This window comes from Polypterus senegalus, chromosome 14, assembly GCF_016835505.1.
Source record: "Polypterus senegalus isolate Bchr_013 chromosome 14, ASM1683550v1, whole genome shotgun sequence".
Taxonomy (NCBI): domain Eukaryota; kingdom Metazoa; phylum Chordata; class Cladistia; order Polypteriformes; family Polypteridae; genus Polypterus; species Polypterus senegalus.
Window position 1 is genome coordinate 89135706 of NC_053167.1, and position 144179 is coordinate 89279884.

Genomic DNA, 144179 nt, shown 5'->3' on the forward strand with positions numbered 1-144179 from the left:
TTCTGGGACTCACATTGACTTTATTACCTTTGGCATTTTGCAGGCTCTTCCTCAGCTGTGCAGTCAGGTACCAGTCTGCCAGATCTTCAGCTTCTTGGGATGATGCTGGCCGACACGTTTCAACCCAATTCCAAAGCTCACTTGGAAAAACCTGTAATAATTGACTTTATTGTTTTAGATTGTCTATTTGCTTTGCAGTGTTCTTGTCTGGTTGTAGCCGCTTGTTACCCAGGTCTTCCAACTGTGCCACTACTTCCTCTAGCCACTGTAATGATCAAAATGACAGCATGTGCTTCTCGCTATTGACCTCCTGGACAGACTGTAAATGAACAGGTAATCTTTTTGTCTACAGTCTCATTTGGGGATGGGGACTTTGTCAGCCGACTTCCTTTCACTTCCTTCTTACGCTGAATGAATCTGGATTGGATCTGTTGCTCCATACGCTGGTTCCTGGCTTTCTGACTAGCTAAGCACTTTCTCAGCAGCATTTCCAAAGCATGCACCTCCCCAGTGCTGATGGATTCTCTTCTAGCACAATACCTTCTTGGTCATAAGCAACTCCTTTCACAAGTGGGTTTGACAGAGCCATACTGTACATCCAAAAAAAATCTAAATCTGCCTTCGTGTGTGCTCCAAAACAATGACTCAGTCTCTCACCACTGATACATCCCACTGTTGCCACCAAAATATGACGCCCATGCACTGGCACCTTGGGTTCTGGGCATCTGTAACTTAGCTGAAATCAGTGGTCTATTTGGAGGGACAGAATCAAAAATATTCAAAAGAAAACAAATCTTTATTAAAGTGCCAGTAAAAAAATCCAGTGTCATGCACTTTAATTAGATGCAGTCTTCTGCAATGACATTGTTTGAATGTACAGTATACACAGCAATAAACAAAAATAAGTGAAGGGGAATCTGTACAGTATTTATTTACATGGCTCAAAAATAAAGGTGATGGAAAAGGCAAAATAACAAGAACACACGATTAAAACTTTTCCTCTTCCTCCGCCTCGCAGGACAAAATCAAGAGGACAGAAAAACCTTCATTAAAATCAAAAGTGAAAAATAAAAAACAGAACAAGAACAAAATATAGAAAAGTCAGTGAAATTAAATAAAGCTCTATAAACAGGAATGTTAGAATGGATCGCTCCATCACAATCGCTCAGCTACCTTCTCTCTCCTATGCCAGCTGGTCAAAAGACGACCCCTGCTGGGTACTTCTCAGTTTTATCTGCTGAGCCAAACTACCTGGCCAAACATTGACTCCAGCCTGACACCAACCTGTCATTAACATCACTTGTGACCTTTCACCCCCCACCCCCATAGCCTTGATCTATGCAGAAGTCCTTCTATATTTTGGACATCTTGTTTGCATGTGCATATGGCTGCCTGCACTCACACACACCTCACATGCACGCACTTCCAACTTCAGGCAGCTTCCTGAAGTTGCTTTCATTTTTTCTCTCTTCCTTTGGGACTTACAATTTTACAACTGCTCTACACGCCTGGCTTACGTGCCTCACTTTTCAGACTCTACCGTCACTCCCACAGCCACACAGACATCCTTCCCCAGTATGGCATGAAGTAGCACTGGGATGTTGGCGTGTATTAGTGTGAATGACAGGCCTCCTCCCCTCACATCAAAACTGTCAACAACGTTTTCACCTGTGGTGTGCCTCAATACCACCACCACAGCCGTTTGTTCCCGATGCCTTCTCACCGTTATTGCTCTAAAAATCAAATAACTAACACTATACGAAGATCAAACTGCTCTTTTTAGTTATAAGTCTCCCAAAGTCCTGTGATACAGCCTATCACACAGAATAGCAGTGAAAGCAAACTGCTCTTCTATCAGTATAATTAAACATAATACCGAAGCAGAAGCCTAGGTAGAAGTACTACATAAAATGTACAAGCCAGACTCTTGTAGCTGCAGCAGTTTTAAGATGACCTACATTCTCTATCCAGGCAATACATTTCTTAGTTACAGAACCTCTCCAGAGGCAGACTAACAGCAGGTTTTGTCATTCTCAGATCGAAAAAAATGACTACCTCTCTTGAGGTTATTGTCTGGCTTATATTTCCTACGAGCTCTGTGAGTCCTAATTCTAAATAAGCTTTAAACACACTGTCAATAATTATATGCGTTAAAAGAATACAACCTTAAAATGGATTTTTCATTAAACCTTTTGTTAAATTAAACAACATAACCCTAACCAAAGAAGAACGCTAAAAACAAAGTCCAATTTTCAAACCTTAACCAAGTTAAGTCACACACGTGTGCATGGGAGGCAGCTAAAGTGCTTGAGTGAGGGCAATTCCGAATCTGACCGGGATGTGGCAGAGTGCACTGACTCTTTTTCTCGCTTTCCTGTAGACTATTCACGGGAAGTTCCACCTGGCCCTGTTGATGTCACTTCTGGGTCCGGAGCAATAGAGGAAGGCCTTGCCGGCTCCAGCCCCCTTGATGTCACGTCCAGGCTCAAGCCTATGGCTGAAGACCTTTTCAATCCTGGCCCCTTTGACGTCACTTCCTGCCCTAACCTTTAAAAGCCTCCACCTTTTCCCTATCTCCTCAGTTTTGTTTTGGACTCCAGTTTGTGCACATGAGTGCTGTCATATATTTGCAATTTGCAGCTAGGAAAATAATATACGGGTGGCTGCCCCAAACCTTGCTATGGCTCTTTATGGAGTTTGTGACATCCAGTAATGCAATCTTCACATTGCAGTCTACACAACAAAGCTCATGTAATCTCTTCTGTGAGTGTGCCTCCATCCTAATTCAGTTCCAAGTTTTACAGATTTTGTGACTTCTAAAATTTTCATCCATATATCTGGAACCTTATTTCAGTAACAGAAAGAACAGTTCAAAATAACACAAGTTCTTGACTTAACTTTAATTGTCTTGAGTTCCTGACTGCTTATGGTTTACAAAGCCTTAAGGAATTTTGCTCCATCCTATATCTTGGAATGCCTTTCACCTTACACCCCAAATCATAACCTTAGATCTTCAAATGAGTGTCAGCTTATACAGTAATTCCAAGAGCTAAACTTAAAAGAAGTTACCAATAGAAGTTCACCAGGCTAATACGATGGAGCACTTTACAAAAAAACTGCTAAAATCCCATTACTTTAACATGGCTTTCTCATAGCTTCATTTTAGTGTAATCCTGATGTTCTGTATATGCATTTTATTATCTTTTTTTTCATGGCTCCAAAAATCCATACTAATCCCTACTTTCTCTGCTGTTCTTTTTCCAGTTTTCTGTGGTGGCGATCTGTGCCACCACCACCACCTGATCAAAGCACCGTGCAGTCTCTACTTTGATGGATCGAACCCCAGCGGTCCACATGACCATCATCGTCTAATTCTTCCGTGTGCAGCCTGAAAGCCATGAGGACTGATTTAGATCACTTATGTTGGGTGGAATGCCTAGTTGAGGTTGGGTGATCTCATGGCCTCGGAACCCCTGCAGATTTTGCTTTTTTCTCCAGCCCTCTGGAGTTTTTTTGTTTGTTTTTTCTGTCCTCCTGGCCATCGGACCTTACATAATTCTTTGTTACTTATTATTGCCTAATTTTTATATTTTTATTTTTATTTCTTTCTTCATCTTGTAAAGCACTTTGAGCTACATCATTTGTATGAAAATGGGCTATACAAATAAATGTTGTTGTTGTTATAGTCAAACATTTCCTAGTTAACAAAGAGGAACTCATCTCTTTAAAGTCTTTTTTCATCTCAGGTCTCCCAGGCTGTTCCGTTGTCCATTGCCTGTTACATAGCACTGTAGAGTTCTGTGTATTTAAATCAAGGTAAACTGAACATCTGGCTCTGAGGCTAGGGATCAGTTCTGGCATTTGGAAGGATGACAGATCGAATCCTGTAAATGCCGGAAGTAACTCTACTCCCTTGGGCCCTTGAGTAAGGCCCTTAACCTATAATTGCTTCATCCTGGGTATGATGTTAATACAATACAATACAAGTTATTTTTGTATAGCCTAAAATTACAGAAGAAGTGCCGAAATGGGCTTTAACAGGCCCTGCCTCTTGACAGTCCCCCAGCCTTGGCTCTCTAAGACAAGGAAAAACTCCCCAAAAAAACCTTGTAGGGAAAAAATGGAAGAAACCTTGGGAAAGGCAGTTCAAAGAGAGACCCCTTTTCCAGGTAGGTTAAAGAAGGGGGTCAATACAATGCAGTTCATAGAACAGAACAAATTCTCAATACAGTAAAAAAAAAATTTTTACAAGTACGGAGCAGAATTTAACAGTAGATGATATCACATAATATGATTTGAATTTGTTCTGAGTCCTGGAGACCTCAGCCATCAAGCTGCCTCCCCCAATTGGCCATTCCACAGTTGAGACATCTCTGGGCCAGCCAATCTGATGAAAGGACCCCTCTGCCCGACAATTCCTGTGATCCTCCATCAGGGATAACTTTACCTTAGGCAGCCTAAACAACTTGGCAGGTGGGCAGTGGCTCCAAGTGCCACATTTGAGTACCGAGAAGAGAAACAGAATAGGTGAGGGTTAGTAACAAAACAAGATTAACAATGTTAATCTGCATCCAAACCTGCAAGCAGGTCCTCCAAATTACAGGGAGAACCTGGGGGTTGGTGGCAGGATTGGAACTCTAGCCTCCATGAAAAACCTCACATTGTTCCAGTGTGGTGCTGAGGTGTCACCCATTGCACTCGGGTTCCAATCCAGGTGGTTCTTCATGTGGTGGGTGCAGCAACATGCTATTGGCACATGCTCCCAACTTCTCTCTCTGTCCTTCTCATAATCCCAATAGCTGTGCTACATATCAATGACGGGTTGAAATCTAAGTAATCTATGAAGACCTCAGCATCAACATTGGCAGTGCACCATGCAATGCATATATCCCTGTTATATGCCACTTGGTATGGGATTCATCCTCTTATTTGTCCCAACACTCATTCCTTTACACATTGCAGACCTTTTTGTATAGCACAGACTCCAGACATCAAAGGGTCCTTGTAACTGCCAACTCAGAAATTTTCTTTTCTTTCTTTTAAAATTAATTTTCTTCCTTTTTAGTCTCTTTTTTAGCTGTTCTTGTGTGTGTTCAGACTATACTGCGTGTTTATACATATTTACTTATCTATTTATGTATTTATTTAAAGAGCTTTTGTAAAAAGCTACATTTCTCCCTGAGCACAAATAAAGATCTGTTTATCTGCGTTAATGTTTGTGATGTGTCATCTATTGGAGTAACAAATGCAATACATTTTATTACTAAAAACATTTGTGATGCACCATCCTTTGGAATGACAGGGACAAAGCAATGGGATGGACACACAGACACTTAAGGTGGATAGGGTTACATGACCTAAAAGGGCAAACTACCTGGTGTTCAGGATGATCCTACAGGGTGGACAAGACACCTGCACACATCTGGTTCACTCTCAGTGGCATGTCTTGCTTGTAAAGTGGTTGGTCCCCTCCTGTAGAGAGAGGAGAAAATGCTATGAGGCATCAGGAGCCCTGTGGGGTTTCTCCATGTTCCCAGTTTCTTCACCCTTAGACCGAATTGTGAGAATAGAAAATAAGCTGTGACCGTGCATATAAATGCCAGTTAAAATGTCTAATTGGAAATGTAGAAGCCAAATTCATTAAACCTATTAGAGGCAGAAAATTTGTTTTTTAGATGACTCTCAAGAACACTCATAAAGTCTTGGTTCAGGTGCTAGTGCATACATAATATCATTTTGCTACTATAAAACTTACAATATGTTCACAAGGTAATTATTTCACAGATACTAGTAATCATTTCATTTTAATTTAATTTTCATTTTAATTTAATTTCTACTCTCTCTTCTGTTTCTTTTTCCGGTTTCTTTGTGGTGGCGGCCTGCGCCACCACCACCTACTCAAAGCACTTTTGCATTGTTCTCAGAGTTCAGAGGCTTGACTTTAATTTCATGTACCTGAAGAACCTTACAATGAGTACAAAAAAAATACTGCTCTTATATGTCAATAATGCATTCTTCATTTAACCACATTAGCCTTCTAATGCATGTTATTCTCTTATTATTTATTCATGATTTATTTACACACCCCAAACCTTTTTGTATGGCCCAGACTCCACTCATCAGGGGTCCCTTGAAAGCGGACTAGCCTTGCTTCATGATTTTTCTAAAGAGAACAAACATACAGCACGAGTGCCTTTTGCATTGCTGCCACCTAGTGCTGGTAAAGCACCATTTAAATATCTGCAATCTCATTTTCAATTTGTGAATTAGAGATTAGAATGATAATTCAAAACTGACAAGCTTCATATTGAATTTGCTTAGTATTATAAACATTTTGGTAATGCATATGTATACAAGAATAACAGCATATATTAAATGGGGTCTTGTACTTTGAGAAACTAGATAATACATCACTCTGGGTATTCTGCTTCTACTTCCACATCCTAAAGATGATTAGGCTAGGCAAACTGGGGACTCCATACTGACTCTTAAAAAGAATACATATGTGTCCATGAAATAAGAAAAATATTTAAACTTACCTTAGAAAGAGAAGAGTTGTGAGACAGCATAGCCAACCACTGTAGCATCTACTCTTTTAATAACATATACAAAATTAGTGCAGCCCTAAAATATATTTAAAACTATAACATGAACTGTCTTGTGGTATGATACAGAGCAGCTATAGCTGGGACTGATAACACTAAAATGTTTTTGCATTTTCATGCTGTACTTTAATATTCAAAGTCTGATGAAATCATACAGATAATGAGCTGAATGACTTCCGGCCTGTTGCTCTGACGTCACATCTGATGAAGACCATGGAGCGGCTGCTGCTTCACCACCTGAGGCCACAGGTCCGCCACACCCTCGACCCTCTGCAGTTCGCATACCAGGAGAAGGTGGGAGCGGAGGATGCCATCATCTATAAGCTACACCGATCTCTCTCCCACTTGGACAGAGGCAGTGGTGCTGTAAGAATTATGTTTTTGGACTTCTCTAGCGCCTTCAACACCATCCAACCTCTGCTCCTTAGAGACAAGCTGACTGAGAGTGGAGTAGACCCACACCTGGTGGCATGGATCGTGGACTATCTTACAGACAGACCTCAATATGTGTGTATCAGGAGTTGCAGGTCTGACATTGTGTTCAGCAATACAGGGGCGCCGCACGGGACTGTACTTTCTCCGGTCCTGTTCAGCCTATATACATCAGACTTCCAATATGACTTGGCGTCCTGCCACGTGCAAATGTTCGCTGATGACACTGCTATTGTGGGCTGCATCAGGAGTGGGCAGGAGGAGGAGTATAGGAAACTAATCAAAGACTTTGTTAAATGGTGCGACTCAAACCACTTACATCTTAACACCAGCAAAACCAAGGAACTGGTGGTGGATTTTAGGAGGCCCAGGCCCCTCATGGACCCTGTGATCATCAGAGGTGACTGTGTGCAGAGGGTGCAGACCTATAAATATCTGGGAGTGCAACTGGATGACAAATTGGACTGGACTGCCAATACTGATGCTCTATGTAAATAAGGCCAGAGCAGACTATACTTTCTGAGAAGGTTGGCATCCTTCAACATCTGCAGTAAGATGCTGCAGATGTTCTACCAGACGGTTGTGGCGAGTGCCCTCTTCTACGCAGTGGTGTGCTGGGGTGGCAGCATAAAGATGAAAGACGCCTCACACCTGGACAAACTTGTTAAGAAGGCAGACTCTATTGTAGGAGTAAAGTTGGACAGTTTAACATCTGTGGCAGAGCGACGGGCATTAAGCAAACTCCTGTCAATCATGAAGAATCCACTGCATCCACTGAACAGTGTCATCTCCAGGCAGAGGAGTAGCTTCAGTGACAGACTTTTGTCAGGCTCCACTGACAGACTGAGGAGATCGTTCCTCCCCCACACTATGCGACTCTTCAATTCCACCCGGGGGAGTAAATGCGAACATTATTCAAAGTTATTGTCTGCTTTTTTTTTTTTCTCTCATTTTTATTACTATTTAATTTAATATTGTTTCTTTGTATCAGTATACTGCTGCTGGATTATGTGAATTTCCCCTTGGGATTAATAAAGTATCTATCTATCTATCTAGATTATCACATTCTGCTCACTTTATACCTGATACTACAAACAACAGGCACCTACACTTCAACACCATTTCTGAAATAAAACTAAACAGATTTAGTTGGGAAAAATGAAATAGAGAAAAAGTCAGTATTAGATTTTCTCTGATTTATTTATTTTCAGCACAAAAACCTTGTGACCGCTGCCTTACCTTCACTTTTTCAACTTGTACATAGCTTATGCCTCACCTTCCTGTTTCACATCAAGAGAAAAGGTAATTAATGGCTGGTTTGTTCTTGAATGAAGCGGCTTCTGAAGGTACATCACAGCATTTGAAACGTGATTCTTCTCTCAGTTAGACCTGCAGAACATACAAATCATTCTGTGACCTCTGTTTTTATTTTGTTTAACTTGTCTGCAAGTTTGCACAAGGGACAAATTTCACCTTTAGATGAGCTTCTTTGTATGCTAGTGTGGCATCCTCTGCCAATTGATTTTCTGGAGTCATTTTTTTAAAGCAGCCCCCTAATTCACCACCTTTATCGTACTCTTTATTTGTCTGCACGTATTACATCAAGGACATTTATATGTAGTGGCAGTGAAGCTACACAACAAAGCATTAGGTCATGAGATGCCAACACAGCAGCATACATTGGGGCCTTGAAAAAGTGTTCAGGCCCTTTCACCAGTTCTCTAACTTTAATGAATAATGAGAAATTTTGTTGTAATATTTTTATTTCAAAACACTAACACTTAAAATTATTTTTAATGTGTATTGATTTATGTTAGAAACAAAATATTTAAGAAAATGAAATCCTGGCGCTGGCTAAATAAAGCTCTAAGATTGTCTCCTGACATTTAATCATTAAAATAACTGCCACAATCTCTAAATAAAATCCTGCATGCAGTTATTCAAGGTGTGAATCTGTGGTGTGAAAGGAAATGCAAAAGAGTGTCCCAAAGAAGAGACAGAATAATATAAAATTATTAAAAGGATACAAAACAATATACTGTTGTTTTGATGTCCCAAAAGGGACCTTATGTTTAATAATCATAAAGTGGAAGCTAAGGAAATGATTATGGACTGGTATTCTTCCTCCTCTCCCCCTTTACATCAATGGAGAAGAGGTTGAAATTGTCAGCTGCTTCAAATACCTGGGGTTGCATATTACAATTGACCTCTCTTGGAACTCCAACACAGCTGTCTGGTAAAGAAAGCCCACCAATGCCTCTGCTTCTTGAGGAGGCCCCTCTATTCTGACCTCTTTTTACAAGTGTGTGGTAGAGAGCACCCTCACCTCCTGTATTACGTATGTTGTGGTACAGAGGCAGACAGGACAGCACTGCAGCGGGTGGTTAAGTCTACTCAGCAGATCACAGGCAGCAGCCTACCCAGTATTGAGGACCTTTACACCAGCAGGTGCAAAAGTAAAGCCTCCTCCATTATGGAAGATGTCACTCATCCAGCACATGGACTGTTTGCTTCACTTGTGTCAAGCAGGAGATGGCACAGCTTATGGGCTACCACTACCAGGCTGAGGAACAGTTTCTTCTGTGATGCTATTAGACTAACGAATACAACATCACTACTTCTGACTGTACACTCTGTGTGACTTAGACTACACTTTACATTTCGTTTAAGTAGTCTAATGTACGAGGGATGTTCAAAAAGTTTCCACACTTTTATATTTTCATTAGAAATGGTGAAGGTGGGAGGAGAAGTAATGGGCATTAAAAACTTGGTACGACGCTGGGAAAATTGCATCGCAAACAAAGGTGACTATGTGGAAAAGTGATGTAATTTGTTTTTGAAATTCTTAATAAATAGTTAAAAAAACAAAAGTGTGGAAACTTTTTGGACATCCCTCGTACTAAACTACTGCTACTACCTTTTTTGCTTGCTGCTAATTACAGGGCATACTGCAATAATATTTATTTTAGCCATAGTTATCTTACTGTATTTTTGTATTAATGTTATTTCATTCTGTTTATTGTTTATCTGTAATAACTTTATCACAAAGTCTATTGGATTAAGGGGCTACTTTTTATTATGTACATTTTTAATTACCGGGACCTGAGTACCAAATTTCTTTTCTACACATGAATGTTGGAATGACAATAAAAGATCTTTAATGCTAAACCACCCAGACACTGCCTAGACAAGGAGACCAACTATCACACAGAAGGAGCTACAGAATTCCTTAGCTGACACTTGAGTAAAGGTGCACCATATCAAGAGCTCTGTGCAACACTGGTGACACAAAAGAGCTCTCTGGAAAGACTGCCTGGAGTTTGCTAAAAAGTTTGAACGTGACCCAGATGCAATCTCAGTTTAGTTTTGCAGTCAGATAAGACCATATAACTAGGCTTGAGTCATTGAACCAGGCCAATGTTGTAGTGACCACTAATGCATTTTGCCAGCAAAACACGTTAGTCAGTTTGAGGAAGTGACGAAAACAAGCAGCTCTACCTGAAAAGGAAAAGACTAGTGAGAGGGAAAGGGTGTGTATTATTATACCAGACCAAACAGTCCACGTATCAAATAAAAACAATATGGGCTATATCGATTACTGAGATGTCAATGTGACTTAGACAGGGACCACAGCTAGTCAATTAAATAATTTGACAAGGCTCCCACCTCATTTTCCTTACCTTTCTCTGTAGGAGGGGTTTATGGCCATTAGATTTACATTGAGGTAACTGAAGCACACACATTGCAAGAAACAGAATATTACAATTTATCAATTAACACAAAGATTATAGAACTATGATAACTGCATATATATTGAAATAGAAGACAGGATGCAAGACAGATGAGACAAACATATAACAGAAGTTGCTTGCTGTTTCCTGGATATTTAGAGTTCTAATAAATCTTGGCACAGATAAACAGTTTTACAATACCAAGTCTTCAAGAATGATGTCCGGTGCTGTGTGGAACTGACTGTTGTTACTGTGGCACAAGTGGATGACCCTGCTTGTGTTGGAGTGCACTCTTTCTCTTTGCTATGTGGTCTTTTGTCCATTTTTTCTAGTGATACTGCATCATTCAGTAAGGCTCTTCGCTGTGTCCTCTGCAACTTCATAGGTTAAAAGCATTACTCTTTCTGGCACAAAAGTGTAGGTTCTAAAATTCTCTTTCTGAACTAATGCTGCTTTTCAGTCTTCTCAGACTGGAGTCAGTTACTGGCACAGAGCTTGTCTTGACAGAGTGGATCTTAAAGCTTGTTCAGGGTATGTCTTGGGAAGTCACTGTGCACTGGAGAGATTCTGAAGGACTGGAAAATGGCAAATATCATCTCATTATATAAAAAGGGTGACAGGGCAGATCCAAGCCACTATAGGCCAGTAAGCTTAACATGCATCACAGGAAAATTAATGGAAGGAATTATTAAGGATAAGATTGAGCAACACATGGCAAGGACAGGAGTTATTCTGAACAGTCAGCACGGGTTCAGAAGAGGGAGGTCGTGTTTTACTAACATGCTGGAATTCTATGAGGAGGCAACAAAAGGATACGATCAAAGTGGAGCTTATGATATGATTTATCTGGACTTTCAGAAAGCATTTGATAAGGTGCCACATGAGAGGTTGGGCATCAAGTTAAAAGAAGTGGGAGTTCAGGGTGATGTTTTTAGATGGGTGCAGAATTGGCTCAGACACAGGAAGCAACAACAACAACATTTATTTATATGGCACATTTTCATACAAAAAGTAGCTCAAAGTGCTTTACATAATGAAGAGAAGAAAAATAAAAGACACAGTAAGAAAATAAAATAAGTCAACATTACTTAACATAGAATAAGAGTAAGGTCCAATGGCCAGGGTGGACAGAAAAAACAAAAAAAAAAACTCTAGACGGCTGGAGAAAAAATAAAATCTGTAGGGATTCCAGACCATTAGACTGCCCAGTCCCCTCTGGGCATTCTACCTAACATAAATGAAACAGTCCACTTTGTATTTAGGGTTCTCACGGAAGGACTTGATGATGATGGTCACGTAGACTTCTGGCTTTTGATCCATCCATAATTGTTGGAACATCATGATGCTTTGAGTAGGTGGTGGCGGTGGCAGAGAAACCGGAGAAAGAAACAGAAGAGAGAGTAGGGGTCAGTACAGAGGGTGATGGTGAGAGGAACCTCATCAGAATTGGCCGATGTTAAGAGTGGTACTCCACAGGGGTCAGTGCTAGGGCTGCTGCTATTTGTAATATATATATAAATGATTTAGATAGGAATATAAGTAACCAGCTAGTTAAGTTTGCAGATGATACCAAGATAGGTGGATTAGCAGATAATTTGGAATCCGTTACATCATTACAGAAGGACTTGGATAGCATACAGGCTTGGGCAGATTTTTGGAAGATGAAATTTAATGCCAGTAAATGTAAAGTATTACACATAGGAAGTAAAAACATTAGGTTTGAATACACAATGGGCGGTCAGAAAATCGAGAGTACACCTTATGAGAAGGATTTAGGAGTCATAGTGGACTCTAAGCTATCAACTTCCCGACAGTGTTCAGAAGCCATTAAGAAGGTTAACAGAATGTTAGGATATATAACACGATGTGTGGAGTACAAGTCCAAGGAGGCTATGCTCAACCTTTATAATGCACTGGTGAGGCCTCATCTTGAGTACTGCGTGCTGTTTTGGTCTCCAGGCTACAAAAAGGACATAGCAGCATTAGAAAAGGTCCAGAGAAGAGTGACTAGGCTGATTCCAGGGCTACAGGGGTTGAATTATGAGGAAAGATTAAAAGAGCTGAGCCTTTACAGTTTAAGCAAAATAAGATTAAGAGGTGACATGATTGAAGTGTTTAAAATTATGAAGGGAATTAGTACAGTGGATAGAGACTGTTATTTTAAAATGAGTTCATCAAGAACACAGGAACATAGTTAGAAACTTGTTAAAGGTAAATTTCGCACAAACATTAGGAAGTTTTTCTTTACACAAAGAACGATAGACACTTGGAATAAACTACCAAGTAGTGTGGTAGACAGTAAGACGTTAGGGACTTTCAAAACTCGACTTGATGTTTTCTTGGAGGAAATAAGTGGATAGGACTGGCGAGCTTTGTTGGGCTGAATGGCCTGTTCTCCTCTAGAGTGTTCTAATGTTCTAAGGTATCCAGCTCCAAGGTGCTATTGAGAGTTGCTTCTAGGCCAAAGAAGGTTTATGAGCATTTTTTTTCCCAAAAGAGAGTGGCGTGTCAGCGTTCAGCTCACAAACAGAACAGACAGTCAACTTTCAGCTTCCCCAAAGAGATGGCAGTTCATCAACTTTTACGACCCCAAAGAGAATGGATTGTCAGTCTTTAGCTCTCCCCATAAGAGACAGAAGAAATTAATGCAGTTAGTTTTAAAGGAAAGTGTAACCTCTGGAATAAAATCCCTTCCAATTACAGATCCAGTTCCTGCTTGTAGGCACATTATTTTGTCCATCACATGCAAACACAGTTCTGTTTTCAGTTACAAGTCTAAAATTAAGGTCCATTTGGGCACCTTCTTGGCTGAAGGAGTTTGGTCTGATCCAGTTGCTTGGGTCCTCAATAATAAGGATCCTGCATGCCAGATTACCCTCAGAGAATCATGCCACATGGCCGTAGTACAGCAACTGACGCTCCCCTCACAATATAGGTAATGTGCCTCATGCAGGACTCTGTGAGCAACTACTCATTCGACACAAAGTCAAACCAGTGGTACCCAAGGATTCTCTGAAGAGACACAGTACTGAAGGAGTCCAGTGTTCACCTCAGGTCACTGGATGGCATCCATGTTTTCAACCATATAGCAAAACAACAAGCACCAGGACTCTAAAAGACTTTTGCAGTGATATTGGAAGTGCCACAAACCCCTTTCCAGCGAACCGATGACCCCACCTGGCTAACACAGTTCTTATACTGACTTTATAGGAAAAGTCACCAGAGACATCAATGCCTCTGCCAAGGTAAGTAAACTTCTCAAAGATGTCAACATTCCCTCTGCAGGCAGACATACTGCTTGTGGCTGTGCCCAAGAGGTCATTAAAGGTCTGGATCTTGGTTTTTATCTAGGACACTCGCAAGCCCAGACACATACTCTTCACTGTTACTCGAGAGCCCCAATTAGTGCCTCCATTGACTCCGCAAAGATCACAGCATCGTCAGCAAAGTCAAGATCAGTAAATGTTTCTTCACTAACAGATGCCCCACAACCACAGGACCCTGCCCAACAACCAGTCTATGCAAGCATGGAACAGAGTAGGAGCAAGAACACACCCCTGACAAACCCCAGAATCAACTAGGAAAATCGTTGAGGTCCTGTCTTCACTCACAGCACTCATAATACCAGTATGCAAGCCAGCCATGATATTCAGAAACTTCGGGGGATCCTGCGAGTTTCATCCAATGGGGCAGCTCGATCAACTGAGTCAAATGCTTTATGAAAATCGACAAAGGCTGCAAACTGCCAACATTTGCATTTGCGCTGTATGAGAACCCTCAGTGCCAGATGAAGTACAGGGCGGTGTTGGCAGAGCTTTACTTCGGCCATTCACTTAAGAATGCAGTTTGGGGGGGATGTAGGGAGTGCACAGCTGAATTTCGGCATTTCTGTTAAATCTGCTGTCTCAACAGGCTTTGTGTGCCTCTAAAATACTAGGACAATGGGCAGTGCCCACTTTGTCTTACAGCAAACAATGTTTAATCTCACTGTATCACATTTCTCTAGTGTTACTATGTTTAAGCATTATTTAAAATCACTACTGCCAACAACTGAAGCATCCATCATACACTTACCAAACCTATTTATCCTATTTCAGGGTAATGGCGAGCTGAAGCTTAACCCTGCAGGGCCCAACAAATAAGCCAGCCACTTACGACAGGAAAAATCTGAGTCACCACTTAACATGACATATATTTTTGGGATAAAACAAGAAAATTAGGATACCCACAGACACACACTGGTAGAATATAAGTTACTGTCTACCCATGTTTATTAATTTAAATCAATATTTGTTGGAAAAGGAATTGCTTTTGGCAATTTCTCTTTCATATGTAAGACATCTTTAAATACATGTATTTACATAATTTTATTTTAAATAAAAATATTTTTTCATTATACTTGTTTAGTTCTATAAAATGAGTTAACCCTTTAAGAGTTTTCAGTGAATAATATATGTACATTCATCCTCTTAATCAATTTAGTCCAATTTAGACACACACTAACATGGTCATTTTTTTTAACTCCCTTTAAGTTTGTCACATTAACTGCTCACTTTTTGAGTTGACATGGAAGGCACCTTGTTACTGACCTCTATCATGCATTTACAAGGACAGGCTGTAACTGCTGCTTTTGATTTTTTCAGTAAACTTTACCAAAATTTATTTGCCATAATTTAAGTAACAAATGCCTAATGGTTGGTAAATATTATGTTACACCAGGAATACTTGGATGCAAGGTGACTTAAAATCTAAATTTTGTAGTATTTGTCTGCTTTTAACTGTTCTTTTCATCCTCATAGGAAATGGCTATGCCTCTTCTTCCTTTTATAGCCTTTGTCACTGGAGTCTCTCCAAGTTTTGGTTCCAGTCCTTGCCAGGTTCGCCTGGACAGAAAAGAAGCTAAAAAAAAAGAAGAGAGAAACATTATACATTATTTAGGACTTGGGCTATTACTCTTCCAGCTAAGGTAAATGGCAGTTATTAAATTAGTTTTAGTTAGGAATATATTAATACAAGTTTTATTTAAAATGCTTTCATACAAATATTAGTTTAAATTTTGAAATGGTTACCATACAAAAGAAGAGCAAAACATTTGTTTTTCAGATGTGCTCATTTTGTATATGGTCAAACAATAGTTCCTCTGTAGTAAAATATGTTAATTTCAAGATCTTAGCAATTGTGGTTTATAGCGTTTATTTATTGTTTCATAACCAGGTCAACAATGCTATCAAAAAAAAAAAACATCAGGTATCTTATTATTATTAAACCTCCAACAACACTTGTAACAGGTTCCCTTCACATGATAGAGACAAGAAATGGACTACAGGATATTTCTTGGAGATTACTGAAGACAGAAGAAAGTGGTGCTACCATGAAGTGAATTGTGCAAAAATTGAAGAATTATGGTATGCAAGATTGCAGACAATTCATGGATTACTTGTAGATTAATTGAGTCCATCCTTTACAAATATTTGCACTTGACAAGATCTGTGCCTGTTGGGTCCCTAGAATGTTGACACCTGAAATGAACTGTCATGACATTCAGTTTCCTAAGTACAATCTTGAGTAAAGTTCATTAGTCAAATTCACCAGTGTTTTTCACAGCAAATGTTCTTGGTTTACCGGTGACATTGTTTGCTCAATTTTACCCAGAACATCTGCAATGCAGTCAGCTTAGGGGAACTGTTTTTTATCCTAGTGCCCCATTATGCATTGTAAGGTCAACATGACACAAGGGGCTGCAGTAGCCAATGATGGATGTGGATGTCACTACCTGATCTGCGCTACCCGTCCGCTTTCTGTCACACACGCATAAAACATTTATGCATACCTTAAGCATACTCCACCTCACATTCTACAACTATACTCAATTTGCTTTGCGCATGCCTGTTGTCTATCATGTGTACTTGGAAGACAACTTTGAAGGCTTATATGATGGCAATTCCACCTTTAGTCGAGGGTTTACACTGTTGCCTAATGCTTCTCCTCCTTTCTCCTTTACAGATGAGATGACCAGCAGCCTCAGTGACATCATTTCTGGGCCATGGTTTCCCACCCATGCTCCTTCCAGTCTGGCTTCTTAAGGGATTACGCCACCATTTTGAGTCAGTCTGTTGTTTGACTCCAGCCTGGAAAGACCTTTACAATATTTGCTATTTTTTGTTATTTTTTCCATCAATTACACGAGGTTTGCCTTCAAGGTTCCCCAACACTTCATCTTGTTTTGTCTCATATTTTACAGTGTATACTTATATTATTCAATCATGTGGTCTGTCACTATCCGATAAGTACTCCAGCCAGATTTGCATCTTGCATTCATTTTAAAAAAATAAATAAATAAAATTCACTTTACTGCATGGCCTGATCTGAACTGCACAAGCAGATATACTGCCTGTAGTCTGTTTATTATGATGGGTACATTAGCTGATCAAAATGATAACATTATGAAAATAATTTGTTGTTCTGTATAGATTCACTGCTGGATTCAGCATGATATACTCCTTGTTATTAAGCGTAGACCAGGCTACAACAGGGACAGACCCTTGAGTATATAACACTGATCCCTTGCCTCACAGGATTTGTTGGTGTTTGTTAGTTTGTTAGTCATAGTCACATTTTTGTCCACAATAATTAGTCTAGCATAGCTAGCAGATGCTTCATTATCTCTCAGGAACACTCAAAAGACCATTGCACCACTATAATCCACTCAAAACTAGTTAAATTTCTTCTTTCCCATTGACTTTCCCACTGATATTTTCTAGAGGTCACTGAAATTCAACAAACCTTTCCAGGTTTTCGCTAAACTTGAGGTAAAGTGAATTTAGCGGGGTTCAATCATTACTAATCTTGAGCTAATTCATGTTTCATAACTGGGAATAAAACTTGGACACACGTCACTGTGACCTAAAATTTAAAAGTACAGTTGAAACATTGGAAATAAGATGATTCTTCAACGCCATAGAAATTCAAGATCCAAAGTAAGTTCCTGCATCTTTTTTTATAGATTACATGCCTAATTATCCAGTCAATATTATGTTAATCTGTTTTACAGTCAATCATGAAAAAGCAGTGAAGAAAGTTGTTCACCGTCCTCTTTCTGCTCAAGACAATGCTCTTCTTATACTACCTGGTTGCACAAACAAGGAAAAACAAGCTTTGAATGAGTGGCATGAATTACACAGAAAAGCTTCATGAATGTTAAAAACAAGTACATTAGTGTTCCCAGGGATTACTTTGAAAATTTATATGTTTTACCGTTAAAAGGCCACCTTAAAAACCTCTTGACCACCTAGTATATAAAAGATTATATGTTGTAAAAGTGGATAATTTCCAGGTAATGAGAACTTCCTCCCACATCCTAAAGTCCTCTATTTTAGACTAAGTGATGACTATAAATTGATCTAGTGGGGATTATAAATTCACCCACTGACACAAGCGTTCGTAAGCCTTGTAAGGAGGATCACTATTTATTTCTACTTTTGCTTACTATCACAAAGATAGGCTTCAATTTTCAGTGACCCCAAAGTGTAACTAATAGTTTGAAAAAAAAAAGACAAGACAGATGAACTCTTCCAATGTTATTGTTTAGCAAGTCATAAAAAAGAAAAACAATTTAGTATATTGTTTCAAAACTGCATATTTCAAATATTAATTTTGGGAAAAGATATAATTAGTATATTAATATATATATATATATATATATATATATATATATATATTTCAATTAACTGATTATTTTAGATCCATTGTTGTTTTTCAATAAAATGCTAATATTTTTAGTTTGAAATCCACTGTTTATTCTCACTATTGATTAGATGTTGCCCCCTTGTGGTTTTCTGTTATAATGCAATTTGACTGGTAGTTTAAAAAATAAACTAGTTTCTTTCATCCATATAGCAATTTTCTAACCTGCTCATTGAAGCAGTGGTTACAGGAAGAGTCAGACTAACTCCAAAGCAACTCCCTAATGTCAGGGACACTCTCAGACAAGGTGTGCTACATAATAAACAACTGTTTTCATCTGCAACGATCCAAAAAGCCATGTTTGTTAATATCTTTCCCTTTTAAAAAATGACTATAAACCACTTAATTAAGAATTAATTTCAGGATTGGAAGGTAGAAGAAGAATTAAGAGTGGAACTGAGGGTAGGAACTTTGAATGTTGGCAGCATGACTGGTAAGGGGAGCAAATTAGCTGATGTGATGCAAAGAAGTAAGGTTGATACATTGTGCGCACAAGAGACTAAATGGAAGGGGAGTAAGGCCAAGTGGATTGGAGGTGGATTAAATTGTTCTATCATGATGTGGATGGGAGGAGAAATGGGGTAGGAGTTATTCTGAAGGAACAGTATGTCAAGAGTGTTTTGGAAGTGAAAAGAGTGTCAGACAGAGTAAGGATTATGAAGCTGGAAATTGGAGGTGTGATCATGAATGTTGTTAGTGCATATGCCACACAAGTTGGGTGTGCGATGGATGAGAAAGAAGATTTCTGGAGTCAGCTGGATGAAGTGATGGACAGTGTACCCAAGGGACAGAAAGTGGTGATTGGAGCGGATTTCAATAGACATGTTAGTGAAGGGACCAGAGGAGATGAGGAGGTGATGGGTAGGTATGGTGTCAAGGAAAGGAATGAAGAAGGTCAGAGGATAATGGATTTTGCAAAAAGGATGGGCATGGCTGTGGTGAATACGTATTTTAAGAAGAGGGAGGAACATAGGGTGACGTACATGAGTGAAGGAAGATGCACACAGGTAGATTATATCCTATGCAGAAAAGTCAATCTGAAGGAGATTAAAGACTGCAAAGAAGTGGCAGGGGAAAGTGTAGTTAGACAGCATAGGATGCTGGTATGTAGGATGACATTGGAGATCAAGAAGAGGAGGAGAGAGAGGGCAGAGCCAAGGATCAAATGGTGGAATTTGAAAAAGGAAGACTGCAAGGTTGAGTTTAGGGAGGAGGTAAAACAAGCACTGGGTGGCAATGAAGAGTTACCAGACAGCTCGGCTACTACAGCAGAAGTAGTAAGGGAGACAGCAAGAAGGGTAATGCAGGTGATGGGTGTGACAGTGCAAGATGCAGAAGACAATAAGATATGGAAAAAGGTGATCCGCTGTGGCAACTCCTAACGGGAGTAGCCGAAAGAAGAAGAGAAGGTAAGTGTAAGGTCTTTGTGCTTTGCATTTTATTAGGCCATTCCAATTGAAAAAGGAAATGAAAAACATTTCTTGACAATAGCAGGCATATGGGAATAACACATATAACCAAAGCATTTCCTAAACAATATCTATTTAGGATATCAAAGATCCTATTAGATAAGGTGTCAAAGTTATGGATCTATTGTTGAGAATTTTATGTAATAGTGTGCTTGTTCATTTCTAATGCAATTGTCACAGTTTACTGTTAGAATTCAATATTTTTATCTTTGCATATTCTAGGAGTGTGACTGAATTATAGCTAAGGATATTATTTCTTGCCTTGTCTTGGATAATTCTCTAGTACCTGTAGAACAATGGTTTAAACTTGTAATCCTAATGCATACAAATTCCACCCCCTGGAATAATAATGTCTAAACCTAACTCTTCAGCCAGCAATGTCAGTGACCACCATTTCAAAGGCATCTTACTTAGTAACAATCAACATTGCAATTGGAGCATTTATAAGATTGCCCTTTTGTCTTCTAGTGTTTGCCAGTATCAAATTTAGTACTTCCTTTCTGGGATGTTAATATTAGAAGAATTCCTACCCACTGTGTAAGCCAGTTATACCCTCATTCACCTAAAAAAGGCAGCAAGAGACAAAGACAGATATTCCTTTCTTGTTAGCTGTTTGGAAAAGCATGTACTTTCAATTGGAATCCGTGAGGCTTATTCAATTTAAGTATGTATGGACAAAAATAAACTTAAGGGCAGCCAGGATAACTGCAGAAGGAACTTAACATATAAAATGAAAGGAATAAAAGTTTTACTACTTTATTTGAGTTTAGCCTCTCTTCTACCCCTCAGTATGTATATATATGCACAAAAACAAACTTGTTTATAGAGCACCACATTCTCAGCTCAGTAAGACAGACAAGATAATGTTTAAATGTCAGTGATTAAATAATACAAACCCGCTGGATCCAGCTGAGACATAGTTAAAGTCTGATTCCTCTGAACCAAGGATGATCCTCCATTATCAGCATGAAGTTCAGTTTTAGGCAAAGAGATGGATCGCAGGTTGCCAGTAATTAGAGAGACATCAGTTTCTTCATTAAGGCTTTCCACATTTTGATTTCTAAACTCAACATAACTATTTCCTCCTGTAATGTAAATTCAAAAGAAATGTTATGCAATCTAAAACAAATCTGCAAAAAATCTTTACTTATCATTTCTGTGATGGTAAGATAAAAATTACATATGGTGCATTCATAAAGTATTCAGACCCTTTCACTTTTTCCACATTCCGCTATATTGCAGCCTGGTACTAATCATCATCATCACTAAATCATTTAATTTAATTTTTTCCCATATCAAGCAACATTCATCACCTCAGAATAATAAAGCAAAAACAGAATTTTGGAAAATTGCAAATTTATTTAAAATAAAAATAGAAACACCACATTGACACAAGTATTCAGACCCTTTCTAATGATACTTGATACTTGGCTCTGGGGAATCCCATTTTATTGATTACTGTTGAAATGTTTCCACACCTTGCTTGGTCCAGATGTGGTCAATTCAATTGACTAGACATGATTAGGAAAGGCACACACCTGTCCGTTTAAGGTTCCACAGCTGACATTGTGTATCACTGCAAAAACTAAGCCATTAAGTCGAAAGAATCACCTGCAGAGCTGAGACAGGAGACTGTGTCAAGGCAAAGATATGGGAAAGTCTACAAAAAATCTTGCAGCTTTGAAAGATTCCAAGACCACATGTGCCTTCATAATTTTGAAATGGAAGAAGTATGGACCAAGCACAACTCTTCCTAAAGGTGGTAACCTGGCCAAACCGAGCAATCATGAGAGACAGGCCATGGCAAAAGAGGTGCCAAGAACCGGACAGTCACTCTGACTTAGCTTCAGAGCACTTGTGTGAAAATGGGAGAAACTGCCAGAAGGACAACCATTACTGAAACACTCTACCAATCAAGAATTTTGACATAGCGGCCAGATAGAAATCTTCCTGAGTAAATGAAACACTGAAACAAAAATGCACCTAAAGGACTCTCAGACTGCGAGAAACAAGATTTTCTGGTCTAATGAAACAAAGATTAGTGTCATGTTTGTTTGGAAATCGGGCAATGTCCATCACCTGTGCAATAGTAATCCAACAGTGAGGCATGGTGGTGGCATCATCATACCATGGGGTTGTTTTTCAGAGGCAGGGAATGGGAGACTAGATAGGGTCAAGGTAAAGCTGAATGGAGCAAAGTACAGAGATATCCTTAATGAACGCCTACTGCAGAATAGGGCTGTGTGATGTCTTAGAAGTTCACATTGTCACATCATCATTTCAAAACACTGATGATACACAATGGTATTGTCCTTTTAGGGTTGGTGAGATAGAGATATGCTTATGGATTGTAAATAATTAGCTGATCTACCCATGTACCGCAGAAAGAGTCTACAGGGGTAGCTGGAGAAATGGTGTAAGGGCATTTCAGTTCAGGACAGAGGAGTTACTTTGTTCTCTTGGTACAACTCAGCACACAGCAAAATTCAGTAATGTTATTACACTGAATCAATGTCAATTCATTCCAAGTTCATTTAAAATTTTCACAAATCATGATGCCTTATTGAAACAAAACTCTAAAATTACATGTGTCTTGTCATTTTAATAAATGGCTATCAACAGGAAACTAGAAGTTACAAATTACTTTTACTCACTTGAGCACAGCATCCTCAATTGTTTCCTTTCTTCCATCTTCTGAACAAAATAAGTGACTTGGCACACATCATAGAAAAAATTGTACTCTGTTGTGTTTCATGATGGCTTGGCTATAGTGCATATTTTGCCTTTTCTAACCACGCATGCAAATGACATGCCACACAAAGTGCATAACACTGAGTGTTGATTGTTATTGCAAGCTTACAATGCACAAAGTGAATGCTGGAGGACAATGGCACTGGCTTTTAAAAAAGTGTAAGGCACTTGTTTGATACATAATGTGATCAGTTTATTTCAGATTTATTATATTGGGTGCACAGTAGAATTACATCCGAATTGGTCTGCAAGCAGTACTTGAATATGGAAACAAATTATTGGCAATATTCTGGTTAGTCAGCATGTAGTTTCTCTTCCGGATTCGTTATTACTTTTACATGAAGGGGTGGTGGGGTTCCACCTTTGAGGTCAGATCACATGTATATTCAGATATTATACTGAAAGTGAGGGGGTCCTCTTCAATCTACAAGCACAGCGATACACTAACATTCATTTGAAGTCTGGGGGTCCTCTACAAACTTCAACTGCCTCTGTTATCGGCCCACTTTAAGTATTGCTCAAATGAGCAAACAAGCACCATTACATTCCTTGTGTGGCGCTCAAATCTCACTGCATAGGTTATGTAAAATATAACACCACAAGGATAGGTTCCAGCTGCCCAATGACCCTGCTCAAGATTAGCAGTTTAAAAAAAATGGACGGTGAATGAAAAATATTGCAACATCATTGACAGCTTGAATTGGCCTAGGGATCAGTCACCCACAGTATGAGCTGACATTCCATCACACAAATGAGCAGCTTCAGGTGACCCTTTCAAAGGGGTAATCCTGTGAAAATCACAAAAGAATTCCAACTTGTGTGGTCACAGTAAGTGATCATTTTGAGTACAGTGAGCTACCTACAAAAGCAAAGTGAAGAACAGAGATCTCAAATGCCTCCTGCTGCAAATGGAAGTGCCTCACAGCTTTCTCGTGAGGTGCAGAAGATTAAATTCAATAAATTGAGACTCAAAAGGAATTCAGGTTCGTCCATTTGGTAAATATACTGTATACTCACAAAGCTCTCATCTGTTTCCGTTCAGTAGTGGCTGTCAAAAGTCTACTGTACACAGATTTTTGAAATTCTACTATGCATTAATGTAGAGGCTGGTATCAAGAAAAATCCCTTTTCACCTGAAATGAGTTCTTGTAACCAACCATACTAAAATTGATTATTTTTAGGATTTTTTGAGGCATGTTCAGGGAACAGCACATGGAGTATCACATTTCTGATTATCTCACCTGCTCATTTATTCTTGCCCAATACTACTTTATGTTACATCAGATTGCACCATACTGTTACACTGGCTGTTGACTTTTAATTTTTTTTTGACCTTTTTGTTTTATTAGCTCTCAGTTTTGGGTCTGGGTTGGGTTAAGAGTATGAGTAATGAAGGCTCCCAATCAATTACTATAGTTAATTTTTTTGACTACTAAGGCAAGTACTGGATTTAGGTTTCTGCATGTATTTTACCATCTACAGTATTTCTAAGATATCGAAAGAAAATAACACCACCTTAGAAATGAATTAACGCAGATGACATACCAATCCATATTTGTACAAATGTTAGCATAATATCAAGCACCACAGAGCAATTCTTCAAACATAAAATTATAGCTTTAAGGTGATCAAAACTGGAACTGACACATTCTTGTAATGTTCAGCATGTAGGAAGACTTCACCAAAAAACAAAGAAATACTTGTAACTGAAAACTGTATTTATGAAACTCTGCCTTTACTTAAAACTTTCAGAAATCTCATAAATAGAAATTCAATAATATAGTTAGAACTTTATACTTAATTAACACATATAACCTACCTGGAAGTAAGTCTCTGAATTCAGTGACGTATTCTCCAGTCCACTCTCTTTGTTTATTGAAGGCAATTTCCAATTCAAAAGGAGTAATTACTGGCTTGTAGAAGTCACTGCTGTCCAACAGAGAATTCTCTGGGCATGCTACTAGCACATACATATCAATTTCTAGAAAGTTGGCTAGTTTAGGAACATTCAGCTTTCCCATTACAAACAAATAGCTTTTTCTCCCTGCTGTTTTAATAAGGTCCTTTAGATGATCAATAATGGAAAGATAATCAGCAACACCAAGGGTTCCAGCTAATATGCCAAATACATTTGCATCTTTGGCTCTCTCAATTAAATAGTAACGCTTCATCAGAGCCTTATTGATGTTAACAGACTCTTGCCTTCCAACTTTTGTCACAGGATCAAATGAACAAAAAGTACACTGATTGAAAGTCATCATAAAATTGTTTAAAGTAGCACCTTCCTGGCCAACATAAAATATTCCATAATCTTTGATGTTAAAACCTTCTTTAATGACAAACTGACGTCCAAATTTTTCAACAAGTTGTCCAACAGGCCTGTTAGCAGGTACTTCTCCCAAGTCAAGTTCAAGACCTTTTTTTGTTACTTCAGGTCTGATTTGAGACATAACTACATTTGGATATTCAGATTGCAGAATCTTTTGCAAACCACCTGAGATTAAGAAAAAAATCTCTTGTTAGTACAATAAAATGAGAATAATTTTAGCATCTGCTATATTTAAAAAAATGCATAAATGTCAAACTAAACATGAAACTAAATTCGTTTTACTTCTGTAGCTACTGAAAAAACAATATTTCCACAAAGGCAGGCATTAAAAAATGTTTCTATTATAATTATATTTTTTAAAAACTGCATATTTTGGATTGTATACATTTAAATCAACCAATAATTTAATCACAACCTACAAGTATTTCAGTAGTAAAATTTAACATAAAGATATTTTTTCCCTTCCAAATACTGCTTTGGATTTGACTGCATTAGTATGTAAGAATATAAAACACTGTAACCATACACTATTATTCCTTATACTTCCATTAACATATTAATTTAAATTGCTTGAAATATTCTACACACATACTGTAACTGCACATTTGTAAGACGTCATCCCAGTTTTTAATCAGTACAAGCTTCTTGGACCTGACAGCAGCGGCAAGCACCAATAGATCACCACACTGAACAAATTAAATGTATGATATTCCAACTCTCTGCACATTTAGAATCCTTCGATTTATACTTGATATCAGTTTTATGATGAAATGCATTAAAGTGTGTATGTTACATTTTACATATAATTTTGTTTAAATAATGAATACTGTTAATAATTACACACATTGGGGTGACACGGTAGTGGAGCGGTAGCACTGCTGTCTCACAGGGAGTTATGTTGCTGGTATTTTCGGCTTGTATTCCACACTGTGCTCTGGTTTCCTTCCAAAGATATGCAGATTTGGGGATTTGGTGCCGCTAAAATGACGCTAGTGTATATGTGTGCTTGTATTCACCTTGCAATGAGCTGAGGCCTCATCCAGGGATTGTTTCTCATTCGTGCCCAATGCTTGCTGGAATGGACACATCCCTGGATTAATGGATTTAATCAATAAACATCCTTTTCAGATATATTGCGGTAAGGTGTCATCGGAATTTAATAGGTGTTCTAGGCAATTCACAGCACAGAGAAGCGAACATGTTCTCACCATGATAATATCTTGCACTGCCACCTGGTGGATTCCTCCAGATTTACGTAAAGTACGCGCGCAAGTATAAACACTACAACGCTTGCGTAGCAGGAGCGTCCGCTGCAGCATACGTCGTGTGAAGTATAACTCCGGCCTAAGGCTGCAGCATAACAAAATGTGAAAAAATTGAGGGGGTCTGAATAATTTCTAAATGCTTTGTATACACACACATAGTACTTATAAATTTTCCATATTAGTATATATTTATGTTTGTTTTTATTTATTTTAATTTTGTTTTATTTTATGAACTTTTTATACAAATAACTGTATATTCAGTGCTATGTATTGCTTTTCTGCATATATGTGTCTTATATACAGTAATACCACAACTGTGTACAGGAAAATTGTGACTCAACTGAACCAATGCACTTCCTCTAGGAGAAGTCATGCATTTTTTCCATTTTTCTATTTTGGTATACTTAAGCTGTTTACTAGAAGAGTAATCTGTAACGGTTGAGATTTTTCAATAAGGAAGAAAAAGGTTTCAAGGTAAAGTAGTTGTATTCACTGATCATTCTGCCAGAGAGTTATGACACATTGCATATTAATTTATATTTACAAGAAATAACTTCACTGTGTCAATATTGAACTTATAAACTTATATCTATGTTTTTAAATTATAAAAGTTATTTCTACTTTTGTCTATATACAGTGGTGTGAAAAACTATTTGCCCCCTTCCTGATTTCTTATTCTTTTGCATGTTTGTCACACAAAAAGTTTCTGATCATCAAACACATTTAACCATTAGTCAAATATAACACAAGTAAACACAAAATGCAGTTTTTAAATGATGGTTTTATGATGGCACTCACACAGGCCGAGTGAAAATTCTGAATTGGCTCTAACACACATCATTGAGATATGGTGTATAACTATAGTTTTCAGAAAAACCAGTGGACATATGGAGAACTTCACACACATAGACAGTAACCAGGCACACTTCTAACAAAAAGTTAATCTTGGAATAACTTACCCATGATAAAAAAATAAACAACATCATAAACTATTATGACAGGAATATCCGTGCTAGGATAGAGTTTTCTGAAGGATGCAGCACACTCCTCAAGGTCAATATTTCTTCTGCCAAAGACATACATGACTGGCAGTCGTTTGCAAGGACTAAGACATGTCTTTCCATAATGGATTATACATTGTGCTTCAACATGCTCAGCAGCAACTTCATCTACACAACAGCTATACAGAAAAAAGGTAAGAATTATTGAGAGGAAAAATGTGTGTAAAGTGGGGGAGGGAGGAAGGAGGGAGAGTTAAGCTAAAGTTACAAAATGGGATTTAATAGAAAAATGGAATGCACATTAACAAAACTGATACTGTACTTTCTTAACATAGTCACCACACTTCTCAATGCACTTGTGCCATCTGCCTGGAAGTGCCTGGATTCCAGCAGAATTAAAGGTTTTATCTTGTTCTCGCAACCACTTATGCATCACTTTCTTCACGTCGCCATCGTCTTAAATCTGTGACCAACAATAACTCAGGTGCACGAATGGTAGTGAAGACAAGACAAAGCCTTTTATTCTGCTGGAATCCAGGCACTTCCAGGAAGGTGCCACAACTGCATTGAGAAGGGTGGAGACTACATTGAGATTGAGGTTTTGTTAAGGTTTGTTCCATTTTCTGATAAATCCCATTTTCTAACTTTAGCTTGACTTCCCCTCTTACAAATGCATATAATTGTGGTACACGAAAAATGTGAAAACAGCAGGATTTTTCGGGTTCATATGTCAAAAAATTTTGACTTGTGAAACAAGGCAATTGGCGATACTTTAGAAGTATACACAGTTTTGGATAAAATTTTAAAAAACAAATACATTTATATTTTAGCAAAATGTTTATTTGCAGTATATCTTGCAAAACATTTCACTTCAACAAGTGCTGAAATTTTGTTTCCCAAAAACATTTTTTGCTCTATTAAACAAAATGCATTTGTTAACAATAACACATACTTAACTTAAGAGAAGATAACTATTGTATAAACTGTTATGGAAAATGCATTTTAAAGAATAAGTTCAATATTTTTTCAATTCAAAGTTATTTCATCAAAAACATGCTATATATGCATCTGTCACATGAAATTGTGTTCTATAGTTAACTGCTTTCTATAAATGAAAAAAAAAAAAACATCTTGCTAGCACTGGTGTTTTACATCGTAGTCTATGGGGCGTAGAGGAAAAACTTAAAAAACTATCAAATACGTACACACATTGTAAAATAGTTATTTATTAACAAAAAAATACCAATATTATGAAATTCAGCTGTTTTAAAAGAAGACCAGCCATGTGCAGTAGCTCAGCACTTAGTCTTCTCATGCAGCCACATTTCCATTCCCCTCCCCCTCCGAACAGTTGAAACAAATTCCTCCCGACAGACCAAATCACAGTAAATGTTTTATACCACATGACTATTTCCAGATCCCATTTGTTGTCACAAACATCCATTAGAAACAAAGAAGGTGTGGAGCAATACTTGACAACTCCCTTGGCTTGAAAAATGGATGTATTTGTAAGTTTTTATGCTTTTCTTCCATGCCCCTTTCCCTCCATTGTAAAGCACCAGAGCGGAAAAGATAAGATATATTTTTATAATTTACAGAAAGCGCTTAACCTTAAAACAAAATTTCACATGGCAAATACATAAATCACGTTTGTGAACAAATAATTTAAACTTGAAAAATACAGATCATCTCCTTTGATAGCTGTTAAAACGCATAAACTTTCCAAATCGGTTCATTTTTTTCCTTTTTAATTATTACTCTTAATGTCATTCAGTGAATAGAAGCTCAGAACACATTTCAAACTTCAAATTTCTTTTCAACTACCAACAAGAACATAAATTATTAAATACAAAATATTGAAATGTGTTTTGCAAAAAATCTTACATATGTTTAAAACATCTATAGTACATGACAAATTGTACCTGCCATAAGATGTATCTCCAAGTATATACATTTTTGAACCAGTAGCAGTTTCCAGTTTTGAGGCCACAGCTGCTGAATCTGGTAATAGGCAATCTGGGAATTGCAATGCTACCTGAAACAAAATACAAGCTCACCATATGCTGGCCAGAACATTCTAAAAAACCTGCATTTCACAAACTCTAAGGTGAAATAATATCTGTGCAAAAACACTACAAACAGAAGTTAAATTATCAATAAAGTTTATTGTAATAAACTTTATTGATAGTATATGGCATTATTAATTTTCCTATATATTCTTTCTAAGAATTGCTAGAGTTAAGTATTTAAAAGATTGATTAATTTAAAATTCCACTATTTTTTCTCAACTTTGAATGATGTCTATAAACAAAAGATGACTTCATAGAGGTTAACTTCTTGTTCAACGTTTTGTAGATAACCAATGTGACTGGTTAAAAATAAATGGCACAGAGATTTAAAGAGAATGGCAAGATCTGCACAAAACACTTTCAGCAATGTAAACCTATAGAACATGCCCATACTGACAAAATGGGGGGTTATTCTAAATAATTTTCTTAGATTCCTGACGCTAAGTCCAATTTGGAACTATCTGACTGAAAATCTTTCAGAATCTTTTCATCTTTTGAGGTTGCCTATACACATACATTAATGTAATCTATTGCTATGTAAACTATTGCAAACCAGATAACGTGATTATTCTTTTCCCCGAAAGTGAAACTGTATTTCTTTTCCCCGAAAGTTAAACTGTATTTCTTTCAAATAAGATATGCTGAACCTATCATATGGATGTATCAATATAAAACCACTGCAAAAGAATCAACTTAATACATTTTTTATCAAGTCAACACTTGCCTCCAAATAACCTTTTCACTGCAATAAGGTTCCTCAAGAAGGCTAAAAAAAAGGCAAATAAAATGTTGCAAATTGCCACTGACATAAGGAACAAACCAAAGTAAAAATGGAATATAAGCTTTACCAATCAATCTTTTTTTTTTTAATACATAATTTTTTAAAGTGTGTTCCCAGTTATAGCTTCACTTATTACCTCAAACGTACTAGCTGTAGTGCAGAAAGGTAAACAGCATAAGAAAGGGCTACCAGGGACAGAAATGGCACAAGGGCGCAGCACAGGAATTAGGAAATCTCCACTAATAGATGTCAATCAAAATGTCAGTTTGGGTAAACCAAAAAAATGCTATTGAACACCAAGTTTCCTGGCTATAGTTCTAAACGCATTTCTCCTTAATTTCCACATGAATTCTCATTCCAAATGACAGGTACTGAGAAGAAATACTGTTTAACTAGCAATTTATGTTTAGAACATTCATAAAGACAAATGCTGAAATGAATTTATACAATCTTTCCTTTAGTAAAAATTTTAAACAATCACAACTGCAAAATTTTTAAGTTAATTGAAAGGGATTAAAGACAGTGTTTCTTTTTGCCCATAAACCCTTCTAAGGATAAGAAAATGTGAAACTTTGAGAAATTTTCATTTGATCATAGAAAAATGAATAATTGTAAATTTCCATTTAAAAAATGTAACTATTAGGCAACTCTCTTAAACTAAAAACAAGGAATCCTTCTCAAACAAAACAAATTTAAAAACATGTAAACGTTTTGTGACATTCATATTTTTTGTAAAAGCATTGTATTCATTTTCCCTAATGTAGTTAATATAAAAAACATCAAAACAATATACAGTACACTATTGCTGTAAATTTCAATTTTGCTGAAATGTGCACTGCTGCTGCTTTTGAAGGCAACATATAAACACCCAATCACTTCAGTAAAGGTGGTTTTCACTGGTTCAAATCAGTGCATTTTTTTCACAGACATTAAAATGATGCCTGTCTTGATTTTTTGAACAATATCTACAGCCATTTTTTTCTTTCGCTTGCAGACTTTTGTGCAATAGAACACTAACTAGCCTGCAACCATGGTTCCAACTGAAAAAGAAAGGCAAATTCTTGTGAGCTCGTATTTGGTTAGCCAACAATAAAAATAAGGGGGAAAACAAAGAATATTTGGGATAAGGGGTTGCGGCTAATTGTTTGCAAATCTACTGAAATGTGATGAGACAGGCACTATCAAATCAAAGGGCAGGAAGACATCCAGTCTTCCAAGTGTGTAGCAGCACTGAATGTTGCAGATATTTTTCCCTTTGTAGTTTGAAAACAGTCAATTCTTTTTTTCCCCCAATTTCAAGCTCAACAAAATTTTGGAGTAAAATCTATGTGTCAACTGTGTTCTGTTTCCTGTGTCTCATTCAGTAGAAAGTTGCTAGCTTTAAGATTTGATTTTATCGTAACCTACTGACATAAAGCTTTGAACCTACTATCTCCACCTTTACACAATTCTTTATTTTATGTGGTAACAAGATACTTTAACCACAGTATGCCAATCAAAGTTATCACAGCCCTCGCCCTCCTATTAATTTATCCAACTTAAAAGTGCATCTCCTGGAACCAGATGTGTTTGATACCACCATTTCACAATTTCTGTCAGATAGGGTGAAGGAAACACACATCAGGTTTTCATAATAAACACAGACACATTTGTAATGATTGAGGATTGCTTTTTTATAAATCTAAGCCACTTTTGCAGCTATGCAGGCATGGATTAATTTGTACATCTTATATTATAAAAATTGTGATAAGAAAGGTGATTGGACTATTCAAAACCCCCTAATTTGGGTATCATACAGTTAGGATTTACTCTTACTAAAGAGGAGGGTTACCTCAATGCAGCTTTGAGTGTGAGAAAGAAATATTTGTTGCTTGAATATACACAATGAACAATATTCAAAATATTCAGCTTTTTTTAGAGGCAATGGAGTTGGTGCTCAAAATGGTATCATCTACTATTTCTGTAGTTCTACAGGTAAATTTTAACATTCTCATGGGAGCTGATGGTAAAACTTGAATGGGTGAGATTGGGAGGAACAGCCTGCTTGTTCTCAATATAAGTGACGAATTATTACTGGATTTCTGTGTTAGTCCCCAATTATCCATATGGAGCATCAAAAGTGGACCATAGTATCAGAACACTGTGGACCAAGGGTCAATGATAATTTTGTAGCTATGCCATCTGCTCTGAGGCTATGGATTGTGGACACTGGGGTAAAAATAGATGCTGCACTGGAGTACCCACTGAACTGACTTGGAAGACCTAAAATTGTCAAGGAGGAGTTGGGAATGACTAACATATGCTTCTGTTCAGAATGAGCTTAACTGCAAGGCCATGGAGAAAGACTTTGATTGCTAGAGAGGTTGTAGAAAACTATCCAGCAACACATGCAGGGGCTGTTGCCTGGACAGTTCTTAAAAAGGATAGTGAATGTTGATTTCAACTGGAAATACTGATGAGAGGCAGAAAGCATTCTGATGAACTCCTAAACCTGGTAGACAAACTCTTGTCTGGAGGAGGAATTACCTAGAGCATTGGTTGCAACTGGTTCCATCCATGTGACTAAGGTTACATTAGTGATTAAAAATCTATATGGGGCAAGAACACAGGAATGGATGAGATCCTGCTGGAAATGCTATAACATCGGGGGATGTTTTGAATATACTTTTTCAATGTGTGAGAATAGCTCCTTAGATCTGGCAGGTTGGGGTGGTGTTCCTTACTTTTATAACAAGGACAATCCAACTACTGAGAGAATCACACTCCTCAGACTCCATGGAGAAAGAGAGAGAAAGGGAGGAAAGAAGGAAGGAAGAAAAAAACGAATCAAGGCAGGAAGACAGAGCATTATTTGTCCACAGGAGAAAACGTGGCATGTGTGCCTATGAGGGGATCATTGGAAAATGTCAATACTTTCTATACTGCATGTAATATGAGGATTAGGGAAAAGTGTCTGACTATATATAGTGTAGTATCTTGTGGAAAGTGCTTCTAGAGTGAGAACTGCATTTGCATACCTAATGTTGGACCTCAGCAAGGATGCATCTTGCCTTTTCTGTTGTTCAAGGTTTTCATAGACAAAATACGAAGTTTCAGTGATGGTTTGAAAGATATTCAGCTTGGGAACATAAGGGTTGCACATCTACTGTTTAGAGGAGCTGCTGTCCTCTTCACCTCAACAGACTGTGATTTCCATCATACGCTGGAACGGTTACCAGCTTATATGGCTAGAATGGTAATTAGCATTTGCAAATATGAGGTCATGGTCTTGTTCTGGGAAAAAAGAGTGTATTTTTTTCAAAAGGAGTTAGGAGGCTTTCCCAAGTGGAGAATTCAAGTACTTCAGGGTCTTCTTCACAAGTGAATGTAGAGGTGATGATAAGTTTACTAACAAATCACTGCAGCAGCAGTTTTATAATGCAATCACAGCAACTACTGTACATTAAATAAATAATGAAAATTCAATCATAATCCATGTCATTTTCAAAGTAAGGGTAAAACAGAAATAAAGTTTAAAAGATGAAGAATGGTAAGCTTGTCAAAACTGACTGGGTATTTTTTTTAACTAATAATGCAGAGAAGCTAATAAAAAGTTATTAAGTTGGTTTGTCTGTGGTGGGCTGGTGCCCTGCCTGGGGTTTGTTTCCTGCCTTGCTCCCTGAGTTGGCTGGGATTGCCTCCAGCAGACCCCTGTGACCCTGTAGTATGGATATAGCAGGTTGGATAATGGATGGATGGAAGTTGGTTTGTACAAATAAAGATCTCAATTGAATCAAAAAGTTTTCAAAGTTTGTCATCTTTATAAACTTGCTTCTTTTTCTTAACCTATCAAAAGTGTTATATGCTCTTTAGCATAAACATACATCACATACCTTGGAGAACCGATTCTTCAAAATAAAGTTGCATGTCTCCTCAATCTGGTAAACTTCATCTAGCTGTTCAGGTTCTGTTTTGTTTTCTGTTGCTTTGGTTTCAAAGGATTGGTAAATTACCTGGGCACCATCACTACTGAATGCAGTGGTCATTTTAACTCTGCAATAAGAAACAAGTAAGAAAACAGGTATAAATTGTATATATAAAATGACTTATTTTCTGCTGCATTAAAAAAAATACTTAAAAATGGTTTTCAAAGTTAAACATTAACATGTAATTAAAATATGAATAAATGATATTTTCTCTTTTTAATAACAAATAATTTGCTTTAAATTTTGTTAATGCACATATTTATTTATGCCTCAAGGACAGTAACAGCCTATCACTGTAGAAATTGGTAGGACGGCTGCCTGGATGAGATGACATCCTACTACAGTGCACAAAAAAACATAGCTATATATCGACTAGGGACAACACTTGAGTCAACAAAAATGTTTCTGGATTTAATAAGAAACTAAAAACCACATACCGACTATAAACAGAAGTCAGAAGCCCAAAATGGAATCAAGAGCAAATTCAAATACATACTATGTGTTAACATCCTGCACTACAGTGGGTGTTATAAAAGAACACAAACTAAAATCTTTTGAGTTTTTTAGGCTATGCATAATAACATTCAAGAAAACTATAATATAAATATTAATTAATATCAAAACGAAATGCAATGGCAATAAAGACAGACATGACAATGACAATAATTTTAATGTACTAAAATAAACAGATACAAATGCTTTTTGATTATATATAATAAAACTTATCCACAGAACTGATACATATTGTAAAATTGCTGTCATTATTTTTATATTTAGAGCTTTGTGATGAATGTGTTATGCACACCATGTTTTCTGTTTTATAATTTTTGTCTGTTTTTATGTGCTGTATAATTAAAGACATTTTTAAATCCTTTATTTTCATTTAGGTTTTGTACACATTTTAATGGCAAAATATTTTCATTGAAGTTTTGCATTATTGTTTTTCCATTTTGAAGTCTGTACACTGTACATTACTGTACAATGTGCATTTTTAATTCACAGCACTTTATGAGGTATAGATGTGTATATATTAGATAGATAGATAGATACTTTATTAATCCCAGGGGGAAATTCACATGCTCCAGAAGCAGCATACAGATAAAAAACAATACAAAAACAATATTAAAGAGTAATAAAAAATGCAGGTAAACAGACAAAAACTTTGTATAATGTTAACGTTTACCCCAACGGGTGGAATTGAAGAGTTGCATATTATTTAAACATTATTACTTAAAAAGTTACTTCTGTAATGATGTTCAATTTTTTTACTTAAAAAGCTATTAATGCATGCAAAAGGTTTGTTCTTTTTTCTAAATGACATTTTAGAAATATTTTCTGGTCATTCCTTTAATGCGACTTTCCTCACATTTCGTTAGTATGGGCTCAGTTCAAAGTGTTGGATTCAAAGTGTCATCTAGACAAATGGACAACATATAATAAACGTGATTATTAATTGTACTTACTTTCCAGCATTAAATACACTAGAGTAAAAATCACCTTAAAACACCAGAATAACTGGAGTTACTACCACAAACGTGGCACCTTGTATACAAAGTATTTTCTTAAAAGTACTGCACCTATTAAAACAATCTCTTTAATGAAAGACTTTGTCATACCTACAGATATGAAATTATTTTTCATGATGCATACATGAAAAAGTAATTTCGTTCAGGGTGGCACTTAGTTGCTAAACAAGATCTTTAACATAAGCAATACCTTTCAAAATGTGAAATCTCTAACGTGGTGTAGTGTGGAAATATGGTGGGTCAAAGTTTCTCTGCACCAAAAAAGGAATTCTTTGTACAGTTTTCAGCAAGACGTAAATTGGCAAATTTGCAACTGTGCATGAACGAGTTTAGCAATCCTGAAAATTGCATAGATCTAGCCTCAACAGTTCAAACGTTATGACTAATTAAAGATTGAATCTTTTTTCGTAGCACTCGTTTTTACAGTACAACTGGGGCCACACAATGCAAGGCTCTTTTAACCACAATGCAATATTTTAGTTGTATGCAACAATCATATATTTTACACTACATTCTGCCCATACTAAAATCTACGTATGAAGTAAATTATAAATACTGTACTCGTTTAAGTTCATGTTTCATTACTTGAATAAAAGTTTCTACGATTGTACTTTATTCTGACATTTTAAAAGAAATTATACTTTACGATTTATAAATTTAAAAAAATAACCGAAGCATTTAAATCACTCTCTAACACATTCCAGTACCTTTAAACATATGCAGAGCTTCTAATAGCCCAATACCACTATTTTACACGCGGGTACCATCGTACAATCACTTCCGGATCGGAGTCAGCCAATACGAAAACAAGGTCCATGTGTGAAAACATTTTCTCCAATCGAAGGGCACCTCCGTAAAACGTCATCAATAATAAGAGGACTTTTGTGAGGCAGGGGAAAGAAACAAACCAATCAGAAGTAGTCATAAAAGGAAGGCTGGGATATTGGCGACGCGGGTGTTTAAGTCGCTTTTGCAATACAGTAATCATGCAACTGGTATATTTAGAGCTAGACAAGCATTTCTTGTTGCATATAATAATCGTGGGAGGTTGATCTTTGTCTTAATTTCTTATGTTGCTACTATTGTATTCTGTTTGCAAATTACAATAAAAAATATTAGCAGCACGGCAGTAGTTTTAAATTCAAAATACACACAGGATAACTTGTGTGATTTAGTTATGGTCACATAATGACATTTATGCGGGATGATCTTGCAACCGTTCTTAAAGTCCAAGTGTGTCTGTCTGTACGTTTTATTTCAGGCTACGTTGTTTAACCGAGGTCAAAACCCCCTGTTAAATAAAATTAAGACGACATTCATTTGCTTTACTCAACATTTCATTGGTTACCAATAACGTGGGCTCTATTTCCGCATGAACTGTTTTATGTATTCCTGTGTTTCATTATTTTAACTGATTATGCAATGTGCTCAATTCCAGAAGTCAGTTAATATTAAATGAGAGTAAAAATAAACTTTAAAGAAATAAGGTTCCTAGTAACGTCCTAGGTAATCTCCACGACGCACCTTAAAACGTCGTGACACGATTGTAGACGGCACGGCGCGTGACGTCAGAATGATGGCATCAGCTGCTCGAGCCGTCGCTTTGTCACATGATCTTGTCTTAGGCGACTGCAAGGAAGCAGAGAGTTAGCAAGATCGAGCTTGAGCGTTCGCATTCGGGAAAGCAGGCTTGCAGTTCATTTGCAAAAATAAAAAGAATAATCCGTATTGTGGGAGTTTTTTTTCTAACACATCCTTGTGTTACGGTTAGAGAGCGGACTATCTAGTGAAAGCAATATGAATGGGCATGCTCTTTTCTACACGGGGGTCACTTTGGCCTTCTGGAGTACCCTTATTATTGTCGGTAAGGCTATAATCGTTTATTCATTTTCCATTATTTTTTGTTTATTAAATTGTAGTGGCTGTGACTGTAAAGATAAGACGGTTAGTTCCGTTCATAATCATTGTTTTCTATATATTAATATGGGCCTTGCTTTCTTTTCTTCTCCCTAATGATTTGTGTTTAGAAATAATGTAGTTACATGGAAGCTACAGCTCTGCACTTTGGTAATGACATTTATATGTGTATGTTTTTAAAAGTTTATTATTTTAGTATTGTTATTTAACTTATGCGTTGAATAGGGACGTACCTTATTTCAGCCAGTTCTAGTTTTCCCTGAAAATAAGCCTTGATTTGAAATAAAACGGGACACCGTTAAAACACATTTAACGCTGTGCGGTTTTTAATTAAACACTCGTTTTCGAATGCAGTCGGGTAAGGTCAAAAAAAAGTACGAATATTTTTATATACTGTAGTATGAAACCATGATGCTTGTCTGTGACAGTTTAGAGGAAACACTGTTGGAGAAGTGAATGTCGACGAGTGGTTCGTAAAATTTCATTGAGGTCGTGTTAAAATCACAGTTGAAAGTGAACAGTGTTTCGCAGTTTTTTTTTTGTTTTTTTTTCGAGCGAATAATCAGAATGTTTAGTTTACATGTAGGAAGGACAGAGTAATGTTATCTATCTATCTACACACGTTTTTTAAACAAGAATGTATTTATTGTATATCCCAAAAATGTTTCCATTTAATGATGCCTTTTAACAAGCCTGACTGCTTTGTTACGTCACTACTTAAGTTTAAAGTTTCTCAAGATTGTTGCTTCAAAAACAGTATTTTCTTGTCGGATTAGGTTGTAACCGGCGATGTCAGGAGGAACCTATCCCTCCACTACTGTTTAATGTAAATAACCGTGAGGTAGAGAGAACCAGTGTCATTGAGAGATAAGGTGTTTATTTCTTGCCACCACAGGAGTATTGTTTTTATAAAGTAAATCATCATTGCCTGTCCATTTTCAGTAACTAATTCATTACTTTTGCTTTGATTAGTAATAAAAGACCCAGGAGTTATCTTACTTTTCTGTGTATGGTTTCTGAGGCAAATGTAAGGCAAAAACACCCTTCCTCTTTAAAAGATGGTCATGTTAAATGTCAGTTGTTAAGTGAAATTTTATTTTGTATCACACATTTCCATTTATGTTAGAAAATTAATATATCTTGTTTAAACTAAGGATGTAGTGTAATGGCATGCATGCTATTTATAAAGGTTCTCCCTTTTTCTTATATCCATCTCTTATATATGCTATCGGCTTGCACATCCATTAATATAGTTTTAAAAGAGGAAAGGAAATAATTGTTAAGCAATTAGTAATTGCCAAAAGCAGAACAAAAATTCATCACATGACTGACTAACTTTATGCATGGTGTTTTTAGTGTCCTGTTACAGTTTATATTTTGTAAAAGATCAGTCTTAAATGGGTAGAATTTTCATAGAACTGCAGCATTTTCACGCACCACTTGACTTTTTCATTCCTAGAATTTGCAGTTTTTGCTGTGTGATTTTTTTTTTTTTCCCCCCAACCACTTTATTTCCTATGTTAATTATGATGAAACACAATTGATGATTTTAGTATGTTTGCGACCAATTGTCCAAATTATGTATTTTTTCACAATATTTATATAGTTATTTAAGTGAAATTGGATTTTTCAGTTGCCTTCTTTCTGATGAATAGAAGTTGAAGAAGTGAGTTTGTTACTTGGTTTGCTTTCCAGCCGTTCTCCAAGTGTTTATGTACAATAGCCAGATAACTTTTTTCATAAGTTTCATCCTAGTATATTAAAGAAGTGGAGCCCAGCAGAACAAGCATGCTGTGTTGACTCGCTATAAAAATGTTGGGGTTACCACTTTTAATATCTCAACTTTCTCTGCATTTATGTGACTTTCTAATAGCATTTGGAGAGGATACAAGGTTGTTGTTTTTCTATTCTGTCTACACAAAAAGCAATTAAAAATAAGCTCTATTTTTTGTTATTGTAAAACATTGCTCCAATTACAGTGTGACTTGAAAGTTAATATATGACTTGACTGTTTATCCGTTTTTTTTATTTTGTAGTGTTGAAAAAAGGTAAGAGGTCAACATTGTGTCAGGACTTGGTAAATTATCATCGTTTTCTACAAATTGTACCACTTAGGGCTCCAGCTTTGCAGGCCATTTATAGCGTCTTTTCTTGTTTATGAATACAGCAAGAGTCCTCAATGCACTATTGAAGTTACAAATATTGAACAGCAGAGCCATTTGGCAGCAGTTATTAGTCTGCAGGAAATGGTGGACAGCTTAACAGGTAGACATGGAGTGTCATATCCTATTCATGCTTATAGATGAGTCTGCAGTGTGGCTCTAAGATGGATGGATGGATGTAAAGACCTAAAGTGTTACATGTTTGCAAATCAATTTTTTCCATACTGTAACCAAAATGTTTTTAAAATGGTTCATTAAAATAGAACTATTGAAGTGATTGATGTTTTCTGCACTTTCCTGTAAAATTAACCCAGTTAACAATAATAATGCAAAGCTATAAAAGCAAAATCTTCATCTTACACTGACACATTTCATATATTTGTGCGTGTTTGCTTTTAATGAAACAAGGATCACCCATTCTATGTCTATTAGGATAACAGTGCATTCAGAAAGTATTTGGACCCATTCGCTTTTTTTTTTTTTTTCTTCAAATTTTATGTTGCAACTTTATTCTAATATTGTTTAAATTCTTTATTTTTCCTTGAAGTAACATTCACTACCCCTGAATGACAAAGCAAAACAAGATATTAGAATAATTTATGATACCTGACATTGGGCTTTGCAGCATCCGTTTCTATTTATCATGATTGACATTGGTTTCTATACCTTGTTTGATTCAACTGTGGTAAATTTAACTGACTGGATGTGATTAAAAGGCATATACCTTCCTGTAGAAGGTCCCACAGTTGACAGTGTGTATGTGGGCAAAAGCCAGACATGAGGCCAAAGGAACTGCCTGCAGAACTTTAGGATTGTCATAAGGCACAGAGATGGGGAAAGCTACAAAACATTTTAGTTTCCAAGAACACATTAGCCTCTGTAATTCTTAAGTGGAAGGAGTTTGGAACATCCATTACTCTTCCTAGAGCTGGCAACCCCAGAGAAAAACTTCCAGAGGCAACACTCCACTGATCTGGGCTTTTTGGCAGATTGGCTAGATGGAGACCCTCTTCTCAGGAAATGAGACATGAAAGCCCACTTGAACTTTGCAAAAAGGCACCTAAAAGAATCTCGGCATTTGAGAAACAAGGTTCTCTGTGCTGATGTAACCAACATTGAACTGTTCTCAATTCTAAGTGTTATGTTTAGGAGAAAGCAAGCAGTTCTCACCACCTACATAATACAATTCCAAAAGTGAGATATTCTGGTGACAGCATCATGCTGTTGGGTTGGGGACTGAGGATCTAGTCAGGGTGGGGACTGAGGATCTAGTCAGGGGTAAGAGAAAGCTGATCAGAGCACAATACAGAGGTATACTTAATGAAAACATGCTGTAGAGTGCGCTGACTGGGCCAAAGACTAACTTTCCAAAAGGACAGTGACCCTAAGCACAAAGAAAAGACAACACAGGTGTGGCTTAGAAGTAATTCTGGGAATGTCCTTGAACCTGGACTTTAACCTAATTGAACATCTCTAGAGAGACCTGGAAATAGCTATGCATGCATGAATGAATGAATGTCTGTCAGTCCCCAAATACTGAATCCTCGTGTCAATATGGTATTTCAGTGGTTTTTTTGTCTTTTTTTAAATTGCAAAACTGATTCTAAAATCTTATTTTCACCATCAATTCTAGAGTAGGGTTTCTATTTAAACATTTAAATATTATTGAAAAATGGTTAACTTGGTAAATATGAAGTTACTCTTAACCTGCAATTGCTCCGTCCTAGGTATGACGTTAATCTGCATCCAGCCCTGTATGTAGGCCCTTCAACCTGCAGTGAAAAACCTGAGGGTTGGTGGCAGAATTGTCACTCCAGCCACCATAAAAAAACCTCACACATTCCATCTGAACTAGTGTGGCGCTGAGGTGTCACCCATTGCATGGCTGCACTCGGGTCCTAAACTGGGATCCTGAGTTGGTTTGTCGTGTGGTGGGTACAGCAATTTGCTGTATCAGCGCATGCTTCTAACCTCTCTATACAAGCTCAAAATATCAGAGTAAAAGTTAACATTTTGAATGTGTATATGTGTAGATATGCACAGAAGTAATAGAATTTTTTGTTTATTCCAGGTACATGTTATACAATATTTGATCTTGGATTTCGATTTGATGTAGCTTGGTAAGTATTTTTTTGTAGTAAACAAACAAACAGATAATGCATGATACATGCCATACTTGAGTTTTTTGGTCCCATTAGCACTTTTTGTTAAATAAAAAATGACAATACAGTCAGGTCCATATGTGGGATGGGAAAAAAAAAACCCACAATTTTTCTTTATTTCAAATACATTGTATACAGTGGCAAAATTATGAAAATTGTGTCCCTTATAGCGCTGACTATATATATAATTTTGTTATGCGTGTCCTTTATTTGGAAAATCTTTAGTTTGAACTGAATATTTGGGAAAGATTTTAGCAGAGTAGCACTGTATTTCCTTTGGGATGCCAAAAGAAAAAAGATTTTGTAATTCTCTTCAACAGTCTATAATGCAGGCATGTTAAAGATTATGTTTACATCTTTAAGATAAATAATAGTTAGTCTTCCTGATTATCAAAGTATATTCTGAGAGCAATCACAAAAAAGAGAATAGTACATGTTTAGACCATAACACACAATTGAATTTAATTGGTTTGCAATTTAAGACAGAGGTACAAGTATAGTTGAATGGCAGTGCTGAGGGAGTGAACTCGGATATAGAAATATGCTCGGACAACTAGGTTTTAAAGTAGGCAAAGTTAATTGTTACTGGTTTTATTTTAAAATGGCCTAATTTTTTAAACACTTTTTATTTAACAAAAGATATTTTTCTGGATGGTACCTTTCTAAATGGCTTTCTTATTTCCACTGCTATTTATTTCATAATTTGTCATTTTGTGTTAATTTGTTACAAATTGTAATTTATAACATAACCAGTTAGACTGTGAATGTTAGTTTTTTGTTCATAATGCATTCATATTTATCATGTTTTCCTCAGAAAAAAACTAGTATACCAGTTTATTGTAAACTGTGAACCTATTTATTTATTTATTTCCTAATGTTAAACTATCAGTCATAGAATCCTTTAGACTCCTGTCAATAGACTGAAAAGTCATTGTCTGTATATTTGTTTATTGTAAGTGTTGATGAAAGGTTGGCACTATTTGCACTTTTATCTCATTATAGAATTAATTGAGAAACAAAAATAAACTATTCCTCTATGCCTTTCTGCTTGAATTACATGCAATATCTTGCTTAGTTCAGTTACATAGCTAGAGCAATATTCCAAAATGTCTTCAGTTTTCTATTGTTTACACTTTAATTTTAGGTTCTTAACAGAAACAACACCATACATGTGGGCAAATCTGGGTATCAGCCTGGCTATTTCTTTATCTGTTGTTGGTGCTGCTTGGTAAGTTCTTTTTTCTGTGAACAATTTTTGTGTCATTAAAATCTACCCTACTTTTCTTACTTTTATTTCATTTAATGGAGAGAGAGAAAACAAAGGATTGGGTATATAAAAAGAGTAAAATAACTTGTATGCTAATTGTATAATGTTGTAATGCTGCTACCCCAAAATACAACTGATTAGAATGACCAATAGTTTTATTTTGATACTTGTTGTTTTCATCTGTATCTTTCTGTTGAAAATCCCTTTTCTAATGCATAATAAATACATTGTTTCATGTTTAATATTAACATGCAGCACTGAATTTAATGCTCTTGGATGTTAAATTACAAAAGTTTTATTAAAAAAAAAATTCAACCTGTGCTGTAATAAAGTCAGAGTTCTCTTTTATCCGTTAACCATTGCAATGAACGGTTTAAGCATGAAGTTGATATAGTGCACTTTTTTTGTTTACAGTTGTAAAATATAATCAAAATATGTATGTACTATTTCTTTTTTTAATTTTTGTAATTAGTAATTGTTACATTTTTCTGAAGGTTTAAATTTAAAATTCAGACAACATATGCTTTACTCCCTGTACCATATGGCTTTGAATTTAATTGAGTTATTTATTGGTCTTTTTAAATGACACACAGCAATAATTGTTACATACATTCATAATAATGGTAGTTATTGTATTTTACTACTGGGTAATGCTGTTTGGGTAGTTATTTGGTTAGTAAGCAATTCTTGAATAGAATTATCTTTTATTTGCTAGAGAGGTCATTCCATTTAGTGGGTATGGCAGAATCGGAAGTAAAAATTTTGGCTTCTTGAAAGGCTGGTTGGATGAAAAGTTCTAAAATGCTTCACACAAACATTAACAAAGGTTTTACAAGACACTGAAATGGGGAGTGAAGAAAGATTCTCTGATCTTGACTTTAGTGTCGATGCTGTGATCTTCATGGAGTCAATGATCAGGGCTCTCGTGTCTCTTCAAAGATTGAGATTGGACCAGGCCAAGAGGATGCCCACGTAACACCTGGCTGCAGCAGATAGAGGGTCATTTTCAGAGAGTGGGACTGGACCATGTGTCTGACTGGGGGGCTGCCAGCCAGGATCCTAAGATTTTTTGTTGTGTGGTATATGCAGCAACACGCTGTACCAGTGTATGCTCCCTGACCTTTATGGTAACTATAACTCTTCTTGGCATGGTAAAAATGAGCGTCCCAAAAACTCATGTTGTTGCAGAAAAAAGAAACGTCCTGTGAATGCCTAGCTAAAATGGAACCATCCATAAAAATACAGTTGAAAGCCTACAAGTGAACATTGAGGCAGAGCAAAAATGGATTGCTAGCTGTTTGTAGCCGAGAAGTTCAGAGCAGCTTCTAAAGAAGAATATTCTGAGCCGTGTTGGTTTGTGTCCCAGAGGCCTAGACCATGTAATTGAAATGACCCATTTATACACTAATAATAGTACTGGAATTTTCACAGGTGATTCATTAAAAGATGTAGTAGCACACTGGATTATAGATACCGTCAAAATTGCTAATCTGACAGGAAAATTTAGTAACCTCAGATTTAGCAAACTAGCTCACATTTTGTATTCTGAATAGTTTCTCACATTTGTGTAGTGCGGAAAGAGTTATGATTTCCACATGTGACGTGTATGATGATCTTCAGTTACATTAGCAGAATTCTGTAAAATATTCCACCTTTTTAAAATAACAAGCATGACACCCTCCCGAGGTATTCATTTTTTCAAAACAGTCCAGTGTATATTAATTATTTTTAAAAACCTCAGTTAGCAATTGTTAACACATGTACATTTGTATTGTTGAATTCTCTGTTTAAAAGTCTGTAACTCTTTTTAAAGCTAAGGATAAAGATAAAAATACAAACCACTTCTTGACCTAACTTGCCTGGGAATTTTTCAATTAAACTCTTGATTCTTATGCTGCTAGGATAGGCTTAATCTCGCATATTCTCTAAATGAATTAAGCAGAAAACTGATGCATTCATGGTTACTGCTTTTGAACTGATTTATTGTGTGCTTTGCAAAATACCTTTTAATTATGTACTAGGTGAAGTTAAGATTTGACAGTCCATAAAAGACATTAGTTTGCACACACACTTCCTATTTAGATTCATAAACTTTGCCAACAGGACCTAGTCTACTTTACCCCCAATGTTCAATTTTAATAGTATTTTCAGTGAACTTTAACATTTTTGTAAGTATCACATTATTGGAGTCAGGCATTGCTATATATTCTTAAAGCATATTTGTACAATTTAAAACTTGTCTGAGTATCCGCATGTGTGTCATGTTTGTCTGTAAACTAGTGTTGTGAAATTTTGATGCAGTATTTGTCACTGTTGTTATCTAAATTGAAGACGTATCAGTAACTCTTTAAAACAGTAACAAATATTCTGTAAAACAGGTATTATTTTAAACGTGATGCAAAACACTTTTTTGCATACATGTGTTGTTCGTTCTTATTAATGAGGTGTGTTTTTAGTGAATTTAAATGTAATTATTTTTGTTCTGCAGGGGCATTTATATCACTGGGTCCAGCATTATAGGTGGTGGAGTGAAAGCTCCCAGGATTAAAACAAAAAATCTTGTCAGGTATTTTTTCTTTTCTCTATAATTGAGCTTTCATATGCTTGTGGCAATGTTTATCTGTGGTTCCTGCAAACTACTGCTACAAATGGTAAAGATCAACAAAGAAGCCTACTTTAAAATAAAGTATATCACTAAACTAATATACATTTGTTTAAGTAAGAATTTCACCATAATCATGACAGTAAATATGAAAATCATGACAGTAAATATGAAAATATATTTGTGCTTATACATCAGGTATCATTATTAACCAGTGAAAGATGTACAGAATTATCTGTTCATAACTCACACAGCACTGTTTTAATTGTGAAATTTTGCAGATTTGTTGACAATATACAAAATATACAGTAGATATAAATATAGGTAGATTTTATTCAGGATATAATAATCATCTATGTGGTGGCACATTCATTTTCAGTTAATATTGTGGAAGGCTTTTTTTATTTACTGATTTCTTTTCTACCATTAGTGATCTAGATAAATTATTTACATCAACATAAACACAATGTACAGTAGTTACACAAAGCTGAAAGTGGAATCCAAGATTATATAAAGACAGAGCCGTATATCTAAAGAAAACAAACTGTTAGCATATATACATGTGTAGGAGAGTATGTGTGGCATATAAGAAATTGAAAAAAAAAAAAAGGGAATTTTACAAAATAAAAATAGTTTTCAATTAAGTAGGATTCGATACGAGGGGCAGTACGTTGGCACAGTGGTAACACTGCTGCTTCGCAGTAAGGAGATCATGGTTCATGGCTTGGGGCATCCCTGTGTGAAGTTTGCCTGTTGGATCAAGATACAGAGAGGGTAGAACGAAGGTGTGATGGGGAGCACTTCCACCTCAAGGATCCTTTGTCTTGGGTTCAAATCTTTCACCAGGTCGCTTTTAATGTGAAGTTTGTGCATTCTCTGTGTGGGTTTTATTCACTCTCAAAGATGTGTGTTTTAGGTTGATTGCTGATTAAATATTGCCTCTGAGTGAGTTTAGGTGGACGCATGAGAGGGATCTGAAATGGACTAGTGTTCTGTCCAGAGTGATTTGTTGTCTTGCATATAGTGCTTCCAGGATAAGCTGTCCCCAGTAACCTTGCATTGAATTAAACATGTCATATTAAACATGTATGTTAGATACAAAGAAAATTACAAAAAAATAACATGAAAGGCTGAAAGTTATACGTATACACAAAGTGAATATTGTTAACAGCAAATAAGTAATCGTGCAATACAAAATTTGCTTAACGGACAGAAAATATTTTGTTTAGATTAATGTTAGGATAATTTAAAATGTTTTATTTTCTCAGATATTTAATATGTAAAATTACTCCTTTTTTATTTTCATTGTTTTTTGTTTTGTCTCATACTTGACATAGAACTGGATAAAACTATTTTTTCTGAACAGCAAAAAGTATATTCTGGATACTGTTGATGAACGGTAGCAACAGACCCACTGGTTAGATGAGTTTGTTAGGAAAAGCAAGCTTAAACAAGTCAAAAATGCATTTTAAGTCAAGACAGAGTATTTAATATTTTTTACTCTTCTTTTAATTCATAGCATCATTTTCTGTGAAGCTGTTGCCATCTATGGAATTATTATGGCAATTGTCATCAGTAACATGGCTGAGGTATGCTTGATGAAATTTGGTTGGGACATAAAAAAATATCTTTGTTTAGCAGCATACTTTGTAGGAGTTGTTTAGTTTTAATCAATTATATAGATCAACTATTTTAATACTGTCCTAGTATATGCATGGACTCAACTATTTGTAGAATAGTTTTGAAAATGATTTTTCTCAATCAAATGACACTTGTCAGATACTTGTCAAAATTAACTTTGTTCCCAGCATTTTGGAGGATAATCATCCAGGTTTTAAGTTTCAGTGTTTTGATATGTTCTTGTCTTCACTTTTGTGTCATCCTGACAAATATACTAAAGCACTCTGTCATTGTGATAAATCCCTCAATTGAATAATATACTGTATTTGCTTGCTGTCCTGTCTTCTACATATCATAGTTTTTTCTAGGAATAAGAAAGATCAGCCAGGTTTTTTGTTTGTTTTATATAAACCTAAATGTTTTGATTTAAATTGTTTTTGGAATTTAGGGAAACTATCATTACATGATAATTTTTCCTATACTTCTATAGTTTGCTTGTACTCCATTTTTTATTGAACAAGACTCACAAAATCAATTTTCAAATCACTCTGCATGCTATTGGTGGGATATTGGAACAGAAGTAATTATCAATCCTTTTGTGGATCATTTAATACATACTTAATAGTAAAAAAAATATTTGTGATTGTGATTTCAAAAAAAAAAAAAACCCAACCGAGTGTGCAGCTGACACCTTGAAAAGTAAATAATCAAGCAGTTTTTAGGCTAGTCAAGTCTTTCATTAATACTGCTGTTAAGGTTACAAACCAGATTTTAGATTGTGATGGGAAAGTATATCTGTAGGTCAAAGAGTGTTCTCTTGTCTTACTAATCTAATGTTATTAGGATCAACATGAGTGTTTACACAATAGTCCTAGCCGGATTATGTTAGATGAGTCACGATGAAGGCCCTCCAAGTAGGGTAATGCTTGATTATTTCAGTTTGAGTTGTCTGTTACACAATACCAACTTCTGTATTTCTGTTTCTTTTTTGTAGAGCTTTTCTGGAAGTACACCTGATACAATTGGGGCAAAGAATTACCAAGCAGGTATAAATAAACCTTTTTTTTTTTTTTTTTATAAAAAACACTGGGGATAAGAAGTAGTTAATGTTCAAGGATATTTACTTAGGAGAAAAATCACACGCATTCAAATTAAGTAATTTAACTTCCAGATTAAATGTATTATAGCAAAAAGTGCATCCAACGAAATCCACGTGGTCTGAACCTAAAATAAAACGGACGTTTAGATATCATAAGTGAAAGAGATCGGTATCCACATGCCAAATAAAAAATGCAGCACAATGTGCAAAATTAAAAAATCAGTCTAATCAGGTCTTTAATGTCGCACTGTGGAGAAAGAGAATTAAATTAAATTTAAGAAATGGCAAGGCGCCAGCATCACTCATAGAGAATGTTTGATTTTGTTATCATAACTAATTTAGCATGAAACGTTTAAATATATTCATTTGCAATAATAGAACTTAACATTTTGTAATGTAAGGTGTAAATTAAATACATAGAAACCTATCCGTCAATTCAGTAAGAAGAGCAACATAGGTGTTTGCGGACTCTCAATTAAAGATTTTATATATATATTTATATATATATATATTTATATATATATTATAATTTTTTACAATAATCCAAAACATATGCACATACACGTGGGTCTACTCAGTCACTGCATGTGGACGGTTTGGGCATCGCTTCAAACGAAAGCAAATCCGGAACCGATTTTAAAAAAGTGTAAAGGGAATAAACCACCAAGAATGAAGCCGTCTTTCTCCGAGCGGCTGTAAGTGTTCATGTTCCGTAAAATCCTGCATTTTAAGGAACCATCGGCAGTGCACATCAGATTGTTACTAAGAATGATCATTAATATGATACTTAAATAGCCTATTGTTTGGCACTATAAACTGCTTGCATTGTACACAGAAGCATATATACTGTAGGTAGGGGAAATGTAGCTCAGTAAAACAATCTGACGAAAATAAACACTGTCATTATTATAATGCAATGGGATTTGGCACCCAAAAGGCATATCAAACAGTACCGTCTGGGAATATTAAAGTAATACTATGAAGTACAAATAATCCTCACATTTACAGTTCTTAAAAGCATTAATCTTTTAATGTAAAATCGGGCACACGCAATTTTTAATTGAATAATTTTAGCTGGGTGAAGAGCACATAACGGATAATGCACTGTGCACCAGATTAAGGGTAAACAGTTAAAACAATAGGGTGGTCCAGATCCAATTATGCAGATCCAGATCGTCTGGATGACTTTGATTTATGCGGGGATGATTTCAGTTGCAAAGACGATTCTACATTTCATCAGTTCGCACACTTCTCGATGTTCCGGGATTTTACGGGTGATTTTCTAAGTAATAAACTTAAGTTATAACATAATGAAAATTGCATAATTAGAGTGTTTTGTTTCCCTTTTGACCATCAATTAGGATATTATGCTGTAATGAACATAAGATCAAGATTTATAAAGTAGTATATTTTTATTCTTATTGATGTTTATTTACATGTTTGTAAATAATAATTATATATGCACACACTATTATGCATTCATAGTCTAAGTCCCGACCAGAATTGTGTGGGTGGTTACATATATATGATCTTTCGACTCATTATCTGTCGTCTCCAGCAAAACACCTATTCACAACTGCGTCTTTCAAGAAGTATTTCTTTCTTCTTGATTTCTGAATTCCTTTCTCACCGTTTTCCATTCCTATTCTTACACCACCCTATGCTATGGCGGTGTAGTGTTAGTATAAATTTTTGACAGCTCTTTATAGGACTATCTTTTTTGCCAAGCATCATCTAATTTGTCATTCTGACATATTGTCATCTACTAATATTTTGCAGATAGCAAAATGTTGAAACTGCATTTTTGGTTCACTTTTTAGTTGTCAGTTCTTAAAAATGAAACTCTTATTTGTTTATATTTAAATTTATATCTATTATTAAAAAAAAAATCCTGGAGAGAAACGGAAGGGTGACGAGACATGATCTTATAAGATCACGGAAGACACTTAAAAGACCCGCAAGACTAAAGAGATTGGACACGGATGTCTCGCGGGGACCTTAAACATGAGACTTTGTGCCAAGAGATTGATCCAGGACCATCTAGCGATGACGCAGAACATGAGATTCTTGCAAGACACGCCCTACTTACAACCAAATAACAGCACGAGCAGCAACACACTCAGTTGTGTTTTGGCTTTGAGCACACACAGATCCAGGGTTCTCTGCGCATATAAAGTGTATAAGGACAATACGTTATAAATGAAACATAGACGAATAAGCAAAGAAAGCAGCACAGAGAAAATGGACTCAAAAGCGTTGGAGAAACAAAAAAAGAAAAAGAATAATCTAGGTGCAAATTCAGAAAATAAGGAGTGATTATCAGCCTGGAACAAGTGGAATTGGGGAAAAAAAAAAAAGCACGTCCAATCCGGACGTTGGCGCTGTACACGTGCAGAGCAGGTTAGAGATTATGAAACAAGTGGAATTCGAAAGACTCAAAAAAAAAAGTTGGTGCGATACACATGGAGAAAGTTAAATAATATGACAGTAGGAAAATTAGAAAGTATAAAAAAAAAAAAACAAAAGCAGGATAAAGCGAGGTCAGAAATAAGACAGTGTAGAAAACAAAGTAAAATGCCATAAAGAGGTTAAAAAACAAGGGGCCAAACACATGTAGAGCAGGTTACAGATAATGAAACCTGGAATTCAAAAGACTTGTAGAAACACATGCAGAGCAAGATCCAGAATATGAAAGCAGAAAAAAATGACAGTGTCAAAACAAAGAAAGTAAGCATCGCATTAGCGCAAAGAAAGAGAAATTATTAATCGGAGAAATAACGTAAAGGTGAATAGAAATCAAATATATGGACATTGGTGATATGTCAAAAGTATGTAAATATTGTAAGGCTTTGAAGTTTAAGTCAAGGGAATTTCAAAAATTGAGTTTACCTCACATGCATTTACTGGTTGCTTTGCAAAAAAAATTAACTGCTGATGATGTACAGTGCATCCGGAAAGTATTCACAGTGCATCACTTTTTCCACATTTTGTTGTTACAGCCTTATTCCAAAATGAATTAAATTCATTTTTTTCCTCAGAATTCTACACACAACACCCCATAATGACAACATGAAAAAAGTTTACTTGATGTTTTTGCAAATTTATTAAAAATAAAAAAACTGAGAAATCGCATGATTGATAGATACTTTATTAATCCCAAGGGGAAATTCACATAATCCAGCAGCAGTATACTGATACAAAGAAACAATATTAAAATAATAATAAATTAAATTAAATAGTAATAAAAATGAAAAAATAAAATAAAATTAATGTTAGCATTTACTCCCCCGGGTGGAATTGAAGAGTCGCATAGTGTGGGGAGGAACGATCTCCTCAGTCTGTCAGTGGAGCAGGACAGTGACAAAAGTCTGTCACTGAAGCTACTCCTCTGCCTGGAGATGACACTGTTCAGTGGATGCAGTGGATTATTCATGATTCATGAGTTTGCTTAATGCCCGTCGCTCTGCCACAGATGTTAAACTGTCCAACTTTACTCCTACAATAGAGCCTGCCTTCTTAACAAGTTTGTCCAGGCGTGAGGCGTCTTTCATCTTTATGCTGCCACCCCAGCACACCACCGCGTAGAAGAGGGCACTCGCCACAACCGTCTGGTAGAACATCTGCAGCATCTTACTGCAGATGTTGAAGGATGCCAACCTTCTCAGAAAGTATAGTCTGCTCTGACCTTTCTTACATAGAGCATCAGTATTGGCAGTCCAGTCCAATTTGTCATCCAGCTGCACTCCCAGATATTTATAGGTCTGCACCCTCTGCACACAGTCACCTCTGATGATCACAGGGTCCATGAGGGGCCTGGGCCTCCTAAAATCCACCACCAGCTCCTTGGTCTTGCTGGTGTTAAGGTGTAAGTGGTTTGAGTCGCACCATTTAACAAAGTCTTTGATTAACTTTCTGTACTCCTCCTCCTGCCCACACCTGATGCAGCCCACAATAGCAGTGTCATCAGCGAACTTTTGCACGTGGCAGGACTCGAGTCATATTGGAAGTCTGATGTATATAGATTGAACAGGACCGGAGAAAGTACAGTCCCCTCGGCGCCCTGTATTGCTGAACACAATGTCAGACCTGCAGTTCCCAAGACGCACATATTGAGGTCTGTCTGTAAGATAGTCCACAATCCATGCCACCAGGTGTGAGTCTACTCCCATCTCAGTCAGCTTGTCTCTAAGGAGCAGAGGTTGGATGGTGTTGAAGGCGCTAGAGAAGTCCAAAACATAATTCTTACAGCACCACTGCCTCTGTCCAGGTGGGAGAGGGATCGTGTAGCATATAGATGATGGCATCCTCCGCTCCCACCTTCTCCTGGTATGCGAACTGCAGAGGGTCGAGGGTGGCGGACCTGTGGCCCTCAGGTGGTGAAGCAGCAGCCGCTCCATGGTCTTCATCAGATGTGACGTCAGAGCAACAGGCCGGAAGTCATTCAGCTCACTAGGGCGTGATACCTTTGGGACAGGGTGATACAAGATGTTTTCCAAAGCCTTGGGACTCTCCCTGTTCCAGGCTCAGGTTGAAGATGCGCTGTAGAGGACTCCCCAGTTCCAACGCACATGCCTTCAGCAGTCGTGGCGATACACCATCTGGACCCGCTGCTTTGCTGGCACAAAGTCTTTTCAGCTCTCTGCTCACATGGGCTGCTGTAATTGTGGGTGGGGATGTCTCACCTATGCTGGTATCAGCAGAAGGATGGTTGGAGGATGCAGTACTCGAGGTGAGAGTGGGTTACTGTGATCAAACCTATTAAAGAAGTTGTTCATTTGGTTTGCTCTCTCCACGTCTGTCTCGATGGCGGCACCCGCTTGAGCTGCAGCCAGTGATAATCTTCATCCCATCCCACACTTCCTTCATGCTGTTGTTCTGCAACTTCTGCTCCAGCTTTCTCCTGTACTGCTCTTTCGCCCCTGAGCTGGACTCGAGTTCCTTCTGCACGCTTGAGCTCATGCTGATCACCACCTTTAAAAGCCCTTTTCTTCTGGTTCAAAAGGCCCTTGATGTCACTTGTAACCCATGGCTTGTTGTTAGCATAGCAGCATACTGTTCTTACTGGAACTACAATGTCCATACAGAAGTTGATGTAATCAGTTGTGCATTCAACAGCCTCTTCAATGTTCTCACTATGTGACCCAAGCAATATATCCCAGTCTGTAGTTCCAAAGCAGTCTCTCAGAGCCTGCTCTGCCTCAGGGGACCACTTCCTGAATGAGCGTGTAGTTGTAGGTAGCGCCCTCACTCTTGGTTTGTATTGAGGCTGAAGCAGAACCAGGTTATGATCTGCTTTCCCAAGCGCAGGCAGCGGGGTGGCGCTGTATGCGTCTTTAACGTTTGCATACAGTAGGTCGATAGTCCTGTTTCCCCGAGTGTTACAATCCACATACTGGGAGAAGGCAGGTAATGTTTTGTCCAGCATTACATGGTTAAAGTCTCCAGCGATTAGCACAAGTGCCTCAGGGTGCTGCGTTTGTAACTTAGCAACTGCGGAATGGATGATGTCACTCGCCATCTCCGCGTTTGCTTGAGGGGGGATGTAAACAATAACAACAATCACATGTCCAAACTCTCTGGGCAAGTAATAGGGGCGCAGACTTATGGCCAACAGTTCGATGTCCCTGCAGCAATTGGAGATTTTAACGTTTACATGTCCTGAGTTGCACCACTTTGTATTGACATAGAGAACAAGTCCTCCTCCTTTCTTCTTTCTGCAGGTACTTGCGTCTCTGTCCGCTCTAACTGTGCTAAACCCGGGTAGCTCCACGTTAGCATCTGGGATGGTAGTCGTTAGCCACGTTTCACTAAAACACAGCAAGCTGCATTCTCTGTAGGTTACGTGTACATAAGTATTCACAGCCTTTGCTCAATACTTTGTCGATGCACCTTTGGCAGCAATTACAGCCTCAAGTCTTTTTGAATATGATGCCACAAGCTTGGCACACCTATCCTTGGCCAGTTTCGCCTGTTCCTCTTTGCAGCGCCTCTCAAGCTCCATCAGGTTGGATGGGAAGCGTCGGTGCACAGCCATTTTAAGATCTCTCCAGAGATGTTCAATCGGATTCAAGTCTGGGCTCTGGCTGGGCCACTCAAGGACATTCACAGAGTTGTCCTGAAGCCACTCCTTTGATATCTTGGCTGTGTGCTTAGGGTCGTTGTCCTGCTGAAAGATGAACCGTCGCCCCAGTCTGAGGTCAAGAGCTCTCTGGAGCAGGTTTTCATCCAGGATGTCTCTGTACATTGCTGCAGTCATCTTTCCCTTTATCCTGACTAGTCTCCCAGTTCCTGCTGCTGAAAAACATCCCCACAGCATGATGCTGCCACCACCATGCTTCACTGTAGGGATGGTATTGGCCTGGTGATGAGCGGTGCCTGGTTTCCTCCAAACGTGACGCTTGGTATTCACACCAAAGAGTTCAATCTTTGTCTCATTAGACCAGAGAATTTTATTTCTCATCGTCTGAGAGTCCTTCAGGTGCCTTTTTGGCAAACTCCAGGTGAGCTGCCATGTGCCTTTTACTAAGGAGTGGCTTCCATCTGGCCACTCTACCATACAGGCCTGATTGGTGGATTGCTGCAGAGATGGTTGTCCTTCTGGCAGGTTCTCCTCTCTCCACAGAGTGACCATCGGGTTCTTGGTCACCTCCCTGACTAAGGCCCTTCTCCCCCAATCGCTCAGTTTAGATGGCCGGCCAGCTCTAGGAAGAGGATTAGAGAAGTTCTAGGATTTCGAACTTCTTCCACTTACAGATGATGGAGGCCACTGTGCTTATTGGGACCTTCAAAGCAGCAGAAATTTCTCTGTAACATTCCCCAGCTTTGTGCCTCGAGACAATCCTGTCTTGGAGGTCCACAGACAATTCCTTTGACTTCATGCTTGGTTTGTGCTCTGACATGAACTGTCAACTGTGGGACCTTATATAGACAAGTGTGTGCCTTTCCAAATCATGTCCAATCAACTGAATTTGCCACAGGTGGACTCCAATTAAGCTGCTGAAACATCTCAAGGATGATCAGGGGAAACAGGATGCACCCTGAGCTCAACTTTGAGCTTCATGGCAAAGGCTGTGAATACTTATTTACATGTGCTTTCTCAATTTTTTTATTTTTAATATATTTGCAAAAATCTCAAGCAAACTTTTTCACGTTGTCATTATGGGGTATTGTGTGTAGAATTCTGAGGAAAAAAATGAATTTAATCAATTTTGGAATAAGGCTGTAACATAACAAAATGTGGAAAAAGTGATGCGCTGTGATATTTTCCGGATGCACTAAAAAAATCCTAAAATTCCAAACAGAAAAACGTATCCTACATTATGGTACAAAGTCATTAAAAACACATTTAACTGACCTCATTAAAAAGATTTAGCACATTGGGACTCAAAGATTCCAAATATTGTTTTTACAGAAGTTCTGAAATAAAAATGAAATAGCAACAATTCAAAGAAAAAAAAAATCTTAAGTGTGTATCCAGAAAAACAAAAACGGGGGTTGGCAAAACGCAGAGAGCAGGAGGCGAAGCCCCCTAGTATATATAAAATATTGAAATGATGAATAAAAATATTTAGTCTTTTAAGGCATTTTAAAAGCCTGTTGAAAGAAAATAAAGAAGACAACTTCAATTCATTGTTTCAATTTTTGGGGGGTTGTGTGGTAGGGTTTATTGTGTAAAAAAAGTAAAGTAGAAATTAATCTGGACACATCAACAGTTAAACTTTCTAGCTACTAATAGGCAGACTTAATAGCTACTCATTTTTGTTTTACTTTGGTAAACCATTAACATCTTAGTTTATGAAATAAAATATGGTGAATCTGTATGAAGGACTAATCAAAATAAATAACAAAAGAGATGATTTCTTAATATAGAAAGACATTCAAATGATGTATTTTAATATTGGTCAATGTAATTTTCTATTTTCATAGGTGTTGTTAATCCTTTAAAATAAGTCACCAGTTCTTCTCCAAATTCTGATAATCAGTATATTCTCACATTGATTTAAGTGACTGGAGCAACATGCACCATTCTGCATGGTTGACATTAACTTTACTGGCAGGTGTAAATCTATACATATAAAAGGCAAAGTCCTCACTGACTCATCACTAATTCTCCCACTTTCCATATAGGTAGGAAGCTGCAATTCCGCGTGCTCATTCCTTGCAGTGTACTTACAAAAGTTAGATATGTTTCATGTCCTGTTGTAACACCCAAGGTGGGGAAACAGGTGTACCCCCTAAACTGTATATATAGTGTGGAAGCCGGCCCGAACACGGACACTGTAGGTTTAACACCCAACACATATTCATATTTACAAGTGAAACAGCACACTGATTAACTGGCAGCACTAAAACTGCCCACAAAATTTCATAAGACAGCAGGCCCCAAAGTCGGGTAACATGGCTAGTATTACAGTAAAGCCTTGATTGGTAAATGAATCAATCAATCAGAGTACTAAACATTTGCAGACACTGTAAAAATAATAAATTTGAAAATATTGGCGTGGGGTGTTGAAATTTTGTGCATTGCTATCTGCTGAAACTAATTTTAATATAATAGCAAACTGTGTCTTCTTATTTCAGTCTTGTGACATATTATTGAGTTAGTTGTTTCTGTATTTGAATATTACATAAAATGCATGTTGGATGAATCTTTCATATAAGTAGTTATCTTCTAAAACATTTGCCAACCAGACAACAATAAGTGTTAGCGGGCAAAGAAAAAATATTAGTTCTGCATGAGCAGTTACTTTTTTTAATATATTCTAAAAAAAAATGTTCTGTTTTAATTACAGGGTATTCTATGTTTGGTGCTGGCTTAACAGTGGGCTTCTCCAACCTTTTCTGTGGGGTTTGTGTGGGTATTGTTGGAAGTGGAGCTGCACTTGCTGATGCTCAAAATGCCAGCCTTTTTGTAAAAATTCTCATTGTGGAAATCTTTGGAAGTGCCATTGGCTTATTCGGTGTCATTGTTGCAATTTTACAGGTAATTTTAATTGATTTATTAAATTGTCATGTGGTAATGTAAATACAGACATCAATTAACAATAAGATGTTTACTTAGCTCCCCAGTTTGATATGATAGTTCATTTTGTTTTAGAAAATGGGCTGTGAAACTGGACATTTTTATATTTAAGTTTTAGGAGATGACATCTTTTTTTTTTTTTTTTTTTTTTTGCTTGCTTTGGTTTTCCTCTTTTTTTTCTGTAATTGCCCCCTTTGAAAATAACATGTAAGACAAAAAATGTTTTTGAAGGTGAAGGTGCCTGTATGGACCAAATGTTTCTTTTCTACCGGCTAATTATTTAGCAGCCTTTGTCTTGCATTTTAACAGATAGCTGGAAGGTTTTTTATGTATTTTTATTTTCTTTGTACTGTTGAAAAACATAGTTCTCTCTTCAGTATAGCTGAATCTGAGAAACATTTCATTCATTTTGATCAATGAAGGTATGCTTTTAAAAGCATTTAACATAGAAAAACTAAAATTTTTGCATAACTTTAAAATAAATTGGGGATGTCTCTCCTATTACTGCTGTATATCAGAATTTTTCTTATCTCTGTTACTCTTTGTTTTATATATAAACTTGCATATATCCCTAAATATACTTTGTGTGTGGGGTTTGGGTGTATTGCGTAATTAAAGTTGCATAATATTGGTTACAGAAAAAGGTTAATTTTAAACAAAGAAAATATAGAATACAAGCGAATAATTGATCGTCTTTTCTTCCCCAGACATCTAAAGTGAAGATGGGAGACTAGAAGACTTTGGGGAAAATGCAGCTCACAGGACTTCCAGAAAATTTCACAGCTCTGGAGATGATAGACAAATTAATTGTATATATTTATTTAAATGTTAATTTTTTCCATAACACGTTGTGACTGGTTTTTAACCCATCATTTGTTGAAGAGTGATGGAATTCTGAAATAATGACCATGATGTGAGATTGTTGATAAAGTGTGTTTGTATTCTGTTGTCTTAAAGTTGTGAAAGTGTATTCTATGGATAATAAGCATTAAGTACACCTCCCCTTATATATTATTTTCTCATGCTAAGAAAATATTGATAACTTAAACAATTGATTCTTTATTCATTACCAAAATAATTACCATATACTTTAACAGAAAAATGTGTTTGCACAATCACGTTTAGTTTTCATTTACAGTCTGTTCCTAAAATAATTGCGAAGGTGCCCAAGTAGACTCCAAATGCTTAAGATTAAATTTTAAAATGTAAAAAGAAAAACAAAAAATAGTATTAAAAAGTATTAACAGGTGATTGCTACAAAACTGTAGGATAATAATAAAAGAAGGAAACTATTGAAATCATCCCTTAGGTTTCACAATTGTATTACACAGGGTTGGGGGGTATTTGGTAAATTGTTCTGAAAAATAACAATTGCATCAGGGGAAACACATTGCCCATTCATTTTTGATGTGGATCTGTGGATTATTTATTGAAGTAAATTTAATAGATTTTTTTTTAATGGAAATTTAAAAGATCCTCCTTTTGTATATTTCTGCAGTACATTTATGTAGCACGTTAGGTCTTATAACTGAGTGTATTTAGAGTAATTTGGGTGGAGTCAAAACAATTCAAATGAGATATTATTCAGCAAGTGTGTGAAGCATCTTTCTGTATGAATGGTTAGCAACTGCTGATGACTAAATTACCATGTTAGGATAGAACTAAAAGTAACCCAATGTGTAATATCTTAAAAGTAAATAATATATTGTAAAGTGTGCTATTGTGCTGTTGCAGTATTTAGGAATTTTGTTCCAATTTACAAAAAATATAAATTTCTGCAGAACATTTTGACAAACTATTTTAACAAAAAGCTTGCATTTTATTTGGAAACTAATATAATAGGTGTTCTGGGTCCATTTTAAGTTGTTTCTGCTCTGGTTTTTAATCGGTAAAGTATATATTGGAAAATCATGAGCATTGTGAAAGATACAGAATGACTGCAAGATTTATATAATTAACCATATTTCTTATGGGGGAAGCCCTGTATTGAGAGGATGGCATAATGTAACTTAAAAGTGTAGGATTGTGTAAGTTATAGTTATATGGTCTTCTGTGTAATTTTAACCAGCTATAAAAGATTGAAAGCAGATTCATTTAGTATTTGAGAAGCTATGTACAAAATAGTACCACACGTCAATGAGTTTTATACTGGTTTTATTTTTGAAACGTTAATATTTATTTAAATAATTGCAAACCATGAATGATACTACAAAACAAAAACATTAAATTCTTTTTTTGTATTTATGTCTCTTTATAGCGAATCATCCTAAATATGTGTGTCTGTGCATAGATAAAATGAAATTTCATTTTAGGATTAATAATGCATGTATACAGTACCTGTTATAATGTTAATGGTGCACTTTATTTTCTCTTTTTTTTTTTTTTTTTTTTTTGCTGCATGTACCTGCCTGTGAGGAAACAAATGTTGCCATTTAAGACAAAACTGAACAAGCACGGTGTTTAAGTTCAACATGGTTTGGAAGTAATTTTTTCTTGGTTCTGTTTACTATGAGGTGGGGAAAAAAGTTGCACCTTTTTACATGAAATTGTGATTTTTTTTTATTTCAATACTATGAAAGGTGAAGCTATGCTGATAACGCAGCTCTCAGATTTGCTTTGCCTTATATTTCATGCAAATCACTTTAGTTGTAATATGGCATACAGACATGTCAGAGAATTGCTCACACTCTGCATCATTCTTACCATCATACAAGGACAAACCTATACAGAAACCACTTTGCATCTTCAACCCCTAAAGAAGTCAATGCAGAAAAATAAATATGCTCTAAATAGTTGTTTAACTCCTCATCAGTTTAAATGTACATGTTCCTTAGTTTTACATTATTTCTTTCAATGCTGCAATTTTAAATTCAAGTAGAGAGATATATATTTTAAATGTATTACATTTTTGTGTATCCAAAACAAACAGTGGTTGGAATATTTTCTTAAGTAGAATTTTTTCTTCCTCTTAAGTAGAGTCAGAATTTAAACTAGATGGCTCCAGAGTCAGTTACCAGTTTTCCTCTTTTAGTCAGTTAACTTTATGCTGGAGCTTTGAGTTACATTTTTTTTTTTTTTTCATAGCACAAAATTGGATATGTGCAAATGAGACATTTTTGTTTTTGCTGTTTGTCAAACTTATTTGTTGGTTGCATTCCTGAAAAAGAAAATCTATACCCTTGGACACTTAGTAATATTTTTTTGTTTGTTTGTTTTTTTAAACTTCATAAAAATAATGTTTAATTTAAATATACCTAATCCCGTGTTTCCTTTTTTGTTTTAAACAGTAATTGGCTTATAGTATAATTCATGTTAATGGAAATAAACAAGGTTGTGTTATGAAATGAGACCATCTATTGTTAATAAGTTCTATGTCTCATTGACGAGACTTGCCTCATACAAACATTTTTGTAACATGTTGCTGTGAAAAAAGATTGGTGTAGCATATGATCAGTGGAAAGATATTTTCTTGTATTGAATAGATTAATGAAACATCCTAAGTTTGAAATTGATCACTGACTGTGCCTCTAATTTCTTTAACATTTAGAATGCCTTTATTTTCCATCTTTGTGTCTTTTCATCACTTTGAGACTTGAGTAATTCATAAATGAAATTGCTTTTGGCTTTTGCCTACTCTCCCTTCTTACATGTATAAAGAAGTGCACTCTACTTTCCACTGGCCCTGGTGGGGTTGCTGGCTGGTGTGTTTTGTTTTGTTTTTTTTTTTCCTTTTCTTTTCTTTTATAAAGGGAAAAAAAATCTGGAGATGCCAAGAGTGAGTTCTACATCAATGATAATTATGAGTTTTAGTTCACCTCTTGCATGTATCTATTGTTAATTAAGAATGGAGCTCTTCTTGTAGTACTAAAGAATCTAGTTCTTATCCCCAAACCACATATTTAAAAAAATTCTATACAAGTCTATTTTGCCATTTATAAAAGAAAAGGGGATATATTGGGTTTTTTTTTTTTTTTCGGCTAAAACGTATTTGAAAATTGAAAATGTTTACATAAGAGATTTGCTTAAAGCAGGAATTATTTGGAACAAATACAATAGCCAAAAATGTTCTGTTAGATGTTATCTAATAGTTTTAGAATCAGTGAGAGAATTAATTAATTTTACATTTTGAAACTTGTTTCTTCCAGTTCAGGCAGAATCGTTCTTTCCGTCTTTTAGGAAGAGTGTTCCTTTAGAAACTGACTGAATAAAAGTAATTTCCACATGTCCTTCTCTCTTTTACCTTTAGATATCTGTATAGATCACCAGTTATGGGCTTTTCCTTCCTTCTTTAAATATTCCATTGTTGCTTCTACTCTTCCTTCTTTTAAATCTTTCTGTGCTTCCACTTAAACCCAGTCATCGTAAATAGTTCTATTTTGGTACTCTGGCAGCAGAATATTTTTCAGTTATTTGGTGGAAGACACTTAAATGTGTTACTGTGGACAATTGGCAGTCATCCTGTAGTTGAAACTACCCTACAGTATCTGCTTAGTGGACTAAAGGTGTCTCCAGTATGTCATTTAAATTACTGCTGCTCAGTTGTTTAAATCCTCATTTACTGCATTCCACATCCCCTCGGGCTGTGTTTTTTTTTTTTGTTTGTTTGTTTTTTTTTTTTACTTCAAAAAAACAAATGCTAAAATATTTACAGAGATTAAATAAATTGCACCATTAATAGAATTAACAGTCATAATATACTTTACATATTTTCTCTATAAATTTTCTCAAAAGGAATGATTAAGTAGTGTAAGTAGTGGTTTAGATTCCTAAACTGCTATAAATCTAAAGCCAACTTTACTATTAGGTATAATTCACAGAGTGGATAATGTGTCAAGAATATGCAAACAGCATCAAGACTCTTCTTAAACTTATGCCTATGCCAGAATGTCCAAACCATTGCTTCTTTAAAATAGATTTTGTTCTCAATGTAAGAAATATGCATGCCTGTATGGCATTGCTCACGTTGTCAGTTAAACCAAAACACTTTTTTTTATTTACTCATTTGAGTAATATATTCAGTATACCTGAATTTTAGACAAGCATGGAAAATGTTTTTTTTAATTGCCAGAAATAGACTTTAGTAACAATCCAAATGATGGAGCTTTGTGCTAAGATAATTTACTTGTGATTTTCACAGCCATAATACAATATTCTGTAGGCTTTGTACACTTTATTGGTAGTAGATAGTATTCCGCTATTTCCTTGAGCACCTTCAGAACAGAACTGTTAACAACTTTTTTTTTCTTGTTTCTTTTTTTTTATTCTTTATTTCAACATTCCGTATCTGTCATTTCTGTATGTTAAGTATTCATTGTTGGGTATAATTTAATCATATTCCATGATAGTAACTGTGTTTGAACTCGTAACCTAGTGAATGTTTTATCAGTGCAAAAATGGGTTGTTCACTTAGCCTCATTTTCCAAGTTTAATGGAATAAAATTATAAATTGTGAAAACTCGGTGTGTTCATCGCATGATGATAATGTATTGATGTTGCTTATTTACACAGGACACTCATTTTCTTATTTTCATGTTTCAGTAATGGATTTGCCTATTTTTATTCGTAAACCCTACAAAATTTGAATTTTTATGTTCATGCCTTTATTCATAATTGAATTCATATAGCGTATTAGTTGTACACCTAATGCAGAGTGAGTATCATCCATTCTGGTGCTGTAAACAATTTGGCATTATAGGTATTTACAGGAGTTTTGAATTAAAGACTGTTATAACTGTATTATGCCTTATCTCACATCCTGATAACCCTCTGGCATGTTGTTTTAGGAATGTCTTAATAGTATATGTTCTCATAGCAAGCAGCTACTCCTGTTTAAATTAAATACTGATGTTCATGTAATTTAAGTACTGTATAGAATGGTTACAAGGCCGTTTTGGATTTATAATAAAAATATATAGTAACGCAACTGACAACAAGCACACTAAAACAATTTTATAAAAATGTTAATGTACAACTATGATTTATGTGATGAATCGGTGAAAAATATGTCTAAAGTATGTTTGGCAAATTTGCAAAGGATTGGGCACCCTTTCGTTTATTTGTAAGGTTTCAGAATTCGTTAGGTCATTAGTTTGGTCTGGCTTAGCCCGTGAGGTGCAAGTCTGCTTAAGAATTGCCTTTAGGATTTGTCAGCTGATTGGTAGCCCAGAGCCTAATACATTATTTGACTCTTCAAATATTGTGCAACAATTAGCAAACATGGCCTCTTCTAAGTAACTCACTGAGATTCGGAAAGTTTGATTTGTCACTGCCCACATAGCGGGGGGAATACTTTAAGCTAGTGATTTCCACATTCTGAAATGTCATTAAGAAATGACAGTTAAGGGGAATCATGGAGGTCAAGACGATAATCCAAAGCACACTTCAAAATATACCATGGAGTTCTTCAAGAAGCACAAGGTGAGGGTTTTGGAATGGCTCTCGCCAGTCACAAGTATCTCACAACTGACAGTGATCTGCATGTAAGATTGGGGAAAATTTTCAAAACAAAAACATAAAGGACTCAACAGGCTACAAAAATGTTTACAAGCTTGTTTTTTACCCAAGGGAATGTTACTAAATGCTGATTGAGTAGGCTGCCCAAACATTTGCAAATGCCATAGTTACTATTTTTTCCCCCCATTTTTCTTCATTAAATGAATTGTAACTGTACATTAAATTTTCTTACAGTTTGCTGTTGAGGCTGTAGTTACTATTTTCGCTTCAAATATCAACAAATAACATAATTTGACTAGGGCTATCATTTTTTTTCCTGGACCTGTGTGTGTACACTATATGTACAGTAGATAAGGTGTCATTTTTCTCTAAAATCATTGCCAAATGGAGATACTCTTCTGTGTTGGCATAGTTCACAAATAATCAAGGGGTAGTATTTAAAATGATTGTACAATTCCTCTTTACAATGCAAAAAGATGATCTGCTGTGCCAACCCCTAACTGGAGCAGCTGAAAGCAGAAGTACAGTTCCTTTTTACACATGCCGTGGTTAGATAAAGGTTTAGATAAGATTTAGATAGATAGTAGTATTTTAGTTTTAGAGAAAATGGCAAAATCCTTTAATTGTATTGGAACAAATCATACTTTTTATATTCTGTATAAATTGGTTTAAAAAAAGTTACATATACACAGGAAATAATGGTGAATTGTGTATTAACAGTGATCTTGAAAGTGTCTTTCTCCACTGACTTGCATCTCACTCATTCACATACATTTAAAGCAACTTCTACTTGCCATGTTTACATCCAGGAAATTCATTACAGTTGGACCTGGAGATTGGGAATGAAGTTCAGTTTAACTAAGTGTTGAGTTTAAAATTCAAAAGTAAAAATATTAGATACAATTTTTAAATGCAACATGAGAATTAAGCTAGGGTGAATTGCTTTATGATAAATACCCTATGAATGCTGGGCAGCATGATGGCTCAGTGTTGCGCCTTTCTTGCAGTAAGGAGACCAGGGTTCAGGTCTTGAGTTGTGTATAGACTTTGCATTTTCTCCTAGTGTCTACATCGGTTTTCTCTGGTTCCTCCTACCATCAAAAGACATGCAGTTTAGGTGAATTGGCCCTGCGACGGACTGATGCCTTATCTGGAGTTTGTTCCTACTATTTGCTACCTAGGATAGGCTCACTCTGGCACTGCACCCCATGATACTGGTCTGGTTTAAGCTGGTTAGAAAATGACATAACCTTAAGAATGTATAGAACTGATTAACGGGACAATGGGATGTGTCTTACAATATATAGCACATCTTATTAGGTCCGCGCATTGCTGCATCCACCACACGATGAAACACCTCAGGATCATGGTTGACAACCCCCCAGGCAGACACGTGGTCCAGTCCCACTGTCCAGAGAAGACCACTTGGTCTGCTCCAGCCACCTCAGGTCATCCGCAGTGAGGATCCTGTGACCTGGATCACCCTCAGGGAGTCGCACCAAATGACTGTAGTGTTGTAACTGATGCTCTCTGACAATGCAGGTAATGTACACATTCATTGTGTGCAACTGCTCCTTGAATACAAAATCAACCTAGCAGTACTCACTGATTCTCCAAAGAGACACAATACTGAAGGGATCCAGTCTTCATCTCAGCTCACGGTATCATGTCCATGTCTCCCCAAAATATAGCAAAACAAGAAGCACAAGGACTGTAAAGACTTGGACCTTTGTCGTTTTGCAAAGATATTTGGAAATGCTGCAAACACCTTTCCAGTGACCTCATGCTCTGCCAATCTCTCTACTGACTTAAGAGGAAGAGTCACCAGTGACATGAATGTTGTTGCTGTAGTCAGTAAACCTCTCGCTGAGTTCAACACTCTCTCTGTTAACCAACACACTGCTTGTGGCTGTGCCCAAATGGTCATTAAAGGCCTGGATCTTGGGTTTTATCCAGAACACTCGCAGGCCCAGACACTCCGACATCTCCCTCATTCTCTTCAGTGCCCTGATTGGAACCTCCATTGAATCTGTGAAGATCACAGCATTGTTGGCAAAGTCAGTATCAAATCTTTCTTCACCAACAGTTTCCCCACAGACGCTGCACAATATGGACCTGTCCAACACCCAGTCCATACAAGCACTGAACAAGGCAGGAGCAAGAACACACCCCTGACAAACCCCAGAATCAACTGGGAAATGCACTGCATGAATTAAAAAAAAAAATCAAGAAAGGATATTTTGAGTCTGTGTAATGCTATTGTAGAATAAAGAAGTTACTTAGTAGATATACTGTATAAACCACTGATGCTTATTTTTGGGGAATCCCTACATGTAAGGGAAATTTCTAAGAACTGTAAACTAGAAAACGTTATTCCATTACATAAATGTGATCTGGTCTTTCCAAGTAACTACTGGATAGTAAGCTTTAACATGCAAAAGGAGTGAATTGACTGTGGTAATCATTAAGTAAAAGACCAAGTGTCACATGGCAAGGACAGGTTTTGATGTAACCAGTCAGCATGGGCTCAAGCAAGGGAGATCATGTTTCACTAAGATAATTGAATTCTATGAGGAAGTAAAAAAAGTGTACTACCAGAGGAGATGCATGTGATATTTATCTGGATTTTCCGAAAGCTTTTGATGAGGTACGATAGGAGAAATTTGTTTTTACACTAAAAAAGCAGGACTTCAATGCACATTGTGCAGATGGGTGCAAAAAAAAAATGTTATCATCAGAGGAGTCATTTCTGAGTTCGGCGATGTTAAATATGGTGTCTCTCAGAGGTCAGTGCTAGGGGTACTGATCTTTTTAATTTATATATATATATATACTCAGCAAAAAAAGCGTCCCTTTTTCAGGACTGTGTATTTCAACAATAATGTTTTAAAAATCCAAATAACTTTACAGATCTTCATTGTAGAGGGTTTAAACAATGTTTTCCATGCATGTTCAATTAACCATAATCAATTAATTAACATGCACCTGTGGAATGGTCGTTAAGACCTTAACAGCTTACAGAAAGTAGGCATTTAAGGTCACAGTTCTAAAACGCAGGACACTAAAGAGACTTGTCTACCGACTGTGAAAAACACCCAAAGAAAGATGCCCAGGGTCCCTGCTCATCTGCGTGAACGTGCATTAGGCATGCTGCAGGGAGGCATGAGGACTGCTGATGTGGCTACGGCAATAAATTGCCATGTCCGCACTGTGAGACGTCTAAGACAGCGCTACAGGGAGACAGGAAGGACAGCTGATCATCCTCGCAGTGGAAGAGCCGGATCTCAATCCCATTGAGCACGTCTGGGACCTGTTGGATCGCAGGGTGAGGCTAGGCCATTCCCCCAGAAATGTCCAGGAACTTGCAGGTGCCTTGGTGGAAGAGTGGGGTAACATCTCACAGCAAGAACTGACAAATCTGGTCCAGTCCATGAGGAGGAGATGCACTGCAGTACTTCAAGCAGCTGGTGGCCACACCAGATACTGACTGGTACTTTGATTTTGAGCCTCCCTTCATTCAGGGACACATTGTGAAACATTTTTAGTTTATGTCTTATGGTGTTGACTCTTTTAGTGTTCATACAAATATTAAGTACTGAAATTAAACAGTTTTGGAGGACTTTCTTTTATGTTGAGTATATATATAAAGACAGGGACAGATTGGAGGACGTTTCTTTTTGCTGAGTATATATAGATACATATACATACACACATAATGTAGATATGGATAACAGTGTTAAAGTCATTCTGGTTAAATTTGCAGGTGATAGACTTAAAAAGAGTAACAACCTATAATCCCCAGGATTACTGCAGAAGGATCTTGATAAATTACCGTAGTTATGGGCAGATGTAAAATACATAAATGTAGAGTATTACACGTAGGAAGTAAAATGTTTGAGTATAATACACAATGGGAGGTTTGAAACTAGAAACTCCATCTCATGAAAAGGACCTACGAGTCTTGGACTCTTTATTACTTACAGTGCACAGAAGCGAGTAAGGAGGCTAATAGGAGGTTAAGTTGTATAGTACAATGTTAGAAAAAAGGTCAACGGTAGTCCTTTAATGCATTAGTGAGACATCAACTGATCTACTATGTACAGTTTTGGCTCTCCATAATTAAAAAATAACAAAGGAGGGAAAAATAGGTTGATTCCAGGTCTGCAAGGTATGAGCTTTGAGGAAAGATTGAAGGAGTTGAACCTTCTCAGTTTAAGTAGACAGAGATTAAGATGAGACATGATTTTTGTATTTAAAATTATGAAAAGAATTAATACCGGGGATCCCAGTTTTGGCTTTAAATTATGTTCTTCAGGAAAAGACAGGGGCACAGATTGAAACTTCAGAGTTATAGATTTTACACAAACATTAGAAAGGTTTTCTCCACAGGCAAAGCTATAGACACATGGATTAAAATATTGTGAAGTGTGGTAGAGAGTAGTACTTTAGGGACTTTACATACTTGACCCAGTACTACATTTGAAAAAAAGGTGAATAGGATTAGCAGGCTTTGTTGCCCTGAATGGCCTGATCTATTCAAAATGGTGTAAAGAAAAGACAACAGAGATCCCCAATAATATCTGGCAAGTAATTGAAAGTAAAGAAAAAGTCCAAATCTGAATGATTTTAGATATTGTTGCTCCTCAGAGCCCTTCTCTGGCAAATGGGTTTGAAAATAATTTCCATATCAGAATCCCAGCCTCTTCTGAACTTGTTCCAGAAATGAATATCATCTTCTAATGATGTTGTTCCTCCAGTAATCCATTGTATGGAAGACGTGGAACCTCCATGACCAAACTGGACGTGGCATCAACACTCATCATGCAGCTTGTCCTCTGGGAATGGAGGCCAAGAAGTTTGACAGGCCATATATAAATATTTATGCAAGGTATGTTAAACATAAAGCAAACCTAATAAAAGTGTAAGGTGACATAAATATGATGGGACACCAGAAACAAATCTGGTGAAGCCCTAGGAGTTGTGAATGCATATAACATAAATGGGCAGGTATTATCTATAAAAGACACATAAGATCAATCAAACAGTGAGTGCCCATTTATGAAAGTGGATATGTATAACCTTCAGATGAACTACCTACTAGTGAAGATGACTGTGTTCAAGTAAATGGTGGCGAGTGCAGAGTCATGACACAGGGAGTGCACTGTGGACCCTTTCAAAACCAACAATAAGAGTCAATGTTCAAATAGAAAACCAATATCTTAAAAGGAACATTAATGAAATATCAAATAATTTTGAATTACAGAGAGAGATAGAGAGGTACCACTTCAACTAAAACCAACTGAAATCGCATTCCTAAGACTAGATAACATTTATTGAAGAGTGTGAATTCCAAGAAAGTCACCAAACATCATCCCATTATATTAAGGTCATCAGGCTGTCCCATTAACAATAGGTCAGTTAGATTAACAAAAACACTAACAGATATATTAAGAACACTGTATCAATACTGGACAGGACCCCTGTTTGCTGTCAAAGCAACTTTCATCTGATCAGCTGTGGTGTGGAATGGATTTCACCAGATGTTAAAAAAATTCCTTTGAGAGTCTTGTCCATGTTGACAGCATTACACCACCCCCACAAAACCAGTCTGGACTGTTGTCACCAGGCAGGTTGAGCGCATGTATTCATGCTGTTGGCACCAAATTCTGCCCCTGCCATCTTTTTTTTGCCTCAGCAGAAATCGATATTCATCTGACTAGACTACATTTTTCTAGTCTTCAACTGTCCAGTTACGGTGAGCCAGCTTTCAGTTCTTGAATGACAGGAGTGGAACCCAACATGGTCTTCTTCTGGTGTAGCCCACCTGCCTCAAGATTTGATGTGTTGTGCATTATGAAATGCTTTTATTACTCACCACAATTGTACAGAGTGATTATCTTGAGTTACCTTAGAATTATGTCAGCTCAAACCAGTCTGGCCATTCTCCTCTGACCTCTCTCATCAACGAAGCATTTCTGTCCACAGAACTGCCACTCACTGGATGTTTTTTGTCATTCGTGCCTGTTCAGAGTAAACTCTAGAGACCGTTAGGCATGAATATCCCAGGAGATTAGCAATTACCTTGCACCCTGTGTTGGCTGAGGATATAGCGGGTTGGATAATGGATGGATGGATTAGCAATTACAAAAATACTCAAACCAGCTTGTCTGACACCAACCACCAAGCTACACTCGAAATCACTACAGTCCAATTTTCCCTTTTTTGGAGTATGATATGAACATTGAGTGAAACACCTGATCAGTATCCACATGAGTCTGTGCATTACACTGCTGCTATCTGATAGGCTGATTAGATTATTACATGGATTACATGGTGCTCCTAATAGTTTGTTTTGTGAGTCAATAGTGGAGACATTAAGGGAAGCAATTATTAATGACAAACATGAGCCACTACCAAGTGTTTGTGTGTATCAGTGAGCAATCAACCTGGGCTAAGATGCACAACATCATGCTTCCGAAATATGCTACAAATTTATAACAAAGTAACAAAAGCACTTTGTCAGTGTGGTACAAGTGATAACCCTCTTTTCAAAAAGCTTTTGATCAACTGAAATATGCTGATAGGTAGGTACTTGGATTAAACAAAGCACACAGCAAAGTTAAGGTTTGTGCGAAACCTTCTTCAAATTGTTAAATGTGGGCTTCCATTGGTCAAGTCGCTTCTCTTTTTGCATAATTCAAATACATTCGTACCCATAAGTTTTGAGAATGACACAAGTTTTGGGTTTCACAAAGTCTTCACAATGATGGAGCACCGTGCCATCAGGCAGAAGTCATAAATAAGTGGCTTGGGGAATAAAACATCGAAATTTTGAGTCCATGGCCAGGAAACTCCCCAGACCTTAATCCAATTGAGAAGTTGTGGTCAATTCTCAAGAGGCGGGTGGACAAACAAAAACCCACAAATTCTGACAAACTCCAAGCATTGATTATGCAAGAATGGGCTGCCATCAGTCAGGATTTGGCCCAGAAGTTGATTGCCAGCATGCCAGGGTGAATTGCAGAGGTCTTGAAAAAGATGGGCCAACACTGCAAATATGGACTATTTGCATAAACTTAATGTAATTGTCAATTAAAGCCTTTGAAACTTATGAAATGCTTGTAATTATACTTTAGTATACCACAGAAACATCTGACAAAAAGATCTAAAAACACTGAAGCGGCAAACTATATAAAAACTAATAGTTGTGTCATTCTCAAAACTTTTGGCCACGACTGTACACGGTCTGAGTGAGAATGTAAATAACGAGCTCCTTAAGTCTGCAGAAGTCTAGGGGGATTAGCAGATTTTTTTTAAATTGACAAAATCATCCTGTTTAGAAATCAGAGTTATATAAAAATTAATGTAATCTGAAAGGGAGGGTACACTGAAGCTGTATATTTGCTTTGTCAGAACTTGTGTGGTCTTCTTAGATAGAACAGTACTAGAAAAAGTCCAAAGACAAGGAAAGATGGCAAGACCTGAATGCTTTGAGGTTAAGTGAACAATCCTTAAGAGGTAAGAGTGTTGACGTTTTAAAAGGAAAACTGGTATGTTACTTTGAGTAAGTTCTTCAACAATGAACAGCGGGCGCAGAATGACGTCCGCTATGAAGATATTGTGCAGTAATGTGAGAAAGTGTTTCTCCACACACAGGACTAAGCTAGCAAGTAGCGTGGTATTCGGCAGGACTTTGTGGAAGTTCAGATTTATTTTAAAGAGATTAGAGGCCTGTTAGGCTGAATGGCCTGTTCTCATGAAATCTTTTCATATTAGTGTGCAGATCTTGTTTTTTTAATAGAAGTTTGACTGTGGACACTTTAAATGAATTTGTAATATTGTCAACTAATAACTAGTGCTTCATACTATGTGTATGCCTATGGATTTGAGTTTGGATTAGTTTTTAAAAACTGATCATAAAAACATAAAAAGATAATGCCTTATTTTGCAAAACAGTATGTTTCAAAGGGGCAAACTACTTATGCTTGAGATTACAAGCAATAAAAAGGTGCAAATCTGCAAGAATCTGCATGAATAAATGAATACAAGTGGATTCAGTTTAATTGGCCTTTAATATTTTTCTGAGGAAGCTTAACATATAGTTAACTGTTACCCATATTTCCTGCAAATGCTGACAATGCTAATCAGAAATAAGATAAATCAAGACAAATCGTTTTAGCAAATAGTTACTGATATTTCCAGCAGGTGGTGCTCATAGCCTACCACTGAAATTCTGGGTTAATTTACAGGGCTTGTAAATAGCTAGAGATCTGGTCATTTAATATACAGTGCATCCTCAAGAAAACTGGTCTGGATATCTAAAGAACAGAAAATGATTTTATTTATTGCATGTTGCACCACACTTATATTCTCGGTAATGGTGGAACAATTCAATGACAAAATATGGGAATAGACTGGCATGCAAAAATGATGAGCAGAATGTTAAGGAAAGAAAGCAAAAATAAAATCTGGTATGTTCTGTAGAGATGGTTCTTTAGACAGACTGCACTTATGATGCTACAGGTGTCCCCGGGTAGGATTTAAGTCTTGGTTTGGGTTAACTATGGGATTTGAAAAGGCTTTTTGTTCAGAGAACATACAAAGTAAAGGAATTTAGTGGTCTTCAGATTTCTCAGACTACTTTTTTTTAGCATTTCTGATTTCAGATCAGCCTTGAGCTTGTGCCTGTGCAGGAGGGTTAGATGGCATAAAGAATGATGACATTAGATCTTTATTTTATAACAGTATAGATGTTCAATTTGTAATGGATGTGTCATCACAGGTGACAGGCCTGATGTCAGAAATTAATTGAATTCCATCAAATTCATCAGCAGTCGCCTTCACTGGGGGAGCTGGTTGACCACTGGCCATGACTGAGACACATGTTACTTGACAGACTACTCTTGTTGCCCTGATGACCGTGGGCCCTGTAACTTTATTTTCTCTCTTTAAGGTGAAATGCTTTTTCTCCATTTTATTGCCACTTCATCCTAGTCTAATATATTTAAATTTTACCAATTATTTATAACACATTTATATGATTTAATAACTTATGAAAATGATGAATGTATCGATTCCATGAATGTTGAATGGTGATATTGTATTTTAAATGTAATAGAACAGACAGTTAATGTGCATACTTTGAAAATATGAAGAGCACAGCTCAGTACTAAAAGCATGAAAATAAGCTGTAAAAATATGTATTAGCTTAAACTAAATTAATTTCACTTAATCATCTATAATACATAATTAATTATATTCATGTTAAATATTTCTAGATTTTCAAATGATACTCTTAGAAATAAAATAATTATGTCAATTTTATCCTCATACTTCATTGCTTTATTTTAATATTTCTTGCATTATCTTTAGACTAAGTAATCCAGCACATGGTCATTAAAATGCTTACAATCCCTACGTCAGTTCTGTACTTAGAAATGCTTTGAGCATGGAAAAGATGCTATATAACTGAAATGCATTTTATTATTATTATTATTATTAATGTTCTCCTTTATGACAGAATTGTACCAAACCAATTAGCTTCAAAAGTGGGCCTCATACCGTATCTAATAATAATTTACAAGTGTCTAAAAAGATAAATCTCTGCATGTACAGTAACTTTAAGCATCTAAGTGTAAACTCTTTTTCTACCTTCACTCTAAGAAAGTCATTTTTAGCTGCGTTCGCATATAAAGCAAAAGGCACCTACTGCGATAGCCATGTCTGTCTGTCCACATGAAATAACTTCTCTCCCAGTGTGCTGATTTTGTTGAAATTTGGCACACTTATTCTTTGAGGAAATTTATCGGGACAGTTTAATGTTCATTAACCCTTAAACCACTGGAACCCAGTGCAACTTTCCAGCATGCCAGAGCTGATCAGTCAGTGCCGTACATTCGTTGAGCAGCCAGCTCATGACCACTGCTTCCCCCTAGTGAGTCAGCATCACTGTCCCTGGGATTCAGCCACTGGACTAGACTAGCCTGCAAGCATGAGCGTTGGCCTCTGTTTTCTTGCGTGCAGCCAGTTCAAGCTCAGTTGGCTCTTTGATTTACTGAATTTCATCAATGGCGCCAGTTGCACCTTGTACATATAATAACAGATTGTTGCAGTAGTTTTTTTTTTATAGTTTTTATAGTTTATTGGCAGTGTGTAAAATGATTAGCGTGAATCGCATGACTTCGCATGAAAAAAATGTGTTCCATTAAAACTTCACTTTTTCTTTGTGAATTGTGACGTTTCCTTAAAAAGTGCAGCAAAAAAGTATTTGGCATACAAAGGGGTGCATTTTTGAAATTTCAAAATCTCCCTTTGAAAAGCATTGTTGAATATGAAAACTCCTCTATCTTTAAACAAAATATCCTTCTGTGCAATTTCATTTATGAGTTAGTTTACTGGTTCAAATGTATTGCACGTTGTAATTTCTTCATCTTGTATATTTTTTATAGTTTACAGTTTTGTTTGTCTGATAGCCATTCAGATTACCAGTACAAATTGGCAAAGGCACATGCTGGCACACCAGTTTATATCTCCTGCTGCTTAAGGTAAGTTAAGTAAAAGTTTAAAAAAATAAAAAGAAGGTCTCTTACCTGGAAGTGAATGGAAAGGAAATAAATTAAACAATATAAAAACAAACAAACAAAATGTAAGTATTTTATCTTGAAATGAATGGAAGAGGAAATTAATTATGTAAAGATTGTTCTATAAGCACAGAGTGAACAAACATATACTTAGTATTCACGTTATACTAAAAACAACCTTACAGCTGCATTATCTGCATTTACAGTATTATTGTAAAGAATGCATGTTATTAACCTGCTAAAGCAAAAAGTGTTTGAACTAATTAATTACACAGGAAAGGTGCAGCTCCCTAATTAATGCAGACATACAGCAGGCTCAGAGAGGGAACTGCAGTTGATCTGCAGGGCATTTCAACAAAGACCGCAGTGAAGTGTAAAGTTTCTGTGGCACACAAAGAGGCTGATTGTGCCACAAATAGCAATGACAGGCGGAAAGAGCTGCTTAGCGGTAAAACGTATGATAAAGACTCAGACTCATAAACAGTTGTTTATGCCTGAAAAGACACTTTTGCTTCTGAGTATCTTGAGGTGGTAATTAATATATTTAAGATTACTGTCACCTTTGGTATTACTATTATACAATAAGTCAGTTCTTTTCTAAATTCTTAGTTATTGGGACAATTGTAATGATTTTTTAAGCATTTTATTTGTCGCCAAAAAGAAATATGGCTTTTCAGAAAATCTCAATAAGTATTAGTATTTTATAACAAACAACAACCACCCACTTCTAAATACACACCAGAATGATGAAAAGGAAAGAAAACCAAAATTATTGAGTTTTCACTAATATTAATAAATAGATGGGGAACTGAGTGTGGTTGCTTTTCTCTTTTAATGGAGTATTATTGATTGTGATTTTACATTTTTAGTTTTATTTCACTTTATTCTGGATATGTTGGCATTCAGTGAGTAACTGAGTGTAATTATTACTCTAAATACTTGTTGGGATGGGTTTTAATTTGTATGGGATCACTTTTGTTATTTGAAAAAATTAGTGGGCTCTGCCTCCTGCTCACTTCGCTTGCCCACCCCGGGTTTGGTTTACCGGATGTACAATTTAAAGATATTGTTAGTTTCATGGGAATTGTTACATATGCATTATTTTCACTTTTGTAAAAACAATACTTGTCCTTTATTTCCGGTCGGGAGCATGGTTAAATCTCTTTCTCGCAGGACGTATAATGCTGCTCGTGTTGTGAAGGGGAAGCGGTTGGATCATCCGCTGGCTTTCTGCTGCTGGTGAGCTGCGTGTTCTGCTTGTCGCTTGTTGTTGTTTTAAGAGCTGGGAGGAAGTTAGGCATTTGTATCACGCCAACGTTTTTTTGAGCCTTTCGATTTCCACTGCTTTCATAATCTCTAAGATGCTCTGCATGTGTATAGCAACGTTTTTGAACATCTTTATGAAGTTCTACTTTGTCTTTTACTCTTTGTCTTTTAATTCTGAGCCCGATTGGATGTGTTTTTTTTTTCCAATTCCACTTGTTCCAGGCTGATTATTACTTTCCTTCTTTTCTGAATTTGTACCTAGATTATTCTTTTTCTTTTATGCATTTTTTCGCTCCAACGCTTTTGGCTCTCTTTTCTCCAGGCTGCTCTTTCTTCTTCGCTTGGTCATCGACGTTTCATCTAGAACGTATTGTCCTTATACGTTTTATATGTGTTGAGAGCCCTGGATATATGTGTGCTCAAAGCCTTTACACAACTGAGTGTTTTGCTGCCGTGGTCTTATTTGATATTGGTTCTAAGTAGAGTGTGTCTTGCAAGAATCTCATGTTCTACGTCCCCGCGAGACAGTCCTGGGTCAATCTCTTGGCACAAAGTCTCATGTATATGTTTTTTATTTGAGGTAACATCTCTTTATTATAAAAAAATCTGGGAGAGGCGTGATCTTCACGTGAAGATCGCGAAGAGATTGGGCCACAGGCTCTTCGCCGTCTCGCGGGGACCTTAAGTATCTTCCGCGATCTTCACGTGAAGATCACGTCTCGTCTCCCAGGATTTTTTTTTATAATAAAGAGATGTTATACTTTCAAATAAAAAAAACATATATTACATAATGAATTAATATTTTTCTGACATTACAGTTTATCAACAAAGCTCCAGATCGACACTTCATTTTTTTCTGGAATAACCAATAATCTTTCCTTAACACTTCAACAAAGATTTTTAGTATTCTTTTAAAAATGTTATGTTTAAGAAATTTCAATAACAGTTGGTCAGAGACCCTCCACAACAAACACACATCAATTGATGTGATTTTACATCACCTAAATTGGACTCTGCTGCCTATGACAACTGTTGAGCCATCACAAGCATATTTGGGATACATTTTTTATATAAGAGTCGTGTTGTTAAAAAGAATGTATTTAATGTAGTTTACTAATTTACAAAACTGCATATATTATATAAATATGACTTTTTTGTTAAACATCTATTAAAGAAAATGTAATAACTAAATCTTTGATAAAGCAAATAAAAATGTAAAATGCTTTAACCTTCAAATTAATTAATTAATTATATCCCCAAATGCACCTGAGTGTTGTGTCACATGTACATTTTGTAACTTGTTCGAACCTGCTAATTTCATTGCAGTCCATCAGAGGTCGCACTCAGACACCTTCCCACACCTGAGTTTCTTTTATAGCCACAGTCTGGAGGTAACAGTAAATCTAATAAGCACATCTTTGGAATATGGGAGCAAAATTTCTTGCAGAAAGCTCATTCAAGCAGATGCCTAAGCCATGAAAACAGTGACCTGGCTGAGAAATAATGTGTGGCACAGTAGCTTATATTCTGGTTTTGAAAAGTTATGCTAAGTGGTTGAATGTCTCCAACAATGAAATCTGTGATAAGCTTTAAATACCAGCAACACCACCATTTGAAAAAATTGGATGTCTGATGTATTGTTATCTGCTTATATAAATGAGCTCACTGCGAAATACCATGCCAGCTCCTACCATTTGTTTTATGAAGCCAGCCCTAAAGAGAAACTCTTTTGTATCTTGTCTTCTTGGTGGCCAAAACAAAACATGGGTAAAGTTGTATGTTGAAAATTGTATTATTTATTTTGTACTCTATTTCCAGGATTCATGGAATATCATTATTTTCTGTGTTGTTATGAAACATATTTTGAATGCAGATAATCTGGTCCTCAGCAGCTTTCTATCACCTAGTATTGTTCTTGCTCTTTAAAGTGAAGGCATACTGTACTTGATTAATGGTTCCTACTCACTTCATGCCTACAGTATATTTTATTTATCCCCTTTGCTTTTTGAGATTTTGTTTTTCAAAGTCACTGTAAAATCTTATTTTCTGTATTAACTTTTCCTACTTCAACATTCCAAAAAAACTGGATAAGAACGAGAGATGACTTGGTCCGGTAGTCTATTACAGAAGCACATAAACAGATTAAATTGCTGTTCCAGTAATTATTTACCTTTACCCACAATGTGTTTGATGCTCACATTTAGAAAAAGCAATATTTAATATTTGTAGAATATCTAGAAACAGATTTCATAATCGTTGTTGCCATCTTTGTTAATTTGCTATGCTACATCAGTGCATATTAAGGTCTCTCTGATTAACATTGGCATTGCAATAGCTGTATTGCTTTCACCTACACATCATTTCATACATAAAATTATATTTGTTTTTTTTCTGTGTGTAATATTCCTTGATTGAAGGATTCGCTTTTTGAAACAAGTGATGCTGAACATGCAAATACTGGTATTAGTCACACTGTATTAGTTGATGCAAACACTGAAAAATCTTTTGCCGATGCTGAGTTTCTTTTCTCATATTCCAAAAAGCATCTTGGAAGGTGTCTTTCCTCTATCGTCATTTTATTTTCTTCTCTTTATTATAGTTTTCAGATAAGGTAAGGTGAGCATCCAGTTCATTGTGCATGACTAATCCCTATTCTTTATAACATATTAGTACTATTTTATATTCCCTACACTGTGTATTGAGAAACAGTCGGAGAATATGTTACAGCTGGTAAAAAAAATACTTTGTTTAAGGTGGTTCTGAATTTTATTGATCACTTCACGGGAGAGACAAACATGCAGTTAGCAGTCTGGACTTTGTGTACAGGAAAAAAATACTCTACTGTCAATTTGATGAAACAAACAAAGCTTGTACTAATCATTTGCAGTTGAGACCTGCATGTCCCATGAGCCCTGACTTAATTCTTTACAACACTAGTGCTGCAGAGAATCAAGGAATAAAAATGCACAATAAAATAATTCAGTCTTTAATTTTTTTTTTTACGGTTGTTCCTATAAATGTAAAAAAGGTGATATAAATCATCATTTTAAACAACACTTTAATTATTTTGGGTGGCTTCGTGACGTGGTGGTAGTCCTGCTGCAACAGGGTTCGCATTCCAGGTCCACTGTGTGGAGTTTTCATGTTCTCACCGTGTCTGCTTTGGTTTCCTCCGGGTGCTCCAGTTTCCTCCCACATTTCAAAGACATTAGGTAGACTGTTGATGCTAAAATTGGCCCTAGTGTGTGGTCTGTGAATGCATGTGTGTGTGTTTGCCCAGCTATGGACTGACATCCAGGGGTTGTTCCTGCCTTATGACCTATGGTAGCTGTTCAGGACAAAGCAGTTTAGAAAATGATTGACTTACTTTGTTGTTTTTGGCTATGTGATCAGGAAGCAATACAGCAGCCAATGGAACCAACACACGGTGGAAAACACTCCTCTGACATCAGAAGCTAAGCTTAGATGTTCATGAAAGAGCATGTTAGGTGATGCAGTTTGTTAAAGGCAAATGTTAACCTACTTAAATAAACAAAGGAAAATTGGACATACAAATAAGCCACAAATTTAAATCTCATATATATGAAGTGAATAATATTAGTTATTTTGTTACAATGACACCTGTCATGGGGTGTAATATATTAGGCAGCAACTGAACACATAGATCCTGAAGGTAATTTGTAGGAAGTGCTAAAAATGGGCAAGCGTAAGGATCTGAGTGACTGAGTGAAGGCTAGCCCATCTGGTCCAATCTCACAGAAGAACTACTGTAGCACAAATTGTAGAAAATCTTAATGCTAGCCATGAGAGAAAAGTGTCAAAATACACAGTGCATTGCGTGTATCTGTGTCGGGTTGGCCAACAATAATTATTTATTTAGGGTCTTCTGCCAGCCCCCTTAACCCTGACACAGACAGGCTGGACACAAATTTGTCTCACAGCACACAGTTTATTTACACGTGCAGCAGCTTCCTTTTTGCTCCCCACAGCACAGTACAGCACCAAATGGCACACAATGCTCAGTCCCTTCATTCTTTCTTTTTCTTTCTTTCTTCTCCTCCTGGCAAGCTCTGTCCACCACCTCCTGACTCTGGCTTCCTGCGTAGTGGCTGCTGGCTCCTTTTATAAGGCATCCAGAAGTGCTCCAGGTGCTCATTGGCCTACTTCCAGCAGCACTTCCGGGTGTGACGAAAGAGTTGCATCCAAGGGTTCAGCAGCAGCACCCCCTGGCAGCACCCATGGAATCCAACATCATCAAACTCCAGCTCCCATGGAGCCCTGCAGGAGTCCGAGGCACTGCTGCAACCCAGGGGGGGGCTGCCAACTACCGCTCCGAGAGGTAATGCTATGGATAGTTTCCCTTCTCTGGTCCTTCCAGCATTTAGGCATACCGTGCACCACAAAGTGAACTACTTGACTTCCTGTAGCACTGTATGTTTTTACTGATAAGCTTTGTTCCTAGATCACAGCACTATTTCCTCATTTATTTTCAGCATTCACTACCATCCAGCCTCACATATTGATTGAGAAACTGAGTATGATTGTTCATCCATTATGGACTAGGGCTTTCTTTTAAATCATTTACAGACTTCTTCAGAAGTCATTCTCAGAAGAAGGGGCCTGTGTTGCCTCGAAAGCTTGAATATTGTAATCTTTCTAGTTAGCCAATGAAAGGTGTCATTTTGCTTAACTTCTCACTAAATCCATAATGGCTAGCACAGTACAACACCCTAGTACAAAAGTCATTCTTTCAAATACAGGCATTCCACAAGGATTTGTTTTGTCTCCATTACTATTTACTTTGAACACAAGTGATCTGTGACAGAATAATGACCATTGTTCCATTATCAAGTATGGTAATGATACCATGCTGATAGGATGCATCTATGTAAAGGATGAAAGCCATTACTTTAATTTAGTGGACTGTTTAATTAATTGTTGCAATAAGAACTTTCTTAAGGCTGTGTCACTTTAGAAGACTTTTCCAGCAAATCTTAATTGTAGCCTTCGTTTACATAATCTTATCCGGTTGAAAGCAGTTGGCAGTGTGCTCCCGTGAAGTCAATCGTCTAATGTAACATACCCAATGACTGATACCAATTAGTCTACAACTGGCTAGGATAAAATCAAACAGGTTTGGTTTTCTTATTAGTCAGTGGGGCAGACTGTGTATACAGAGGAGCTGAAAACCAACTGAACCAATGAGTGTTCATCAAGAAGTTCAATGCATAGAATGTAACGGCAAAGAATAAAGAGTACATGTATTTTGAACATCACAAATAGAAGAGAAGCTCCTCTGTCTGATATCTCATGTTTACATACATAACAGAATGGAACAAAAAGAATTAAGGGGCAGAAATTGCTGCTGAACTCACTTCAGCTGTTAACACTTATAAAGCGACACTCCATCGGGCAACATGCTATTGGCTATCAGAAAAAGGGTGATCCAGTCTATCATTGTAGTTTAACCACCAAAATTTATAAGAGCCTCAGCAGATTCCCAAACATGCAGCTAAAATAATTGGGGCTAGGTAGATGATTTGGTAAGTGTCTGATATAGGGAAATGCTAAAAAAAAATGGAAATCATCTCAGCTGATGATAATCACCAATTACAGGCAGAAGTTAACCTCAGAAAATCAGGGAGGATAGTTGCCTTAAATACAAATCTCTCCAGAAGTTTCCTTCTTCCCAATGTCTTTTGAATAAGGAATATCAGAAACTAGCCAACCCGCAGCGTACCATACGCCGCATAATCAGGCTGGTTTTTTAATGATTTTAAGCACAGGAAAAAATTAACATTTGAAAAATCGGTAATGTAATAAATCAGCAAGAAAAGCAACATTGTAACAATGCACGAAACGAACCAACACACAATCGTCCGTGACTGAAAACTGGCGGACCGCCATCGCTCATGTGCCCACCTCCAACTCGTCGCTTGAGTCGTTGTTGTCTTTGCACAGTCCAGATACACCTGTGACTCACGTAGACTTTCCGTGTTCCTGCAGGAGCATCTAAGAAGACGCATGTTTGTCGCGGATGCGAATTGCTGTATGTAGCGTGTAAAACAGTTTGCTATGGTGCACGCAGTCGTGCGTCATAACCGAAAACTCTGTGAAAACTTACTTCATTGTGTTTTAACCTCAGTTGTAAAGGATTGCTTTAAGGATCCCATGGACATACCCCTCGCAAACCGTTTTACACACTTCATATGGCGATTTACCTCCAGCGTGGCTCCTTCCTGCTTGCGCCATAGGTGTCTTACTTGTCGGTGGCTTAGTGAATCCACGCCCCTTCCAGCGTGCTTTCCATGGTTGTCTTGCCTTAGTGAATTATATATATAGATAATTAAATATTCAATGAGTTTAGAGTTTTCATATGTATCATGTAACCATTTTAGGTAAATATGTACTATTAAACTGCTAGAGTACCATATATACTCGCTTATAAGTCGGGTCTTAAAACCCGAAAAATCAATCATAAAATCAGAGCCCGACTTATACACCTGTTCAAAAATGCAACACTTAAATTTTTTTTTTACATCTTCTTGCTTCCTCAAATCTTGCACAAGTTTCTTAGACGCATAGAATTTTGTTGCAGCAGCGCAGTTACCAATTTCTTTTGCCACTTCAACAACTTAATTTACAACCAGCTTCATATTTTCTTCTAATCGAGCACTCCATCGTAGATAAGGGATGCTCTTATGATAAAGGTATATGAGGATGTGAGATACAAAAAACACAAAACAGTGCAGACGTCACTTTGGAATAGTTCAACTATTACCGTGTGGTCACATAGGCACAATACATAGAAAAAAAGGCAGTGTGCTCCGTGGTTACTCTCTCAGGTGAGCGTTAGCATATTGTAATCTCTTGGACCAACAGCGTGAGTTTTCTGCATTCGATATATATTGTAGTTAACAAAGAATCTGTTTTTAAAAGTATGCAGATATTTTAGAACTGTATAATTTTAATGTCTCTTGTCATTATTTGTTTTATTTCTTTGCTGTCTGTTATTGGATGCAATTGAGAAGGCAAATTTCACTTTTGTGTAAATACGACTAAGTAAAAACCTTGAACTGTGTCATTTCAGACGTATAAGCGAGCAAGTACTAGAATTCTTAATGAAAAATAAATCTTAATAATTAAACATAAAATGGGCTTAATCACTTGAACGCTTACAAACACTGAACTTACTGACAGGCTGTGGGCAGGTAGCCACAATCTTAATTGTGTAACACAATCAATATGCCTATCTCTTTAAATCATTCCCTTCTCAATCGCAGTGCTTTTTACACTATCAAAAATACATGTGGTGATCAAAAAGAAAGCATTTATATTTTGTAATTAACCATTTTGTATTCACTAACCATTAAGGTAAAGATTCAGTCACCTTACTTACACAAAGTTAACTCCATATTCACAGAAATGTTAAAGAGATGTGATGAAAAAATGGAAATGCATGTTGGGTCATGCTGCTACATTTTATAACTCATGAAACTTACTGTGTTTTCATTTAAATGGATTTGAAGATCTTTTTATCTCTGAAAATCTAATTCCTTATGAGCTCTTTGCTCAGGAGGTAGTAGATCACAATAAAAAAATGTTAACATACTGCGGCTGTCATACATTTAACTATAAAGTTTACTGCTCACACACCATGGTTCGCTTTGCTCTGTATTCATTAAACTAAAGTTAAATTCTCTCTGTTAATCAAATTCTTTCAATGCATTGTAAAACTGAAAATGTAACTTGTAAAGTAAAATTCAGAATCTTTCTTTCTTAGTATACTGTATTCAATGGCAACTTCTGCATATTCTTAAAGTAAAAATGAATTATCATGTGGTGTCACAAAATAACACACGTCTCCATTACCGATCTGACAGCATTTTAAAATTCAATATCTTCTACACTTGGATGATAATAGTGCTAATGTGCAGGTCATACGTAGCCATACTCACCTCTTTGAATATTATGACCACCCTCTGAGATGTTTACACATTATTGGCTGTCTACAAGACTGACGAGGCCTGGAAACAATGAGGAATGATTTAAGTACATTTATGTTAGGTAGAATGCCCAGTGGGGCCTGAGTGGTCTTTTGACCCTTGGAACCCCTGCAGATTAGTTTTTTTTTCTCCAGCTTACCAGAATTTTTTTGTTTTGTTTGTTTGTTTTTTCTGTCCACCTGGCAATCTAACCTTATCATTGGACTCATCCTTTGAGACTTAAATCATGATATAATATAATGGGCACTACTCTTCTATTTGACACTCATCTGTTTTTAAGATCGTATAGATTTATTTGTTTTTTTTCTTCGCTACTTATTCATCAATATTATTGCCTAACTTATTTGTTTTTTCTTTTCTTGTAACTTTCTCTATGACCTTTTGTAAAGTACTTTGCGCTATATTCTTTGTATCAAAATGTGCTATAAATAAATGTTGTTGTTATGTGTAACACAAGTAGCAGAGTTAAGTAGTTAAGTCAGAAACCATAATGTGGTTGCAAAAGTGTAAACCGTAGCACGTTTCATTACTTCATTTTTGTGTTATGTAATTAGATTACAGAAATGTGCTACTTTGTACCACATTATCCCATCTTGAACAATATTTCATCTTTACTGCTTCGGAAATTCAACGCCCAGAATTGGAGATCTGCATTTAATTGACAAAATGATTTTTCTCATCGATTGCGGTAGTTCATTAGACTTAACTGCAGTTCTCATGTCTTAAGTGAGATTTTTTTTAATCTCGTTCTCTTCAGGCGTGATAGAAATTGTACCTGAGGCTGCTCATTTACTTATTTAAAAAAACTTCCTTAAGCAATCTATTGACTTATATCTCTCATATGTACTATAGGTAGAACTTATACAAATTAGTAATGAATGAGCAAACGTCTAATATACCATTAATATTAGGCTCGCTGCTCCACTTTACTGGCACAGAATCCAGCAGCCATATTTATTCCTTGAAAACAACCAGAGAAACTAACTGATAAAGGTCAGAAGTTACCATTGTGACCACAGGTACACCACGTTTGCACATGTGCACAGAGAAAGCTGTACAGCCAACCCAAACAAAATTATCACAAAAGTGTTGATAATTATTGACGTAACTCATCATTTCGGCATCATTTCATGCTTATTTCTTATTCGTCAGCTAGCTTTTCAGGTGAAAGATACTGCTAGCCTCATGGAATAAATATGAAGAAGACACCAAATAATAAAAAACAATCATAAAATGTATTTTTTTTGTATGTTCCTCCAAATATTTTTTAACAGCTTTAATCAAATTCTTTGTTTTCTTTTTGGACATTTTTTGAATTTAGCTTTTTTTTTTGCTTCTCACTTAGATTTCTTAGCTGTTATGAGTTTATTAAATTAAATTTAATTAAAGTTAATTTTTAGGTGTTTTAACTTTAAACCTCTATGCATAGCAAATGACAGACCTTTCATTACAGCCAATAGTGCAGTTTTTCAAGTGTAATGATGCATATTGCGTTTTCTAACATGCCCCATTATCCAACCATCCATCCATTATCCAGCCTGCTATATCCTAACTCCAGGGTCACGGGGGTCTGCTGGAGCCAATCCCAGCCAACACAGGGCGCAAGGCAGGAAACAAACCCCGGGCAAGCACACACTAGGGACAATTTCGAATTGCCAATGCACCTAACCTGCATGTCTTTGAACTGTGGGAGGAAACCAGAGTACTTGGAGGAAACCAGGTGAACATGCAAACTCCACACAGGAAGGACCTGGGAAGTGAACCCAGGTCTCCTAACTGTGAGGCAGCAGTGCCACCGTGCCGCCCCGCCCCTCTATGCCTATAGATATTTATGTCATTCATATAATAGTTGAAATCAATCAGATCTGTTTAAGCTGGGCAATTTTGTTATTTTGTTAGCTCCGTCACTGATATTTCATTTTCTGTTTAGTGCCTTTTTAATGTTTTGATATGTTCTTTGGCATATTCTCTTCCATTAAAACTGTGCCTTAATTTTGCAGTTGTTCAACTTGTGTGAATTGTAATCTTGATGTCTATTATTTGATTACCATCAGACAACTTCTGTGGTTACAGGCCTTCTATTGCATATTGATATTTTCTCATTCAAAAGTTGTTACTTCCACTAATCTGAATCCATCCTTAAATAATGTTGCCAGTAGCTCTTGTCTCTTACGCCAAGGTAAGTGTTCCATGCTAATAAACAGCCCTTCTCTCAAAAGAAGAAATGGGAATTAAGATATTAAATTTGAGTGCTGAAGAGGTATTAAAAATTTGTTCTGGACATGGCTAAATGTGTATTAAAATAATGCAATGATTCCTTTTAGTGTTATATTTCAATTTTTGCATTATTTAAGATATTTTAATTATTTTAGGTGTCATTTATGAATAATCTGTTTTTGCAGTGATGTCACTGTTCTGTCTTATTTCACCCAGGATTGTTGGTGTTTTCTGAGGTGGCCACAGCTATACTGCTTGTAGAAATGATATGCTTAGCTGGTCACATGTTTGGACATTATTGTGATATTTCACATTTTTACGTGCATTAAGCTTCAACATAATGTCCTGTGACCTAAAGCTTTCTTGATCTCTTCTTAACACTGTCTTGGGGTTGATAGTGATGAATCCACTATGACTCCTTGGTCCTTCTCATAAAGGGTACTTTCATGTTTCAGCCCACCAATGTTGCTTAATTGCTAGGATAAGATTGCAGCTTGGAAACAAGGAAAAATAAAAGACAGAGATTAACACTCATTTATCGATTAAGCCAAGGGTGAAAGCTTTATGCTGCAGTCAGTAAGGACCACAAAATGACTAGCACCTAATGTATATAATGCTAGACACTAAATTGCTAAAGGTCAAAATGAAATGTGGTTTGGAACATCATGCATAAATGTTTCGAAACCTGTGCAAAAAAGACAATGCTGAATGCACTGGACATGTTAAATCGGAAAAGCTTCACTATTAGCTAAACAAACAGGCTTCATGGACTGAATGGTCTGCTCTTGTTTATTAAATTTGTTATGTTCTAATTACTACTAAAGCATCTGATTCTTATATTATTTTTAAAACCTGAAAATGAAAATAATTAGTTCTCTTTTGATTTTTCACATCTCTACTGCACTATACTACAGTATACCTGGGAAAAATCCAAGAGGTCAAACATGGTTTCATTTTCAAGTACTGTGCTACTGCTTTAATGGGAATACTATTTCATGGAACAACACTACTTTTAGAGTTTAAAAAATGAGTCAATTAAACTTTGCTAGAACTCCATTAAATGTATACTTATGTCAGAGGGGGACATGTTTTGTACACAAGGGTAGTTCCATTTCTCTCTTATGCAAAGGAACATGTAAATATTACATTTAAAACACAGCAGATGAAGAGGATATAGGCACCCATTGTTTGGACTGGGGTGAGAAGTTAAAAGGCAAGACAAGAATCACATTTGCTTCTGAAGTTTTAACTGGACAAATATACAAACAATACAAAATTGTGAAAAAAGAACTGCTCCTTCCTTGGAAAATGTTTGTATTTACCTCACTTGGAAATTAACATATCTGAGAATTTTGGTTTCTAATCAGCATATGTGTACTCATTGATAGTTGCTAACAATACATTTTGTTAACTTGTGTTTACAATATTTGTTAAACCCAGGAAATTTAATTGTGCCATTGTTTAAACCGATTTTCTAGGGCTGACAATGGCAGGGACTGAAGGAGATTTAAACTTCTGGGCAGGAGAAGGCAGGGAGAGGTCCAGTCTACTGCGAACGCTGCCAAGATACTTGCAAAGAGCACAGGGGCTCGCTGGCAGACTGGGGTATGTGGCTGGTGCGATGTGAGGGACACAGACAGCAACACTTACCCTGAGGGAGGAAGAGACAGCTCCACAAAAAAACGGTTGTGGGTCCAGCGAGAGACAGGGAAGCTGCATGAAAGGACTGAGCAAAGCTGGCAGACGAGAAGTGAGATGTACCTAGGTCACAGCAACACAAGGAGCCACAGAGTGAAAAAAAAAAAGAACAATGAAGAGACGCTGACAGGGATTCCACGACTTAATAAAACTTCCGTTGGGAAACCAGTGCCTGGTGAACAGAGTGCATCAGTGGACAGTCGGACAATTAGTTGTTGGGGTAACAGTGCGCAAACTGGACTCTGCACCACTAAAGGTTGTATCCTCCAATTCTTGTCTTTAATGGACTTTTAGAGTGTGGACTGTGTGTTTTCCTTTTAAAAAAAGAAATTCGTTCCTGATATTTTTAGATTTTGTTATGTTTGTTTATCTTTATAATGTACTTTATATTGTCTTGCAGAACAGAAGTTAGTGTTGCTTTTCCTGAAATTACTGTTATGTCTTTCATTGTGTGTTTACTCACCACCCAATTTAAACAAACTTGTGTGCTATTATCAGTAAATTTCAAGAGTTCCCAGGCTCTTAATAAAACTGGGTGGTGTAGTCGGATATTTTAACGGTGTCTAGGTTAGATTACCTGTAAGTGTGACCAGACACCTGTCACACTTACTTAATTCCACTTGAAAAGATGCCTCCTCTTCCAAACACAATTCTGAAGTCTCTGGAACAAACTACAGTATGAATTACGGACCCTTAAATAAAAGTACTCATATACTTCATTGTTTCTTAATGAATTTGAATCAAATCGTGGCTGTTTTAATCGAATTTGCTCCTCCGGATTACAGTTTTACTCGTGCAGACCGCCAGGGAAAAATTGGATTTGGCAAACATTTACTCGAGCGGTTAAAATGTAAAGATGTCAGTTTTGGTAAGTTCAAGTCCTTTGAGTATCTCGCCGTTGTTATCCATGGAGATTCTCAAGTTCTAGTATTATCCTTGTATAGACCTCCTAAATATTCAACGTCTTTTTTGAGGAATTCTCTGACTTAATGTCAATTTTAATTACTAACTATGACACACTCCTAATAGTTGGCGACTTTAATTTTCATATAGATAATCAGTGTGACCTAAAAGTAAAAGAATTTATGAACCTCCTGGATTCTTTTGATTTGAGACAGGTAAATCAGCCTACACATAAAGCAGGTCATACGTTAGACTTAGTGATTACTAAAGGACTGAAAGTTGATATAAAACAGATCATTGATATTGGTGCATCAGACCATTTTCTTCTACTTTTAATATAGAAATAATGATAAAAACACCATGAGAAGCATATTGTTAAAAACGCTTCTTTGACTCGCAGCAGCTTTAAAACTTACAAACATTCTAAGCAATCAGTCCGTTTATAGTGCCAGCTATAATAGCGAGGATAATGTAAATAGTAAGGTGGAAAGATTTAACACTAAAGTGAGAGCTGCTGTTGACATAGTTGCACCTGAAAAGACAGTGAAAAATCTTCTAGCATTGTTATACCATGGAAGACCCAAAGAGTGTCTGATTTAAAGAGAACATGCCGAGAGCTGAGCGTAATGGAGGAAGACTAAACTTACTATCCACTATGAAATATTAAAAGTCAAAATAACAGAATACAATAACACTGTCCGTCTTGAGAGCGCTGCTATTTCTCAAGATTATAAATAACAATGCTAGTAATCCCAGAGTCTTATTTTCTACAATTGATCGCCTACTAAACCCAGGTAACTCAAAGGAATGCCTCCTAAGTACTTCCAGTGAAACCTGTGAGGCTATCGCTGTATTTTTCAATCAAAAATTTAATGATATTAGAAATAACATAGTATATCTCCAACACTAAGGATCCTCCTAAACCCCAGCATCCTGTTATAAACAAATTAAACTCTTTCACTAGGATAGATTTACCTGATTTACAAAAATAATATCTCAATTAAAACCTCCACCTGCTCCTTGACCCAATACCAACAAGGTTTTTCAAAGAAGTATCAGGCGTCTAATTGATAATGTTCTGACATAGTTTGGACTAGATACGATCTTGGTAATGCAGGATGACCACCTTGTGTCTTGTTGCTCAGCTCATTCTTTTCATGGTGTACAAGTTGATAATTTAAAGGTTGAAATGTCCCATCTTCCACACCCACACCCTTTAGCTTGGTTGCCCTTCTCCCAGTTTAATTTTCTCCACCCATTTCTATTTCAGTTGATTAGTTTGGTGCAAACCACTTATTATGCTTTTAATCATTAGATCCATTTGCTAATCTTATTTAATCATGCACTAAAGCAGGAGTAGGCAAAGTCATTCCTGGAGGGCCGCAGTGGCTGCAGGTTTTTGTTCCAACCCAGTTGCTTAATGAGCACGTATTGCTCAAGTAAGGGCTCATTTATACTTCACGCTCAGAACGCTGCACGCGCCCGCATCATGGCTGCCACGCGTTCCCAGCGTTCATTTCACGCGTCCTCTGAGCAGGTCCTCAGAAATTAACGCGACGCGTCGCGAGTTGCAGTACCAGCAAAAGTCGGGGCGAGTGTGCTAAAAGTCGGAACGCGACGCCAGAGTCTCTGTTCACTATCTACATGTGACAGCAAGCCTCTATGGAGATCCTTCGGGGATCGATGTGCTTTTGCTGTTTGATGAATGGTTCAAAGTGTTGAAACAAAATGCCGACATACAGATGCATTCGTGGTGCTTTTATATTCAAGCGTCGCATATTCCCGATCGTAATGACACGATACATTTTAAAAGTCTCACATACCATCTTTTGTGCCGTCTATTTTTATTTTTACTTTACCTGCTGTCAGGTCCAAAGCTTCATCGAGCGATTAAAACTGGGATGACGTTACGATGGTCTGCTTTAATAATAAAGTAAACTACGAGGTTAAAGTGGACATTTGAGATTAAAGCCGAAATTTCCACTTTAATCACAAAATACACGTTATTCATCGTATCTTTTATTTTTTTCTCAGTGGCTCAAATACAGCGCTATACATTATGTTGCCGATGTGAAGTTGCAAAAAAATAGACGGCACTGAGACTTTTAAAATGTATCGTGTCATTACGATCGGGAATATCGATGCTTGAATATAAAAGCACCACGAATGCATTTGTATGTCGGCATTTTGCTTCACCACATCAAAGCATCCATCCCGTAGGATCGGCATAGAGGCTTTCTGTCACATGTAGATAGTTCCCGAATGTAATGACACGATACATTTTAAAAGTCTCACATACCATCTTTTTGTGTCATCTTTTTAAATTTTTATTTTTGCAACTTAACAACAGCAACATAATGTATAGCGTTATATTTGAACCACTGAGAAAAATAAAAGACACGGTGAAAACGTGTATTTTGTGATTAAAGTGGAAATTTCGCTTTAATCTCGAAATGTCCACTTTAACCTCGTAGTTTACTTTATCATTAAAGCAGACCGTCGTAAACGTCATCCCAGTTTTTAATCGCTACGAGCTTCTTGGACCTGACAGCTGCGGCAAGCAGCAAAAGATCACCACACAGAACAAATTAAATGTATGATATTCCAACTCTCTGCACATTTAGAATCTTTAGATTCATACTTGATATCACTTTCATGATGAAATGCATTAAAGTGTGTATGTTACATTTTACATATAATTTCATTTAAATAATGAATACTGTTAATAATTACACACATGGGGTGACACGGTGGCGAGCAATAGCACTGTTGTCTCGCAGGGAGTTACGTTGCTGGTATTTACTGCTTGTATTCCACACTGTGCTCCGGTTTCCTTCCAAAGATAAGCAGATTTGGGGATTTGGTGCCGCTAAAATGACGCCAGTGTATGTGTGCTTGTATTCACCTTGCGATGAGCGGAGACCTCGTCCAGGGATTGTTTCTCAGTCGTGCCCAATTCTTGTTGGAATGGACACATCCCTGGATTGATGGATTTAATCAATAAACATCCTTTTCACAGATATTGCGGTATGGTGTTATCGGAATTTAATAGGTGTTTTAGACAATTCACAACACAGAGAAGCCGAACATGTTCTCACCGCGATAATATCTCGCACTGCCACCTGGTGGACTCCTCCAGATTTACGTAGCACGCGCAAGTATAAACACTTCAACGCTTGCGTAGCAGGAGCGCCGCTGCAGCATGCGTCGTCGTCGTGAAGTATAAATGAGCCCTAACACTTCTGCTTCACTTTAGTTGTCTCACTCGTTAAGATTATTGAAACCTTATTGCTTATTTTAGTCTTAAACAGCTGTAGTGTTGTTTTTAATTGCCCCCTATTAGCAATAACTTACAAATGACAAAAGAAACCAGCATTTCTCCATTTAGCTTGTTTCCATTTACACCTGTCTGTATTTATCGTGCACTATTTGGTTTAATTAAATACTTAGGAGGAATGTGAAGAAAAGTGAAGGACTGAGAATTACTCATCAATTTTTGCCTTCAAATAATTTGGATGATATCCTTAGAAAGGGGAAGAAAATCTAGGATATTAGAATTACCTGACATAGCAGAGTTAAAGCACTAACAAGCCATGAAATTTAATTATTGACAAGAATTGTTTTTAATTAAGCAACTGGGATGGAACAAAACCTGCAGCCACTGCAGCCCTCCAGGACTGACTTTGCCCAGACATGCACTAAAGTGTTCTGTTATTTAATATGTTAATTTCTTTAACAAAATACAAAATTTCAACTCTAGGAATATTTTTATGAACATCTAGAAATCTAAAGTTTGACACACTAACAAAGAAGACAAAAATCATCTAATACAAAATGTATTTAAGTAATTTAGAGCACCTTAAGACTTCATCAAAGTATTGTACATACAGTATAAAATTGAATATTTCTTTCATATAGCCGTTTTATTGGCTCAGTGTGTACCCAATGTGAGAGGCAGTGCAAAAATACAACAGAAAAAATAAATGGATAATAAAATGTTATGCCTGTGTACAAGAACAAGTCGATACATGCAGTTTGTGAAGTGTAAAGAACAATTCTCAAAAGCAAATATTATAAGGCTGACTGAAAACCAAAACTGAAGCTCTGTTATATTGCACACAGCACATGGGAGGATCACAATTCCAAGAAACAGGGCTGAACCATGATTCCAGTCACTTGTTGGGGGTGTTTACACATTCTCTTCTTGTATCTGTAATTGTTTTCCAGGTAATACCCCATGTCCGCTTTGGATTTACATAACCCTCTGCCCGTTTTTATATGACCGCATGTCCGCTTTGATTTTCCAGGTAATCCAATTATCCTCATCATTTTTGACATCACAAAAATTAGTGATTTGCAGCTCTAAATATGGCCCAGTTAGAGTAGTTACACCTGCCACTGACTGGCCACCCATGCCAGGGTTGCCTTCTACTGCTAGATTTTGTCATCCTGACTTGAAATAAATCTATTAAAATGGGTAGATGAGTGACAGTGTATATTTACATGAATTTGACCAGTAATTAACTTTTACCCAGTGCTGTACAGATAAACTATGCCAATCTGAGACCCTGTATTGGATTAAGATAGTTTACAAATGCATAAATGGATGTTGACCTGCCAGATTCCTACATTTATTCTGTCTGATGCAGTTCTGCTTTTTTCAGCCCACCACTTGTATGGACATTGTGAACAGTATAAGCACCTTGGTTTAAGTGACTTCACCAAATACTACTTCGGCTTAAAACATACAGTATCTATACTAATAAAAGGCAAAGCCCTCACTCACTCACTCACTCACTCATCACTAATTCTCCAACTTCCGTGTGGGTGGAAGGCTGAAATTTGGCAGGCTCATTCCTTACAGCTTACTTACAAAAGTTGGGCAGGTTTCATTTCGAAATTCTACGCGTAATGGTCATAACTGGAACCTATTTTTCTCCATATACTGTAATGGAGTTGAGCTCGATGGCGTGGGGGCAGAGTTTCGTGTGACATCATCATGCCTCCCACGTGAACTGACTGTGAGCGATGCGTAGAAAACAAGGAAGAGCTCCAAAAGCGCTGAAGAAACATGCATTATACAATTGAGAAGGCAGCGAAACAATAAGAAGTGAGCGAGTGACACATACAAGCATATTCATAAGTGCAGCTACTGAAACAAAGCAGGTGTAAACCGTAAGTTTAAATTAAGTTTATAGACACTCTCCCACTGCCGTTTGTCATTCACAGTGACACATACAAGCATATTCATGAGTGCTGCTACTTCGGAAACAAAGCACGTGTAAACCTAAAGTTTAAATTAAGTTCATAGACAGGCTGCCGCTGGCGTTTGTCATGCCCACGACTAATGCGGGATACAAGTTTAATGAGAGGGTATAAATGAGAGTTTTGATCACTTTGTAACTAAGTTAAAATTGTTGGTGAAGGGCTGTGCTTATACAAATTTCGAGAGACTGTGTTTGTGGGGGATTGAGAGTTAAGGCGGATGGGGGAGTCACGTCATCCTCTCCCTCCCATTCACCTCATTTCACTCTGAGCTGAGCTCCGCAGCTAACGCAGTCTTGCGGAAGCAACTTTGTCACGCTGCCACCAAATACTCACAGAAAAATCCACAAGTTAATACACACGCTGTCTCTAGAGTTTCTCCACACTCAATGTATTCCTCGCATCCCCGTTACACCCTCTGATCTCCCATTTCAATTCAGATGCCTCCAATTTCCAGTAAGGCTCTGCTTCGCGATGAGAAGTAAGAAGTCTCAGGGACAGACCCAACAAAAGGTTGCCATTGATTTCAGGCAAGATTGCTTTTCTCCTGGACAACTATACGTTGCATTCTCAAGAGTGAGCTATAGAGAACTATAATAATCGTAGTAAATGAACAATAAAACAGCGGAGAACCCGTGGATTAAATAAAAAGGCAGCATTCTTGGCAAAGCAAGAAAAGAGGATGGCTTTATATGTCGTTCGTTTATAAAACAGCGGAGAAGCTGTGTAAAGGCTGCTTCACAAAAAGCCAGCGGGCATATATATGAGCAGGCAGTCAGCTAAAGAAGGGAATCAATAAATATCTCTAATTGTGATAAATGACCAAAAATAGCGTACAAGCCGCGGATTAAATAAAGGAAATGGGTACCTGAACAGTACAGTAAGTCTCGAATAGCTACTGTAAAAGACGCTATATAGCACCCGACCCGGCACAGACTACGCAGAGGCACATGTAAAACAAACAGGCTTTTTTATTTCTCTTCACCCGTGGGCGCACGTCTTCCCCGTGTCCCACAGGCCCAACACAGTCCCAAAGCACTTTAACACAGAGCTCTAACAACCCTTCCTGGCACCATCACTCCTCCCAGGCAACCTTGTCCTCTTCCTCCCAATTCTGGCCATGAATAAAAGGAAGGCTGGCCCGTTTTATAGCCCACCCGGAAGTGTTCCAGGTGCTTGACCAGCTGGTCCTGATTGCACCTCCGGGTGGGGCTGATAACTCGTCCATGGTTGTTGGCTCTCAGCAGCACCCCTTAGCGGCCACCCCATCTCCCAACCAGGCTGTGGAGGACTCCATGCCCCATAGAGCCACAAGGGAGTCTGGGAAATGAACAACGGCCAGGGAGGCTGCCCCCAAGCGTCCCGGGGGAGGTATTGAGCTGTCCATGGTGGCTCCCCCGGAACATATGCAGCAGGGGACCCGGCTGTCCATCACACTACACAATAGCTATAAGAATCGTAATAAACGAACAATAAAAAACAGTACAGAACCGCGAAGCAAGGAGAAAGGACGACCTTATATGGCGTTCATTTATAAAGCAGCGGGGAAGTTGTGTGAAGGCAGCTACACAAAAAAACAGCAGAGCGCCACATGCTGAATGTATTCCTCGCATCACCGTTATACCCTCTGATCTCCCATTTCAATTCAAATGCCTCAAATTTCTAGTAAGGCTCTGCTTCAGCGATGACAATTATTAAGTCTCAGGGACAGACCGTACAGAAGGTTGACATTGATTTGAGGCAACATTGCTTTCCCCCTGGACAAAACTAGACGTTGCATTCTCAAAAGTAATCTCAGTGCACAGCTTGGTCATATTACAATCGGACTGCTGAACTGACAGCGTGGTATCTGGGGGATTTTGCTATATACAGTATATATATATGTAGATATATATGTATGTATGTATGTATGTTTATATATATATATATATGTAGATATGTATATATAATATGGATATGTATATACGGTATATATGTGTGTATATATGTAGATATGTATATATATATATGTAGATCTGTATATATATGTATATATGTGTCTGTGTGTATATATATGTGTGTGTGTGTGTATGTATGTATATGTATGTGTATATATATATATGTAGATATATATATGTACTGTATATGTATATATATATAGATATGTGTATGTGTAGATATGTGTATATGTAGATATGTTTATATGTTTATATGTATATGTATATATGTTTATATGTGTGTGTGTCTGTGTGTTTGTATATATATATATATATATGACAGCAACACTCATAACAGTTACAAAAACAATCATGTTACGTTATTTTAAAATGTTTCCTTTTCTTTTTCATAATTCTTTAACACACTACTTCTCCGCTGCGAAGCGCGGGTATTTTGCTAGTGTACTATATAACTCTTAAATAAAAAATTAGATCATATAAAATAAATTTCTCCCTTTCACTAATATTTGAACCTTTTTGATATGGTAAGGTAGCCTCCGTAACAGTGTAGCACACACATTTAGGATATTTTACATTAGATTAGACTAGATCAGATTAGATTTATTAACCCCAAGAGGAAATTCAGATGCATACAGCAGCTGAAACATAAAAACAAGGACAAATAATAGCTAATCAATCAATTAGTCAATCAAGTGATGGGTAAATAAAATAAATACATAATTAATTAAATATAAATTGACAAATGTATATTGTTCATATGTGTTCAAAAATTAAAGAATGCCCGGGGAGAAGGCATTGAAATGCCCAAAAGCAGTGGGCAGAAAAGACCCCTAGAGGCACTTCTTAGCCCAGCAGGGTGAAATGAGCCTGTGGCTAACAGTGCTCCAAGAGAGCGCCTCCTGGAGCTCACAACAGCATCCAATTTTACTATCATCCTCTTTTCTACAACAGCTTCTAGTGTGTCTAGGGTTTGTCCTATGATTGTGCAGGATTTCCTGTCAGGCACTGTGCTTCTTTTCAGCTCAAGTTGCTTCCCCAGGAGACCACAACAAAAAACACCACATTGGCTACTATGGAGTGATAGAACCTTTCCGGCAACATGCTCCACACATCAAAGGACCAGAGTCTCCTTAGCAAGTACGGACTGCTCTGGCCCTTCTTGTACGGCGCCACTGTGCTGTCAGACCAGTCCAGTTACTCATTTATGTGACCCTCCAGGTACTTGTAAACTCTGCACCGCTTCCATGTCCTCCCTGAGCACAAATATGGCCATGAAATTGATTTTTAATTCTAGTTTTTTGAGATTCTGCTACCTACTAGAGAAGTTTCTATGGCTGAGTGAGGCAAAATAAATTCTACCTAACATAAATGAAACAGTCCTCTTTGAAAGGACTTGATGATGATGGTCATGTAGACTTCTGGCTTTTGATCCATCCATAATTGGATTTTGGATTTTAGAGTCACCATGAATAGTTATTATGATGAATTGAACATTTTCTATTCCAGAATTTAATTTTGTTCTTGAAGGAGACACTGTGAGAACTTTTTTCTCATTCTGCACTCGTTGCAAACGGATAAATACTTTTAATTCTAATGTATCCAGTTTATTTCTAATAGCCTCATTGTATCCATTATTGGATGTGGTGCAATGAATTCTCCATGGCTAGCAGGAAGAGTGTATAACAGGCATACTACATGTTGACCAGTTAGGGCTGAGACTCTGCTGTCTCATGGGTACCCTGTGTGGAGTTTGCAAAAGTTTCTGCAAATTTCCTGGAAAGCAAGAGAGCTGAAAACTACTAGGACAGTGTTGAGAATCTGCTTTCATCCTACCACAAGTTGGAGTGCAGCATGTCTTTGAAAACTCACTTTCTCCACTCCCATTTGGTGTTTCTTTCTTTCTAAATGTGATGCAGTGAGTGATGAGCATGGTGAACCTGTCCATGAAGAAATCTCAGCTATGGAACAGAGAAACCAAGGGAAAAGGGGTACTGCAATCATGCAGACTACTGCAGGACTGTGACAAGGGATGCCCCTGAAGTTGGCTACAAACACCAAGTGAAGAACAAGATAAGAACATTGTAGACCTGGCTGAACACTTTGTTAAAGTTGTGAAATGATTCATTTTTACCCTGTTTTAGCAAAAACGCCATACATCCACACTGTACATTTTAAACTTAATAGAGTTTTTATGTATAGGAAATTATTAATATCACACTTATGAATGAGGAATATTTTTTAATTAGAGCAAAGGTTTTTGGGTGTATATCTGGGCTCACTACATGAGATATAATTTAATAATTTAAGAAAAGAAACAAAAAAAATGGAAAATGTGTTTACCTGTGTTATTAGCACTATACTGTAGATTAATTATTAAAAACAATAATAGATTAGGAGACACTTACTGTTTGGTTTAACCAGACCAGTTGTATGATCAACCTGACTGCCATTTAATCAACGTTCCAAGACAAAAGTCAGTGAAAATCCGTAATAAGCTTGTACTTATTAAACAGATCCTATCACAGATAAGTGGCAAACATATGAGTCTTATTTATAGAAAAATGCAAAAGATGTTTGTTCCATCTGCAGGACAAGAAACAGACCCGGTGTTTAACAAGAGGATCAAACATAGAGTCAAAATAATCAAATACGTGTCTTAGTACTAAGCTTCACATACATGGGAACAAAAAAGAAACCTTTACCACAATGTCCTATGTGTTTAGAAGCCTCTTCAGATAAGGTTTTGAAGCCATACTAACTTCTTATCACCGGGAGACTAAACATAATGAATATGTATCCCAGCTTATTGAGGTTTTTGAGAATTAAATTAAAGAATACCGGAGTAAGTCTGAAATCGGCTTGTATGAGAAATGAAAATGCTAAAGCCTTTCAAGCATCCTATCATGCAGCTTATAGCAAAAGTTGAAAAGTCACGTACAACTAGAGAGAATTTGACTTTGCCTGATTTTATAGAAATAGTTTAATGGTATGGTATATGATCCACAAGCATCTAAATCTGGTATTGCCTTCAGATAACAATGCTGAACAAAGAGTTATTGATCTAGCAGGAGATATGCTTTATGTGCAGTGACTGGAAGAATTTACCAAATACTGCAAATTTCTCTCACATCGTTCATGTGTGAAGTATGATCATACCATGTCATTTTCTAACCCACTTATTCCAGACCAGGGGCACATTTGTTAGTGCCTATCCTAGCTAGAATAGGGTGCAAAGCAGGAACAAACCCTGGACAGGGCGCCAGTCCATTGCAGGGCAAAAACACACATACAACAAACACCCAGTTCAGCTCACCTGCATGTCTTTGGACAGCGGGCGGAAACCCACAGAGACAGAACATGCAAACTCCACGCTAAGCAGCAACTCTACCACCATGCCACCCATGAGGTATGGTGAAATATACTGTATAAAGACTTTCTCTTCTATAAGATTTCTACTGACAAAATCACTTTGTTGTTTTGAATGAGCTTATTGTATCAGAAGAAATAAAATGATCAAAATTTGTAGGAGTAACCACCAATGGAGCTAGAGCAATGAAAGGGCAACATAGTGGGGTCTTTATGTGAGTAAAAGCGGGTTGAACTGCTGGCTCTTTCTGTCCACTGCAGTTTCTATAAAGAAGCATTTGCTGCTAAGATAATGTCAGCAGATTTTATGAATGTGTTGGATTGTACAGTTATAATAGTCCACTTTATATAAAATTGGTCATTCTAGTCACATTTATTTCGAGGCCTACAGTATCAATCAATCAATCAATCAACATTTATTTATATAGCACATATTCATACAAAAAATGTAGCTCAAAGTGCTTTACAAAATGAATAGAAAATAGAAGACACAATAAAAAATAAGCGTAAGTCAACATTAATTAACATAGAATAAGTAAGGTCCGATGGCCAGGGTGGACAGAAAAAACAAAAAAAACTCCAAAGGCTGGAGAAAAAAAATAAAATCTGTAGGGGTTCCAGACCACGAGACTCATATACCTACAGTATATGAAGGAATGACTGCTGATAGTGATGCGCTTCTTTTACACATCATACTGTAGTTTAATGGCTTTTTTAGGGGCAATGTGCTTACCTGACTCTTTGAAAAAAGTTTTTTTAACTCAAAAATCTCAAGACATTTTCAATGATTTTAATGGTGTATTAAACTTCTTTTTCTTTATGATACTTTCAATCATTTCAGACTTAAATATGGTGTTCAAAAGAAAAAAATGGAGACACATGCTTCAAGTCAAAAGAGAAGAAACTGGAATTATGGGCCAAATGTATTGACCTGTCAAAGCATAACTCGTTTAAAAATATGTCACATTTTCTAACAAAAGTAGCAATTAGAAACCAGATGTGTGTCTTGCAGATGGGATTAAAATATCACCTTCAAAGTTTCAGAACCCAGCTACACAGCTAAAGATGGCTCAAAATGTTCACTTCAGCTGGACTGAAAATCCTTTCGTGAAGCAGCCTGAGGAGGCCCTCTGAAATCTGAGCACAACATAAAAAGGTTGGGAACTTCTACGTGAGGTGTTTGATTTGGTTAATTAAGGCATGTTTACTAATGGATTTGAACAATCAGTTGTTTTGTTCTTGACCACTGAAAATAGAAAATCAATTTACTCTACTAAAATATTCAATCAAGCTTACCAAAAAGATGGAAACAATTGAGAACAGCTTCTGAAACATGTACTTGTTTGTTCTCATTCTGTCTGTAATGTAAAACAAATGGCATATATTTACAGTTAAAATTCAAATTTTATTCTGTTTTTCAACATGAATATAAAAGTAATATAAATAAAAAATAACATATTTAGTGTAGAAAACTTGCCTCTGGCAACTGCTATTCACGTCCACGTGCCAGACACCAGATAAAATGCAATTTTTCTTTTATACAAATTAGTGACTCATGCACACATGTTCATGCAATGTGAAGTACACAACATAATAAATACTAAATGATAAAAGTTAACATCGCCAGTTTTCTGCTCCATGATAAATCTTATCTGGTCCAGATCACCTACAACCACTTCTGGCTCCACCAGCTTACTGTACATTAACTTTCTGTCTTCTTTATTAACATTCTTCAGGAACTGAAGATCACACAGGAGAGCGACCTGCCCTAGAACCTCTAAAGAGAATTCAAGTTTATTATATGACATTTTTAAATACAGTCTCACAATTTAAAATCCTAAAATAACCTGAGCTCCAGGACGAAGTGGGAAAACTGAAGGTGCTGCATAAAACCCATTTAACAGCAATAGAGCATGTAAACTACACAAAGGAGCCATTCCAATGTATCCAAGGGCTATGGGATGGCAAAGCAAACTGCTCTGCTCGCAAGATGTTACCGCTTGATCCACTGGAACATATTTTATTTGAGAAGAGCATACAGACATGTGTTCCCCAAATGGTACAGCAGCCTTCACTTTTTCTACTGGAGTGCATCACCTGCTTCATTCATCCACTTAACCCGAGACAGGTTTGTGCGGAGCAGTGAGCACAAGGCAGGAACTAGCTGTGGATGAGAGGTACAGCACTTTGGTAATGCATGTAACTGATCTTAAGAAATGTACAGTCATCTAATATTTTCAGCACCATTACCTGACCAAAGATATTTTCAAGTTTTTTTACTATACAGGAATAAGGGGAGTACACTCTTATTATTTGGAATAACTGTGAATTAATACAATACACTTCCATGGAGATGAGTGAAAGAAAAAGAAAACAAGTTTTGCTATGCTCGAGCTTGGAGCCATTAAGCATGAGTACAGTGTTGGGCAGTAAAGGTAAGAAAAGAACATCAGTTTAGGATAGAGGTGTCAAACTCAGATCATGTAGGACCACAGTGGCTACAGGACTTCATTCCAGACACTTTCTTAATTAGTAATGCATTTTTGGTGTTAGTTTATCATAATGTGTATGCCTTAATTATAATTAACTATTTTTTCTTCTCAACCAGCAGTCAAACAATAAAGAGAAACAAAACAGATGACCAACTAACTCAGAGAACACAAAACAGTTCTTCAGGGCACCATTTGCAGTACAAACAATTTCCTAATTAGCTGTTAAAGAAACACTTTATTTAGTCCTATGGCTTAGTGCTCTTATTCTGCCACACCTGTCATTCCAAAACCGATTTTCTTTTTTCTGAGACCAAATATTTTGTAGAGAAGAGCAGATCAGTATTTCTGTTATTCAGACAAATATTGTATGAAACACAGATGAAAATGAGGTCTAGACAGTGTGGCCCAGGAGGACCAGAGGAGGGCTTGTGCTTGTCCTCCAGACCGCGAGGGGGCATCCATCCTGGTTATGTTGGGAACCTCGGGTAAAGGGCTTGGAAGCCCAGCCCTGTAGGGACCCGTGGGGACTCCCTGGGAGTATCCCATGTGGGACCCAGTCGGGGCTGGAGCCCGGCCGGGACACCCAGGAGGACCAGAGGAGGGCTTGTGCCTTCTCCAGACCGCAAGGGGCGATTTTGTATCGCAGCCCTGCTGGTAGGGGCTTAGGGGCCAACCAGTAGTCACCCGTGGGGGCTTATGGGCGGCTTTTGTGCCTGATGACCGGGGTACCACGGTCCGCCACACCAGGAAGTGCTGGGGTGCTCAGGGGACAAGTAAACTTGATTCGCCTGACTTCGGAAGGAATAAGGAACTGTGGACTGCTGCCGGGAAGCAGTTGAACACCATCCGGGTCCCATTTAAAGTGCTATAAATTCAGCAGTGGATCAGTGTGACAGAGGAGCTGAGCTGGAGAGGTAGAGGAGGTCAAGTGTCTGGCAGAGAAACTGTGCTGGAGTATTATTGGTTTATCTATATGAGGCAGTGTGGGTGTGCTTGGTGCACTGTGTTCAAAGAAAATATAATAGTCTGTACTTAAACCCGGTATGGTGGAGTCATCTCTGAGGGTTCAAGGTGCTCTGGGTCCCTAGTCCAATAGATAGATAGATCGATCAATAGATACTCTTACCACCACTCTTCTTCTTCTTACCACTCTGTTTTACTTTTCTTCTACTACACCACCACACCACCACTTCTTGTTATTTTTTTGGAAAAAATATCACGCCTTTCTATATCTTCAGAATTACACACTGGGCAAAATAAAATTATACCATTATTTGTAAAGTTATTCCACATATGAGGTACACTTCTACATTTATCTTCTACCTCAATCTCTTTATCTTTGTTCCAATCATACAGTATGATGTACAGTATCAACCGAGAAAGATCTACTGACCAGGTTTGGAAGAAGCATAGTGGATAGCACACATGTCCATCGTCCAAGAAGCCCTGATTCAATTCCCATTGATGACCTTAAATGTTTCCTTAAATGCAATCTGTCGGTCAGGTGGAAAGACAGGCTGCCTCTACCTCTTTCAGGGTCTTTTTGCAATTCTGAAAATACACACATTTACTCATCTTATTGAATTTCATGTGAAATGTGACATATCTCAGTTTACATTTACTTTAAGTTTTGCTCTACCATTACTGTACCATTTTAATTTTCAAAACATTACATTCTACCAGCCACTGTGAAATGTGACCAATGGGGCCACACACATTGACCTGCATCTCTAATGTTCAGGTCATGGTTGATGACATGGTCAACTAGTGTTGCCTGTCTCTCACTTCACACTGTTTATCTCCTTCATAAAGCCCTTCCTCTTGCTGTTTCTATGAACCCCACCCCACTTGCCCCCATTGAGCTACATAGGGTAGCAGGTAGTCACTGAAGCCTCTTCAGTTTCCTTTATATTAAGTTGAATACTCACGTGGAGTAACAATGTGGAAACTCACTGGTTGAACCCGATCTGACAAGCGTGTCTAATTCATCCATTGTGTGCCTTTTCCCCTTATACCATACATGTACACTTCAAAGATACAATCTGTTGTGATAGCGGGGTTGTAGCAGCAGTAGCCATAGCCTAGTGGTTAAAATACTGTCAAAATACTTGGCAATGTATGGTTTTTCACTATTTCTCCATGAAATATATTTAATGTCATTTCTATATAAGCACATCACACATGAGAGCACACATTCCATGTTACAGTTTGCAGTGTGGGAACAGTCCAGGATCACAGCCAATCTATTTAAAATCCAAGTGATAAAAATCTACCAGTTACTTGGTGTCCAAAGAATTACAATGATACTTTCACACCTCATACCTGCTCCTGCTGATAGATTAGGCCCCATCCACTGATAATATAGACAATAATAAATATAAACAGTAACAAGTTTTATATAGCTGAGAACTGAACTCATTTCCACTGCTTTAAGGGTAGGTACCCTACTCACCACACCAACTTTACAACTTTCAAAATTTTCTCAATCATAAAATTGACTTCATCTGCACCCAAATAGACTAAAAGTGAGGAAAGAATTCAACACAAATATGAGGTAAAGTTAAACAATTAGCTGCCACTTCAATCTTTTGTTCTTTATTCAAGTATGGTAGTCTGATGTACTGTTATCAACTCAGATAGAAACCCAGGCCAGTTATGGCAGTGTTGTGGTTAGCATAAATGGTTATCAACCAGGAAGCGTGAATTCAATTCCAATGTAAGACATACAAATTTCTCTTTAATAACAGATGCCAACAAATGTACCTTCCATTAGTCCACACTAAGTCTGGTACTTTTTCCCATGATACACACTTAGCTCTGTAAATATCACTTAAAAAGCCTCATTCTACACTCATGGCTCAATGACTTCCACAATCGGAATGTGATTCTTGTTAGCTCAAAGCAAAGGTAGACCAACCACATTTATCAGCACAATCATGATATTCACAGTGAGCAGCCACCAGAATATATATATGCATACTCTGATGGCACAATCTATAGTGTGTAGTGCGCTAGTGGTAGCTTAGCAGACACATCACTGTAAATCTTTGGATATGTACATTGTAAGCCTGGAGGTCATGGGTTCAGTCCCTCCCCTCATCACCTTAACATATTTTTTTCTTTAATTCAGTCTCATGCCTCAAACTGTAAATATGATACAATTTTCACATTGGATAGCATTAGTAGAGAAGTGTGGAGAAAAGATCTGCAGTGTTTGGTCAGTGGAGCTCTGCGTTAAGTTTGCTCATTTCCAAATGTAAGCATTATCTAATTTAGCATTATGAAAATATAATATGAGAGTTGATCATGAAATTTGTGCTTAGAAATTGAACACTACGTGATGTGTTGAGCAGGAAGTGTTTAAGGGATTAGTGCAGAGAGCAAACTGCTGGATGTGAGGTAAGGGTTTTGTGCCACTGGCTTAGGAAACAGACCACTGAGCTCTAACTATTGACAATTGTGTGCCAATATGCAGGACCAGTGAGTGTGCAAATAAGAACAACTGCAACATCCAAACAAACAAGTCAGGAAACAGCTACACCTATGCAGAGACATTCAGCAAATAAAGAAAAAATATATGTACAGTTTACATAAGAAGTAAACACATTTTAAGTTAAAAGTTAAGCAGCATTTAGTGCCTGTTTGGCCACAGAATTAGTCCCATGAAAACTTACATCAACAAGCAGGTTTACTTCATCCATTATGTGGCTTTGCCCCATAATATATACTGTATACATACTCTGTGATTATGCAACCTATTAAAATAAACTTTCATTGTCAAACACAACTGTGGAGTGAGTTTCTCGTCTCTGCTTACCCTCCTCTGCTCTTCAAGGCCTCAAGGAGTGACTCCTCCTGGACTTGAACTTGTAGGATGAGATGACTGAGAATCAATGACCACTTCCCTCAACACTATGATTTTTCACTATTTCTACATATCTATTAAGTATAATTTAATGTCATTTGAATGGAAGCACACCACACATCAAAGCACACAGTACATGTCACAGTTTTCATGTCACATTTTGATAATAGTCCAGGATCACAGAGATTCTATTGAAAATCCAAGTGATACAAATGTAGTCTTTAGTTTCCTAGTGTCCAAAAGATTACAATGATATGATGAAACTTCATACCTGCTCCACAAATAACAATATGCAATTCCTGGTAGAACATGGCCTTACTCACTTATAATATAGACAATCATGAAAACTTCTTAAAAAAAAACAAGTTTTAACATCATGGCTGGGAATCGACTCCATTACCACTACTTTAAGGGTAGGTATTCTACCCACTTAACACAAATATGAGGTAAAGTTCAACAATTAGCATCCACCACATTCTCTTCTTGTTCTTTGTTCAAATACCACAGTATCAACTGAGATGGTAGTCCAGGCCAGGTATGGTAGTGTAGTGGGTAGGAACCAGGAAGTGTAAGTTCAAGTCCCATCCTTGACTGAAAACTTTTTTGTAAACAGAAGATTACCTTACATATACCTGTCAGTACTCCACGCCACTTCTTCTGGGATTTTCCATGACTGTAATAATATTTATTAAAGACAGTCTAAGGTTCCTCAAGGATTTCCACGAAATGGGCAGACCATGTACAATCCTACATGGCTCGCAACATCGATGTGATTTGCTGTGCATTTTACAGTATGTGACCAGAGCCACCTGTATGAAAGTCATCTCTGCCAGTACCAGACCACACTTTTTTACAGGCAAATCCTCAATTATAAAATAGATCATATTTAGTGACAAAACAAAGCTATATGCACTATTATAAAAATAATAATGAGCTTGAACGCATTTCATTATTGAGGTGTGCAATTGTCCCTCTTTACCTCTAGAACCACCACACAATTCTCCAGTACAATAACTGCCAAACCAACAGCAAGTGGCATCTGTTCTCACTAATGGCCCATCATTGAAGCATCCTCATAACACAACTGCCATCCACTATACCATGAACACTTAGAATAAAATGTTTGCCTAAACCGGTCACACGATGCATTTCCAGGAATATATTCAATGAACAAGGTCTCCGGAAAATGCTGCATATTCATTTGAAAAATGCTTTGCTAAATTTCACCAATGAACACTAAGGGTGAACATGCAGATTCCACCTCTTAAACTCAAAATGTTTTATTTTAATATTTATTATTATGGTGTTAATGTACATGCTTTGTGTAGCGCTCAGAATGGGCCTATCCATGCAAATGAAGGGATGGATAGGCCACATAAATAGCACCACTAACCAATTGTTCGGAATGAAGACTAAAAAGTGGGCGGTGCTCCGGACAGGAAGAAAGAGACAGGATCATGATTGGCATGTACAGTGAGGTGTGAAATGGAAGGACAAATTTCAGCGAAGCTCAAGGAAGAGACAAAGCTCAAAGGTTAGTACTCACTGTAAAGCTCCAGTGACAGTGCCAATTGCTGTGGTTGTAAGTGTATACATTTTGTCACTAGAAAAAGGGAGGAAGAGAAAAGTAGACGCAGAAACAATAATACTTGCCTAATAATACAAATAAAAAACAAAATCTACAAACATTGTATAAAAAAAAGTTCTTACTTACACAGCACTTCTGATACATCTGATTAACAGCACTACAACTAACACCTACTCTCTTATCAAACATCCCACACAAAGCTACAAAGTAGAGCTAGTTTACAAATAAGTCTTATTCTATGAACTAGATATTTACCTGTGTTTTATTCTGTATAACTATTTGTAACTTTGAGATAATACTCAAGAGATAGGTCTGTTTGAAGACCATACCATTTATATGTTCTTTGATTAGTGTAATGAAAATGCTTTATAGCTGTGCAATGTAACTTAACCTAACTTGTAAAAGAGGCTGCTCTGTTGAGACAAGTGAGTCTGCCATGCTGCACTGAACAAGACCACAAAGTGGCACCATTTTTTAAAGTAACACAAGAACATTCATCTTTGGATTGATTTTTAACAGCGGCTCATGACTATTCTTTATTTACGGAGCATTTCCCCTAACATAACCAATCATGGAATCCCAATAGGTTTATTTTCTCCATGAATCCTGTTCACTTCTGTTAACTGAAGTTTTTGTCTACTCTGTTCATAGGTTGAGATCACATATACTATGTGAGTGGGACCTTGTGTTACCATAATATCTATCCCTCCATTTATCCATCCATTCCTCTTTCAAACCTAAGCTTAATAAGCTTTTCCAGGGCAGGGTCACAGGGCAGCTGCTGCCTATCGCAGAAAGCAAATGGCATAAAACAGGACAAGGTGCCTGTCCATCACAGGACAAATACGCACAAACCCAAACACAGAGTCAAACCTGATACAATATACAATACCATACATAAAACACCACTTATTGTATATGTTTGTGCTCAAAACTTTAAGGTGGAGAAACCTCCACCCCAATTTAAAATAAGAATATCACAATGCTCTACACTCCAAGTGGGACCTCCTCATCCTAAAATTAAGAAATCAAACTTGCAGACACCTTACTTCTGGCACAGAATTGAGTTCTAGGTTTCTCTGCTTTGAAAATAATGTGGTTCTAAAAACAATTGAGTTTAATTTTTACAAAGGTTTATCATTTATTACCATTATTTTTCACATTTTTAGGCTGTCTGGTGATATCCCATTATCTTCCAGGCTCCAATGACCATGACCAGACATGCCATCCTGAGTGGGTATGAAAATTGTGATATCATTGTGCCCACTGTTTCTCAAAAGAAGTCTCAAGAAAATTATTAGCTCCTGAAAATCTCCTCAGAATGGCAGATTCACTCAGGCTAACATTTCTCTCCTAAGCAGTCCAGTCCTTCTTATATACATCTCAAGTTGCATTTTTATTAAATATGTGTGTACTCATTCTGTTTGTTTGGCATCAGCAATGTGTTGTTTGTGCTCACTAGTGATGAGTGAATCTGGCTGAATATTTTTTTTCTTAAGTTCGGTGAAATTGGGGAAATGTTTGGGAACTTTGCAGAATTCAGTCAAATGCATTGAAGAGATTAGGCAAGAAGAAGCTGAACTTGAGTGGATTATGAAGGCGCAATAGTTTTTTAAGAGTTTTTGAAGTCCACAGAAGTGTTTGCAAATTATTCTGGACCAAAAATTGTGTCCAAAAATGTGACCTGAGTTGATAGGCTGCAGTGCCAACTACTGCGCCACCAGGCATCCCTAGAGATAAAATTGATAGAATTTAATTTCAGAAGAGGAAAAGTTCATGAGGGCAGGAAGAATGAATTCACTAAGTTATACTCTCGATATAGGCAGAGAAGCTTCACCACTTACCTTTGTATTCAGTTCACTGCTCAGGATGAATAACAATGTGGAAACTCATTGGTTGAACCCTGCCTGACAGGTATGTCAAATTCCTCCATTGTGTGACTTTGCCCTATATATATGTTACAGGCCAAACCAATTTTAGGTCAAAATATGCATATGCATAACTATATATATACAGTATATGTATAGTAGAGTCTCACTTATCCGACATAAACAGGCCAGCTGAACGTCGGATAAGCGAAAATGTTGGATAATGGCAGGTGTTAAGAAAAAGCCTATTAAACGCCAAACTATGTTATAATTTTACACATTACGAACCTAATAATCATGTTTTACAACAAAACAACAGAATAAATTAACTGAAAAAATGAACTTACAGTTACAGAATTGTCTGATGTTAAATACAGTATGTACTGTACTTAAAAAGTTCAGCCCTGTGATGATTTAAAGACATTTTTGATCGTAGTCTGCTTTCCTGATGAGTGCAGTTTCTTCGCTGTGAAGTCTTGCCATCTTTGCAGCATCATTATGTCGATTCCTGTAGCTTCTTCTTGTTGCTCAATGTAATTAATTGCAGTTTTTAGAGCCTTAACTCCGTCACTAATATAGTCAACATCCATACGAGCGTATACTGTTTACTACAGCATTGTGACTGCGTGTGTGTTTGTGTGTGGACGCATCAGTCCCGTCTTGCACCCGAAAACTCGAAACTGAATTTCAGTACTTTTAGCAACACCAGCTTTATTAATCTTGAAACAGCAACAGTGTGGTTATTCAGTGTAGCGGGATCTGCCATTCTCCTATACACAGACACAGCAGTCAGGCAGGGTTGGGGGGAAAGTAATACTGAGCCCTGCGCATTTATAATGTTCCTTGTTTCTTGTATCACCCATGAACGACAGGTGCTTATAGCATGTCCGCGATCTTTTCGGATTGGCTTTTATGTCGAACTGCTACAGCGCTGGGAGACTGTGATTGCTTTAGGAAGCTCTTCTGCATGTCGTCCCATTGCGTGGAATCCCACAAGAGTTTAGAAACTCACTCACGCCAGCCATGATTGTTTTCAAAGCTAAAGTGCAGGTTAATTTGCTTTATGTATTTTTACTTTATATTTTGTATTAATCATTTTTATATGAATAGTTTTGGGTTGTGGAACAAATCATCTAAATTTCCATTATTTCTTATGGGGAAATTTGCATTGATATACTGTACGAGTGCTTTGGACTGCGAGCACATTTCCAGAACGAATTATGCTCGCAAACCGAGGTTCCACTGTAATTAGCTTTTTTTTTGCGGTGGGACATCAGATAATACGGAATGTTGGATAAGTGAAGGTAGGATAAGCAAGACTCTACTGTATAGTCCATGGCCGGCTTTTTATCCCGGCCAATACCCCCAGACCGCCAGAGGGAGCCATCCCTACAACATGGAGATGCTTCAGATTCCAGCAGGGCAACATGGACTATGGAGTTTTCCTGTAAAGCCCTGCTGGATAACATAAGGACCACCAGGGGTCGCTCCAGGGAGAACCAGGGACTGCTATTTGCCCTACACCCTGGAAGTACGTCCAAGTCACATGGACAGAAGGAATGACGTATTTCCGGGGTTATGAAAAGGACTTATTATCTGACCCGGGTCAGGGACTATATAAGAACTTTGGGAACTCCCAGAAGAGGAGCTGAGCTGGGAGGAAGGGTGGCTAAGTGTCTGGGAGTTGGAGGATTGATTATTATTATTAATGAGTAGTGTGGAGTGGAGGGTGCTTGGTGCACATAATTATTATAATAAAAAGAAGAATTTTTGTACTTTTACCTGGTGTTTGGCACGGTACCTGAGGGTTCAAGGGAGCGATTGCGCCCCCTACTGTCACTATATATATATATATTGTCACGCATGCGCGAGTAGGAGGCCGCGGACGGACCTCGAACCGCATTTTTGACCTGCTTTCTTTTTGAAAATATTGTGGATTGTCTGCAATATACGGGGCCGGAAAACCCCAAACCTTTACGCTGTTTGCTTCTATTCTTTTACAGTGGCGTAGCCGGCAGGATTCCAGCCCGAGAGAGATGACTGAAGGGCAGGACCTTAATACAGTGCTGCAGGGAATGAATGCCCAGATCCTGGCCCCTGCAGCAGTCGTAAGCCGCCACCACCTGCGAGTTGGAGGACACGAAGGCCAGGTTGGCAGACCTCAACTGACCCCCCTGTGCCTGACAGGAAGAATGGGATGCGCACTTACACAGCACTTCTGATACATCTGATTAACAGCACTACAACTAACACCTACTCTCTTATCAAACATCCCACTAGAAGCTACAGAAGTAGAGCTAGTTTACAAATAAGTCTTATTCTATGAACTAGATATTTACCTGTGTTTTATTGTGTATAACTATTTGTAACTTTGAGATAATACTCAAGAGATAGGTCTGTTTTGAAGCCCTATACCATTTATCTGTTCTATGATTAGTGTAATGAAAATGCTTTATAGCTGTGCAATGTAAATTAACCTAACTTGTAAAAGGGCTGCTCTGTTGAGACAAGTGGAGTCTGCCATGCTGCACTAAACAAGACCACAAAAGTGGCACCATTTTTTAAAGTAACACAAGAATATTCATCTTTGGATTGATTTTTTAACAGCTGACACATGACTATTCTTTATTTACGAAGACATTTCCCCTAACATAACCAATCATGGAATCCCAATAGGTTTATTTTCTCCATGAATCCTTTTCACTTCTGTTAACTGAAGTTTTTGTCTACTCTGTTCATAGGTTGAGATCACATATACTATGTGAGTGGGACCTTGTATTACCATAATATCTATCACTCCATTTATCCATCCATTCCTCTTCCAAACCTAAGCTTAGTAAGCTTTTCGCAGGGTCAGGGTCACTGGGGCAGCTGCTGCCTGTCACAGAAAGCAAATGGCACAAAACAGGACAAGGTGCCTGTCCATCACAGGACAAATACGCTGAAACCCAAACACAGAGTCAAACCCGATACAATATACAATACCATACATAAAACACCACTTATTGTATATGTTTGTGCTCAAAACTTTAAGGTGGAGAAACCTCCACCCCAATTTAATATAAGAATATCACAATGCTCTACACTCCAAGTGGGACCTCCTCATCCTAATTCTGAGTTCTAGGTTTCTCTGCTTTGAAAATAATGTGGTTCTAAAAACAATTGAGTTCAATTTTACAAAGGTTTATCATTTATTACCATTATTTTTCACATTTTTAGGCTGTCTGGTGATATCCCATTATCTTCAGGCTCTAATGACCATGACCAGACTATGCCATCCTGAGTGGGTATGAAAATTGTGATATCATTGTGCCCACTGTTTCTCAAAAGAAGTCTCAAGAAAATTATTAGCTCCTGAAAATCTCCTCAGAATGGCAGATTCACTCAGACTAACGTTTCTCTAAGCAGTCCAATCCTTCTTATATACATCTCAAGTTGCATTTTATTAAATATGTGTGTACTCATTCTGTTAGTTTGGCATCAGCAATGTGTTGTTTGTGCTCACTAGTGATGAGCCGAATCTGGCTGAATAGTTTTTTCTTAAGTTCGATGAAGTGGGGTGAAATGTTTGGGAACTTTGCAGAATTCAGTCAAATGCATTGAAGAGATTAGGCAAGAAGAAATTGAACTTGAGTGATTATGAAGGTGCAATAGTTTTTAAGAGTTTCTGAAGTCCAGAAATGTTTGCAAATTATTCTGGACCAAAAATTGTGTCCAAAATGTGACCTGAGTTGATAGGCTGCAGTGCCAACTACTGCGCCACCAGGCACCCCCCTAGAGATAAAATTGATAGAGTTTAATTTCAGAAGAGGAAAGGTTCATGAGGGCAGGAAGAATGAATTCACTAAGTTATACTCTCGATATAGGCAGAGAAGCTTCACAACTTACCTTTGTATTCAATTCACTGCTCAGGATGAATAACAATGTGGAAACTCATTGGTTGAACCCTGCCTGACAGGTATGTCAAATTCATCCATTGTGTGGCTTTGCCCTATATATATATTACAAGCCAAACCCAATTTTAGGTCCAAAATATGCATATGCATAATTATATATATAGTATATGTATAGTAGAGTCTCACTTATCCGACATAAACAGGCCAGCTGAACGTCGGATAAGCGAAAATGTTGGATAATGGCAGGTGTTAAGAAAAAGCCTATTAAACGCCAAACTATGTTATAATTTTACACATTACGAACCTAATAATCATGTTTTACAACAAAACAACAGAATAAATTAACTGAAAAATGAACTTACAGTTACAAATTGTCTGATGTTAAATACAGTATGTACTGTACTTAAAAAGTTCAGTCCTGTGATGATTTAAAGACATTTTTGATCGTAGTCTGCTTTCCTGATGAGTGCTGTTTCTTTGCTGTGAAGTCTACGGGCCATCTTTGCAGCATCATTATCATACGATTCCTGTAGCTTCTTCTTGTTGCTCAATGTAATTGATTGCAGTTTCTAGAGCCTTAACTCCATCACTAATATAGTCAACATCCGTTGGAGCGTGATACTGTTTACTACAGCATTGTGACTGCATGTGTGTGTTTGTGCTGTGGCACATGAGGTCCCCGCTTTGCACCGAAAACTTCGAAGCTGAATCTCAGTACTTTTAGCAACACCAGCATTATTAAGCTTGAAACAGCAAACAGTGGGTTATTCATTGTATGCGTGAATTGACTTGACACAACATGTTGATTTTCCCACCCACTCTGGTGGTCATATATTGGATCTGATCTGCACTTCTGGACTATCTGTTGCCAATATTTACAGCACTGATTTGGGACTCTCTGACCATAAAGCAGTATTTTTCACTGTCTCACTGCCTTTACCTCCTCTTACCTGTAAACAAATTTCTTACAGAAACCTTAAAAATATCTGTCCCTCTATCCTTTCTGGATCCATTTCTGATCTTTTACTGTCTGCACCTATTCCGTCAACACTAGATAGTCTTGTTGACCACTATAACTCAGCCCTTCATTCAGCATTAGATAAAACAGCTCCTTTAAAACATAAGGAGGTTTCCTTTAAACGTTCAGCTCCTTGGTATAACTCAGAATTGCGATCTATGAAAGCAGCTGGCGGCCTTGAGAGAATGTCACGTAAGACTGGCCTCACGTTGCACATCCAGGCTTTCTCTGACCACCAAAGAGCTTACAGAGAAGCACTAACTGCTGCTAAGAACACCCACTATGGCAGAATAATAGAAAGTGGCCATGATAACCCAAGGGTTTTGTTTTCTGTAGTTAATAAACTACTCGAACCTGCATCTGGCCCAACTACCTCTTCTACTGAAGTCTGTGAGGATTCCTCCACTTTTCCGTAACAAAATTAAAGATCTAAATAATTCAACTAACATAAATACATCATCTGTTTATATCTCTCCCTGTTTTCCCACTCCATCCAGCTCCTTCTCTAAGTTCTCACCAGTCACATCTGCTTTTTAATAACCTGCTTTGTAAGATGAGGCCGACTACTTGTGTACTGGACCCGATCCCCAGCACACTACTTAAATCCTGCCTTCATGCCATAATCCCGACTGTTACAACAATAATAAACTCATCCCTTGACACTGGCTCTGTGCCGCTCACTTTTAAAATCGCTTCTGTAACCCCAATGTTAAAAAAGTCTGGTCTTGATGCTGACAATCTTAACAATTTCCGGCCTATTTCCCACTTACCTTTCCTGTCAAAAGCTCTTGAGTGTTGTAGCTTCCCAGCTCACCAATTACTTAACTCTAATAATTTGATGGAACCCTTTCAGTCTGGTTTCAGGGTGCAGCACAGCTGTGAAACTGCTCTGCTACGGGTAACCAATGATTTGCTTATGGCAGCAGACTCTGGACAAACCAGCATATTAATTCTGTTAGACCTCAGTGCAGCATTTGACACTGTCAGACATGACATTCTACTGTCCAGAATGGAGAACATGCTGGGTATCTCTGGCACTGCCCTCCAGTGGTTCAAGTCCTATCTGACTGATAGGCAAGAGTTTGTTAGTCTTGGCAACAGCAGATCCAGCTCGGCCAGTCACACAAGGAGTTCCTCAGGGCTCTGTCCTGGCCCTCTTCTCTTCTGTATTTATATGCTTCCCTTGGCCATATTATTCGTAGCTATGGACTGGGCTATCATTTTATGCAGATGATACTCAACTCTACTTCAATGTTAAAAGTGGAACTTCATCAGAGCTTTCTCAGCTCACAACCTGCCTTAGTGAAATTAAAACCTGGATGGAGCAGAACTCTTTAAAATTAAACTGCAACAAAACTGAACTCCTGCAAATTGGGACTAAAATGCAACTTAATAAAATGAGCTCCTTCCCAGTCCATCTTGGTGGTGATCTCATCAGACCTGCCTCTACTGCAAAGAATCTTGGTGTCAATTTTGATTCCTCCCTTTCTTACTCCACCACATAAATCACATTAAGAAACTTTCTTACTTTCACCTCCGTAACATATCCGTGTTGCTCCTTCCTCTCCTTTTCTAATGCTGAGAAACTTGTCCATGCTTTTATCACATCCATAGATTATTGTAACTCGCTGCTGGCAGGTGCCCTTCTAATCTTATATCACAGCTCCAGCTTATTCAAAACTCAGCTGCAAGAGTCCTTACTCGAACCAGCAGCAGCGAGCACATCACACCCATCCTGCTCCGTCTTCACTGGCTCCCTGTGTCTTACAGAATCGAATATAAAATCCTACTAATAACCTACAAAGCCTTAAATAACCTGCAAAACTACATCAGTGACCTTCTCCATCACTATGTGCCTGCCGCCCACTAAGGTCCTCTGATTCTGGCAATCTTGTTGTGCCCCACACTAATCTACACTCCATGGGTGACAGGGCCTTCAGCTGTATAGCCCAGACTCTGGAATGACCTACCGAAATTAATCAGGTCAGCTGACTCCATGAATTCTTTTAAAAACAACTCAAAACTCATCTGTTCAGGAAGGCTTTTAGCTCTACTTGACTTCATTCCCTTCTCTCAGTTTACCTCTCTGTCAAGATGCTCATGTAACCTGTGTGTGTGTGCTAGACCATCAATTCTGTTGTCTGTTAGGCTTTCTCTGAATTTACTGTCTTAATCTTCTTTATTTATTTATTTGGTTTGTACTATGCTATATATTGTATACCCTGCCGTTCTTTCTTATATTCTGTAAGTGCCTTGAGCATGGGAAAGGCGCTATATAAATAAAATGTATTATTATTATTTATTATTAATCTGCCATTCTCCTATACACAGACACAGCAGTCCAGGCAGGGTTGGGGGAAAGTAATACTGAGGCCCTGTAGCATTTTATAATGTTCCTTGTTTCTTGTATCACCCATGAGCGACAGGCGCATAGCATATCCAGCGATCTTTTCGGGTTGGCTTTTATGTCGAACTGCTACAGCGCTGGGAGACTGCGATTGCTTTGGACGCTCTTCCGGCGTGATGCGTCCCGTTAGGTGGAATCCCACAAGAGTTTAGAAACTCACTCACACCAGCCATGATTCTTTTCAGAGGTAAAGTGCAGGTTAATTTGCTTTTATGTATTTTTACTTTATATTTTGTATTAATCATTTTATATGAATAGTTTTGGGTTGTGGAACAAATCATCTGAGTTTCCATTATTTCTTATGGGGAAATTCGCATTGATATACTGTAATCGAGTGCTTTGGACTGCGAGCACATTTCCAGAGGCGAATTATGCTGCATAAACCGAGGTTCCACTGTAATTAGCTGCGGCGAGAGTCGGGAGCAACAAAAATAGACTACTCACGCGCAGCACAACTTGCAGTTCTTGATGCCGATTGGCGCATATTTTTTTTGCGGTGGGACATGGGATAATACCGAATGTTGGATAAGCAAAGTTAGGATAAGCAAGATCTACTGTATATATATATATATATATATATATATATATATTGTGGTCCATGGCTGACTTTTTATCGGCCAATACCCCCAGACCGCCAGAGAGGGAGCCATCCCTACAACATGGAGATGCTTCAGATTCCAGCAGGGCATCATGGACTATGAAGTTTTCCTGTAAAGCCCTGCTGGATAACACAAGGACCACCAGGGTCAGCTCCAGGGAGAACCAGGGACTGCTATTTGCCCTACGCCCTGGAAGTAGGTCCCCAAGTCACATGGACAGAAGGAATGGCGGTATTTCGGGGTGGAAAAGGACTTATTATCTGACCTGGAAGTGATAAGGAATCATGAACTGTGGGATGAGAAACACTTCGGGTCAGGGACTATATAAGAACTTTGGGAACTCCCAGAAGAGGAGCTGAGCTGGGAGGAAGGGTGGCTAAGTGTCTGGGAGTTGGAGGATTGATTATTATTATTAATGAGTAGTGTGGAGTGGAGGGTGCTTGGTGCACATAATTATTATAATAAAAAGAAGAATTTTTGTACTTTTACCTGGTGTTTGGGCGGTACCTGAGGTTCAAGGGAGGCGATTAAGCCCCCTACTGTCACTATATATATATATATATATATATATATATATATATATATATATATATATATATATACATACACTACCACTCAAAAATTTACAATACCTCGGACACCTGGAACCCTCAAACCATGGCCACAAGTACATATTGGTCATGGTAGATTATGCAACCCGATACCCAGAGGCGGTTCCCCTGCGCTCCGCTAACACCAAGAATATCGCACAGGAATTAGTCAACCTATTTTCGAGAGTGGGTATCCCCAAAGAAGTCCTCACGGACCAGGGTACTCCCTTCACCTCAGATACGTTCAGGGAGGTTGCCAAATTACTGCGAATAAAGCACCTGAAGACGTCTGTCTACCACCCCCAAACAGACAGGCTGGTAGAATGTTTTAACCAGACGTTTAAACAGATGTTCCGCAAGGTAGTCAGCGCCGATGGCAGGAATTGGGACCAGCTCCTACCGCTCGTGCTTTTTGCCTACCGGGAGGTGCCCCAGGCTTCTACGGGCTTCTCCCCTTTTTAGACATACTAAAAGAGGGCTGGGAGGTTGAGGCCCTTCCCTCCTACAATATATTGGAGTATGTGGCGCAACTGCGCGACAGACTCGCTAAAATCAGGCCGCTCCTAAAGGACCACGTGACCCGTGCGCAGGCAGCGCAGGCCCGGTGTTACAACCACAACTCCGTCCTCCGGGAGTTCCGCCCGGGGTCGAGTGATGGTGCTCGTTCCTACCTCCCACTCCAAGTTGATAGCTCACTGGCAGGGGCCATACGAGGTTAAGGAAAGAAAGGGGCTCATCGACTATTTAGTTAAGCAACCTAAACATCGACCGAGCGAGAGGATCTACCATGTCAATTTGTTGAAACCCTGGAAGGACAGGGACGAGCCTCCCAACACTCATAAGTCCCTCTCCCTTTTTGGTAGCACATCTACCCTTAACCTCGGTGACGAGCTGACACCCTTACAGCGTCGAGAGATAACCCAGGCTATCCACGCCATCCCCGAAGTAGTGAGCGAAGTCACCGGGCTGGACCTCGCTGATTGCGCACGATATAGTCACGGACCCCGGAGTAATCGTCCGGGAGAGGCCCTATAGACTCCTGGAGGCAAAACGCGCCGAAGTGGAACTGGAGGTGCAACGAATGTTGGATATGGACATTATCGAGGAAAGCCATAGCCCTTGGTCCAGTCCAATCGTCCTCGTTTCCAAGCCGGACGGCTCCTGGAGGTTCTGCAATGACTTTAGACGTCTAAACCAGGCCTCCAAGTTCGACGCCTACCCGATGCCTCGCATTGACGACCTACTCGAAGCGTTGGGCGGCTCGATACTTTACGACTCTTGATATGACGAAAGGGTATTGGCAAATTCCCTTAACGGCATCTGCAAAAAAAAAAACGGCCTTTAGCACTCCTAGTGGACATTGGCAATACAAGGTCCTCCCATTTCGGCTGCACAGGGCCCCAGCGACCTTTCAACGTCTGGTGGATAGAGTGCTGAAGCCCCACCAGTCTTATAGTGCCGCCTACCTGGATGACGTCGTCATCTATTCCAGCACCTGGGAGGAGCATCTATTGCAGGTCTCTGCTGTCCTCGTGACACTAGCGAAGGCCGGCCTCCGCATTAACCCCCGTAAGTGTTTTTTTGGCTTAAAGGAGGCCAAGTATTTAGGCTACCTTGTGGGACGAGGACAGGTGAGACCCCAATGTTCCAAAGTCAAAGACATCCTGGAATGGCCCCGTCCGAATACCAAGAGGCAGGTGCAGGCTTTCTTGGGGCTGGCGGGGTACTACCGCCGGTTCGTACCCCGTTTCTCCGAAAGGGCAGCACCCTTGACTAATTTAACAAAGAAGGGCACTCCCCTGCATGTGGTATGGAACGACAAGGTGGAACACGCATTCAATGACCTGAAAAAGGCCCTAACGTCGGCACCTGTATTAAGGACCCCTGATTTTGGGCTGCCTTTTATCCTCCAGACCGACGCTTCGGACACAGACCTGGGCACCGTGTTGAGCCAAAGCGTTGATGGTGTCGAACACCCCTTGATGTACCTAAGCCGTAAACTGCTGGACCGAGAGGCCAGGTACGCGGCAGTGGAGAGGGAAGCCCTGGCCATTAAGTGGGCCGTGACTTATCTCCAGCACTACTTGTTGGGCCGCGAATTCACTCTGGTGACTGATCATGCTGCGCTTCAGTGGATGTCCCTTCACAAAGAGTCGAATCCGCGGGTCACCAGGTGATTTCTGGACTTACAGCCCTATAAGTTCACGGTCACTTATCGCCGCGGCGGCCTTCAGGCCAATGCCGATGCCCTCTCTCGCATCCACGACCTCTCGGTTAGGTCCGCCCGACCTGACGGCCTTGGGCTGTGGGGGGGGTCATGTCACGCATGCGCAAGTAGGAGGCCGTGGACGGACCTTGAACCGCTTCGAAAGACGTTCGCCGGCAGGGAGTGGCGGGGTACTAACCTTTCTCCTTTGTCTTCCAGGAAAAGAGACGCTCCGCCATCATAGCCTTCCCGCAGTACGTCCACTTCCGCCCTTCCTCTGCCATCTTTCCTGACGTCAGCAGTCCCATCCTCCCTCACGGTTCCTTCCCAGCATTCCTACACTTCCGGCTCCTCCCTATAAAATGGCGGGCGCTCTGAAGGCGCCGCGCATATGAACTGTTTTGTTTATATTTTGACCTGCTTTCTTTTTGAAAATATTGTGGATTGTCTGCAATATACGGGGCCGGAAAATCCCAACCCTTTATGCTGTTTGCTTCTATTCTTTTACAATATATATATATACATACATACACTACCACTCAAAAAATTTACAATACCTCAGTTTTTCTTCACATTTAATCAGCTGAAATGCAATCAATGACCTAAAATGCTGAAAAGAGAAGCAGAAAACTGCCAGTGGTTTACATTTTTAATTAAGCTTTGCAAACATTGAAAAATGAAAATATTAGACTATTACAAATGGGCCTTATTCAGGGACCTTCTAATAGGTTACCACCTAAGGATGTTCTGCAGCAATTAAGATAAATCAATCCTTTCAAATTGACACAAACAATTGGCACAGATGTTTCAACTTCTGTTGATTACTTCAAAAACTTCTGTCTCTCTTAAAGCAGAGTTGGAACAGACTGCATTATTATACCTTCTGACGTACTGCTTGGACAATATTACTTTGGCAGTTCTGAAGGAACTATCTGTTATGTATAGTGCAGCAGTGGTAGCTTTGTGTTCACATTATTGTACATATTTGGTCATGTACATTGTGGGCCTGGTCGTCTGTTGCCACCTTTATGTATTTGAGTTGTTTTTTTCAGTCTAATGCTTCTTACTGTAAATATGATATCATTATCACATTGAATGGCACTGGTAGAGAAGTGTGTAGAAAAGCTCTGCAGTGTTTGTTCTGTGGAGCTCTGTGCTATGTTGCTGATTTCCAAATGTAGGTGTTATCTAACATAGTATTAAGAAAAGGTAATATGAGAGTTCATTATACTTTGTACTTAGTGATTGAAATCTGTGTAATCAGAAAACATCATTGCGCTAATGCAATATTATTTGAAAACGAACAGCACCAGCATAAATTTACACCTGATCTGACACTGTTCATTTTCAAATAATATTGCATTAGTGCGACAATGTTTTCTGATTGGTACTATTCAGGTCATAAAATGATTTCTTCAAAATGTCACATATATTTGTCTCTTTCTTTTTTTCCCGGTGCAAGCAGGAGCATGCAGGTGGCCAGTTGCTGTGTCCTATAACAAACTTGACTTGGTGGCGATCAATGTACATGTGCTGTACTAAGCATGCACAGGATCTACTGAAAAAAGAGGAGTGTTCTTGGCTCACCTTGCAGAGGAACTTCGTTGTCGCTTCTTACAAGTAAAGGCGATAAAAAAAGAAAAAGAGGATGCAACATCGACAAGCTTCTGTTCCAAGACCGCCACCTCCCCCAGGAAAGCAAACTCAGTCAGTGTCAGGCACCCCTTCAGTGTAATAGGAAACACAGCATAAAGAGAAGTGTGTACATTGCAACAGGTACACATATCGGAAATGTAGGAAGGACAGTCCTTGGGTGTGTGAGAACTGTTAACATTTGAATTTGATAATTGTATATAGTGCGGAACTGACCTCTCTGTACTATTCTTTCCTCTGTGTGTCCTGGAGTACAAAAGAAATGCCACCATGCATCAAAATGTGGAGATTGGGCAAGATCAGAAAAAAAAACCATCGTGGTCACTGATTACAAGCGTAAGAAGGCATGCAAATGAATCTGAATAATATGAATAATGTTGCATCCGTGTCACAATGTTTTCAGAAATGTACTATACAGGTTATAAAATGAATTATTCCAAATATCATAGATAGCTATGTCTCTGTTTTTTTGTCAGTGCGGCTTTGACATAATGAACCATAAGGTGCTTACTAATACAGCGTGAGCAGGAACACTCAATAAAACTGAATAAAGAAATTCAAGCGACCGTGAGATACGAAGAAGGCAGATTCAGATTCACCAGTGTTTTTGTCAGCTTTTATCCCTCCAGATCACAGAATTTCCAGTTCCATTCTCTCAAAACACCACTCACATCTACAGTTATTCCCAGTTTCAAATAAAAACTAACAGTGTCAGATCTGGGGTGGTCATGGTGGTGGGGGGTTGTATCGTGATCGTTACTGAGAGAATAAAAGTAAAAAAAAAATGCTAACTTTTACAAGTACTTTAAATTTACCCTGGCTGTTACAGATGCAAACCAAATGTATGTATTTATTGTATAATATTAAGAATAAGAGCAGCTCACTACTCAACAACAACAACAACAACAACATTTATTTATATAGCACATTTTCATACAAACAGTAGCTCAAAGTGCTTTACATATTAAAGAATAGAAAAATGAAAGACACAATTATAAAACTAAAATAAATCAACATTAATTAACATCGAATAAGAGTAAGGTTCAATGGCCAGGGGGGACAGAAAAACAAAACTCCAGACGCTTTTACTTGCTCCCCTGCTTCTCCCAACTGGCTTTGAAACAGGGGAGTCGCCCAACCTGCAGCTACTACTGACCTTCACCTGGTCCGGTAGCCTTCCGTCCACTGGCTATGTACCGCTGCCGCTGGACCGAGACTCGGGAACCCCAGCAACCAGGGCGCTCACACTGGGGCTCACTCTCCCCAGCCTCCCTGACAATTACAAACACGGGCAATCCCGCACCTGTGCACTTAAGTGCGGAAACGCCCGCGCTGTATCGTGCCTGGGAACTGCACTGGCCAAACTACAACACCCCATCCATAAGCCACGCGTGCAGCGATTATTTATTTAAAAAACTGGCCTTTCATTTAGAGCCAAGGGACATAACAAAAGAGATTTTTTAAGACAGTCTTTATAACATGGTCACATGAGACACTAACAAAAGAGCAAACCCACTGCATTCCCATGATCTGGTCTTGTCTTGATCTAATCTAATTGGTTTTCATGCATGGTTTTTCCTTTTCTCCGATTAGTCTACACCTCTGCCACTTTCTGCATTCCTTCCTGCTCAAGTCCATCCATTGTCCAGATAGATAGATAGATAGATAGATAGATAGATAGATAGATAGATAGATAGATAGATACTTTATTAATCCCAAGGGGAAATTCACAAATTTCATGTCCATCCCCCTCATTTAATTTACCCGCTGACTGTTTTGTCAGATGGAAAAGTGGAAGAAAAAAATGAAATTCTCTAAATGCCAAATAAAAATCCTGGTATTTCATTTGGGTCACGAATAGTCAAGCACACCTGCTTTTTTTAATACCAAACTTTACTCCTACAAAAAACAGGCAAAAAAGGAATGAGAGATGGACGAAGTCAAAAAATACTGACAAAGGCCATAACGAGGAAAGCAAAATACAAGCACCAAAACAAGACCCTTAATCAAAGTCAAAAGTCATAGGCCAAAAGTCTATTATCAAGAAATACAGAACCAAAGAAAATCACATGTAAAATTTGAAGGAGTTATCCACAAGCTTGGATGACTAGAAAGTGCTGACCTTTCATCCCATTGTGACAGTGACATCACAAGTTGCACCCTCCCGGATTATTTCTTTATCAATGTTTTGGTAATTGTAAAAAAAAAAAAGTGGTAACTCCCACAAAAAGCAAAATGCTACTGAAATAGAGGCAAAAATATTTTAAGTAATTTAAATAATTTTAAAATCATAAAACCCTTACCAACAATGGATTTAGAATGTTTCTATGCCCATAATAGGAATGAAAAAGAATAGAAAAACATAATATTAATATGAGAAAAACAATCTCAATGAACTCATTCATAACTGTGATACGATCTGTGGGCATTAGATTGAAGCACATGCACTTTGGTGCAACTCCGCCATATTTGCTTAGCTGGCATGTTACAATATATTCTGTTCTAATGTTGTGAGCCAGTGAAGAAGCTAAAATCGCAACCCTTAACATGTTCATATCATTTCTGATTGCTGAGTTCAAATCCTATCCTGGGCCTAGATGAGTTTATAAATCATTTATAAATCTTTGCTTGGATTTGTGCTCGAAAATATGCGCAAACAAAAAAAAAGGAACATGTGTACAAAAGAAAAAACTTGGCATACACACATTTGTATGCAATTTATGCTTTATAAAATCACTGTCACTTTGTAAGTATGCAGGCATGATTGTGCCATGAACGTGATCCTGAAACATCCATGCATGTGAACATCCTCATACAAGTGCAAATATGATGCTTCATAACTTCATTGGCTGGTAGGGAAGCCTCCTAACTTATGGAACAAGACAATACCACCAGCATTCACAAGTTTCTGGCTGCACTCTGCAAATGAGAGCTTGAGATCATGCATTGCATTATAGTGCTTCTCTTTTGAGTTCTGGGAAGCACCAGCAATTGAGCATGTAGCTGCTATTAACTGGCACTTGTAGTGACATGATTGCTGGTACAATGAATAGTACAGACCATATGAAAAACTGAGGGTTGAGCCAGTTACCTTACAAATAAACCAGCCACCACGTACAGCAACATCACATCTGTCAAAGTTGCTTTACCTTGAAATAAACGAATCACGGGTTGACCTAGGCCACTGAGCCACGGTGTTGGTCACTCTCAGTCATGGCATCACAGATGAGCTGTACATTAATGGAATGTTACTACTCACAGTTAACAAAAGCAACTTCATTCTTGCTAGGTGCCCTTATTGCAGTATGAATGCAGTTAATTACTCCATTTATGAAAGGAGAACAATGCTGCAAACTGCCTTTTTATGTTGGCAAAAACATATAATCAACAACAACAACATTTATTTATATAGCACATTTTCATACAAATGATGTAGCTCAAATTGCTTTACAGAGATGAAGAAAAAAAAGAAAAAATATAAAAATAAAATTAGGCAATACTAATTATCATTGAATAAAAGTAAGGTCCGATGGCCAGGGAGGACATAAAAAAAAAACTCCAGATAGCTAAAGGAAAAAAAATCTGCAGGGGTTCCAGGCCACAAGACCACCCGGCCCTCACTAGGCATTCTACCTAACATGTTTTATGTAACATACATGGTGAACTGTATGTTCACCCAAACCATATGAAAACTGGACGTGGTTCCTTTAAATGGCTACCAGCAGAGAAGGCATGATGGAGTGAAGCTATTCCTGACCTGTTAACCAGTTCCCTGAGCAGTGATAACAGTTAGCTGATATAAATTGACAAATAACCAAAAAAGTTCTTCAGTGCAAATATGCATCCTCAGTCTGTGCATCATATCCATCACATTTCAAGTGTAATATGTTTGTCACATAAACGCACATTATTATAATAAGGTGACATTTATTACTATATTCGTCGTTTAGCTGGTTTGACTGCATTTCCCTACTTGATCAATGCTGTCATCATTTCTCCGTTTCTCCAAAATATTGTGTACAGATGGGTTCAGATTTGCAGTAAATATACCCATATTCCCCCATCATTTTTTTTTAATTAATCCCGACATCTGCAATTGAAGTTGTCTATGAACATTTCAAACCTCTTTTTTCGCATATACAGGCTTTATAAATGTTGCCCCAGGACTGGTTCAAACAACTCAATCAAACAAATGAGAATAAAACAGCAAGTATAATATGCTTTAGAAAACAAACACAAAGAAAGAAAATGAAAAAGAAACCTCAGAATTCAGTCCCTGCCAGACAACCAAAGCAATGAAAATAGAGTTTAATATAAAAGAGTTATTTGTGTGTGGTATAAGTGCTATGATGGATCCTTGTCTGGGATAGGGCTGGAATATTATCCCAGTCAAGGGGAAATATTAATGAGTGGACTAAGCGAGGTTGTTTATCAATAATGGTTCCTCCCCCAGTACAATAGTTGGCAGTGCTCCACTGGTGTGTACCCAGTATGGACACCTGCAGGGATCTATGGTATTTGTAGTTCTGAGGAACAACCCTGTTGGGGTCCTGGGATGCTGCCAGAGGGTGCTGCAGAAAGAAGGAGTCTCTTTTTCACAGGGCTTCCAATTGACCCGGAAGAGCTTCCATTAGGCTATACCCTACAGCCAGAAGTATCCCTGGGTCTAACATAAAAGGAAACCATCCAGCCTCCACCAGTTGAGTCAGATTGGGGAGGCAGAAGGCAAAGCTCACCTGGAGGAAGAAAAAGAGTATTGTGAATTGGACATTGTGGTGTGGATTGTAAAAGGGTATTTGCTGAATAAAAACATATATTTTGCACCTGGGACTGCTTTGTTGTGTCTGAGGTTTGGGGTCTTGGTGGTGCCCCTTGGTGGTCACAATGGTAAAAACCAAGTAGAAAGAAAAGTTTAGTACTGTCACAGCATAGAATTAGTTAAATAAGTTCTGAAAATGTTTTTAAAAAAAGACATTAATAAATGAGTTAGATTTTGTTTTCAGTTTTAGATAATGTGGAACCGCTTTCCCACTGAGTAACAGAGGGTGGACTGGGATTCTTCTAGCTGAGCAAAATAAGTCTTCACACAAATATTGTGGTATAGCAAATTACAACTGATTTTTCATAGCACACTCCTTTCCTATCTATTATTACTCAAAATATTTCTTAGTATTTATATAAATTATGCACTTGATACTGTATGTATGTAACATTTGTGGTTCACATTTAAATTACATTTTTTGTACTATTATTTTGTAATGTTAAAAAAGATAGCCTTGTACGAAACCGCTGCCCTGACCAAAGTTCTGCCTGAGGCAAGTGCCTTGTTGCCTCACCCCATATGCCAGCCTGCTGAACTGCATTCCTTTTTGAATTTTTAATTGGTCAATTCCTTGAACTTTTTTGCATCCTCTGGAGATGTTGTCTGATTCTTCAATCACACTATCGAGTATCTCCTCAGGAATAGACACAGGTAAAAGGTGTGGAAGTCAGGTAGGTTGCTTTTAACAAAGTTTCAAATTGTTATTTTAAAAAATAGTGTGTAGCTGGAAGCTTAAATTTGGAGCTTCATAGATCAAAAGATGCAAATACACCATCAGTACAGAAATCTCTTAATATTTATATACTCATAAATACTGCATAGGTTGAAGAAGGCTAAAATAGGTGAATATCATGTATAGGGTAAAAAATAAGACAGAGTTTCTCTTCCATAAAATAAGTTCTGTATTGGTTTCTTTATTAAGTGTTGGACCACTGAAGTGCTGGAGAATTGATGATAATTTGTGTGGGGTGGAGCACAGAGCAGAGCATAATAATAAGATTTAGAACAGGAATTATTTTATATTGCAAACCAAGGCAATGTAAATTTGTGGATTTCTGCCATTTTACAATTTCACATACTGTAAAAAGCAGTATTTTTCTAGATAAGTAATTACATTGACCATCCATTTTCCAACCTGCTGAATCCAAACACAGGGGTCTGCTGGAGCCAGTCCAGGAACCAATCCTGGGCAGGGTGCCAACCCACACACAAAGGCCATTTAGAATCACCAATCCACCTAACCTGCATGTCTTTGGACTGTGGGATGAAACCAGAGCGCCCGGAGGAAACCCACGGGGAGAACACGCAAAGTCCATGCAGGGTGGACCCGGGAAGTGAACCCAGGTCTCCTAACTGCGAGGCAGCAGCGCTATCCACTGCACCACCATGCCACCCATACATTGACCATGTGATAGAAATTGGAAATAACTGCATAGGACGGCAAAGTTGAGAGTTGTTATAAACATTTTAATGATAAATTGCTAAGGGAAATGAATTACTTATTTTGCACAACATCTGGTGGGGCTGTGTCCCACTGGCACTTAATGCAGAAATGCCTTCACTGCTGCAGGATCATAAATCAAAACTGTTGATTACATGGCAGGACAGACAGAACACACTCATGTACACACAGATGCTTGGCCAATTTAATTGTCATCCATTTATCTTCTAAATTCATTCATTCCAGTCTGAGTTTTGGGGAGCAGAGACCTGTACAGGCAGACTGGTTGTAAGGCAGATAATAATCCTTTAAGACCTTGGCACATTTCTTCACACCAGGTCAGATTGGGGGACTGTAGCTCCCATCACAATGAACAATGACTTTGAGGTTTATGTGAATAATACAATACATTTCCAATGAAGTTGCTCTTTTGAAAAACACAGATACATAGATTATATTTGCAAGATGACAACAAAACAATAATATTTCTTATAATAAAAAGTTGCTCATTTCATATACAAAGATAGATAGATAGATAGATAGATAGATAGATAGATAGATAGATAGATAGATAGATAGATAGATGTACACACATAAACACACACACACCCACACACTATGGTCTGAACACACACCAGAAACACTAAAAATAAATAAAATTAAAAAGAAAGAAAAGTTTCTGACTTGGCAGTCCAAGCCACAGTGAGGCATTACACAGCTTTATTGCTATAGGTATAAAGGAGCCCCAGTAATATTTCTTGTGTTTAATTATCTCATTTGCTACTACCTACTGTATAGGGGGTCCATAGTGCATAAAATAACTTAGCCTGCCTTTTTGTTTTTGAACAGTAGAGCCATCTAGATGAGAACAGGTCATTTGACCCAATAAAGATTGTCAGTCCTATCCACTCATTTCTTCCAAAATAACATCAAGTGTAGTCTAAAGTTCTGCTATCTACCACACTACTAGAAACTTATTCCAAATGTCTTTGGTTCCCTCTGAAGAAAAAACTCCTAATGCTTGTGCAAAATTTACCTTTAACAAGTTTCCAACTGTGTCCCCATGTTCTTGATGAACTCATTTTAAAGTATCAACTGTACTAATTCCTCTCATAATTTTGAACACTTCAGTCATGTTACCTCTTAATCTCATGATATTTAAACTGAAAAGGCTCAGCTATTTTCAACTTTCCTCATAACTCATCCCCTGCAATCCAAGAGTTAGCTTAGTTGCTCTTCTCTGGACGGCTGTGTCCATCTTGATGCCTGGAGACCAACACTATACACAGTACTCAAATTAAGGTCTAACCAGTGTGTTATAAAGCTTAAGCATATATCTTCAGTGGACTTGTACTTTTAATTAGCTTGTTGATTGATTGTTAATGATGATGTGTCATTTTCATAACTTACTAAACTATCTGAAAAACACCTTTATTTTCTTTACCCCGACCTTTGTTGTCTTCAGTACCTCATACTTAATGTTACATCTTTCCTATTGAAGCTACAATACCACACAGCGGTAAAACTACAAACTTACTTGTATATTTTGTATCATGCCTTCACAATCAACATGTGGACTAAACAGAATAACAGGAACTAATGATTTCCTTTTGTCCATTAATGGAGCAGCATATCTGGTGCTGTGTCCTGTCTTTTGTCCTATGCTGCTACCCTCTTAAAAATAATGGTTCCAAAATGGCATGTTACTGGTTGGCGTGGTTCCTTGATGAATCATTGCTTGACAAAAAACCATTTCATTCTGGGAAAAGTTATTTGCAAATAAAGTGGTTCTTTGAGCTTTGAAAAGATTCTTAATATGTAGACAAAACATGAGTCTTTAATGTATAGCAGGCTACCCAACAGGATATTAATAGTTCAAAAAAACCCGAACTTTGACTGTGTTAATATATGCAGAAAGAGGCCTGTTCTTTTAAAATCAGGAATCCATAAGTATTTTACAAATCTATTATTATCTAATCAAGGCTAGATTTGTATAGCTTGTTAATGATCTAAATAAATAAACGTGCTTTACGGAAACTTCATATGGATGGTTCTTTTGGGAACTAAAAATGGTTCTCCTATGGCCTCGATCTGATAAACAGCTCTGCAGGTCCACGATTTGGAACCTATCAGACAGTTCAGACAGGGTATAATTCAAAGAATGGATAGACCCGCCAAGTTTTTACAATCTTAACATTTCTTTTTACCGAAACTCGGCCAGTGGTGCAAGGCAACAAATAAAATAAGCAACTTACGAGCGTTCGACTTTGAAGGTTTGTTTCATTTGCAATCTCTAGCGTTCAGTACCATTTTAACGTTAGGAAAAATTGGCACTGCCAGCCTGAACAATACATACACTTGATTCTGATATCTTAGAAGACAATTTCTTCTTGCGACGTGATCTGTCACCTCATGTAACATGACTTGTTAATGAGTCTAATTCTCATTATACTACACTTTCAGTAATCACCAGTCTTATTTGGCTTTACCCGACCGACTGGATGGTATTTAAGTTTAAGAGTTAAAAGTTTTTTTTTCTTGCGCCGTATTTTAACGAAAAAGAATCAGTGTTTTGAAATTCACGATTGTATTGAGACGTGCCATTATGCATTAAAATTGACGATGCCTCGAATTTAAGATGTTTTTAATGTGGCGAACTGGAAAAAGCTTTCTAGTGCACAGGAATACGTTAAACAAGGTTGTTTGATCCCTTCGGCTCTCCGTACCAGAGTAGCACCCTCTTACTCGCTCCGTTTTGCTGCCTTTATTCTCAACAGAAATGTATTTTTAACGGACTTGCTGGTGGAGGAGGGGGGCGGGAGGATGCACCCATAGTAGGAATCTGCAATCGGATAATTGAGCATTATTACCGTAACAGTTCGGGGACAGAATGGAGGAAGCGTCTGCTACGCCGGGCCGCTGTCAGGAGAATGTTAGTGTGAATATCACGCAAATATGATGACAGACTGTTTCTCGGGGAAAGAAAGAAAAAAAGAAAGAAACCACAGCTGCGATCAAGTGGCTTTCATTTCTGGATGTGTATTTATTTAACATGTGCCTTCTTCTGCCAGCGTACATTTCACGTTGCTTCGAGTGCTGCCAGTTGCTGTACTGATTATTGGTCCTGGCAGTTTTAAAGAAAAGGGACGTTGTCGAAATAATGCCGTGGGTTTGCAGCTGGCATTTTAAGGTAAGCATCCCACTGCGATTTTTTCCCGATCTACTCGCACACTTTTCCGAATATGTGTGAAAACAAAGTAACGAGTGACATGCTTTGAAATGAGTGAAGCACTGAAAAAAATGTAATTTAATTTGACTCCCGAATTCACATGTGTATTATTTTCAATATTGCCTATATGCAATTATTTTACACATAAACATAGATACCAGTCTTGTGAAGTTTTTGGTTCAACTCGCATGTATTATTTTTTATATCTAAATTACATTAAAGATTATACTTATTATGTGTACTGTTATGTAGTTGGTAATAAGTGACAGATTTAATGTTGCGCGACAGAGATGCTCGTGCACGCACGTGCGCGCTCGCGTCTCAGAGTACAGAATGCGAGAGACCGTGGCAAGTGCTGTGTACGGTAGAAGTGCCAATGTTTTGCTGTGCAAAGACAGCGCGTGTTTAAACTATTCATTCGAAGAGATGCGTCTTGGGCAAGTCTCTGTTGAACCTCTTGAATTAGACAATCTGCTGATATAAAGCGCACCTCCCTTCTTTGACCCACTTCGGCTGCATTGCTGCTCAGTGCCAACAGGCGCACTTGTGTTGTTGTGAATATTGTTGGATACAAGTCTGGTCATTTGATATAAAAGCCCTCAGAGCACAGTTTAGTAGTGCATAGGTAAAAATAAATTGCTGCCTGGATGACACAAAATGACTCCAGACGTCGCTTTATACTAAAAAAAAAATGTTTTAAAAATCAAGTTTTGGCTACAATTGATTTATGCACGTTTTAAGCTAAAGAAAATGCATTTTTACAAGCGTGCGTGAACTTTTAGTTTTCGTCTACGTTTTGTTAGCTTTTTAAGGTTTTACCCCGTTCCTTAAAAAAAAAAAAAAACTTCCAGATTAGGTTGATTGATGTGGCAGCGTGCCCGGTGATAATCCCCGTCAAGTCCAGAGCTGGTTCCAGCACGTTCAAAAAATGTACTTAGTCACAATTGGCAGAACTAAACTAAGTCCACATGAATGCAGAAAACAATGCTTGTATAATTTAATACTGTAAAGAACCCGACAAGCAAATTCGTGGATAGTTAAAGAAAATAAAATATGTTCACATTTACCTCACCCAAAATGCAATATTTATTAGTTTATCGCGTAGTGATGCCTAATTCTTAGGGTGTGTGGTTATGTATGAAGACATATTTGATAGAAGACAAAAAATAAACAACCCTGTTTTCAACCCCACATTTATGCAAAGCGTATGTTAGTTTAAGTACAAATGGGCGATGAAAGTTTTTTGTTTGAAGTGAAGTTCTTTATCAGTAATAACAAAGAGTGGAAGTGATAGGACAGCAGAGAGCATTTTTGCGAGCTCACAAGCGCTTGAATCCCAGTGCGAATACCGGCTGGGGTGCCGTCTGTTGCAGGAATCCAAAATACAGTAATGCTGAAATGTTGAACTCTTGATTGATTACGTTTTTTTTTATTTTTTCGCATGCTGGTGCCCGTATTTTAACTCGGTTCTGGTTTGATTGCATTAATCATAGCCATCGTGTATTTTGGACGAACACGTATATTTACATGCATACACGTTTGTTCATAAGAGATCGTGTTACTCATCCTGATACTCTATTGCTTTACTTTCTATTTGTTTAAGTATGCCTGCTGGGGAGTTTTAACAGGTGCAATAAAATACAGCAGCTAACAAAGTGCACTTGAAAAACACCCTCGGTGACAACACCTCTGAGCTCTGCTGGATAAAAATAACGAGTCCCGTCTAGGATTCTAAGTGTTCAAGAAGATCAATTAGGTCATGTATGCGTTGGATACTTTAACTAGTATATATCAGCAACGTTACCAGAATGTTTTACAGAGTCTTATCGTGTGAAATTTGCTTATAAAAAGGCAGCAAAAACAGAAAATGGTGTACTTTCAGTTTAAAATGGTTCAGACAGAATAGCGAATAGTTACGCATACTGTTAAGAAAAAAAGCAAAAAAGACTCATATACGGCAATCTGAGTTTAGGGAAACTATTTTTTTTTTTTTTGGTAATTGATATGACTGTTTAATTTCCAATATTGAAAGCAAAGCTGATCTTGTCTGTATTATGGGGACCACAGCATGTTAATGCAGATTATACATTTTGAATTGATGGTTCTTCTGTTTAGAGTAAGGGCAGGGCAGTTTATCTGTAATGTGTTGTCAGATGGCTGGCAATGTACATTTTCTACTCATTTCAACATAGAAGTTCATTACTCACGTGATTCTTTAGATTATGCACCTTTTTTTAGGTGTGGCCAAATGGCTTGGGTATTGAGCTGTGCCACCGCTGACTTACTGTGTGTCCCTGAATCAAAACATGCAACGAAGAAACCTAAACGCAGTTGTACTTTGAGATTTGCGAAGTCTTTTGGAATAAAACAGTAATCTAAAAACATAAGTGTGTGAGTTTTGTCTGTATAAATAAATGTGTGTTGAAAAGTCCTGTGGACAGAAGACAAAAATGTGTAAAATATTTGGGCTGCCGTGTGCTATGGAATGTAGATTTTTTATTTTAACCAGTGTTGACTATAGGCGCAAGCAGGAACTGTTGATGCCTGTGCTGGTCCCTAATAACAACCTCTTACTAAGCTGCAAAAGAGGTGAAAGTGGAATTGGTGGTTTGATGGTGTCATGTGTCTCCTGACCATTCCAGGTCTTCATGGATTAATGACAAAAGCATCAGAAAAGTAAGCTACTGTGCAATCTCCATCTTCCCGATGGAGATAGGCTTTGCTGGGGGTATAATTTATGGTGGTAGTGCTTTCACCATGCAACTCGAGTTTCTTATTCTGTCCTTCCCCATGTGTATATTTTAATATACAGTGTATGTGGCTAATGGTTCTCAACCCCTACAGAAAAATTTTCAGTGTTGAATTATTACCTGAAAGTATGTTTGAAGACGTTGTTCCATTATTTCAATTTGTAAATGATACTTGAAATTTGCCACTTAGACAGTTCATTTAACACTCACAGTTTTGCTATACAAGCCATGCTCTGTCTGTGTGGTGTTTGCATATTCTCCCCATGTCTGTGTGGGGTTTTCATTGTCTACTCATGCCTATAATTGCTGAAATGAGCAAGTGTGTGCAAGATCCTGAAGTGTGTTATATACTGTACATGGTAAATGCCTGTGATGTGTTTCGCTATGTTGTTTAATAATAGCACTTGAAATGATCAAGCTTGGTCAGTACAGTGGTTCATTATGGTTAGTACTGCTACCTCACAATTTCAGAATTCATGGTTCAGATCTGAGCCTGATCAATGACCCTGTGGAGCTTGCATGTTCTCACTGTGTCTATGTAGGATTTCTTTGGTTTCTTCCAGCGTCCCCAAGACATGTCCATTATGATGATGGTTGCTGTCCGTGATTACAGTTGTGTGCCCTACACTGGATTGGAAATTGCATTGCTTACTGCTTTCTGCCCAATAACACCAGTGTAGTGCGGTTTCCAGGATCCTAGAATTGGATTTAACAGCTTCAGAAAATATGTGGCTAGATGGATAAAGAATTACAATAAAAAATGAAATAGAGTGATTGTGCTACACGTAATCCTGTATCATAATGATCAGGTCTGGAAGATTAATGACTAAGCATGTAAACCCCAAAACAATTTTGATCTGATACTACTTGGATATTTTAAATGTATTCCTAGTACAGCTTTTAATTCTTATTTAACTTGAGCTTGTAAATGGTGAGTATTAACTAAGATCTTGTTTCAGATTGCTGTAAAATCCAAGACCGCAGATAATAAATATTCTTCCATCACAATATATGATTGCAGTTATTTTTCAGAGCAAGCCCCTTGCAGAGCCTAATCATTTCAATCGAAAGGGCAGACACCTTCTCTGTATTCGTAAGAGTTTCTGTTATATCACATTTCATACTTGCAAATGGTTACCCCATTAAAGGGACAGGCTGTTCCATGTTCTAAAAAAAGTCTCATTTTGCAGTAGGACTTAAGCCTGTTTTAACCTTCTTTATCCCGGAATTTTCTTCTCTTGAGGTTATAAGCAGATGAATTTCATGCCTGAGCACTAAGCATGTAGGATAAGCAAGGTAAGAATTTCAATGTTCTTACTGGAGAAAGCAGAAGTTTGCTGACTGTTTCCCAGTTCCCATTACTAATCTGCAAATCACATCACAACTAATATCTAGGGGAACAGAGACAATGGGCCAAGTCATAGCATATATAAAAGGTGTATGTTTCTTGTCTGCCTGTGATGGTTAAATTATGGTCAATGGAAACACAGAAAACAGATGTTCTAAACATTCCCGGACTGTTGTACCAAAAGGAGCAGCCTTTTTATCTCCTGAAGCAAGTATTAGTGCTTTGCATTAGTTTGATTAAAAAAGTTGCAGTGTCCATTTAATACATATGGTTGAAAAACGAGCACAGTTCCACACAGTAGCTGATGTCTCCTGCCTCTCAATTGTTACATCTGCTTATACAGACCAAGCTCAATGACTGAATATCCCATTAGCTGACTGGATTATACTGGCTTTGTGTCCGCCTCAGAGTAATCTTCAAGACCCTGCTACTCACCTGGAATTACCAGAGGACTCTGCTCAGCCATATAAACTAGTAAAACTCCTGTGATAATCTAATCTCGGCCTTCTTGGCAATACAGTTCTTTAGTGTGGTTCAGTGAATGTTTGTAGCATTGGCATATGAAACTTCAACAAGGAGAGTGATGACATGGCACCCAACACATTCTACAGCAAGGATCTTTGTTCAAATGTGGCCCAGTGATGTGAGGCATCTGGTTGAAGGATGTAAAGACATGGTTGACAAAGCCGATCGAGCAGAAATATCAAAAAAAGGAGCAAGAAAAGTTCAGAATAACAAGTGGCAGTACAAAGCAAAACACAAGTGGACTGTCCATTTATAACAATAGTTTTTGTGTTGACTTTTTCTTGTTAAAAAACATTGTCATAAATCCACATAAAATAGTTTAAAGACACAAGAAAGCAACACAAAGGTCAACACACAAGAAACAAGAGGAATGACTTAATATTTTGATTGTAAGGATCCTGTTAAAAGAAGCCCTCAGGTGGCCGTGAGGTAAATGCTATGGATGTGCAAAGGTGTATGGTTTAAGTGAGGGCATACATGAGGCGCAAAAAAATGTTAGCTCTTATAACATAAATACAAGGGTCTTTAAAGAAGCACTGTTATAAAGGGATAGCACGATGGTACAGTAGTTCGCACCACTGCAGACTCCTAGGTTCAAATCCCAGCCCTGTCACTTTTTGTGAGTATTTATTTGTGAGTATGCGTGACATCTGGGCTGGCATTTTTTCTGCGTCATGTAGAGATGTGTCTAATTTGGCCTCCAGTGGAAACCATTGTGCTCTGTGACGGACTGGCATCACTTTAAGACTTGGTTAATACTTCACACCCAATGCTTCTGGAATAAGCCTGGTTTTCCTTTGACTACCAATTGAAACAATATGGGTGGGAAAATTGAGTTTTATTTTTTCCCTAAAGTTAGTAATTAGCAAAAATAATGAGAGAAATTTACGTTAACATTGGGAATTTGAGAAAAAGTGGTTTCAGCTACAGTATATGCTAGCAGACTGTGAAACACCTCTAATTGATTTTCTTGGATCTTGTTTTGTTGTCGGCATAACAGGCAGACGCTGAGGATTGTTTGCTTTGGGTCCCACTATTTGCTTTCATCCAACAATGTTCAGAGTTTTTGCAGGAAAACTCCCTAGCATTATAATGCTGATATTTTGTTTAGCTGCCAGCAGCAATTTGAAACTCCATTTGTTCTTTTTTGTGTGAGGCCATTTTGAAAAATAAAGCTAGTCTACATAAGCATGTTAATACTTTATTGAAAAGTCCCTTTGTATAAGCATCAGCATAGTTATTTATTTTTGAATTATAAAATTCAATAATAGCACAGTAACTTGTACTTTAGTACTGCTACATCATGGATGGTTTCAAATCCCATGGCTGGTCATTTCCCTATATCCATATAGACACTCTGGTTTCTTTCACCTCTCCAAAATAAGAAGATTAGATTAATTGGTTATTCTAAAGTAGCCATAATGTGGAATATGCAAGAGTTGGTCTGTCAGTGAACTGGCACTCCATCCAGGGTTGGTTTCTGCCTTGCGCCTCATTCTGCCAGGAACCAGTAAGCCCCAGAGTCCCTGAAATGGATTAGGCTAGTTTGAAAAGGTTATGTTATGGCAGTTCATATTATTATTATTATTATTATTATTATTATATTGTAGCATGGAGGTGTAGTAGGTAGTGCTGTAGATTTAAGTGTCTGGGTTCAATTACTAGTCTGCCCTCTGTCTGTGTGTAGTTTGCATGTTCCCTCCATCTCTGTCTCTATTTTTTCCTACATATTCTGGTTTTTATTTCAGTATTTCAAAGAAACATAGGGTAAGTAGACTCTTAATTGTCCCATTGTTAGTTTACATGTGTCCTGCTCAGGTTTGGTTCCTTCTTTTCACCAAGGTCCATATGAAGCTTAAATTTGATTTAACAGCTGTAGCAGATTTTAATATCACTGTTATATGATTTGCTTATGGTATTAAAACCATAGCAGTTAGTACTAAATTCTTAAATAAAACTAAGATCTGAGTAACATTATACTTGTGAAAGTGTGGCCTTGACTAAGCATTGAATGTGAGACATGTCTAGTCATTGACCACACCTGCACTGAAATTGAGTCACTGGGGTCTTGACATGCATAAGAAGATGAAAGAAAAAAAAACCCTTGGACATAAACCTGATTTGTTTTAGGTTTGTACAGTTTTTTGCAATTTAATACCTCATCTCTGCAATGTATAATGCTGATTAAGTCTGTACATTTATTTTTTATGTTTCAGTAATGATGTAAAGTATATTGCTATAGTACTGACTTTCACAGTGATTTTCTGGGATTATACCGTATTTTGACAGGATCATTTTAGCAATCACCATAATGTTTCTCACTGGAGCATTTTAAGTTTGAGCAGAATCCCTTAAGACTTGCATATCATACTTTGGAGCTTTTTAAATAGAATGTAGTTCTGCTTTCTCATGGTGCTATATACTTATAGGTCCTGTCTTAGGTTTTAAACTTTAAAAATCTACTTTGTTTCCAGCACTAAGACAATTTGGTTTACATCTACTTTCCCAAGTGAATTCTACTTTAGAATTCCTAGGATGGACCGTCTTTCTGTCAAGGATGTTCTTCTGCTTTCCTCACTTAGTTTTCTTCTTCTTCCTTCTCTCTCTCAGTGAGTTGTATAAAAATTGTAATTATTTAAATGGTGCTGTTGGCAACAGAATGTAATAATTGTAGTAATGCAAGTTGTGAAGCATTTCCAAGCTTGGCATTTGTAAAAATTCAAATCTTTATATTGGGAGATGTCATAAGGCCCTGTGGTAGAAGTGTTCAGAATACAGTTATATTGATCCTAAGGGATGACGTATATCAATACATAATTTTTTATATATCTTTGTTTGTTAATATGACTGTGTTGTTGAACTTTCTTTCACAGCTTAAAAAATGAGACATTTGCTAAGTTTTGATGTAGTGCTCAGAGACATGCAGTGAACCAGATATGTGATTTAAATTATCAGATTGACTTTTAATAGTGCAATAATGATGCTGGAAAAGCTGGAACCAGTCCATCCATCCATCCATCAAACATGTTTAATCCAAGCAAAGTCATTCGGTAGCTGGAATTTATTTTGGCAGTATCTGGAGCAAGGCAGGAAACAAACCAACCAATCGCCAGGTACACTGACACACGCATCCATTCCCAGTCGTACTGGCCCAATTTAGAGTAATCAATTGAAGTAGTCTGCCTGTTTTTGAGACGTACAGTAGCAGGTTCTCACATTTAGACACTTAAAAATGTACAGATTACACAAAAAAAGGGAACACCCATACCTATTTGTGCCTGACCATGTGAGCCAAAACACATCTTAATAAAAAACTGTCCTGTTCCAGATTCATAACTAATCGTGTGCATCCTGCATCTCTTCTGTTCTTACTTCCACCTTCAGTCAGACAGGGAAGTATGATTTTCTCCCCAACTTTTAGCTAATCTTCTTTTAGTTAGTTCTGGTACTGAAGGAAGTGCGGTATATTGCCTAAAGCACTGGACGTTAAACCATTCGGTTCCAATTTAGTTTTCATTTTGGCCTCACTGTTTCACTATGAGCAAGTACTTAACCTACCATTTCAAATACTGTAAAGAATATCTTTAAACTGATTTTAATGTATTGTGAAAAGGAGAAAGACAAAATAGCAAGAGTTGGGGGGTCCATTCGGACACCTTGTTAAATGCCCCAAATTGAAAGTGAAAGTAAAGAAATAAGATGATTGACATCCTTGATAAAGCTCCTCTGAGCTGAAGGCTGTAAATAATTCTTTTAGAGTCGGAGCTCTGTCATCTTCCAAAGCAGTTCCTAAACAGAATACTAACTTCTGGCTGAACAGTGATGTGTATATTTGGGTGCCTGGATGAGATGTGGATTGTGGTGGTTATACTAAAAGTGAAGGCACTCATCTTTCTGGTGTCTTCTCCCCCACTCTAGTGGAAATGGAAACTGGATAAGTGACAGTGCTTCACTCGCTCTCTATTTCTCCCCCATGATAACCTGAACTAGTAAAAGTGGGACACTCCATAAGCTCGCCTGCTTGACAATATCCTGATCTTGTAAGTTACCTTTGGATAAATGGTCACTTAAATGTATACTAATAATTAACTACTTGCAGGTCTTGCTTTTGGTGATATCCGAGCAAATTACAGTTACAGTCTGCTCCTCGAAAGTATCTGCTGAATGTCATGTTATGCCACTGCTAGCACTTGTGGCACATCTCTCTCAGGTGAGATAACCCTAATGCTAACTAATATTGCTCACCATGGCTCTGTGAATAAAGTTCTTCCCCTTGGGACTTAAAATTGTATGGATAAAATATTCCATCACAAGATTCATTAAGTAAGAACAGTTATAAAGTGAAATTACAAGTAAATTTGCTAAATAAAACAGATTTAACTAGACATTTGAGAAAACAATTGGGTGACAGCAGTGGTACATACAGCTGACACACAATGCATAGAAGCTTCAGTCCACACTGTATGCTGGTTCCTGGCCTACCATCTAAGCAAATCAATTCTGTGAATCAGTTCACAACTTCTTACATACTCTGGGGTGCTGATCCTGCAAACATTGCAAAAGCAATCACTGATAATGTTTGTGTCAGTGAATTTTGAGTTGATAAATAGGTGCCTGGCTGGCTGATTGGTTATTCGTAAATAAATGGTTATCAGCTGGCTGCTTGAAGTGTTAAGTATAGCTGAAATACGCTAAAAAGATTTTACTTTGTGTTGAATAAGTAATGGAAGAAACAGAGTGCAAAGTTTTTCATTTATGGAGTCAAATGGCAAAATAATACTTTTCAATCTGTGTTAAGTGCCACTAACTCCTTCTGGCATGTGTGATGTTTTTGACTACTGAAACTGAAAGCAAAATAATACCGATCAAGATGTGAGCTAATCTCTAGAACACCCTAGACCTGTAAGACCTTGTGGAAATTTTATGGAATTCAATGGCATAAAATGGATGTGTCATTGGTTAATCCAACATAGGACCTCAAAAGGAAAATAAAATGATTTAAGTAGATTAGAGATAACTTTGCTCATCATGCTTCACCAATGAGAAAACACGCATGATGTTTCCTAATCTCAGACGGTTGAGCAGAGGATTCTACAGACATTTTGTTTGTTAATCCATTTTATGTTACTAAGAATTGCTTATGAACACTTTGAAATGTCTTCAGTTTTTTTTTTTCCCGGACATCCTGACTCACTGGTGTGAGAAAACCCCCAAATATGATATGCCATTCAACTTGTCTTGATGTCTAGTTATGCAAGATGTTGAGCTTTTTGGGGTTCACTCCTATTTTAACCCTCTAGATGTGAAAAACTTATTTTTAGGCTATTTTTTACCATATTTTGTGCATAAAATTACACCCTAATGAAAAGTGTAAAGCAATAGGTGTCTTCAGCAAAATGATCAATGACTTGAAGTTGAGCCTATCACTTCAGCCAACCTCATGGGTGTACCACCTAATGGAATATCCATCCATCCATCCATTTTCTAACCCGCTGAATCGAATACAGGGTCACGGGGTCTGCTGGAGCCAATCCCAGCCAACACAGGGCACAAGGCAGGAACCAATCCTGGGCAGGGTGCCAACCCACCGCAGGACACACACAAACAGGCCAATTTTTAGAATCGCCAATCCACCTAACCTGCATGTCTTTGGATTGTGGGAGGAAACCAACGCGAGACACGGGAGAACATGCAAACTCCATCGCAGGGAGGACCCAGGAAGCGAACCTGGGTCTCCTAACTGCGAGGCAGCAGCGCTACCACTGCGCCACCGCGCCCCTAATGGAATATGAAGAGTGAAAATAACACTTTGTCATGAAACATAGAAGAAGATGTGGATTGATAATATAAGCAGGGGCAGTGTCATTTTATGCTATTTTGTGGTTGCTGGTCATGAATATAATAATATTTTTAAAGTTTGGTTCTTTACTGGTGGTTCTAGCCCTCTAAGCCACTCCCAGAAGGTTAACTATGACAAATTTCAAACATAAGCACGTGATGTATCTTTTTAAACTTTTTCAAGTTTAGTGATTATAAATATGTTATTTTAGATTTTTGTTCCTTTACTAGGAATCTAACACACTTTTAGAGGAGGAAAATTACAGTCGAGAATAATTTGACTTTAAACATTTAAATTAAAACACACATTTTAATTTTTCAAATATCTAATGCAACTCTTCTTGTTTATCATATATATCAGCCTTATGAAGTAAATCATTACATTTTTATGAACACCCTGACTTATGGTGGCTTCCTAAAGTTCAGACTTTTACAGTTATTGGTGCACACTAGAAGACAGCAATGTTTGCTGTAGTGTAAGTCAAGAAAATTTCTTAATAGCGATTCACAGTTAACATTTCTATTTTTTCCTTAATGCATCCAGATATAATGCTTATGTCCTAATCAGCCAGTGAGGGCAAAATATATACAACCTATTAAATGGCTTATGCAAGGTGAAACCTTTTAATAGTAGTAGTAGTAGTAGTGGTAGTAGTTGTAATAGTACTAGTAGCTGTAGTAGTATTGTCATGTCTGCAGCATACAGTAACAAATTTACTTGCTTTTCCACCCAACATGCAATATGTTGCCATTCTCTGGCTCCATGATAAACAAGAATGTAGTAAAATACATAACTTCATTTTAATTAGTAGAAAACACAAATCAGCTTAACCAAAGCAACCCTTGCTCCTGTAATATGTATGGATATTCTTGTATTTTATTGAAGTTATGTTTCTCTTCTCTCTGTTGTTAGTCTACATTAAATATGTTTTTGCAGTTCAACCTAATAATATTTTTAAAATTGGCCAGCACAGTGCCACAGTAGTTAGTGCTATTGCTTTACACTTCCACAGTTCTGGGTTTGATTTTTGCCTGCTCGCTGTCATTTCTCCCAGTATCTGCATAGGTTATCTTTCAATTCCTCTGCATACCCTCATCCCCAAATGTGTGTGTTAGCTTAATTTTAAATTGGCAGGATGTGTGTGTGAATGTGCCCGATGCTGCCAGGGTAGGCTCTAGTCACCACTGTCCCTAACCAGGATAAAAGGGTTAGATAATTCATTTTTCAAATGTATTTTCACATTATAGTTGTAATTAGTTTGTTTTAATTTACTTGGAAGGAACGTGCAACTTTCTTACAGTATATACAGTAATAGAGTCGGGTTCATGCTGTTCTCTTTGGTGTCTTTGAATTCTCAAAGCCATTGGCTGTACACTAAAGCAGGAGCTTAGAAAGAAATTCAAGGCCAAGAACATTCCAGATGATTTAGAGGATGTGAATGTAGGTATTTTAAAAGTGTAGTTGCTTCAGTGATTTTCAGGAAAACAAGGTGGCACCATGCCTTTTCATCAGAGTCATAACCAGGTACCCTATGATTTTTTCCTATGATTACTTCCTGTAGCTTTTTGTTTGTGTGATTTTTTTTCTTTTTCTAATACACGATAATAAGCATATACTCTGTAAACATTCCTAGTCCTGGAAGGTATAAAAGACGCTATATAGCCCTGACCCGACACAGATTAGACACGGAGGCACATGTAAAATCAATAAACTATTTATTTTCATCCCCTGTGGGCATCGCCTTCCCCATGCCCAACAGGCAATACACAGTCCCAAAGCACAGACACAAATAAATCACACACTTTTCTCTCTTTCACCACCACTCCTCCATAAGCTTTGCCCTCCCTTTTATTAGGTACGTGGAAGAACTCTGGCTGCACTTCTGGATAAGGTGAAACCAGTGCCCAAAATGGGCCAACAGCTCCTGTTGCAGCACCCAACCCCCGGCAGTGCCTGCAGAATCCCACAGAGTTGTGCAGAACTCCAACCCCCATGAAGCCCTGGGGGAGTCCGAGGCACCACTGCAACCCAGGGAGGCTGCCATCTAGCGTCCAGGGGGAGATACTGGGCTTCCCACCCTTGTTCCCCTGGCAGATGTGGTGAAGGGGCGTCCCGGCCATCCGTCACAAGGCATACAGTCACTTTTATTTCTACCAATTCCTTAATTAGAAACCATTTCAGGTATATTTGTAAATTGCTGTAGGCAATACACATTTCAGTTTTTCATGCTAACATTTAATTACATAATGGTCTTCAGTTCTGACTGTTTTTCTTTAAGTGAATAGATCCACTCAGGAAGTCAATCCACTGACTGTATGTGTAGCCCATATGATTGCACACCACACAAAGAAAGAACTGAGTCACTGAGGGGTGCACAGGCTCAATTAGTGCACTCCTTCTGTCATGTAGTGGCTGGTACCATGACCCTGAAAAAGGTTTATAAATATAATTACAGCTTGTGTACTGCAAAGCAATGCATCATTAAAGGAAACTGAACAAGATGTACATGAAAGTGTGTGTGCTGATGAATTTCAAGTGCCAGAAAATGATTGTGGTTGTGTTGGCATGGGCTGTGCTGCTGTCAGAGGACCTTTTTTTTGTTTGTTTTAGCCTTCTAGTGATCTCTCTGCCATTATCAGCAGTGTTCTTTTTCAACTAACAAACATATTACTGAAGATTGTTTTTTCTTGAATTTTTCTAGTTTTACAACCCATACATCATAATATGTTGCCCTCTAACATAAGCCTTTTTGTTGTTTGCCTATCATTGTGACCTCTTATTTAACACATACAATGGGTCTGTACTGTATTCTGTCACTTAAAATGTGTGGCAGG

General features: G+C 37.7%; 3 protein-coding genes across 3 annotated transcripts in view; 2 read left to right on the forward strand and 1 right to left on the reverse strand.

The window, feature by feature from the left end:
- Window positions 1-15012: 15012 nt before the first annotated feature.
- On the reverse strand, window positions 15013-36482 carry dph2 (diphthamide biosynthesis 2). The gene is made up of 7 exons (XM_039735736.1): window positions 36375-36482; window positions 34049-34208; window positions 29249-29361; window positions 27285-27505; window positions 24551-25225; window positions 20877-21065; window positions 15013-15667 (listed from the first exon to the last, which is right to left on the reverse strand). Exons 2-7 carry the CDS (start codon window positions 34199-34201, stop codon window positions 15543-15545), a joined length of 1476 nt encoding a protein of 491 aa, XP_039591670.1. The 5' UTR covers window positions 34202-34208; window positions 36375-36482; the 3' UTR covers window positions 15013-15542.
- Window positions 36483-37464: 982 nt separating this feature from the next.
- On the forward strand, window positions 37465-58267 carry atp6v0b (ATPase H+ transporting V0 subunit b). Its single transcript, XM_039734747.1, has 8 exons — window positions 37465-37531; window positions 41818-41866; window positions 43053-43136; window positions 45664-45741; window positions 47297-47366; window positions 48392-48443; window positions 57289-57479; window positions 58226-58267. The coding sequence occupies exons 1-8, from the start codon at window positions 37465-37467 to the stop codon at window positions 58250-58252; spliced, it is 618 nt and encodes a 205-aa protein (XP_039590681.1). The 3' UTR covers window positions 58253-58267.
- A 72131-nt stretch (window positions 58268-130398) lies between these two features.
- b4galt2 (UDP-Gal:betaGlcNAc beta 1,4- galactosyltransferase, polypeptide 2) overlaps window positions 130399-144179 on the forward strand; it is a 648560-nt gene continuing 634779 nt past the window's right edge. Inside the window, exon 1 of the mRNA XM_039736141.1 lies at window positions 130399-130844. The gene's annotated coding sequence lies outside the window, so the exon portion shown is untranslated. The remainder of the gene's footprint in view (window positions 130845-144179) is intronic.

Bases quoted from the DNA above. Each gene is read 5' to 3' on its own strand.
- dph2 (XM_039735736.1), bottom strand. From the start codon at position 34,201: ATGACCACTGCATTCAGTAGTGATGGTGCCCAGGTAATTTACCAATCC. The intron at 21,066-24,550 runs GTAGGTTATATG...TTTACATTACAG, and splicing joins ATTCAGAGACTTACTTCCAG to GAGGAAATAGTTATGTTGAG. The intron at 15,668-20,876 runs GTTTGTATTATT...CTTTTTTTTTAG, and splicing joins GTCTCAGCTGGATCCAGCGG to CTTCTTTTCTGTCCAGGCGA.
- atp6v0b (XM_039734747.1), top strand. From the start codon at position 37,465: ATGAATGGGCATGCTCTTTTCTACACGGGGGTCACTTTGGCCTTCTGG. The intron at 45,742-47,296 runs GTATTTTTTCTT...TTTAATTCATAG, and splicing joins AAAACAAAAAATCTTGTCAG to CATCATTTTCTGTGAAGCTG. The intron at 48,444-57,288 runs GTATAAATAAAC...TTTTAATTACAG, and splicing joins GGCAAAGAATTACCAAGCAG to GGTATTCTATGTTTGGTGCT.